The sequence below is a fragment of the Rosa rugosa genome, chromosome 2, assembly GCF_958449725.1.
Source record: "Rosa rugosa chromosome 2, drRosRugo1.1, whole genome shotgun sequence".
Lineage (NCBI taxonomy): Eukaryota > Viridiplantae > Streptophyta > Magnoliopsida > Rosales > Rosaceae > Rosa > Rosa rugosa.
The window spans coordinates 61600300-61713651 of record NC_084821.1 but is presented as its reverse complement, the minus strand read 5'-3'; the positions used below and the strand labels follow the sequence as shown (position 1 = coordinate 61713651).

Genomic DNA, 113352 nt, shown 5'->3' with positions numbered 1-113352 from the left:
CCAGCAAAGACAACACAACCCACCTCCAATCAGCATGAGACCGTTAATAAAGCACCCACCGCACCGCCAACTGACAAGAAAAGGGAATGGCAACAGGGCCACTACCAGAACAAGCGGCAGAAAGACCAATACCACAAGGGCAACCGCCCAACCCAGGAGGATAACCGCAACAGGCAAACGGAGTCTTCTCAGCGGTATGCAGTGTTCACGGTCCTCACGACCTCGTACGAGGAAATATACAATCAGTGTGTTCATACCTACACTAGCAAGCTAGTTCTCTACATCACCAAGCATAAGTAACACCCACTTTGGGACATCCACGAGACATGGCAAGGCCCAACCGAGACATACATCGTGTAGCCCTATGTTCAGGCTACGCGGCGGTATCTGGAAGTCGCAAATCCGCCACCGGGAAGCCACCTTCCCGCCCTTGCCAACATGCCTCCATAACATAGCTTTCTGCATGTTAAATAGACTAGAATAGTGTGGGTACTTGTCCCACATCGAAGAACAAGTAGAGTGTACCTACATGTACGTTGCAAAGCATAATTAGCTATAATCAGACACACTCATCGTACCGCCAGAGGTACCAACTATCGTCAAAGGAGTAACCCACAGATAGGCAGCCAGGCGGGCCACGGCCTGAGCACAAGCGTTCCCCAGGATCACCGCTGACGCGCCGCCACGCACTCTGCCAAGACGGCATCAGAAGCTACTGAAACTGGGAACTGAAGCACTTCAGTCCCACATCGAAAACAAGGAGAAGATCAGACCTCTCCTCACCTATAAAAGGTCCTCTCTTCTCCCTTCATTAAATTACGCATTAACTCTCATTTATTACTATGCTGCCTATATATATCAACTGACTTAGGCATCGGAGAAGTGAAGACCGCCCAACGCGGTCTCCCTCTGACGCCCTGCCTTCCATTTGGCAGCTAGCAGGAATCACCAAATATACAGAGTAGCGGTCCGCCCGCCGGACCCGCGTTAAACGAAGGCTTGGCTACCGCCAGACTTTGAGCATTAACATTGGCGCCGTCTGTGGGAACCCTTGAACAAAAGGTCACCCCATCACAACTACCATGACTAGCGGTAGCGGGGGAAACGCCCATGAGCAGGCAGACCAGTCCGCCATCCCCCAACCATCCAATCCAGCGGTAGGTGTTAACCGCGCACTATTCAACACCCCAACTAACCCTGGCGGTGAGACGGATCCAGGCAGCAGCCGCCCACCAGGCCAGGACCTCGCCGCCATGTACGAGTTGGCACTGGCAGACCTTCACAAGGCAAACAGAGAACGTGAAGAGGAGCGCAGAAAGAAGACCGAGGCCCAAGGGCAGGTGGCTGCGCTGATGTCACGTTTTGATGACCTGAAAAGGACGTTAGAAAGAACCGCCAACCCGGTACAAAGCGAGCATTCGCATAGTACAAGGCGTAGTCATCCCAACGCTGGTACATTGGGACCGGAACCAGTTGTACAGATGCAGGTCCCGCTGGACCCCCCTGAACTACTGGGGATGGGACCACCGCCCATTCCCCAACTCATGTTGGAGCAAGAAGCAGAGTCGGTACCACGCGCCAACCGCTCGGAAATTAGGGCAAGAACTGAGGGTGGTCCGCCTGCGCCAGGGCATAGGCAGACCCAGCGGAGTACATATGCCGGACCCGCCGGCGACGCAACAGCCCAAATTCTGGAGAGGATGCAGCAGTTGGAACAAAGGTTGGTCCGGGCGGAGTCGGGCGCCGCACCGTCAACTCAAAGTCCACTTTTCACGTCCAGACCAGGGCCCTTCACCGCTGCAATCCTACAGGCTATCAGGCCTGCGTACGCAAAAACTCCGAAGATGTCGCATTACAGCGGTACGACCGACCCCTTCGTCCACATGGACACCTTCAAGAAGGTCACCAACAACAAGGGATTTGACGACCCCACTCTGTGCCACTTGTTCAGCGAAACACTGGACGGGGAGGCAATGAATTGGTTCTTCGAATGTCCGCCAGGATCCATCGACTCATTCAACGCACTGTCACATACCTTCCTCTCCCGGTTCATCTTACTGTCCGCCGGACATCATAACACGAGTCAGCTGTTCAGCGTCAAACAGGGAGAGAATGAGTCACTCAAGGCATTCGTCACAAGGTGGCGAGCGGCGGCATCTCAGTGCCGCGATCTGGACAAATCGATGGCATCGGCGGCCTTCAAGCAAGGACTCCTCAAAGGGCCGTTCCTCTATCACCTCAACTACAATCATCCAAATGCGGCATATGACCATATCATGAGTGAGGCAGTCATTCACGCCCAGGCGGAATTCATTACATATGGAGAAGTCCCACCACCACCGGTAACGCCAGCAAAGGCCACACAGCCTACCTCGAGTCATGAAACCGTTAATAAGGCACCCGCCGCATCACCAACTGACAAGAAGAGGGAATGGCCACAGGGCCACTACCAGAACAAGCGGCAGAAGGATCAGTACCACAAGGGAAACCGCCCAACCCAGGAAGATAACCGCAACAGACAAACAGAGTCTTCTCAACGGTATGCAGTGTTCACGGTCCTCACAACCTCGTACGAGGAAATATACAATCAGTGCAAGGATCAGATCCCGCCACCTCCCCCAGCAAAATACCCAAAGACGGGCAAACCCAAAAACACCGGCAGATGGTGCAAATACCATGAGGACAGCGGCCACAATACCAACAGCTGCAACGCACTCAAGACGGCAATCGAGACCTTGTACCGTGAAGGCAAGATGGAACAGTTCAAGGTACGCCAACCGCCACCAGTGATCGCCAACGTAGAGACGTTGGGCCGCATCAACACAATCGATGGCGGTGCTCCAATCACGGGCTGGTCTCACAGGGCCAGGAAGCGTTACGCACGCGTTAATCACCCAAAGGAAGTCTGCAATATCCGTTACGAGAGATCCGCCAAAGTCCCAAAGGTTGGTTGGGAACCTATCACATTCTCTGAGGAGGAGGAGCGCGGGGTGCACCTACCCCATGATGACCCCTTCTTGGTCGACGCCATTCTTGGTAGGTTCTCAGTAGGGAGAATATTGGTAGATAGCGGGTCCGCTGTCAACGTCATATTCAGCGGTTGCTACAGCCATCTCAAGCGGAATAACAAGTTGCTCCAGGATCATGAGCCACTGCTCAGCTTCTCTGGTGACGTCACACAGCCGCTTGGTTCTGACTACATGCGGTTGACTATTGGCACTAGTCCGTGTATGGCGGAGGTACATACAGAATTTATAATCGTTGATTGTCTCAGCTCATATAATGCCATCCTCGGACGACCGGCGCTCAACAAGCTTAAGTGCATTATCGCCGGGTACATGCTTCTCCTGAAGTTCCCCACACCTAACGGCACAGGCAGTGTGAGGGGAAGCCAGCAGTTGGCACGCGAGTGTTATTCAACGACTATGGCACGGTCAACACGCCGCCATGATGTCCTAACGGTAGGAGACCAGGCACCGCCACCAAATATCTTCGAGGACCCTAGGGATGAGGAGAAGAAGTATGTAAGGAAGGAGCCGGTCAACCCGGACACATCCTTGAAGGTTGTCTGCATCTCGGACGAGCACCCTGAGCGGACGGTCCGTATAGGCGCCCAACTAGATCCAGAAGTAGAGGCAGAGCTCATTCAATTCCTACGTCATAACGCCTCCGTCTTTGCATGGTCCTACGCGGACATGCCAGGTATCTCCCCTGAGATTATCACTCATAAACTGACCATCAAACCCTCTTTTTATCCCATCAAGCAGAAGCGGAGGGCCTTCGATGAGGAAAAATACCGGGCAATCGGAGAAGAGGTCGCCAAGCTCCAGGACATTGGATTCATCCGCCAAGTCGTCTATCCCCAGTGGATCTCAAATTTGGTGATGGTCAAAAAGCCCAGCGGCAAGTGGCGGATGTGTGTTGACTTCAAAAACCTCAACAAGGCATGCCCAAAGGATAGTTTCCCGCTACCCCGTATCGATCAGCTGGTCGATTCCACCGCCGGACATGAGCTCCTCAGCATGATGGATGCTTTCTCCGGATACAATCAGATCAAAATGCACCCCAGCGACCAAGAATGCACAACCTTCACGACTGACAAAGGCCTCTACTGCTACAATGTCATGCCTTTCGGTCTAAAGAACGCCGGTGCCACCTACCAGCGGTTGATGAACGCCATGTTCGCGGAGCATCTGGGAAAAATCATCGAGGTCTACGTGGACGACATGCTGGTTAAGAGCGTAAAGGCCGACGGACATGTGGCAAACCTCAGGATCATAGTAACCATTCTCTTGGCCTATGGTATGCGCCTCAACCCGGAAAAATGCTTCTTTGCGGTCACCGCTAGCAAATTCCTGGGATACATTGTCAGCGAGCGGGGCATCGAGGCTAACCCAGACAAGGTCCAGGCCATCCTTGACTTGGCGGACCCAGAGTACAAGGTGCACGTCCAATGCCTCCAGGGCAAGTTAACCGCCCTTTCTCGATTCATCTCTCGACTCACTGACAAGTGTGCCCCATTCTTCAAACTCCTCAAAACAACGCACAAGAAGGTCATCGACTGGAATCCGGAATGTCAGGCGGCGTTCCAGGGCCTGAAGGAATATCTGGCGGCTGTCCCTCTCCTCTCCGTCCCTGTCCAAGGAGAAACCCTATTCATATATCTAGCGGTATCTGCATCAGCGGTAAGTTGCGCAATTGTTAGAAGGGAAGGCCAGGATGAGCTCCCGGTGTTCTACGCCGGCAGAGGCATGAACGGAGCAGAAACAAGGTATCCCCCCTTGGAGCAACTGGCCCTCGCACTTATCGTCGCCGCCAGGCGCCTCCGCCAGTACTTCCAGGCCCACACGATCCATGTGTTAACCAATCAACCACTGAGGCAAGTCATGCAGAACCCTGAACACTCGGGGCGCCTCAGCAAGTGGGCCATCGAGCTCAGCGAGTTCGACATAGAATACAAACCAAGAACCGCCATAAAGGGCCAGGCAGTGGCGGACTTCATCGCTGAACTCACCGAACGCCAACCTGAACCCGGTGTAGAAATGGTACCCGGAGCGGAAGTGGTAACCGTCGGGGAGGCAAGCCCCCTCTAGTCGGATTGGAACTTACATGTGGACGGATCCGCCAGCGCCAAGGCCAGCGGCGCTGGGGTCATCCTAACAGGACCGGGGGGACTGAACGAGGAGTACGCATTGAAATTCAACTTCAAAGCTTCAAACAATGTGGCGGAGTACGAGGCCCTTATCGCCGGTTTACTCCTCGCCATTGACTCAGGGGCTGACAGCGTCAACATATTCAGCGACTCTCAGTTAGTCGTTAACCAGGTCAACGACAGCTTCCAGGCCAAGGACCAACAGTTAGCAGCATACTTGGGATATGTCAAAACGTTGCTAAAAAAGTTCAACTTCCACACCATCACACAAATCCCCAGGGAAAAGAACGCCAAGGCTGATTCCCTGGCAAGACTGGCAACCGCCCAGCCACATCAGAGTCCAGCGGACACAAAGGTGGAATGCCTCGACAAGCCAAGCATCACAAAGACCCTGGCAGAGATCTTCAACATTGAAATCAACCCCAGCTGGATGGACGAAATCACTGCATACAAGCGCAGCGGCACACTACCAGAGGATAAGGTCAAGGCACGCCAAATTCAGCGGAGAGCAACCCGCTACAATATCCAGAATGGCAAACTTTACCGCCAGGGGTTCACTCACCCCAACCTCCGCTGTTTAACCCCGGAGGAAGGAAAGCTCGTGCTGGCAGGAATTCACGGCGGGGAGTGCGGAAACCACTCGGGGGCCAGATCCCTGGCCAATCCTACAATGCGACAGGGCTACTTTTGGCCTACGCTTGGTGAGGACGCCCGGCAAGTGTCAAGATCTTGCCACAAATGCCAGCAGTTCGCCGATCTCCCACATGCGCCGGCGGAACCACTTTCAGTCATCATCGGTCCATGGGTCCACTCTACATGGGGACTCGACTTGATGGGAAAATTCCCAACCGCCAAGGGACAGTTCAAGTACATCATTGTCGCTATCGACTACAACAGCAAGTGGATAGAGGCCGAGCCACTGACGGCCATCACTACCGCCAAAGTCATTCACTTCCTCTGGAAAAACATTTACTGCCGCTATGGTGTCCCACACACAATCATTACAGACAACGGCACACAGTTCAACAATGAGGAGCTCATTTCATTCACCGCCAATCTGGGCACCAGGATGAGCTTTGCCTCTGTCGCCCACCCCCAAACCAACGGCCAGGTCGAAGCGGCAAACAAGATAATCAAGAAGCTGCTAAAAAAGAAACTCGACACTGCCAAGGGCCTGTGGGCGGAAAAGCTTCCAGAAGTGCTATGGGCCATCAGAACGACTCCATCCTCCGCCACTGGTGAAACCCCCTTTTGTATGACGTTCGGAACTGAGGCCGTTCTGCCTGTCGAGGTGGCTCAACCCACCGCTCGGGTCGAATGCTACCACCCAGAGACCAACGGCGATGGCATCAACCTGGATTTGGACCTCCTAGAGGAAAAACGACACAAGGCCCATTTGCAAAACCTGCAAAACAAACAACGAGTTTCGCGTTTCTACAACGCCAGAGTCAAGGCCCGCAACCTCCAACTGGGGGACTGGGTAATGAAGGAAGTCATTCCAGCACCAACAAAACTCCGCCCAACTTGGGAAGGTCCATATAAAATAGTAGAAGTCGTTAGCCCAGGCACCTTCTACTTAATGGACAAGGATGGCGTCACTACGACCCACCCTTGGAATACCGAACACCTTCGGTATTACTACAAATAGTCATGTCGCTACCCAGGAGCATCTTGACTTAGCTAAATTTTTGTTCAACATTTAGCTAAGGGAAGCTACCCAACGGGTACATCCCCACTTTTGTTAACACTGACCAGTCAGTTATCAATGAAACGAGGAATTATTCAAACCATTGTTACCAAGTCTAGCACTGAGGGCAGCTGGCAACGCCAGCAATCGTCAGCGGACCTCGTCCGCTACGTTGTGCACTTGGACCAATCCTAATTCCTTTAATTTTTCATTGATTACAAAAGAACATCCTAAGTCAAAACTCTAGCGGTATAGACATGTCATCACACAACGTCAAAAATTCCATATTTCATATATTCAGGGCTGGGACTCCCCTCCCAAAAAATTGTTCCTTACATTCAAAAAAAAAAAAAAAAAAAAAACACAAGTACATATATTTTCAGCCTCAGCGGCTACACAGTCAAAACAGGGCACGTCCGGCATGTCAGGGGTTGGCCTCGGCGTCGCCTACTTCGGCCTGCGACGGCTGTTCACGGCTTGCTTGGTCGGTCCCTCGAGCGGTGGGACTTGGCGTCTCAATGGTCCCATCCGCCGGAGTCTGATACCCACTGCCTGAGCTGCCACCTCCTGCGGGGGGACTGGGTACTGGCGGGGGTCTCTTCGTCGGCGCTGCATTTTTTGCCGACGGCGCCTTGGGCAGGGACGCCTTGGCCCAATCAATTGCACCATTCGCTCGCAACAGCTCGACATTCGCCAGGGCGCCGGCCTTCGCCGCTTCATTCAGCGCGTTTTTATATTCCGCCGACTGCTTGAAATTCTCCACAGCGGCGGCGGCGGCTCGGCTTCCGTCATCCCTCAGCCGGGTCAACTCTCCCTCCAATCTCTTCACTTCCCCTTGCCTGGCGGCAGACTCCCGCTGCAGGATGTCAATTTTCTTCTCCTTGGCGGTCACACGCTCTTGCAGCAAGGCCTTGTCTTGCTCCAGCTGGGAGACTTGATCATTTCGTTCTATGTCCCGCTGGATGGCAACGTCTAGCTTGCCCCGAGCGTCCGCCGCGTCACAGTCTGCCTTCATCAGGCGTCGCTCCACATCCAACAGCCTGTCCTTGGCCTCCGCCAGCTCCCTCTCCAGCCTCTTCACCTCCTCCCGGAGCTGTCCCTCAATTCGCGGTTGCTTGGAGGCCGCCAAGAACATTTCGTTCAGCCCAACCGCCAGATGCCCGAAGGCTGAGCTGAAGGGCGACTGCTCGATCGCCGTTGGCCGCGTCATCCCTGCCAGACCGCCGAACGACAATCGCTCGCACAAGTGGTAGATAAACTCCCGCTCGCTGTTGGTCATGAACTCGGTGAAGGCAGCGAACGAGTCCAGATCGCTCACGGGCATCTCTCTCTCGGCCGTCACAAGAGCCTTCGATGGGTCCTGTCGGCTCCTCTTCTGCCTGTGGACCTCGAGGGTCTCGTCATCATCCTCCTCCCCGTCCGAATCACACTGGCGCCGCCTTCGCAGGATCGACCGGGTATCTCCAGTGGGCGCAGCCCTGGTCCCCTTCGGCGGTTGTCTCCCCACCGCAGCGGCGGCAGCCCCCACTGGAGCCACGACCTTTTCTTTCTGTGGCCCGCGTCGAGTGGCAACCACTCTTTCCTTCTGCGGCCCGCCAGAGGATCCCTTTTTCCCCCCGCCCGCTTGTCCATCCACCTGCACGCTGGGCAGACCGTCGGCCCCTAGGTGCGAGTGGTGCGGCATGGGCAGCGTCACCGGACCCTCGGATGCGCTCACCTCCAGCGTCTCGGGGTTCACAACTGTCATCTGGGCCGCCTCGCCTGAAGCATACATTGTCTCCAGGAAGTTTTCTATCTCCGCACGGTCCATGGCTTTGTCAAAGGCGTCACTACTCGCTTTGTTGCCTGGCGGAGTCTCTGAGAACATGCAAGCGCCCGTTAGCTTTAACCAAGTTATCAAGAGATACAAGGTGGCGGAAATCTCTTACCAATAGCGCGCGTCAGCTGCTGATCGACCAACAGCTCCTAGCCGGTGAGGAGACGGAAGTCCAACAAATTGCGGTTCTTCCAACAACCTTTGATGCGCGCAACCCGGCACTCTTCCTCTCGCGTCAGATTGTAGCGCAGTCCCGCTGTAAAACAACAGAAGGTGTCAGTCAAACGATTGCAACATATATACATTAAAACCGCCAACTATGTTCAGCGGAGATCGACGGACAACCTCGGATTGGCTGAAACTCCGACTTAATCCTAAACGTCGGCTCCCCCTGGTTGGACTCCGCTTGATACTCCCACCCCGTCGTCGCCACGCAAAACGTCCCCCGCCAGTAGGACATCGAGTCCCTCAAATTTTCTATCAGCTTGGGCGCTCCCTGCCGGCGGCTCAAATTTACTTGCCCCCTACAACCTTGGCGCTTAACGTACACCAGTTCGTAGAAATGCAAGACCTCCGCCACCGTCGGCCCCTCGCACCCGGATAGCCGCCACAAGGAGTTCATCGCCAGCATCAACCGCCACATGTTGGGACAGATCTGCCCAAACGCGATGCCGAACTCACACACCAGGATCTGAAGGTTGGGCACTAGCGGTAACGTCACCCCCTGGCGGAATATTGCCTCGTGAACGGCGGCGAACCCCGCTGGAAGGATTGAGGCCTTCTCGTCCGCCGTCGGTTGACGCAGTTTCACAACTCCCGGCAGCCGGTATGTCCGTTTCATCCGATTAACCGCGGCGGCCGTCATCCGCCCTCCCGCCTCGTCGACGGGGGTCCCATCCGGGAGCACCCACGCCGATTCCTTTTCCTCCCCCGTCACGTTTCCCCCGTCAGCAGAACCACTGGCGGCACTATTACTTGCTCGCCGCTCCTCACTCTCCCGCGCAGCAGCCTCCTCACCCGCCCTAGAACTCTCCGGACGCGACGTACGACCCATGACAACTTCCCAGGGTATGGTTTGCAGCGGCTCGATGTCTAACGGCTCTGGCAGTGAGGTTCCTGCACGGGCAGACAGACGCAACGAGTCAATAAAAACCCTATCCGCCGCACTGATTGACACGTCAGACCCGGAGTCCTCACTGCTCGAGATCTCTATGACGTTGGCCATCCCAAAACCCTAAAACCCAAATAAGTTAGCCCACAGAAGGATCTGACCTATCCCTATATCAGGTATAGCACAGAAACACCACGAACAACTACCCAGAAATTACCAAAACATGAACAATCCCCCCTCAACCCAGATTCAACCATCTAGCAAAACCCTAACTGACAACTCTCTGTTAAACACCGTCACCTACCCTCAAATGTCATCTTACACCCTCGACGAACATCAGGAAACCCGGTTCAAACACCAATCCCAGACAAACACCAAACCCATAAATCAACAAAAACGCGAAACCAAAGAGAAGAATAACCAGAACACTCACCTCAGTTGTGAACTCTCTGGCGTGCTGTTACTCGCTGTGCCCCGACGACAGAACTTTTTCGTCTCTCCGACCACGAGACCTCCACCACCGCACGGCACTCTCTCAGCAAATCTCGGCTGGGCAGAGCTTGAAGACGACAAACAGTTCGAATGGATTTTCTGATCCCCCTTCTCAATACGTTCCCCCCCTTTTATGTCAACGTTAGAGGCTTTTGGGCCGTCCGCTAGAAAACGACATCACACCCCAGCCGTACACGTGTCCCCTGTCCGCACTAACCCTCCGGGTTAACCGAGGCGTCGCCTCGGTTACGAAATCCATCATTACTCGCATTAATGACGAGAAGACGGCCGGACTGAGGAGACGCGTCTCCACACGCTAACCCTCTAGTTATTTGCCACGTGTCCAGGCGTATCACGAAAGCAATCCAGGGTACACCCCTCTCCAAGTGAGTCTCCGCTGAGCGAAACCCCTCCAGCGGAACTTCTCACTTTTCCTCTCCACGTGAGTCTCCGCTGAGCGAAACCCCGCCAGCGGAACCTCTCGTCCTCTCCAAGTGAGTCTCCGCTGAGCGAAACCCCGCCAACGGAACCTCACTTGTCCTCTCCAAGTGAGTTTCCGCTGAGCGAAACCCCGCCAGCGGAACCTCACTTGTCCTCTCCAAGTGGGTTTCCGCTGAGCGAAACCCCGCCAGCGGAACTTCTCACTTGTCCTCTCCTAGTGACGTTCTCCGCTGGGCGGAACCCCGCCAGCAGAACTTTTCATTAGCTGTTATTTACGAAGTCTCCTAAATGCGACACTTCTCCCTTGTCATCATACAAACGGGGCCCCTTCCGCTACGCACCTCTAGCGGAAACCTTTTTTATCTGACAAATCGCGTACTTTATTCAGCGCGGTACCGCTCAATAAATTAACGCCAAGCACGTCCACTGGACGCTGTTTACTGCTATAAACCAGCAGGGGGACTCCCGCCAGCGGCGGATCCCGAGGCCACACCTCATTCTGACAAATGACCGCCACGCGGCATTACAGTCAGATTGTCCCTACGGGACACGGGGACTAGTCAACAGTCTACGACGACCCTGATCAGGTACGTTGACCCCCGTCACTCGGGTCCTAAAGATTGGGTTCGCTACCCAACACCCTCTGCTCCGTGCAGCTCCCCTTCACCAAACAAATTTTGCGACCATCCGGAGGTCCATCTTAGCCGGGGAGTGGGGGACTCCCTGGGGGGCCTAGCAGGGGCCCACCCGAAAGGGTATAAAGCGTTTGCTCAGTAATATCCATGGTTGACAACGCACTGACGCTAATTATGCTTTTGCAAAAGTCTAGCGGAAGAAAACGCTTCATACCGCCGATCAACTCCCCAACCAAGATTGCCCTCCTTGACTGGGGACTTGGGGGACTTGTACCTACATGTACGTTGCAAAGCATAATTAGCTATAATCAGACACACTCATCGTACCGCCAGAGGTACCAACTATCGTCAAAGGAGTAACCCACAGATAGGCAGCCAGGCGGGCCACGGCCTGAGCACAAGCGTTCCCCAGGATCACCGCTGACGCGCCGCCACGCATTCTGCCAAGACGGCATCAGAAGCTACTGAAACTGGGAACTGAAGCACTTCAGTCCCACATCGAAAACAAGGAGAAGATCAGACCTCTCCTCACCTATAAAAGGTCCTCTCTTCTCCCTTCATTAAATTACGCATTAACTCTCATTTATTACTATGCTGCCTATATATATCAACTGACTTAGGCATCGGAGAAGTGAAGACCGCCCAGCGCGGTCTCCCTCTGACGCCCTGCCTTCCATTTGGCAGCTAGCAGGAATCACCAAATATACAGAGTAGCGGTCCGCCCGCCGGACCCGCGTTAAACGAAGGCTTGGCTACCGCCAGACTTTGAGCATTAACATAGAGAAAGAGCATTCCTTCATCTATAAAAGGAATGGCCCCCTCCCACAACATTCCACAGTCATTACATCTCTTGTAATTTTGTTAGGCCGCAAGGCTCAACACACTAGTATAGCTTTCAAGTGGACGTAGTCTCCCGCTCATGCGGAGGCGAACCACTATACATCTTGTGTCAATCTCTCTCTCTCTCTCTCTCTTTATTTATAGCTAACTAGAGATCCCCACGGATCATTAACGTTAACATTGGCGCCGTCTGTGGGAAGCCAACACAAAGGCTTCGTCACCTACCACGAACTTTGACCCGAAAGTGTCGAGTCCACACTCATTCAACATCAAATTGGGGTCGGTCAACGCCCGGCGGGGCTGGTCGCCCGGCAGAGGCGGTCAAACGCCCATCAGGCTTGATCAACTTTTGGTCAACGCCGAGCTAGCTTGGTCAACGCCGAACTATTCACTTAGTCAACAGCAGCAAATATATATATATATATATATATATATATATATTTGGGCGCCAATTCTCTCTGGACACCCAGAGATCTGCTTTGGCCACCCTCTTTCTTCTTCGTTGCATCAGGCCGCCGGCAGCAGCTCTCTCAAGATTCAGCGAGCCCCGCTCCGCCCAACTTCCCCCGCCGCCGACCTTGCACCGCCGACCTTCCATCAAGCGGTTTCCGAGCTCCGGGTCTCCACCGCTCCAATCATGGTAGCCAACCATCGAACCGGGTCTCCGCCGAACTTCTCCCTCCGCTAGCTGTCGATCCAGTGCGCCGCTGACCATGCCTCCACTGACTTCGGGTCACCACTGAGCTCAAACCGCTGGCACAACCCGGCTTCACCTTCTTTCAACCGCCAGGCGTTATCCGCCACGGGCCCTCCCCCAGCCAACGCCCCGCGCATAGCCCGCCGGTGCCTAACGATACCAACCGGAAGCCCAGCCAGCGGCTCCGCTCCGCCTAGCTTCGTCGAGTGCTCGGCTGGACCCCACCACCAGTGGCGCTCCTCCAACACCAGCGGTGAACAGCAGCACCAAAATTCTTCCGCCGAACTCCGTCAGCGGCTCAGCCCCGCATCGCCAGATCCTACCAGAAGCAAAGCCAGCACCTCTGCTGATGTTGCACCGCCAGGCCTTACCCACCAAGTCTCCGTTGCACCAACAGCAGCCAAGCATCCGCTCAGTCCTACAAGAGGCAAGGCTCCGCGGCCTCAGCTCAAATGCCTCCGCCAGAGATCCATCAGCGGCAATTCCTCCGCCCAACTCCTCTGCTCACTGCAGCAACAGCTGGCCACCGCCGGACAAGGCTACCGCTGACCAAAATTTCTTCCGCTAGTGGTACACCGCTAGCACACCAAAGCGCCAGCAGCACCAGCAGCCTCCATAGGCCATTGCCTCTGGCCAGCCCCGCTAACCTCAGCGGCAACTCTCTTCCGCCAAGACCCATTCTTGCAATCAGTCTCTTGAACAAATCAACTCACCCAGGGGAGCTTAGTCATCATCAGCACCCAAAAGATTACTCTGGCACCCAGTGAAATCATCCGCCAACCAGAGCACCGCCGTTCATGAGTCACCGTCATGCTCCACCCTCTCTCAGCGGTCAGTGTGCCTGGTCCAAATCTGATTTGGACACCCAACCTTGCTCTTGCACTGCACCCGCTGCTGGCATCTCTGGCGCACACAATTGTTCGATCAAGGTCGACCATTTCTCTCACTCCTTCAGTAATGGCTTCAAAAGCTTCGACCTTAAAACTCATCTCCAGTCAAAAGAGCCAATGAGCTAAGTCTCTGTTCTCTCTATGTTCATTTATCTTTATTGATAAGCATGAATTAGAATCATTCTAGTGGCACACCACGTGCTTGCTTGCAAGCATAAGCATGAATTCTGATGTGATGCCACCTATCAGTAACATTATATACTTCCTCTTTATTTGCACTTATTATAATCTTCTCAAATTCTAAACCACATGTCTTCATATGCTATTATTTAAGTATATAACCCCCTGACACATACCTTGATTCTTGATGCACTACCACTATCATCTATTTGATTACGTTAGTTTGCTATACTCTGACGCACAGATCACGCCATATATTTATCTAATGGTACGCATTCATATGCTCGCTGCGTCGCTCACCATTAGCTTTCAAATTAAACACAAAACATCAATGGCCACTCTCCGTCCTCTTCTAGAGAATAGCTGCTGTATCTTGACCGCACAATACATCAGGATTTTTGTTTCACATGATTCAGATAAAGCACAAATTTGCACATGGCCATGCTTATGAAATTCAAGCATATAATTGTAAATGGGCTAAATACAAATTACTACCCTGTGGTTTAGGTCCAAAATCAATTCAGTCCCTGAACTTCTAATTTCATCAAAAACACCCCTGCACTTTCAATTTTGATCTAATAGGTCCAATTTGTTAGTTTTCCTACAATTGAGTTATTTTACTTGTTAATGTGGATCATATATGGCCTATGTTTTATGATGTGGTGTCAAGGTGGTCTGCATTGTCAATTTAGGAGTGAGTCCTACTATTAAAAATAAATAGTTTTTCAACAAATAATCCAATTATTTGAAAGAATATTAACGAATTGGACCTATTAGATCAAAATTGAAAGTGCAAGGGTGTTTTTGATGAAATTAGAAGTCCAGGGACTGAATTGATTTTGGACCTAAACCACAGGGTACTAACTAGTATTTAGCCCATTGTAAATTAACGTTGTGCGTATAAGTGAGATAGCAATTGTGTAGAATTGTAGCATTTTTAACATCGTAACACGAGGCTACATATTCACATGTTTAATCAATTAAACTACATGGATTAGTTACTAATCATTTCTCTTATGTTAAGGAGGCACAAGCACCGTTTCAGTCAATGAAATCATCATCTCTCTACAAAGAAACTCCGCCGGAGCAATGGAGCGTCATGCTCGGCCAACTCCGCTAGCCTCCAAACCGGCCCAAGATAAGTGCCTTCCTCTTCTCTTTACGCTCTTGCAATTTGAGCTACCGCCGATGTCATGACTATACATGTCTCTATAAACCTTAAGCACGCCTACAACATGTTATTAGCAACTTTCCTACAAGTACATGCTATACACACACATGCTTAAATTCACTTTCATGTGACATTCATCTAGAACATTGTGACACTTATAGCTCAACTAAACATGCTCGGATAAACTCTTGCGAAACGGTTATGACTCGCTTGGGTATCAAAGCATGGCCGCGACTCGCTTGGGCAACGCCCCGCACGCTCATACAGCGCCTACACCCAACTTGCTCGAACACCTAACTCGCTCCACTTATCCAACATGCTTTAGTTACGCTCTCGGTTCACAATGCTCCATACATATGGTCTAGCCTCCGGGCTCCACGAGTCTCATGCACTTCATACATTAGTGCACCTCCGATGTAACTACATATACGAATTTTTGTCTTTTGTGATACAGGATAGCGAATCCCTTCTTGCTTGCAGAGCTCGGGGACTTGTAGGGGCTGTGCGCCTCTCGAATATTACTTATGCTTGATGACTTCATGATTTGAACTCCCCAACCAAGAAGCTACTCTTACTCGGGGACTTCGGGGACTTGTTCATACCTACACTAGCAAGCTAGTTCTCTACATCACCAAGCATAAGTAACACCCACTTTGGGAAATCCACGAGACATGGCAAGGCCCAACCGAGACATACATCGTGTAGCCCTATGTTCAGGCTACGCGGCGGTATCCGGAAGTCACAAATCCGCCACCGGGAAGCCACCTTCCCGCCCTTGCCAACATGCCTCCATAACATAGCTTTCTGCATGTTAAATAGACTAGAATAGTGTGGGTACTTGTCCCACATCGAAGAACAAGTAGAGAAAGAGCATTCCTTCATCTATAAAAGGAATGCCCCCCTCCCACAACATTCCACAGTCATTACATCTCTTGTAATCTTGTTAGGCCGCAAGGCTCAACACACTAGTATAGCTTTCAAGTGGACGTAGTCTCCCGCTCATGCGGAGGCGAACCACTATACATCTTGTGTCAATCTCTCTCTCTCTCTCTCTCTTTATTTATAGCTAACTAGAGATCCCCACGGATCACTAACGTTAACACAGTGCAAGGATCAAATCCTGCCACCGCCCCCGGCAAAATACCCAAAGACGGGCAAACCTAGAAACACCGGCAGGTGGTGCAAGTACCATGAAGACAGCAGCCACAATACCAACAGCTGCAACGCACTGAAAACGGCCATTGAGACCTTGTACCGTGAAGGCAAGATGGAGTAGTTCAAGGTGCGCCAACCGCCACCCGTGATCGCCAACGTAGAGACCTTGGGCCGCATTAACACCATCGACGGCGGTGCTCCAATCACGGGCATGTCTCACAGAGCAAGGAAGCGTTAGGCACGTGCTAATCACCCAAAGGAAGTCTGCCATATCCGCTACGAGAGATCCGCCAAAATCCCAAAGGCGGGTTGGGAACCTATTACATTCTCAGAGGAGGAGGAGCGCGGGGTGCATCTACCCCATGATGACCCCTTCTTGGTCGACGCCATTCTTGGCAGATTCTCAGTGGGGAGAATATTGGTAGATAGCGGGTCCGCTGTCAACGTCATCTTTAGCGGTTGCTATAGCCACCTCAAGCGGAATAACAAGTTGCTCCAGGACCATGAGCCACTGCTCAGCTTATCCGGTGACGTCACACAACCGCTCGGTTCTGACTACATGCGGTTGACTATTGGCGCTAGTCCATGTATGGCGGAGGTACATACAGAATTCATAATCGTTGATTGTCTCAGCTCGTATAATGCCATCCTCGGACGACCGGCGCTCAACAAGCTTAAGTGCATCATCGCCGGATACATGCTTCTCATGAAGTTTCCCACACCTAATGGCACGGGCAGTGTGAGGGGAAGCCAGCAGTTGGCACGCGAGTGTTATTCAACGACTATAGCGCGGTCAACACGCCGCCATGATATCCTGACAGTGGGAAACCAGGCACCGCCACCAAATATCTTCGAGGACCCTAGGGATGAGGAGGAGAAGTATGTGAGGAAGGAGCTGGTCAACCCGGACACATCCTTGAAAGTTGTCTGCATCTCAGACGAGCACCCTGAGCGGACAGTCCGCATAGGCGCCCAACTAGACCCAGAAGTGGAGGCAGAACTCATTCAATTCCTACGTCATAACGTCGCCGTCTTTGCATGGTCCTACGCGGACATGCCAGGTATCTCCCCTGAAATTATCACTCATAAACTGACCATCAAACCCTCCTTTTATCCCATCAAGCAGAAGCGGAGGGCCTTCGATGATGAAAAATACCTGGCAATCGGAGAGGAGGTCGCCAAACTCCAGGACATTGGATTCATCCGCCAAGTCATCTATCCCCAGTGGATCTCAAATTTGGTAATGGTCAAAAAGCCCAGCGGCAAGTGGCGGATGTGTGTTGACTTCAAAAATCTCAACAAGGCATACCGAAAGGATAGTTTCCCGCTACCCCGTATCGATCAGTTGGTCGATTCAACCGCCGGACATGAGCTCCTCAGCATGATGGACGCTTTCTCCGGATACAATCAGATCAAAATGCACCCCAGCGACCAGGAATGCACCACCTTCACCACCGACAAAGGCCTCTACTGCTACAATGTCATGCCTTTCAGTCTGAAGAACGCCGGTGCAACTTACCAGCGGTTGATGAACGCGATGTTCGCTGGGCATCTGGGAAAAATCATCGAGGTCTACGTGGACGACATGCTAGTTAAGAGCATAAAGGCCAGCGGACATGTGACAAACCTCAGGATCATAGTAACCATTCTCTTGGCCTATGGTATGCGCCTCAACCCAGAAAAATGTTTCTTTGCGGTCACCGCTAGCAAATTCCTGGGATACATTGTCAGCGAGCGGGGCATCGAGGCTAACCCAGACAAGGTACAGGCCATCCTTAACCTGGCGGACCCCGAGTATAAGAAGGACGTCCAGTGCCTCCAGGGCAAGTTAACCGCCCTTTCTCGATTCATCTCTCGACTCACTGATAAGTGTGCGCCATTCTTCAAACTCCTCAAAACAACGCACAAGAAGGTCATCGACTGGAATCCAGAATGTCAGGCTGCGTTCCAGGGCCTGAAGGAATACCTGGCGGCAGTCCCTCTCCTTTCTGTCCCTGTGCAAGGAGAAACCCTATTCATATACCTAGCGGTATCCGCATCGGCGGTAAGTTGCGCAATTGTCCGAAGGGAAGGCCAAGATGAGCTCCCAGTTTTCTACGCCGGCAGAGGCATGAACGGAGCAGAAACAAGATATCCTCCCTTGGAGCAACTGGCCCTCGCAATTATCGTTGCCGCCAGACGCCTCCGCCAATACTTCCAGGCTCACACGATCCATGTGTTAACCAATCAGCCACTGAGGCAAGTGATGCAAAACCCCGAACATTCGGGGCGCCTCAGCAAGTGGGCCATTGAGCTCAGCGAGTTCGACATAGAATATAAGCCAAGAACCGCCATGAAGGGCCAGGCAGTGGCGGATTTCATCGCTGAACTCACCAAGCGTCAGCCAGAACACGGTACTCAGCCAGAACCCGGACCAGAAATGGTAACCGTTGAGGAGGCAACTCCCCTACAGTCAGAGTGGAACCTGCATGTGGACGGCTCCGCCGGCGCCAAGGCCAGCGGCGCCGGAGTCATTTTAGCAGGACCCGGGGGACTGAACACGAAGTACGCGTTGAAATTCAACTTCAAAGCTTCAAACAACGTGGCGGAGTACGAGGCACTTATCGCCGGTCTGCTCCTCGCCATTGACTCAGGGGCTGACAGCGTCAACATATTCAGCGACTCTCAATTAGTCGTTAACCAGGTCAACGACAGCTTCCAAGCCAAGGACCAGCAGTTAGCGGCATACTTGGGATACGTCAAAACGTTGCTAAAAAAGTTCAAATTTCACACCATCACACAAATCCCCAGGGAAAAGAACGCCAAGGCTGATTCACTGGCGAGACTGGCAACCGCCTAGCCGCATCAAAGTCCGGCGGACACAAAGGTGGAATGCCTTGACAAGCCAAGCATCACAAAGACCCTAGCGGAGATCTTCAACATTGAAATCAACCCCAGCTGGATGGACGAGATCACTGCATACAAGCGCAGCTGCGCATTACCAGAGGATAAGGTCAAGGCACGCCAACTTCAGCGGAGAGCAACCTGCTACAATATCCAGAATGGCAAGCTTTACCGCCAGGGGTTCACTCACCCCAACCTCCGCTGTTTAACCCCAGAGGAGGGAAAGGTCGTATTGGCAGGAATCCACGGCGGGGAATGCGGAAACCACTCGGGCGCCAGATCCCTGGCCAACCGCACAATGCGACAGGGCTACTTTTGGCCTACGCTTGGTGAGGACGCCCGGCAGGTGTCAAGATCTTGCCACAAATGCCAGCAGTTCGCTGATCTCCTACATGCACCGGCGGAACCACTTTCAATCATTATCGGTCCATGGGTTCACTCTACATGGGGCCTCGATTTGATGGGAAAATTCCCAACCGCCAAAGGACAGTTCAAGTACATCATTGTTGCTATCGACTACAACAGCAAGTGGATAGAGGCAGAGCCACTGACGGCCATCACTACCGCCAAGGTCATCCACTTCCTCTGGAAAAACATTTACTGCCGCTATGGTGTCCCACATACAATCATTACAGACAACGGCACACAGTTCAACAACGAGGAGCTCATTTCATTCACCGCCAATCTGGGCACCAAGATGAGCTTCGCATCTGTCGCCCACCCCCAAACCAACGGCCAGGTCCAAGCAGCAAACAAGATAATCAAGAAGCTGCTAAAAAAGAAACTCGACACTGCCAAGGGTTTGTGGGCGGAAAAGCTTCCAGAAGTGCTATGGGCCATCAGGACGACTCCATCCTCCGCCACTGGTGAAACCCCTTTTTGTATGACGTTCGGAACTGAGGCCGTTCTGCCTGTTGAGGTAACTCAACCCACCGCTCGGGTCGAGTGCTACCGCCCAGAGACCAACGGCGATGGCATCAACCTGGACTTGGACCTCCTAGAGGAAAAACGACACAAGGCCCATTTGCAAAACCTGCAAAACAAGCAACGAGTATCGCGTTTCTACAACGCCAGAGTCAAGGCCCGGAACCTCCAACTGGGGGACTGGGTAATGAAGGAAGTCATTCCACCGCCAACAAAACTCTGCCCCACTTGGGAAGGTCCATACAAAATAGTAGAAGTCGTTAGCCCAGGCACCTTCTACTTAATGGACAAGGATGACGTCACTACGACCCACCCTTGGAATACCGAACACCTTCGGTATTACTACAAATAGTCATGTCGCTACCCAGGAGCATCTTGACTTAGCTAAATTTTTGTTCAATATTTAGCTAAGGGAAGCTACCCAACGGGTACATCCCCACTTTTGTAAACACTGACCAGTCAGTTATCAATGAAACGAGGAATTATTCAAACCATTGTTACCAAGTCTAGCACTGAGGGCAGCTGGCAACGCCAGTAATCATCAGCGGACCACGTCCGCTACGTTGTGCACTTGGACCAATCTTAATTCCTTTAGTGTTTCATTGATTGCAAAAGAAAATCCTAAGTCAAAACTCTAGCGGTATAGACATGTCATCACAAAACATCAAAAATTCCATAATTCATATATTCAGGGCTGGGACTCCCCACCCAAAAATATTCCTTACATTCAAAAAAAAAAAAAAACAAATATATTCAGCCTCAGCGGCTACACAAAATCATAAGAGGGCAAGTCCGGCATCTCAGGGGTTGGCCTCGGCATCGCCTCCTTCAGACTGCGGCGGCTGTACGCAGCTTACTTGGTCAGTCCCTCGAGCGGTAGGACTTGGCGTCTCTATGGTCTCATCCGCCGGAGTATGATACCCACTGCCTGAGCTGCCGGCTCCTGCTGAGGGACTGGGTACTGGCGGGATTTTCTTCATCAGCGCTACATTCTTTGCTTGCGGCGCCTTGGGCAAGGACGCCTTCGCCCAGTCGATGGCACCCTTCGCTTTCAGCATCTCCACGTTCGCTAGGGCGCCGGCCTTCGCCGATTCATTCATCGCCTTTTTGTACTCCGCCGACTGTTTGAATTTTTCCACAGCGGCGGCGGCGGCTCGGCTTCCCTCGTCCCTCAGCCGGGTCACCTCACCCTCCAGTCTCTTCACCTCTCCTTGCCTGACGGCAGACTCCCGCTGTAGGATATCAATTTTCTTATCCTTGGCGGCCACCCGCTCTTGCAGCAAGGCCATGTCCTGCTCCAGCTTGGAGACATGATCATTTCGTTCTATGTCCCGCTGGATGGCCACTTCTAGCTTGCCACGAGCGTCCGCAGCATCACAGTCCGCCTTCATCAGGCGTCGCTCCACACCCGCCAGCCTGTCCTTGGCATCCACCAGCTCCCTCTCAAGTCTCTTAACCTCCTCCCGGAGCTGTACCTCAATCCGGGGTTGCTTGGAGGCCGCCAAGAACATTTCATTCAGCCCAACCGCCAGGTGCCCAAAGGCTGAGCTAAAGGGCGACTGCTCGATCGCCGTTGGCCGCGTCATCCCTGCTAGACCGCCGAACCCCAACCGCTCGCACAGATGATAGAGAAACTCTTGCTCACTGTCGGTCATGAACTCGGTGAAGGCGGCGAAGGAGTCCAGATGGCTCACAGGCATCTCTCTCTCGGCCGTCACGGGGGCCTTCAGCGGGTCTTCTCGGGCCTTCTTCTGCATATGGACCCCGATGGTCTCGTCATCATCCTCCTCCCCGGCCAAGTCGCATTGGCGCCGCTTCCGCAGGATCCCACTTGTATCTCCAGTGGGCGCAGCACTGGACCCCTTGTGCGGTTGTCTCTCCACCACAGTAGCGGCAGCCCCCGCCGGCTCCACAACTCTTTCCTTCTGTGGCCCACGTCGAGTGGCGACCACTCTTTCCTTCTGCGGCACGGTAGAGGACCCCTTTTTACCCCCGCCCGCATTTCCATCCGCCTGCACGGTGGGCAGACCGTCGGCCCCTAGGTGGGAGTGGTGCGGCATGGGCAGCACCACCGGAACCTCGGATGCGCTCACCGCCAGAGTCTCCGGGTTCACAACCGTCATTTGGGCCGCCTCCCCAGAGGCATACATCGCCTCCAAGAAATTGTCGATCTCAGCGCGTTCCATGGCTTTGTCAAAAGCGTAGCGGCTCGCTTTGTTGCCTGGCGGAGTATCTGAGAATATGCAAACACCCGTCAGCTTTAACCAAGTTATCGAGAGATACAATGTGGCGGAGATCTCTTACCAATAGCGCGCGTTAGTTGTTGATCGACCAACAACTCCCAGCCGGTGAGGAGACGGAAGTCCAGCAAATTGCGATTCCGCCAACAACCTTTGATACGCGCAACACGGCACTCTTCCTCACGCGTCAGGTTATAACGCAGTCCCGCTACAAAACAAGAAGAGAGGCGTCAGTAAAACGGTTGCAATACATATACAATAAACCGCCAACTATGTTCAGCGGAGATCGACGGACAACCTCGGATTGGCTGAAACTCCGACTTAATCCTAAACGTCGGCTCCCCCTCGTTGGACTCCGCTTGATACTCCCACCCCGTCATTGCCACGCAAAACGTCCCCCGCCAGTAGGACATCGAATCCCTCAAATTCTCTATCAGCTTGGGCGCTCCCTGCCGGCGGCTCAAATTTACTTGCCCTCGGCAACCTTGGCGATTCACGTACACCAGTTCGTAGAAGTGCAGTACCTCCGCCACAGTCGGCCCCTCACACCCGGATAGCCGCCACAGTGAGTTCATCGCCAGCATCAACCGCCACATGTTGGGACAGATCTGCCCAAAGGCGACGCCGAACTCGCACACCAAGATCTGAAGGTTGGGTACAAGCGGCAACGTCACTCCTTGGCGGAATATTGCCTCGTGGACAGCGGCGAACCCCGCTGGAAGAATTGAGGCCTTCTCGTCCGCCGTCGGTTGACGAAGTTTCACCACTCCCGGCAGCCGGTATATCCGCTTCATCCGGCTGACAGCGGCGGCAGTCATCCGCCCTCCCGCCTCGTCAACAGGGGTCCCATCCTGGAGAACCCATGCTGACTCTGTTTCTTCCCCCGTCACATTTCCCCCGTCAGCGGAACCACTGGCGGCGCTGTTACTTGCTAGCCGCTCCTCACGCCAATTCCGCGCAGCAGCATCCTCACCCGCCCTAGAACTCTCCGGACGCGACGTACGGCCCATGACTACTTCCCAGGGTATGGTTTGCAGCGGCTCGATGTCTAGCGGCTCTGGCAGTGAGGTTCCTGCACGGGCAGACGGACACAACGAGTCAATAAAAACCCTATCCGCCGCACTGATTGACACGTCAGACCCGGAGTCCTCACTGCTCGAGATCTCTATGACGTTGGCCATCCCAAACCCTAAAACCCAAATCAGTTAGCCCACAGACGGATCTAACCTATCCCTACATCAGTTATAGCAAAGAACACCAAGAACAGCTACCCAGAAAATACCAAAATATGAACACACCCCCTCAACCCAGATTCCACCATCTAGCAAAACCCTAAGTGTCAACCCTCTGTCAAACACCATAACCTACCCCCAAATCTCACCCTACACCCCCGACGAACACCAAGATAACGAGTTCACACACCAATCCCAGAAATATCCACCACACCCATAAATCGACAAAAACGAATACGACAAGAAGGATAAGCAGAACACTAACCTCAGTCGTGAACTCTCTGGCGTAGTGATGCTCGCTATGCTCCGACGGCAGAAGTTTTCGTCTCTCCGACCACGAGAACCCCACCAACGCACGACACTCTCTCTCTTCAATCTGGGATGGGCAGAGCTTGAAGACGACTAAGGTTCGAATGGTTTTCGCAGTGTCCATTCTCGATGCGTTCCCCCCCTTTTATGTCCACATCAGAGGCTTTTGGGCCGTCCGCTAGAAAATGACATCACACCCCAGCCGTACACGTGTCCCCTGCTCGCACTAACCCTCCGGATTAACCGAGGCGTCGCCTCGGTTACGAAATCCATCATTACTCGCATTAATGGCGAGAAGACGGCCAGACTGAGGAGACGCGTCTCCACAAGCTAACCCTCTAGTTATTTGCCACGTGTCAACCGCCGTCAGACGAGGCGTGTCATGGAAGCAATCACATACACCCTTCTCCAAGTGACTGTCTCCGCTGAGCGAAACCCCGCCAGCGGAACTTCTCACTTGTCATCTCCAAGTGACTGTCTCCGCTGAGCGAAACCCCGCCAGCGGAACTTCTCACTTGTCATCTCCAAGTGACTGTCTCCGCTGAGCGAAACCCCGCCAGCGGAACTTCTCACTTGTCATCTCCAAGAGACTGTCTCCGCTGAGCGAAACCCCGCCAGCGGAACTTCTCACTTGTCATCTCCAAGTGACTGTCTCCGCTGAGCGAAACCCCGCCAGCGGAACTTCTCACTTGTCCTCTCCAAGTGACGGTCTCCGCTGAGCGGAACCCCGCCAGCAGAATTTTTTACTAGCTGTCATTCACGAAGTCTCCCAACTGTGGAACTTCTCCCTTGTCATCATGCAAACGGGGCGCCTCCCGCTACACACCTCTAGCGGAACCCTCTTTTATCTGGCAAGTCGCGTACTTTATTCAGCGCGGTACCGCTCAATCCAGTAACGCCAAGCACATCTACTGGACGCTGTTTACTGCTATAACAAGCGGGGGGACACCCGCCAGCGGCGGATCCCGAGGCCACGCCTCATTCTGACAAACGACCGCCACGCGGCGTTACAGTCAGATTGTCCCTACGGGACACGGGGACTAGTCAACAGTCTACGACGGCCCTGATCAGGTACGTTGACCCCCGTCACTCGGGTACTAAAGATTGGGCTCGCTACCCAACACCCTCTGCTCCGTGCAGCTCCCCCTCCCCAAACAACTTTGCGACCATCCGGAGGTCCATCTTAGCCGGGGAGTGGGGGACTCCCTGGGGGGCCTAGCAGGGGCCCGCCCGAAAGGGTATAAAGCGTTTGCTCAGTAAAATCCATGGCTGACAACGCACTGACGCTAATTATGCTTTTGCAAAGTCTAGCGGAAGAAAACGCTTCGAACCGCCGATCAACTCCCCAACCAAGATTGCCCTCCTTGACTGGGGACTTGGGGGACTTGTACCTACATGTACATTTGCAAAGCATAATTAGCTATAATGAGCCACGCTCATTGTACCGCCAGAGGTACCAACTACCGCCAAGGGAGTGACCCACGGATAGGCAGCCAGGCGGGCTACAGCCTGAGCACAAGATTACCCCGGGATCACCGCTGACGCGCCGCCACGCGCTGCGCCAAGACGGCATCAGAAGCTACTGAAACTGAGAACTGAAGCACTTCAGTCCCACATCGGAAATAAGGAGAAGATCGGACCTCTCCTCACCTATAAAGGTCCTCTTCTCTCTCTTCATTAAGATTACGCATTAACTACTCATTTATTATTGTGCTGCCTATATGTGTCAACTGACTTAGGCATCGGAGAAGTGAAGACCGCCCAACGCGGTCTCCCTCTGACGCCCTGTCTTTCATTTGGTAGCCAGTGAAGATCATCAAGTATACAGAGTAGCGGTCCGCCCACCGGACCTGCGTTAAACGGAGGTTTGGCTACCGCCAGACTTTGAGCATTAACACTCACCCTAGAGAAGGGAAGGGCTGTTCTGGCAATGATACATGCAGGAGAATGCGGAAACCACTCCGGCGCCAGATCTCTGGCCAACCGCACAATGCGACAAGGCTACTTTTGGCCCACGCTCGATGATGACGCCAGGAATGTCTCCAGGTCTTGTCATAAGTGCCAACAGTACGCTGACCTCCCCCATGCACCGGCGGAACCCCTGTCAATCATCATTGGCCCATGGATTCACTCCATGTGGGGCCTAGACTTGCTCGGCAAATTACCAACCGCCAAGGGTCAGTTCAAGTACATCATTGTCGCCATAGACTGCAACAGCAAGTGGATCGAAGCAGAACCGATGACGGAAATAACTACCACCAAGGTAACTCACTTCCTCTAGAAGAATATCTACTGCCGCTACGGCGTCCCCCATACCATCATCACAGACAATGGCACGCAGTTCAACAACAAGGAACTCATATCTTTCACCGCTAACCTGGGCACCAAGATGAGCTTTGCATCTGTCGCCCACCCCCAAACCAACGGCCAGGTCCAAGCAGCAAACAAGATAATCAAGAAGCTGCTAAAAAAGAAACTCGACGACGCCAAGGGTTTATGGGCGGAGAAGCTGCCAGAAGTTCTATGAGCCATCAGGACTACCCCCAACTTCCGCCACCGGTGAAACACCATTCTGTATGATGTTCGGCACTGAGGCCATCCTACCCATTGAGGTTACCCAACCTACCGCTAGGGTCGAGGGCTACTGCTCCGAGACCAACGGCGAGGGCGTTAGCCTCGACAAAGACCTCCTCGAGGAGAAACGACACAAGGCCCATTTGCACAACTTGCAAAACAAGCAGCGGGTATCGCTTTTCTACAACGCCAGAGTCAAAGCCCGGAACCTTCAACTGGGGGACTGGGTAATGAAGGAAGTCATTCCACCGCCAACGGCACTCCGCCCAACTTGAGAAGGACCATACAAAATTGTGGAAGTCGTTAGCCCCGGTACCTTCTACTTAATGGACACGGATGGCGTCACAATGACCCACCCTTGGAATACCGAACACCTTCGGTATTATTACAAATAGTCATTCCGCTACCCAAGAGCATCTTGACTTAGCTAAATTTTTGTTCTATGTTTAGCTAAGGGAAGCTACCCAACGGGTACAACCCCTCTTTTGTAAACGTTGATCTGTCAGCTATCAATGAAACGAGGAATTATTCAAACCATTGTCACCAAGTCTAAGCACAAGAATTAACTGGCAACGCCAACAATATTTGGCGGACCACGTCCGCTACATCGTGCACTTGGAACAATTTTAATTCCTTTAATGTTTCGTTGATTGACAAAAGTCTAAGTCAAAACTCTAAGCGGTATGTCAACATGCAAACAACGCAATCATTAGAAACAATCCTACACTTAGAAAATTTCAGGGAAACAACGTTTCATATATCTAGGGTCAGGACTACCCGCCCAAAAGGTACTATCAAAATTACAAAAACAAGAGGCCTTAGCGGCATTACAAAAAGCTACGATGCAGTCTTCACGGATTGCTGGGTGTAGCAGCAGCACTCTCTTCGACCACCAGCGGTGGTGGAATCACCAAACGACTCGTCTGGTCCGAGTCGCGAGCGGTGGGGCTCGGTGTCACCATAGTCCCATCCTCCCGAGTGTTGGCCGCCATAAGCGTGGCATGGGACACTTCCGACTGAGTGGGCATGGGAATCTGCTGACCATGGTCACTTTTGCCACTACCAGACTGTGCGCCCTCAGGTTGATCGGTGGCAGACCCACCCACTGGCACCGGTGGCTGGTTAGACGCGCTGGCAGATTGAGACGCTTTAACCCAATCAATGGCGCCTTTCTTGTTCAGAAAGTCCAAATTAGTTGCGGCACCAGCCTTCGCCGCCTCCATCATTGCTTTCTTGTACGCCGCAGACTGCTTGAACGACTCTACAGCAGCGGCCTCCGCGCGGCTCCGTTCCTCTTCCAGCCGAGCAACCTCATCCCCCAACTTTTTCACCACCATGGACTTGGCGGCAGAGTCCCGCTGAAGGATCTCAATTTTCTTAACCTTCGCCGCTAGTTGGTTCTTCAGCAGGGCTATGTCTTGCTCTAGCTGGGATACATGGTCGTTCCGCTCGAGGTCCCGCTCAATGGCGACATTCAGCTTGCCGCGGGCATCCATGGCGTCGCATTCTGCCGTGGTCAGGCGCCGCTCAACATCCGCCAACTTGTCTTTGGCCTCCTCCAACTCCCTCTGGAGACCCTTGATCTCCTCCCTCAGCTGCCGCTCAACCCGAGGCTGGGTCATCGCCGCTAGGAACAGCTCGTGTAGCCCTACCGACAGATGACCGAAGGCCGAGCTAAAGGGCGATTGGTCAACAGCGGTCAAGCGCACAATCCCTTCCAGTCCGCCGAACCCCAGCCGCTCACAGAGGTGGAAGAGAAACTCCCTCTCGGGGTCGGTCAGAAATTCAGCGTATGCGACGAATGAGTCCAGACCGCTCGCATTCACTTCCCTGCCAACAACCACAGTCGCCTTCGGCGGAGCCTGTCTTGCCTTCTTCTGCTGACGGGCCCTAATGGTCTCATTAGCGGCCTCTGCCCCTTCATCGGCGTCATTCTGCAGCCGTTTCCTCTGCAGAACCGCTCAAGTCACACCAGCGGCGACAGGCCTCGATGTCATCTGAGGCTCCAGCCCCGCAATGGAAATTGGTTCCTTCGCGGGCACCACCTTCTCCCTCTAGGGCCCACACTGATTAGCAGGCACTCTCTCTGTCGGCTGCATAGGAGTAGCAGGGGCCTTGCTCCCTCCAGCAGCCCTTTGCCCGTCACCACCCTCGACTGACTCCACGGTCTGGTCAACGGGAGGAAGATGCGAGAGGTGAGGCATTGGCATCACCACAGGGACCTCTGACTGGCTCACCGCCAGCGTCTATGGATCAATGACTGTTTGCTGATCCGCCAGCCCGGTGGCATACATGCTCTCTAAATAATTGTTAATCTCCGCGTGATCTATAGATTTGGCAAAGGCGTCGCGGCTCGCTTTGTTACCCGGCGGAGAATCTACAACAAACACAACGAGTTAGCCTAGTACAAAGTGAGCTAGTGTTCAGACCAGCGAAAGTTCCTTACCAAGGGCGCGCGTCAGCTATTGATCAACCAGCAACTCCCAACCGGTGAGCAAACGAAGGTCAAGCAGGTTGCGATTCCGCCAACAGCCTTTAATCCTTGCCATGCAGCACTCTTCCTCGCGCGTCAGGTTAAAACGAAAGCCCGCTACACAGAAAAAACGAGGTAATGGTTAGAACAAAATAGAAGAATTATCATACAAGCAAAGCTAGTAACTCCGATCAGCGGAAGCTAGCCACAACCTCGGATAGGTTGGAACTCCGACTTAATCCTTAATGTCGGCGCCCCATCATTCGACCCCGCTTGATATTCCCATCCCGCGGTCGCAATGCAGAAAGTCCCCCGCCAAGGAGACATGGAATCCTTCAGATTCTTGACTAGCTTGGGCGCCCCCTGGCGGTGGCTCAAGTTCACTTGCCCGCTGCAACCTTGGCGCTTCACGTACACAAGCTCGTATAAGTGCAGTACTTCCGCCACGGTCGGCCCTTCACATCCCAACAAACGCCAGAGCGAGTTCATCGCCATCAACAACCGCCACATGTTGGGACAAATTTGCCCAAACACGAGGTCGAACTCGCAAACCAAAATTTGGAGGTTTGGCAGTAGGGGAAACGTCACTCCCTGATGGAAGATCGCCTCGTGCACGGCAGCATGCCCCGATGGCAAAATCGACGCTCTCTCATCCTTCATCGGCGGTTGCAGCTTCACAACCCCAGGCAGCCGAAACACCCGCTTCAACCGGTTCACGACGGCAACAGTTATCGCTCCTCCTGCCTAGTCAATAGGAGTACCGTCGCGGAGGACCCATGCTGACTCGATTTCCTCCCAGCCAGTCCCTCCCCCATCAGCGGAACCACTAGCGGCGTTATTGTTCGCTAACCGCTCTTCACGCCTATTGCGGGAGGCAGCATCCTCCCCTGCCATAGAACTCTCTGGAAGCCCGGCACGACCCATGGCCACTTCCCAGGGTATGGTCTGTAGCGGCTCGATATCTAGCGGATCGGATAGTGAGGTTCCTGCATGGGCAAACGGACGCAACGAGTCAATAAATATCCTATCCGCCACACTGAATGACGCGTCAGACCCGGAATCCTCACTGTTCGAGATCTCTACGACGCTAGCCATCACAAACCCTAAAACCCAAACCAGTCAATTGCAAGAAAGATCTAAACCATCCCTATGTTAGATTTTAGCCAAGAACACCAAGAACAACCATACCCAGAAAATCCAGAAAGTGCCAAAACAAGAACACAACGCATATACATCCAAAACCCAGATTCAACCATCTAGAAACTCCATAAACCTCAACTCTCTATCAAACACCTAAACCCATCCCCAAAAGTCATCCTAGCTAGACCCTCAAAACACACCGGGGAATGACAGAGATCACTTCAAATTGCAAAAGCAGAAACTGACAGAAACAATGAAACATGAACAAGGTTCAGATCACCAACCTGTAAATATGGGAACTCTGGTGCGCTTGATGATGTTCGTCTTCACTTCAGGAGGTCTCTTTCCTCCAAAGATCGATAACTTCACACAAATCGCAGAACCTTCCTCTCGGATCTCAGAGCGAAGCTTGAAGACGACGATACTAGTTCAAGGTGCAAACTGTTGAACCACTCAGTTTCCCTCTCTTTTATGTCAACATCAAACCAATCTAGGCCGTCCGCTGCAAAACGACATCGCACAATAGTCATACACGTGCCCCACGATCACACTTACTCTCCGGATTAACCGAGGCGTCGCCTCGGTTACAAAATCCATAATTACTCGCATTAATGGCGAGGATGCGGGCGTGCTGAGGAGACGTTATCCCACACGCTAACCCAATACAGGATGGCCATGTGTCGGGCACCGTCAGACGAAGCGTCTATCCGAAGTAACCGTCCACAAAGCAGGTATATCAACCGTCAAGCGAGTCTCCGCTAAGCGCAACACCGCTAGCGGAACTTCTCCATTTTCTTCTTGCAAACGAGAGTCTCCGCTAAGCACAACACCGCTAGCGGAATTTCTCCATTTTCTTCTTGCAAGCGAGAGTCTCCGCTAAGAGCAAGACCGCTAGCAGAACTTCTCCCTTTTCTTCTTGCAAGTGAGAGTCTCCGCTAAGCGCAACACCGCTAACGAAACTTCTCCCTTTTCTTCTTACAAGCGAGAGGATATAAAGCGTTTGCTCAGTAAGTCCATGGTTGACAACACACTGACGCTAATTATGCTCTTGCAAGTCTAGCAGAAGTAACGCTTCAACCTGCTAGGCAACTCCCCAACCAAGATTGCCCTCCTTGACTGGGGACTTGGGGGACTTGTACTTACATGAGCATTTGCCAAGCATAATTAGCTAGAATGAGCCACGCTCATGCTACCGCCAGCGGTACCAACTACCACCAACGGTGTGACCTACAGAAGCACAGCCAAGCGGGCTACCGCTTAAGCCCCGGCTCAACCCCAGATCACCGCTGACGGGCCGCCACGCGCCGCGCCAAGATAGCATCAGAAGCTCCAGAAGTTGGGAACTAAAGCATATCAGTCCTACATCGAAAACAAGGAAGAGGTCAGCCTCTTCCCCACCTATAAAAGGTTCACTCCTCTCTCCTCATTAATTACGCATTTACTACTTACCTACTGTTACATTGTCAACATAAATACATTGACTAACTTAGGCCTCGGAGAAGAGAAGACCGCCCAACGCGGTCTCCTTTTGACGCCCTTTGTATTTTACTTGACAGGTAGCGGGAGTATCGATCATATCGCAAGTAGCGGTCTGGCCACCGGACTAGCGTTAACCAAGGTTTAGCTTCCGCTGAACTTTAGACATTAACATGGCCCTATGCAGGAGTTTATGCAATCTCATGGAATTCAACATCAGACTTCCAACTCCTCAACAGATTGGATTGGCAGAATGGAAGAATCGACAGTTACTTGAAGTTGTCTGTGCCTCTTTGTTTGGCATGCATGTACCACGTGAATATTGGGGGGAAGCTGTGAAGTCCGTCGCCTACCTCATTAATCGTACTCCATCTCGGGTCATTGAATTTCAAAATCCTCATCAGAAACTTCTGTCACTTCCGTCGCTGCCAAACCTTGAACCTCACGTGTTTGGATGTGTAGCTTATGTTCATATTCCCAAGCCTCAACACAACAAGCTTGATCCTCGTGCCCGTAAGTGTATATTTGTTGGTTATGCGGAATTCCAAAAGGGTGTTATGATTCTCTTACTGGCACTATGTATGTTTTTCTTGATGTTGCGTTTCGCGAATCTGAGCCTTATTATTCAGGGGGAGTTTAAGAGTCTTCCCTTCAGGGGGAGAGAGATTGTGAAGGAACTCCTCGGGATTTATTTGCATGTGAAGAATTCGAAGAATTAGAAGCTTTGGAGTCAAAATTAGGAGTTGGGGACTCTCCAATATCAGTTGATAACGTTGATAACGGAAAAAAGGATAGAGGAAAAGAAGGTGGACTGATGGGAGATAAAGAAGATGGAAGTGGACCCGTGGGGACCGCAGGTTATAAGGATGGTGGGCTGATGGGAGATGGCCAAATCGGTGGACAAATTGATGGACAAATGAGTGGAAAAATTGGAGAAAACGTGGGGCCCTCAGATGAACATGAATGTGGACAAATTGGTAAACCCGTGGGGCCCTCAGATGAACATGACACCACTAGCCAACGGCTTGGCTCCTGCCGGCCATGTGGCTTCAGCCGACAACGTGACAATGATGCTGCAAGTCAAATTGATTGTTTGTCAAAGAAGACAGATGGAGCACGCCAAAGTAACCTTGAAAGTGGCCTTGACTTGTCAGGGCTCAGATTGCCTCTATCTCTTCCGCAAGACCCTATGCGCCAGGAGACTGATACACACCTTGAGGGTGACAATGATGAATTAATGCATCCTGAAATACATGGAACATCACAAACCAACGAATTACTCATTGACCAGCCCGGCGGTGATGCACCCAATGAACAAAATATAATTCAGAGCCCTCATCTATCAGTGTTCTTCCCCCTTATCTACATCGTCAACTGAAGAATCCGCTACGAGTGTTCCTTTTCAGGTACCTTTAATTTTGAACAAATCATCTGGGGTAGGTAATATTGAACCTAGGAAATCACAGAGGGCTACCAAGGGTATTCCTAAGAAACAATATGAACCAGACATCAAAACCAAAGCTAAGTATCCTATAGCTAATTACATGTCTAACCATAGGTTGTCTGGGTCACATGCACTTGTTGTTGTTTTTTTAGAAATAGATAACTTCATTAATTTATCCATGGCCAGAAGGCACATACATCACATGTTGTTTCATACCAACCGTACTAGATGGCACAAACCACCAAACAAATGACAAGTGACCCTCATTGTAGAATACGCACATTTATATTTATGTGCCTAGCCAAATGAAACAAAATCTAAACTATCTAAGTTCTTGCTATAGCAACCCTAATCGCCTAGATATCTCAATTGGTGTATGACTAGAGAAGCTAACTTACATAGCACCAGACTCTAACTCAAATGCTAGTCACAAAAGCAGGAAACTAGAGTTTCCTTTTGCCCTTTTCTTTAGGGCAAGCCTCTTGAAAATTGAGCAGAAATTCAACCACAATGTCTCCTGGATCCCAAATCCAACTCATAGGAGAAGTTAAACCCAACATATGGGCTGAGTTGGGCACAGCAGCATCCCAGAGTCCCGTTGCAGGAGTCGGCTGTCGTCGAATGCAGTGGTCATCCTTACATAGTACAGCCACCATACCAACTACCTCCAAACAGCCAAACCAGAGATTCCGAGCAGCCAAAAAAGCGACTATGAATAGCCAAGCCAGCGCTACCAGCAAATCAACACAAAATCCAAGCAACTCCGGCGCCACATGCATCTAGACCACCATCGTTGACCACACCAGCAGCTTCGGCATCAAACGCCTCAGAGCTATCCACCGAAGCAGGACTCTTCCACTGCTCTGCAACACAGCCACCAATAGCCTTGTCCCACCATCGAAGACTTGCCAAACCCTAAAGGAATGATGCCCTGATCCGTACCAAAACCTAGATCTCCTCCTCAGATTATGATCACGAAGTCGTTTGCGTCCCGGCCGGAGAATGAAGAGGATCGCTGCTACACAAACCGCAACCCACCAATCCTTGCACCCAGTGTTCTAAAAAACGGTCTGGGCGCCCGCCTAGGCGGAGCCTAGGCGCTAGTCGTCCATTGACCGCCCCGATTAAGTGCTAGGCGACAAGGGAAATCGTTTTACAGTTGGACGGGCGCTCAGCTGGTCTGGGCGGGCGCCTAGACGGTTTGGGCGGGCTGCGCGCTAGGCGGACTGACTCAAATCATAACAACTTCTCTCTCCACCACCTACGACTTCAACTCCACCAACCTCTCTCCTCCCACCGCTTTTCCTCCTCCTCTGAATCTTCGCCGTATATTTACTTGTAATATCTTCTTTTGGATGTCTCTATTGGATAATCACTTAGCTTTTGGTCTAGTCAGTTCTCGAAGCCCGACTCAGAGTTAGGCTTTTCTAGCAATTCGAACTCTGACCTGGATAAGTTATTATCGAGGTCGGATTTGCTAGCGTGAGTGACGCGACGGCGAGGGTGGTGGTCCAGCGAAGATTGAGTTAAGTGGTTGAAGATCAGGTCGTATTGCAATGGGAATGGAGTGGTGGGAATTGAAAATGGTGTATGGGGTCGCCGTGGGAAAGAGAGAATGAGGCTCTGTCTTCTGGTGTAATGGGGCGAAGGAAGAGAAAATCCAAAGAGATTGGTTTAGCAATTAGAACCCAGCAAAGGCTATTTCAAGTTGACACGTTTGCTAAACCAAACAAACTTTTACTCACAATTTGACATACATGTGGTTTATTCATTGAATCAAGTCATATAACAAAGCCACTTTTTTTTTTTTTTTGAAAGAATATAATTAGAATTTATTTAGGCTAATATTATGATTTATTGTTAAATTCTTTCGATCTATTCTCTATTTTGATTATTTAAACTATTTATAATTAATTTTCAGATTTTAAATATTTTTATTTATATAATTATATGTCATAAAAATAATTAAAAAACTAAATAATTAAAACTGCCTAGTCCCCGCCTAGGCCCCTAGGCGCTAGTCCTCGGGTCACCGCCCGACTAGCGCCTAGCGTTTTTTAGAACCTTGCTTGCACCGAAAATGGAACCGATCCGCCGCAAGGAAAAATCGTTGAGAGGAACCTTGAACTGAAGCTGCCGAAGACCTCCCTGGAAGCAGCCTACGGGAGGCAGCGCTAGGGTTTTGAGAGGGCATGCCTTTTCCACATGCACTTGTTGTTGATCAATTATCCACTGTATCTATTCCTAGTAGTATACACAATGCTTTGGCATATTCTAAGTGGACTCAAGCAATGAATGAAGAACTAGAGGCTTTGTAGAAAAACTCGACTTGGGATATTGTGACTATTCCTGCTCGAAAGAGGACTGTTGGATGCCAATGGGTGTTTACAGTAAATCTTAAAGCTGATGGGAGCATTGACAAGTACAAAGCTAGATTAGTAGCCAAAGGTTACACTCAGCGCTATGGAATTGATTATGAAGAGACGTTTGCCCCTGTAGCAAATATCAATACTGTTCGAATCTTGATTTCACTCGCAACAACTAAAGATTGGCCTCTACGTCAGTTTGATGTGAAGAATGCTTTTCTCAATGGTAACTTGGAGGAAGAAGTGTATATGGACATGCCGCCAGGAGTCAAAAATTTGCCTTATGATACTGGCAAGGTTTGTAAGTTGAAGAAGTCTCTTTATGGTTTGAAGCAGTCTCCGAGAGCTTGGTTTGGGAGGTTCTCCAAGTCCATGAGGACGTTTGGATATAGACAAAGCAACTCGGATCACACTTTGTTCATCAAGCGTAGTCAGGGTAAGATTACCGCTCTGATAGTATATGTTGATGATATGATTGTCACAGGGGATGACTTAAAAGAGATGGAGGCTCTACAGAAGTATCTTTCTAAGGGGTTCGAGATGAAGGATCTTAGGCAATTAAAGTACTTTCTTGGAATTGAAGTTGCAAGGTCTAAGAAGGGGATTTCGTTGTCCCAACGTAAGTATGTACTTGACTTGTTAGCTGAGATAGGGATGCTTGACTACAATCCTATTGAGACACCGATCGAGATGAACTACAACCTTACCATCTATCTGGATCAAGTTCTAACCGATAAAGGAATGTACCAACGTCTAGTAGGGAGGCTTATTTATCTTTCCCATCGTAGGCCTGATATTGCTTATGATGTGAGTGTGGTTAGTCAGTTTATGCATTGTCCCTGTGTTAATGTTAGAATCCGTGGGGACTCTAGTTAACTATAAGTAAGCTAGAGAGATAGAGAGAGAGAGAGAGAGTTGACACGAGATGTATAGTGGTTCACCTCCGCATGAGCGGGAGACTACGTCCACTTGAATGTTGTACTAATGTGTCGAGCCTTGCGGCCCAACGAGATTACAAAAGATGTAATGGGGATGGTTGTGGTTGGAATGAATGGTGTTTAAGTGGGAGGAGAGTTCCTTTTATAAGTCAAGGAAGCCATCTCCTTTACATTGTTTTCGATGTGGGACAAGTAACAACTATTCTAGTGTAGAAACTATTCTAGTGTGGAAATGCCTAGTTTGTGGAGGCAACTTTGCAAGGGCGGGAAGGTGGCTTCCCAGTGGCGGATTTGCGATTTCCGGATACCGTAGCGTAGCTTGAACATAGGGCTACACGATGCATGTCTCGGTTGGGCCTTGCCATGTCTTATGGATGTCCCAAAGAGGGTGTTAATTATGCTTGGTGAGATAGCAAATACTCCATATTGTTGGAGGTATGTACAAGTCCCCGAAGTCCCCAAGTAAGAGGAGCTTCTTGGTTGGGGAGTTCAAATCATGAAGTCATCAAGCATAAGTAACATCCGAGAGGCGCACGACCCCTACAAGTCCCCGAGCTCCGCAAGCAAGAAGGGACTCGCTATCCTGCATCACAAAAGACCAAAAAAATCGTATATGTAGTTACATCGGAGGTGCACAACCATAGACTCGTGGAGCCCGGAGGCTAGACCACATGTAAGAAAATGTGAACAAGTGTAGTGCTCGGAGGCTAGACCACATGTAAGAAGCATTGTGAACCGAGAGCGCAACTAAAACATGTTGGATAAGTGTAGCGAGTTAGGTGTTCGAGCAAGTTAGGTGTAGGCGCTGTATGAGCGTGCGGGGCGTAGCCCAAGCGAGTCGCGGCCATGCTTTGATACCTAAGCGAGTCATAACCGTTTCGCAAGCATTTATCCGAGCATGTTTAATTGAGCTATAAGTGTCACAAGGTTCTAGATGAATGTCACATGAAAGTGAAATTGAAGCATGTATGTGTGTAGCATGAACTTGTAGGAAAGCTGCTAATAACATGTTGTAGGCATGCTTAAGTGTCATAGAGATGTATAGTCATGTATAGCTCAAATGGCAAGGGCGTAAGAGATAAGAAAATGCGACTTATCTGGCGGATGCGGTGTTTTCAAGCATGCAGCAACTCGTAATGGAGGTGGAATGATTGAAGAAAAGAGCTCAAGGTTCGGTGCTGACCAAAGTCAACAGTCAGCGTTGACCAAAGTCAACAGGAAGCGTTGACCAGGTCAACGCCAACCATATATTCAGAACGAGCTAGCGGAGGATTGTAGCGAGCTAGCGGAGAGGCCAAGCGGAGTTGCCTTTGCTCGGCGGAGTCTTGGTGGGCGGAGGTTTGCCGCTGGTGCTCAAGAGTGGCGAAGTCGGGCGGAACGGATCCGCTGGCCATGGCTGCTGGCATAGCGAAGGTGAAGCGCAGCGGGGGAATCTTGTCCAGTGGGCGGTGGTGTGCCGCCGGTGATTTCCAGCGGGGGATGAAGTCCGGCGGCAAACCTTCAGGGTTTCCGCCGCTGGGCATAGCTAGCGGTGGTGTTCCGCTTATGAAGATTGGTGGAGGTGGAGCTGCAGGCTCAAGGTTCGGCGGCGCTGCTGGATGTAGAAGGGCGAAGGTGATGCTACCATGACCGGAGTCGCCGCGGAGCGTCGCCGGACTTGAGGTGATGCCAGCGGAGGTAGCGCAGGTGGGAGGAACGTCGAGGTGGGCGGAACCCGGAGCTCAGCGGGTATTCGCAGCAGGCCTGAGTGCAGCGGGGAATGGGCTCTGTCGCTGACGGAGTGCGGCGGAACTCGGAGCTGGCGAAGGATCCGATCTCGGCGGAGGATCCGAGCTCGGCGGAGCCTGGAGCTGGCGGAGGATCCGATCTTGGCGGAGGATCCGAGCTCGGCGGAGCCTGGAGCTGGCGGAGGTGGTTTGGTCAGGAAGTAGCTGCCAGGGAGAAGGGCCGCTGAAGAAGTGTGGCGGTGGAGCCTTGCCGGCGGTGAATTGGGCGGAAGAAGCCATGTCCGGCGGTGATATGCAGATATGCAGAGCTGCAGAGGGAGACTAGCAGGGGTAAGCTAGCGGAGCTGCAGGGGCTGGGTGCGTGACTGGCGGAGCGGAGGATGCAGCGAAGAAGGAGAGCTGGCGGAGCAATTGTCTGGCGGGAAATTTAAGAACTGGATGGGTGCCCAGAGAAGCTTTCTGGGTGTCCAGAGCAAATTTTGCCGCCACCCCTTTTTTTTTTTTTTTTTTTTTGAGTCCAGCGTTGACTTTTCCTACGGGCGTTGACCAACCCCGCCGGGCGTTGACCAAGCCCGATTTGATGTTGAACGAGCGTTGATCGGCCAAAGCTCGTGGTAGGTGACGAAGCCTTTGTGTGCCGGCTTCCCACAGACGGCGCCAAATGTTAACGTTAGTATCCGTGGGGACTCTAGTTAACTATAAGTAAGAGAGATAGAGAGAGAGAGAGAGAGTTGACACGAGATGTATAGTGGTTCACCTCCGCATGAGCGGGAGACTACGTCCACTTGAATGTTGTACTAATGTGTCGAGCCTTGCGGCCCAACGAGATTACAAAAGATGTAATGGGGATGGTTGTGGTTGGAATGAATGGTGTTTAAGTGGGAGGAGAGTTCCTTTTATAAGTCAAGGAAGCCATCTCCTTTACATTGTTTTCGATGTGGGACAAGTAACAACTATTCTAGTGTAGAAACTATTCTAGTGTGGAAATGCCTAGTTTGTGGAGGCAACTTTGCAAGGGCGGGAAGGTGGCTTCCCGGTGGCGGATTTGCGATTTCCGGATACCGTAGCGTAGCTTGAACATAGGGCTACACGATGCATGTCTCGGTTGGGCCTTGCCATGTCTTGTGGATGTCCCAAAGAGGGTGTTAATTATGCTTGGTGAGATAGCAAATACTCCATATTGTTGGAGGTATGTACACCCAGTGAAGAGCATATGGATGCAGTGTATCGTATTTTGAGATACCTTAAGACGGCACCTGGAAGAAGTTTGTTGTTTGAAAAAAAGGGTGAGTTGGAAGTTATGGGGTACATGGATGCAGACTGGGCTGGTGATAAAACAGATAGACGGTCCACATCTGGGTATTTTACGTTTGTTGGAGGAAACCTGGTGACTTGGCACAGCAAGAAACAGAAGGTTGTTGCTAGGTTAAGTGCTGAAGCTGAGTTTCAAGGTATGGCACAAGGAGTGTGTGAGATGTTGTGGATTCGTAATGTGTTGAAAGATTTGGGTTTTAAACTCAAGAAATCTATGGACTTACATTGTGATAGCACATCTGCTATTGAAATTGCTCGCAATCCTGTTCAGCATGACCGAACTAAGCATGTGGAAGTAGATCGACATTTCATTAAGGAAAATCTGGACAGAAAAATTATTCGTTTTCCTTTTGTGTATACAGAAGATCAATTAGCAGATGTTCTTACGAAAGGAGTGTCAAGGAAAGTGTTTGACAACTAGATTGACAAGTTGAGCATGATTGACATCTATGCACCAACTTGAGGGGGAATGTAGAATATTCTGTAAATATTTACTTTGCTTGTACGTATAGATTACGTCTCTATGTATAATTGTAGGAGATCGTTTCCTATTAGGATTACTCTTGTATCACTTTATAAACCCTATTCTTTGGAGGTAAATATTATTGAAGCATTCCAAACACATTGAATTCTTATTTTCTACTAATTGGGGTTGTTCATATGAATGAGAGTAGCAAATTCGGAAGGTGGAGACTCTTCTTCTTTCTTTCTTCGGTTGCAGTTTAGGTAAAGCTTCAGTCTTGGCTTCTTTTTCATCTAATTACAATCGCAAATGAACTCAATTTGATTCACCTGCACCTCCACTCCCAAAGTTAATTCTTTCAATTTCTAATTTAGGGTTAGATTAATTTCAGATTTCAGGAACTAGAATCTGTCTGTTTGAACTGCAATGGCCAATGGGCACTGGAATTGAACTCTTTTGCTGACTTAAGCCTGATGTGGTTGTTTCTTTACTTTTCATTTTCCCTTTCTTCAGCTTTATTATATAATAATACAAACTATTAGAATTCACAAAATTACAGAAAATTTGCTGAATATTCTGCTAAATATGTTTAACTAATGTTCATAAAAATGGTGATTTGGTATCTAAGTTTTCTCTTATAATAAACAATAACCCATCAATACAGTTGCATGTTAAGACCAAGCCTTCTTCAGTTATTTGAGAATTATTTTCCATTCATATAAATTTGGCGAAACATCTATGTAACAGAGCACACACTCCGAAAACCAATCAAGGCCTTGAGGTTTCTCAAAACTAGGAAAAGTTTACTCTTGAAATAACACTTCTGAACAAAATTTCAAGACTAGCTGAAAAGTAGATGCTAAGCCCTTCCCGTTTGCTGAGTAGTTAGTCTCTACTCACCCCATGTTTTGGCTACTCTTGCTATCTTGGCAAAGAGATTTTTATTTAAGGAAAGGGAGGGAAACCAAAAAAGAACAAAGAAAAAAAAAGGCTCTACAGTCGTAGCTGACTTACTATTACCATCATAACTAGTTCCTGGTTCTTCTTGCCTGGAGCCCAAGAGGCGGGATGCTCTGTTCGTGCCTGAAGAAGTTATGAGGATCAACTTTGGTTTTAATCTTTATCAATCTGTAAAAGTTGCCCTTGAAATACCTGTTACCCCAAGCACTTGCTTCAGTGATGCTAGTGTTCTTTTTCTTGTTTATCCCCAAATCAAGATCCCTATAATTCACATATGCTTGCCTTGGAGACTTTGTGACATAAGGAGCCATGTAGTTGTAGAGCTTCCTAATCCAATTTATGTGCTTTGCCTCGTTTTCATTTGCAGCTTGCCATGTAGTCAGGTACTGAATTTTGAAGAGAACTTCTCTGTGTGGGAAGGGTAATGCTGACTCCGAAATTTTGCTCATCACTCCCCCATATGGGTTCCAAATAATCAGAGGAGCGGTTTCTTCCAACAACCTTTTCCATAGCCCCTCAAGCCCAGTTTCAGGAATCGGGTCTTTGACAAAGTCTGATTTGGCTTTGAAGTAGCTCTTGAATGTGGGTTTTCCTTGAAGCAAAACCTGGGGCGGAGTTCCAGTTGCGTAACCTGCTATGTACATCACAGACTTGAGCCAACTCGTTTGTGTACAATCTTTTCTTGTCAAATTCAGTTCGGGGAACCCTGTTTGCATAACATTGAGGAGCCTTTTAACACCTCCAAGGAATTGACCTTGGTAAAGAGTTGTGACAGTTCTCTTGCCACTTTTGCTGTCAGCTACTGTTGGTTGTATCATAACTCTAATGTTGAGATCTTTGTCGAGCTTAGTAGCAGCTACTTGTTGCCATCTATGGAGGAGCTTTGTGGCACCCTGTTCCAATGTCTTGGAAACTGTAAAAACCGTCACAGTTGATGGAACGGGAACCAACTTTATCTTCCACCACAGGATGATTCCAAAGCTTGCTCCTCCACCACCTCTGATTGCCCAAAACAGGTCTTCTCCCATGGTCTTTCGGTCAAGAATTCTGCCGTTGACATCAACTATTCGGGCATCCAGAACGTTATCAGCTGCAAGGCCATATTTCCTCATCATAGTACCATATGCACCTCCAGTTATATGGCCGCCCACCCCTAAACTTGTGCAAAGACCAGCTGGGAAGCCGTGGGTTCTGCTTTTCTCTGCAATTCTGTAGTAAACTTCACCAATAGTGGCTCCAGCTTGAATCCATGCACTATTGGCTTGGATATTAACATTAACTGATCGAAGCTTGGCAAGGTCTACAACAATGAAAGGTGTCTCAATTTGGGAAACATACGAGAGACCTTCATAATCATGCCCTCCACTTCGGACCCTGATATGTATTCCAAGCTGTTTTGAACAAATAACAGCATTTTGAACTTGGGAATCATCTGTTGGTGTGAAAATGAACTCTGGCTTTGGCTTTGAAGGGATCAAGCACCTGAGGTTTTGTGCAGTTGAATTTAGGACGGTAGTGAATGCAGAACTGTTTGGAGTGAAAAAGGTACTAGAGAATGGAATAGAAGCCTTAGAATGATATGAGAGGCATTGGATAAAACTGTTTTGTTTTGAAGATGGTGGTTTTGCTGATGAAGATGATAACAAAATAAGAAGAAACAGGGAAAAAACTGAAGAGTTTGAGAGCATCATGTTGCCTTGTTTAAGTCTCTTTGGGTGTTGTTGAGGAATCAGCTTAGTTTCTGTGTTTCTTTATAGAAGCATGAAGCTGTATTAGTGTCCTCTTGATGAGCTCATGCAAATGTCATGTGGTGTTGGGATCACATGGGGTAAATGGTCTCCATTTTAATGTGTTTTGTGGAATATTGACTTCAACCCTAAATCTTCTTTGTAGTCTTCCCTGCCGTCACTGAATCACTGATATAGTTCACTGCACCACCAGTAGGGCAAAGACCTGGTGGGAAACCTAGACCATATGGTGCAAAGATATGGCGAGGCTATTGATCTGTGGTTTTATTAAACCTGAGGTTTTGTAAAGAGGACTAAAGATAGATGAAATGAAGGGTTTCTGTACGGCAATGAATAAACATCTAGAAATGAAGAAGGTCAAATGCTGCAGAGGAAATCGAGAAGACAGAAAATATTTCGTAGGTTAGTCTCTTTTGCACTATCACTGCCTTTCTTTGTTGTAAGCTTATTGTCATCTTTCTTTTAACCAAAAATTTAAACTGGATGTATTGAAGCAATTGAAACTGAAAACTCCTATAACATCCTTATTATGATCTATGAACTGAGCATGAATTTTCTTTGATTGAAAATTTTAAATAAATGTGTAACTTTTCTTTTGACCTTTAGTATAAGTTAGTTACGATTCCATTAAGCAATAATTTCTTCACCGTGTAGACTAGGTCCAATAACTGATCATTTTCTTTTTAACTTGGGTTTGGGGTTTGACTCTCTCCATAAACAGAGATTTTTTTGGACAGAAGCTCAGAATTGTGTACTTGTTTATATCGTTCTGGTCAATCCAGCCGTAGAACTCAAGTTCCAAAGAACTTAAGCCGTGTGTTCCATATTAGAATGTTAATGTAACTGAGACTAGTGCGTCTGGCCCAAAATTTCTTTCAAATCATGGGTGTTGAAACATGGGTGATGACTAATGAGTAGAAATTAGAATTTATGCTTCAAAGTCATGTTATTGGAGACACCAATTTGCCCGGACTATATTGGAGACAAATTCTTTTTGAATCTGTAAATTTATTACACGAGTACCCTTGAGTTTAAGCACAATGCTTCTGGAAGAACGAAACCTTAATGTTTCAACAACAGGGTGCCTTGTTCAAGTTTAAGGGAAACTGTACCCCTAAACTCATGGGATTAAGTTCGGTCCTCTCTAATGTAACTAAAATGAATATGCACCTTAACACTGCAAGTGGCCTAGTGGTTCTTGCCTAGTTGGGTGTGCTTCGAACTCCGAAGCTGTCAAAGTGGCCAGACATTGTGCTGCAATGCACAATTAGAGCATTTCACATGCGCCGAATGAGTTTATCTTGGGCCTAGGAAGCTTTTGGGTTCCCCGTGACAAAGTCAAAAAAAAAAATGAATATGCACCCTCATTCAATCCCCCCCCCCCCCCCCCCGGTCCACTGCATAAGTGGTTTCTTTATGCAATACACTATGGTTTATTCAATTATTCAATTGCAACAGGGGACTATGACTTACAGGTGCCACATACAGGCTCAAGTTTGATACCCTGTAAAAATCTGAAAGAGATATGTATCAATTGCTTTTCCATTTTGTAAAGGATTCGGTATTGTCTGGTTTTGGTTGTTTTGTTAACTAGATACCTGACAAAGTTCACCAAATCCATTTACATAGAAAATGCAAATGCAAAAAACAAATAGATGATCAATTCATTTGGATATTAAACTATCTCCAAAAAGAAACCCATTATTCCAGCTCTTTCCTGTAACAAATCTATTATTGCAGGTCCCATGTAAATTGGAGTACATAACTATTCTACAACAATTTTGAATATTAATACCCAGAGACTTATTTGAATTCTATTCCAGTATAATCAGGCAAACATTCTATTGAATAAAACACACTAATGAAGAACCCATAAGATTCTTACCACGCTTCAAACACCATGATCACTTGGCTCTGGCTTTTCATAATGATCACCTCACAGTTGTAGATGATGTTCGTAGAGGGAGTGGAAGAGGTGGGATGCTCTGTTCATGCCTGAAGAAGTTATCAGGGTCGACTTTGGTCTTGATCTTTATCAATTTGTTGAAGTTGTCCTTGAAATACCTGTTACCCCAAGCACTTGCTTCAATGAAGCTTGTGTTGCTCTTCTTGTTAATCCCCAAATCAAGATCCCTATAGTTCACATATGCTTGCCTTGGGAACATCGTAACATAAGGAGCCATGTAATTGTATAGCTTCCTAATCCAATCCATGTGCTCTGCTTCATCTTCATCTTTATTTTGCCATGTAGTCAGGTACTGAATCTTGAAGAGCACTCCTTTTCTGTGTGGGAACGGTATCTCCGACTCCGAAATCTTGCTCATCATTCCTCCATATGGGTTGAAAATCACTAAAGGAGAGGCTTGTTCGAACAACCTTTTCCATAACCCCTCAAGTGCAGATTCCGGAATTGGGTCTTTGACAAAATCTGACTTGGCTTTGAAGTAGTTCTTGAAAGTGGATTTTCCTTGAAGCAAAACCTCAGGTGGAGTTCCACTTGGGTAACCTGCTATGAACATCACAGATTTGAGCCAACTTGTTTGTGTGCAATCTTTCCTTGTCAGACCCAGTTCAGGGAAACTTGTTCCCATAACATCAAGGAGTCTGTCAACGCCTCCAAGAAACTGAGCTTGGTAGATAGTCGCGACAGTTTTGTTACCACTTTTGGTGTCGATGACCGTTGGTTGTATGATAACTCTAATGAAGAGATCTTCATCAAGCTCAGTGGCAGCTACTTGTTGATACCTATGGAGGAGCTTCGTGGCGCCTTGCTCAAGGGTCTTTACAACTGAAAAAACTGTCACAGTTGATGGAACAGGAACAAGCTTGATCTTCCACCAGAGAATAACCCCAAAGCTTGCTCCTCCACCTCCTCTGATGGCCCAAAACAGATCCTCTCCCATTGATTCTCGATTATGAATCCTGCCACTAACATCAACAATCCGAGCATCAATGACATTGTCAGCACCAAGGCCATACTTCCTCATCATGGTACCATACGCACCTCCAGTAATGTGCCCGCCAACACCGAGACTCGTGCAGAGTCCGGCAGGGTAGCCATGTGTTTTGCTTTTTTCTGCAATTCTGTAGTAAACTTCACCAATGGAGGCACCGGCTTGGACCCAAGCACTGTTGTCTTCGATGTCAATGTTGACTGATCGAAGCTTGGCGAGGTCTACAATGATGAAAGGTGTTTCGGTTTGGGAGACATAAGAGAGTGCTTCATAGTCATGGCCTCCACTTCGGACTCTCAGATGGATTCCAAGCTGTTTTGAGCAAATGACCGCAGCTTGGACATGGGAATCGAGCAATGGAGTGAAGATGAACTCGGGCTTTGGCACCGAAGGGGTCAAGTACCGGAGGTTTTGTGCAGTGGACTGTAGGGTAGGAAGGAATGTGGAATTGTTTGGGGTGACGAAGGCCTTAGAGAATGGTATCAAAATCTCGGTGTTATCGGAGAGGCATTGGCTGAAACTGTCTAGGGTTGGAGTTTTGGAATGTGCCCATGAAGCCGATGATAGCAAAAGGAAAAGAAAGAGGGCAAATTTTGAAGTGTTTGGCAGCATCATTGTGTTGCTTGGTTTGTTCAAGATATGGGGCTGTGTTGTAGAAGTGGCTTGGTGTGTGTTGCTTTATAGAAGCATGAAGATGGGTGTCTCAGTGACACCAACGTGTGTCTGATGAGGTAATGGAGACGTCAGTTGTGATCATTTGGGGGTCACTGGTCACCATTTCAATTGCGTCTGTTCTTGAATGTGACTCGTGTGATGAGAGCTCCTCTACCTGTTGATTTAAGTATGGATTACCGACTATTGAGTGTATTGTGAAGGGTTTCGAGTACGGGTTACCAATTGAGGATTATATAAAATCGTCCCACATTTAAAAAGTCGGATTCTAGATGATTGTAAACATTTTATGCTTGCGTTTGATTATATTAGAATTCGGCATGTTTATCATGAAGCAAATAGTGCAACTAATAGATTAGCTCACTTTGCTAGTTTAGATCATGTTGTGGATCTCTCTTTAGTTGAGGCACCTGTCTTCCTACAGGATGTCCTCTATGAGGATAATTGTCACGCAACTATGTATGCTCGGGGTACAGGTATTACGTCCCCCCCGATGCAACAAAATATTATTAATAATAACATGGGCGTGGGGATGAGCCTCCCAGCTTGACTGGGTTCCAAACCCCATTTATTCAAAAAAAAAAAAAAAAAAAAAAGTCGGATTTCCATCTAAATTGGGTATGCTTTGGATGGGAGACTTTATTTTGATTGTATCGAATATTTTTTAGATGGAACATCAAATCTATTTAGAGGCGGCTCTTTAAATTTGAAATTATATCGGTAAACTATAGGTCTATATAAGATTGATATTATTATTTTGTTATCAAAAGATGGATGAGATTAGCTTCTTTGCCAATACAATTTTCAACGTAGAGCACCTACAATTTTGAAAAACGGACCAACAACATCCAACCCAAAATTAATTGGTCTTGACTCTAAAACAACGAGACATTGATTGCCAACATCGTGTAAATATGGACCAATTCAGCATTCAATTCCTCCTTGTGTCATTTCTTTTACTTCATGTACCTTTAGAATTAATGTCCCCACTACCCAAGCAAAAATCACTCTCTGTGTCCTTCCTTTGAATTCAAGTTCACGGGTATTTTGCAAATGGTACTTAAATTTGTTTAAGCAAAACAATAAACGAAATGGAAACTTGGAGTAAAAACAATTTTGTTTTCTGTTTGGGGAAAAAGGAGTGTGTACCCGAATTCTTTTGCCTGATAGCATCTAGATCAAATGGTTTGTAATTTATGATCTATGCTCAATAGTTTATGGCTAGAAATAGAAAGGCCTTTATTTATTTTTATCTATCTCATTTATATTAGAAGTAATCTGCATTTTTGCATGAATATTATTTATATGACACAACTCAAACATGATACGCAGAACAACAATTCTTTTACTACTTCACATTAAAAAAAAAATGGAGCTAGCTTGTGGAACCTACTCGTAATCACTGTTATTAGAATATAACCAACATGCTTATAACTATTTTTGTAGATTCTGGATAGGGACAAATTTTATCGCATTCAAAGTGAGAAAAGAGTAAAGAAAAAAAAAATCAGTCAACCATATCTTGCTTGTAAAGTTGCAATCAGCATCGGCTTTAACCAAAATATTTAAAAAGAAGCATATGAAAAGATGGGAAAGGAAACAAAAAAAGTGCAGCAATTAAAGCTTTAAAATGTGAACATTCATAATTCATAAGGGTTTCAAGCCACAATTCATTTTTGTTGCCCTTATGTGATAGACATATTTTTGCTTGCAGATATTCTTCAATTCCTTTTACAAAACTTACCTTTTCTTTAAATTAGGTATGATGATTCAAAAGGAAAAGATCGTCTTGAACATTGGGAAAGGGTGGTCTGAAATGTCTGAAAGATAAACACTTTTATATGTCAATGGTGGAATGTCTCAAAATGTATGAAAACTTTACCGGTGCTATTACACGATGCACTTGATTACTTGCTCGATAATGGGACTCGTCTTCTGCCTCTTTTTCTTTCTAAATCGACAGTCATTGTCAGATTGGACAAAGGGACTCCGTTCTTTCCTAAAATTCATTGGCTATGACTTGAAGCTAGAGGCACCTCTTTGCTTTCACTCCTAAGGTTGCTTATTAGTTTGCTCAAGTAGCTTTTCTTGCTTGAGGATCTTGTCTAATATCAAATGCATGTGACGTATTAATATCACTTTTATCGAAGAAATACAATTTGATGTAGGATAATTCACATATGAAAGCTTAACAAACTCTTCATTATATATAGGGGGTACCAAATTTTTTACCTATTATAAATTTATAATAATGAAGCAAGATAAGAAAAATCAAAACTAAAGAAAAAACATCTCAATCACTCACGATCGAGAATCTCATAATCTTCTCCACCAACTAGCTATATGATGCGGGAAGCGTGAACACGATAGTAAGAGGCTCCGTCAAGCGTCGAAAGCCATATGAGATGAGCTAGAATCCACTAGCAATTACGGGCACAGCCGTAAGAAACATAGAGAAATTCCTCTAATATTTGGTTTTTTATTGATAACTTTTTTTTTTTTGAGAAGAAAACATAGTCCTTTATTCAACACCAAACAAACAGACTACAAAGTACGGGTGTGAAAAGCCGCAACACCATCCTCATCCACAGGTCGAATGAGAGATGAGTCGCGCACAACCCCAGAAAAACCCCAAGAACCGCAGTTACAGAGACCATCAGGTCAAAGGACCCAAACTCTAACCACCAAACGCCCTCACCTCGGGCTACAATATGAGACCACTTCCGAGAGTCACGATAAGACCCTGCATCCAACATAACAAACAGCCACCTATCCACCAACCGCACCGTGTCCCAAACCAACCAGACCACGTGCATGAACAAGTGACAATCACGTTGACAGCAAGAGAACATCGATAGTAAACCAAATAGTCCCCGGAAAAAACACCATGTCAATGGCACAACCTCCATACTCCCCCAAGAGACAACGCACATCCCCGCAGCCAACCTCAAGAAGACAGCCCCTCTCTCAAGCACCATGACCCAATACCGCCAGACCATGTGCGGGAGCTTCTCCCCATTACTTTGACCACCAAGATATAAATTGCGATCCTGAGAATGAAATAACACACCAAACAAAACAAGACCGAACCGGCCAAGACACCATAACAATGGCATCGACTCAGCACGGAAACACCCAAACCCCCGCTCAACAGAGGGGGGACTTATTTGCAACCATGAAACAACAGTAAACACACAACAGCAAACCAAATTGAAAACAACCAAAAAACTCCAACAAGGCCCAAGAACATTGGCCCGGTCCAAAACCCATTCTCCCCCGCAAAAGCCACGCGCTGCAACCAGCCACACCCGCCTCCGGCAAGTCCCATCGCCATCAAAACGCCGCCACACAGCAACAAGCCACCGCGCCGAAGCCATCCGTCGCAGCACCGCCCTGTCGCGCCATAGCCAGCCCCTACACCAGACAACCAACCACCAGACGAACCCAGACCAAATCGGAGACAGATCCGATCTGAATCGCCACAGCCCCAAACCATGTAGGATCGATGCCACCAGAAACCTCCACCGGAACACCGAAGAACGTCGCTGCTGCAACGCAGCCTCCGCCCCGGAACCGAGAAGGACAGATCGAGAGCGATCTGTGCTGCCCGACCACGGAGAAACCACCACCCTCCCTGGACCACACCGCTGCCCTGAAAGCCTACTCCTCCTCTGAACCATCAATCCTCTCCCGGACCGGAACGCAGCGGCGGGATCGCCTGCCGTGTTCGGTCGGGAGAGGAACACACTTCCTCGGTTTTTCCTGTTTACCTAGGCGCGTGACGCGCGTTCCTAACTCACCTCCACAGTAGTCAGTTGGACCTGATTTTTGGGATTTGATGTTTTTTATTGATAACTTGAATGAAAATTACAATCTAAGAGGTGTCTTAGCATAAACCTAATACAACTAGAAACATAGTGTTATCTTTCCGCTATGTCACTGCTATGTTAAAGCAAATGGAGTAGCTATTGCACTCTTTGCTAGTTGGTGCTTGTTAGAATACAAGTCTCCTGTAGAGATTTCTGATATTATTTCGGAAAATTTTCTAGATGCTTATGGTAATCAGGGGTTTAGGCTCAATGTCCCCCCCTTGTATTCGATAGTTTCATTAATCAAGGCTTGAGGGCAGCTTCATCAGCCCTTCATTCAAAAAAAAATATATATATATATAAAGAACAATTTATTGTAGACTAAAACTAGGAAACCTAATTAAACCTGATTAAATAAAAATCGGAAATAAAATCCTAGATACTAAAGAATATTACGTTTGGAATCTCAGTCAAGATTTTGTTCGAGAATCCCGATATATCCAAAAGAGTAATTTATGATTAATTCCATCATTAAGAAGCCTATTTGAATACCAATTTTCAATATTCAAATTATTCTTCTTAATGTGAAGACGCTTCTTTCTTTTCTAGATTTTTGGTTGAAATTGGCTAAAATCTCGTCCTACATCACTATAGTTGGCTGAGTTCATGAATTTCAAGAGTATCATTCTTGAAAGTGATTGTAAAGAAGTGCTTAGTGCTCTTGACAACTCGGAAATCACTCCAAATTGGAGAATTTCCCCAATACTCAACAAGGGTGACTGTCACACCCCAAACCCGAGACCAATATTATATTGAAATATGGTACCCGAATTCGTGATGTGGATTGTTTCAAACAAAACTTCCTCAAAGAATAAATTAAAGTAAGAGAATTTGTAAATAAGTCTGAATAGTACTTTTATTAGGAATTGAAATTATTATTTTTACAATACTGAAGTTGAACAAAAATATATTACATTATTTCTCTTGAAATAGTAGTAGAAAATAAAACATTCATTTATTTAGAGAATCACCCCACTTTCCCCAAGCGTCTACTCGTTACCTGAAAACAAGAAGGTGTAGCATCATGAGCAACACAAGCCCAGTAAGTACACAACTTACATTCTTATATTAATGTATCTTATAAGAAATCAAAACTGAACAACCAAGTTAAAATGTACTAAGAACCATTTAAGTTCATACGAATTCTTAAATATGTATATATATATACACACAATACACACACACATATATACAAATATATTCATTCGTGTGAATGGTTTGGTAATAAATCACATAGTCACATATTCTTATCAAACCAACAAATATTGTAGCATTAGTATGTGAAATAACATTAAAGCAACACATGCTTGATTTTCTTTTTACTAACACCTTCACATATTAAAAATATATCATAGATAGATATTTGATCAAAATAACATAAGTACACTTCTCTTTTTAGTGAATTTTCAGATTAACTGGTAACAAATCACAAATCCACGTGTTAGGGTCCGACGTACTATACCCAAAACACGGGAAAAACCAGGTTGACTGGTAACAAATCATAAATCCACGTACTAGGGACCGACGTACTATTCCCAAAGTACGGGTAAGCCGCAGCATACCAAGGACACAACCAAGGCATGTATACTCAAAGTAAGCACCCTTCCTAAGAGTATAATAGTGCACTATCTGTAGGGACTAGGGCCCAAGGCTAACTTCCACATAACACCAAAACACGTTTACCAGTAATTCACTTAAGCACGGGGTAGTACTAATCACCCGGCTTCACAACTGTACTTCTCAAACATAATCAAATTCACAACATACAATCTTTATGAATTATAGATCATAATATATGTATATGTACTCACACATATAGATACATATACTTAGGAATAATCTCATATGAAAACATGTGTAACATAATTGTATATCACAAATAAGTAAATTCACTATCAAACAACATAATTAAAAAGAAGCTTATACATAATTGAAATAAAGTAAAATAGGTAATAATAAAGCACAAGTATTAAATAAGTAACTATAAACAATTTAACAAAATTATATTATAGTTAGTATTTCAGTCCTTATGTCCAAATCCATTGAAGTTCATCAACCATGTTCATGTTTCTCCGATTAGAGTCATCAAACTTCAAGATGTGTTATGTTGTCCATCACAAGTCCGAATTAGTCAAATGAGTACACCATTTCAAAGGATTTTTCACAAGGAATTCAATGGAATAAGTCATGTAGTCCAGATCAGAGGGATATAGTCCAGAAAGGGTGAAGAACCATAACAGTACAGAAACCGATATTTTTGATACTGACCTTTGATGTTTAAGTCTTTACGTACGGTGTATTTTACCATTAATTCTCAAACTTTCCAGATCACAAGTAGAGGTCCTAAGCTTCAAATTGATATAAAGTTTGTAGAAAACGGATAAGAAATGAGGGAGATATGAATTTTTGAAGTTGTGATGGCTGTATGAGATTTCCAGCGAGTTTAAAAGTTGAAAACTTTGATTAGCCATAACTTCTTCATTTCTTAACCTTTTTGAGTGATTCAAAAGCCTAAATTGAAGAACTTTTGATGAGGAATTTAATACTGTAATTATTTTTGACAAAACAGAATTTGTTATATACGAAAATACGGGTTTGAAGCAAAGCAGATCCTTTTCCATTTTATCATTGATTATGCAATTTGATAAATCTTAAAGACAAAAGAATATAGGAAGGTATTCATGTACTTACTTAAGGAACTCAGAAGGTGAGGTGAAGATTTTGGTCTTGAAATCAAGCTTGGACTTCTTTGACAAAAAGGAAACTTCTTAAGAGAAATAGGATGAAGGATTTGTGTGAAGAACTTCTAGTTGGGTTTTCTCTTCAACTAAGGGAGTTTTAGATCAATTTTGCATTTGATCTTCAAGTTTGTAGGAAGTATGATCAGATCATATGCTTAAATAGGCTAGAATTAAGCATAAAATAAGTAAGTGACTAATTATTGTAAGGTGAATGGCTAATCCACTAAGGTGAGTGTCTAATTAGGATAAATGAGAAAAATAAAATTAAAAAGATAATAAAAGAAAGAAAGCATAAATCAGCTTGCTATATATATATATGTGTATATATATATATATATATATATGTATGTATGTATGTACACACATATCCATATGCACATTTACCCAATTAATAAGTAAAGAACTTTAGTGCTTTCTTAAGGTAAAAAAAAATAGCAATAATTAGTACTAAAATAACATGCATCACAAAAATAACATAGATAATAGTCTTGGGTTTGAAAACAAATATCGAGTGTACACAAGTAATACGAACTAACGTATTTTAGAAAGTTTACTAGAACTCTAAAAATTTACCTATATAACTTGTAAGTATAGCATGTGGTATCATTGGTTTCTAAAAAAAAAAGTGCTTAGAAGATACTTGGATTACTTCTAAGTTTAAGGTATCTTAGAGTGCTCTACAGTGATACTAAGTTTCGGGTTATTACAGTGACTCATCTGAAAACTTTCTTTGACGGAATCAAGTGGAATTAGATCTCCCATGAAGCTAACTGTGTTATGGATGCAGCAGTAAAGCTAGCATAATTGAGGTTGTGCTCCCAAGACTGGGCCAATAGGCCTCCAACCTCTCTGTTGTCTGTCTTGAGGAGTGATGGTCTCCCAGGGCCCCCTAGTAGTTCTATTTGAGACATGTCTTGTCTCTCTTTTGTAATGTTTCTTAGAGGCCCTGGTCAGCCAGTCCTAACCATGGCTATCGTGGCTCTCTCAAAGCTCAACACGTGTTTTTGTTTTTTTGTTTTCCTCCATCTGAATGGAGTGATGGAGTGAATTCCTTCTCTTCCTCCAACCCTTTTCTTCCAACCCGAGCCCCAATTCCTTCTCTTCCTCCAGCCCTCTTCTTCCTTCTCAAATCATAAGGAAAATCCACAATTACCATCCAAACCCGAACACTCTACTCCAAGGCCAGCCCCAGAATCCAAACCAGAAATGAAGAAAGAAGGCCAAGATCCGACGCGGAGCAGGCACTGACAGCGAAGAAACTGTGCGCAGTGGCCGGAGTTGAGGAGCAGCTCAATTGGCGAGTATAATTGAGCTGTTGAAGAAGGCCTTGGATTTTGACCCGACACTAATGGCGAGTATAGTTGGAACACGTGTCGATCTGCGAAAGAGACACGTCGTGATTGGTTAGGACTGGCTGACCAGGGCTATTATCCATGTTTCTTTTTGGGTTTTATTTCCTTTGTATGTTGCTTCTTTCTCTCCCCCTTGTGGCTTAATGAATCTCTTCATTATTGACCAAAAAAAAAACTAGCTATAGTACAAAACCGAACTTTCTTTAACAGAGTAATTGTACATATATAATTTTCTCAGTCATAAAAGATAAGATGATGGAAATACTTCAATTAACTAGTTACTACTGAAGAAGACTTCATTGTGCTAACTCCATAAAATTTTTTAACTCATACAAGTTATCCGTTAATTTATTTTGAAAACTAGATACGTTGGGTAATTTGATAATCTCAAGTATGAGAAAATACAAACATTTCCCTTCCCGAGAGTTTTGTATCGCTCATGGTAAAGTAAAGCTTTAACGATTAATACTGTCAAAACACTAACAAATCTTTTATATTAGTTTACTCCTTTATCTCCACTAAATTGAATAAAAAAGAGTTTTAGAACAAGATTCAATTATTAGATTTTTATCGGAAAAGAATCAATTATTTGGTTGTTTTCGATCAGTTTATACAAATAGTACATAAATGAAGGGGATAACTAAAAAGTGCAGGATTTGAATCATGAAAATTTACCATGAAACAAAATATGCCAGTACATGATACATTAGGTGTCCCCTCATTTTTCACCAAAACATTCATTTTCACATTAACATACAATTACATTTTTTTTTTGTTAGAACCGAACAGTTCATTATAGAGGTGAAACCTCTGTGAAAGTATATCATTAATCCACAAATGACTATTACTTATTCAAACGTGAAGGTCAGAAATCACAAACGCCTGTTTAGTTTTTATTCTTTAAATGTGATGTTTGATTACATACAATTACAACTTAACATCAGAAAATGTTTGACCGGTAAACTTATACTAATTTACTACATCGATCATACAATTAAGAACTGAGAGCTATTTCTGCCGCTCAATCAGCTCCATCATCAAACTTTTGGAAGATGCTTCTCTTTTCAAACGCTGAATGTGCTACATAATATAAGTCACTGGAGGGTCCAAATTGAGAGGAAGCTTTAATTTCTTTTAAGCCACGATCTGCATAATATAGTTTTTGTAGTTTTTCCTTTTATTTGGTCATTCACATGCATTTTTAATCCTTTTTATCTTTTCTTTTAATTTTTTTTTTAGTTTATTTTTGTATTTGGAGTGTTTATACTTAATTGATCATATATTTTCTTACCTTAACGAGGCACCTAGCTAGATTGGTGCCTCTGCTATTTTCAAAAAAAAAAAAAATTATTTTCTTACCTTAATTTTTTGGGTATTTGACACCCAATTTCTTTTTTAAATTTTATTTTATATGATTTTTTTTTATTATTCTTGGTTATATATTTACTTTTAAGTAGTTATATTTGAAGAATAAAATAAAATTGTATTTCAAGTTTCATGTGGAGGCCTCATTTCAATTGTTCGCCTTAGGCCTCCCACAAGTCGGGGCCGGGAGAGGATCTTCTCCTAACCTCTTAATCTGCCTAACCTACCTAAACTTTCAACAACGTAATGACACGTGTAAAAGCAATATCTAATGGTCTAGAATAGTGTCACGTAGTGATTTACACTTAAAAATCAATACACATATCCATGACAACATCCTCTCCACCGATTTTTCTCTCTCTTCTAATCTTCAACCTCCGCGTCTTTCTTCTGATCCAAATCTGTGCCTTTCTTCATTTTACTTCAACTCCAGTTCCACTTCAGTTCAAATTTTTTTCTTTGGTCTTTATTAAGTTATTTACTCATCCTTATGGGTTTTGCCGTTTTGGTGGTTGATAAATTTCTTTCTGGGATTGGTTGGGATTCAATTGATGGGATGGAATTGGTTGGCACAAAATTGGGGTTGACTGCTGATTATCAATTGAATTGCTATTGTTCAAACCATGGCCAAAACCCAGACTGATCATCAATGACACAGAACATATTGCTCAAGCTTTTTTCTTTGACCATGTGGTCAATCCTCCTAGAGCATTGGACTTGATGATGGGTTTTGATGAAAGAGTTGCAGAAGGCCTTATCGTAGTAGCAGTAGATGAAGGAAAGAGGGATCTGCTTATAATTATTGGGTTTGATGAGAGGATAGAGGGCTATTAATAAATGGAGGAGTTCTTTCAAGTTGGATACTTGATTTCTGCAGATAGAGTTGTTTTCACTTCTATTGCTACAAGAACTCCGTCTCTTTTATATTCAGGTTGATAGATTATGCTGGTTCTCTATTTTTTGACTGCCATTATCTGCAAGACCCATACCAAAAATAAACATGGTCAAATTCCCTACTTTAGATATTCAAGAAGATTAACCCAGAATAAGAAGAACAAATCGAGGGGGAAGAAAGAGAGGCGTGAAGGAAGAGACGGACGAACAGAGAGACAAGAAAGATAGAAAAAGAAAGCTTGTGGACCGTTGGATTCATTATGTCCACATGTCACTACCTAGTCAAAAGCTTAGGCAGATTAGGAGGTTAGGAGAGGATCCTCTCCCGTCGGGGCCTGCCATGGGTGGGTGAGTCTTTCAGATGATCCATCTGGTCACCATGCACATACTGTTTAGAGCATTTTTAGCAGACTCTCTATTTTGGCTCCTTAGCTATTTTGGAGAACATGTTTAGCTTTTTATATATTTTAACAGCTGCACCAGACTCCTAAGTGGCTCTCCATTATAACTTTTAGCTATCTCGCTCCTAAATATAGAGAGCGAGATGAGGCTCTCTATAATTTATAACATTCATTTTGAGTTATTTTATGTAATTTTTAAATACATTTAAACTATTTAACCTTCCTTTAAAAAATAATATAAATTCAAAACTAGTTATCATAGAGAGCACTGATGCAGACGTATTTCTAAGAGCATCTTTAGCAGACTCTCTATTTTTGTTCCTTAGCTATTTTGAAGAGCATGTTTAGCTTTTTATATATTTTAACAAATGCACCAGACTCCTAAGAGCATCTTTAGCAGACTCTCTATTTTGGCTCCTTAGCTATTTTGGAGAGCATGTTTAGCTTTTTATCTATTTTAGCAACTGCACCAGATTCCTAAGTGACTCTCTATTATAACTTTTAGCTATCTCGCTCCTAAATATAGAGAGCGGAACGAGGCTCTCTATAATTTAAAACATTCATTTTAAGTTATTTTATGTAATTTATAAATACATTTAAACTATTTAATCTTCATTTAAAAAATAATATAAATTCAAAACTAGCTAAAATAGAAAGCATTGATGTAGACGTAATTCTAAAGTGGCTAGCTAAAATAACTTTTTAGCTACTTTAGCTAAAATTTGACTCAAAAATGGCTAGCATTGCTAAAGATGCTCTAAGTGGCTCTCCATTATAACTTTTAGCTATCTCGCTTCTAAATATAGAGAGCTAGCGAGATGAGGCTCTCTATAATTTATAACATTCCTTTTGAGTTATTTTATGTAAATTTTAAATACATTTAAACTATTTAACCTTCCTTTAAAAAATTATATAAATTCAAAACTAGCTATATATAATAGAGAGCACTGATGTAGACGTATTTCTAAAATGGCTAGCCAAAATGACTTTTTAGCTACTTTGGCTAAAATTTGACTAAAAAATGACTAGCATTGCTAAATATGCTCTAAAGTGGCTCGCCAAAATAACTTTTTAGCTACTTTGGCTAAAATTTGACTCAAAAATGGCTAGCATTGCTAAATATGCTCTAAAGTGGCTCGCCAAAATAACTTTTTAGCTACTTTGGCTAAAATTTGACTCAAAAATGGCTAGCATTGCTAAAGATGCTCTTAGCTTGGTACGTATAGGACTGATATGAATGAGTACTGTATTCTTTTTGGAAAATGGCCACTACTAATAGTTTGGACTTTGGATCAAACCTAAAGAGGAATAGTATTTAACCTCAAATTCAGGAAATTAATTTGGAATCAATGGTGACATTAGTTGAATTATGAGTACCGACAGCAAGTAGTTTCTTAATTAACTGGTGGTTTGGTGTACTGCTCAGCTTTCCAGCCCAATAAATTATCAAATAAGTTGCTTTTGATCTGCTGTCCATGTGTGTGATAGATCACGAAACTTCAAATTAATGAAATTGGGAGTCTAGGTCTGTGGCTTGTGTTAAAGTAATTATTTACATTGAAAGGCTTAGTACATGATTATTAATCTTTAATGATCTTATGCAGATTCATAATGACATGATTGCATGCACTTTCTTAGTGGATCGGTCTGTACTTTAAGTAGAAAGGAACCTATGTGATCATCAATAATAATCTTTAACAACCTTTTCGTTATCTAATCAAATCTGAATCATCAAGTATATCATCTTTAATCGAAATATTACAACCTTTTCCTTTAGTTAGAACATCGATCGCTATCTAATTATTGTGTAGAGGCGAGATTCTTGGATTTGTTAGGATCGAGGTGATGGGATAAAGTAGCCTGTGGATTCATTCAACTTCTTGATAACGAAGCTCCAAGGTTTATATGTTCAGTTCTTTTGATTAATCACACTCTTCACTTTCTTCTTAGAGATTGTTGGGTCGTCTATTGCTTTGTTCACTTATAAAGAAGTTACGCGGATCATCCTAAGGCCTTAATATAAACAAGTCTCCTAAAATTATTCTTGAAATACTTATAACCCTAAATGCTTCCTTGTATTGCCATCATTGTACGTTCCTAGCTGCCCAGGTCAAGATCGATCCATTTTAGTTCAAACAAGCAGCTGCACGAGACTTAGAAATTATATACAGTTTCTATTATTGTTCTACATATACGGACTCACGTCTATGCAAGCGAGGTTAACGATAATGTCTCTTTAAGTGAGGCTAAGCATACCGAAAGATATCATGTGTTTCTCCAACTCATGCGAACCAGCCTTGAAATTATCTCTTAGAAAAACAATTGTCCAAAATCTTGTGTTCTTATTTTTTTATCAAATCTTTTCACTCCTAAAATCATAATTTTCAAACAATTCTCAAACTAACAATACGAAAAAAAAATATTTACTTAATGTTTTCTTTACTATTTCCTAAAGTCAAAAAATCAAAATAATCATTAATATTTTTTAGAATTGTCACTCGAAAGCCAATCTTAAAAAATCATGTTTTATGATTGTTAGTTTGATTGTCATAATCAATCCCAAGCAATTATATATACTATATTTTGAATATATTCCCAGTTTCCCACTTCTATGTGGGAACTCTGAACTAGAAAATCTCACTCATTTTTCCATCATAGGGGAACAATAACAAGTAGTACCGTCCCTACTACCCTTTGCCAGTTTGCCATATATAAACCTTCCGAGCCAGCTTCCGAAGTCAATTAGTCACTGGCAAGGGCTGCAATGATAAAACGTGTTTCGATTTCGGACACATATATAGTAGAGATAGCTGAATACATAGCCTCCACTTGGGACCCTGAGATGGAGTCGATCATTCCAAGCTATTTCGAGCAAATAATGGCAGCTTGGACATGAACTCGGGTTTTGGGCACCTAATGGATAAGAGTACAGTTTTTTTTTTCCCTTTCTTTCTTGCAGATATTTTTATTTTTCCTTTTATAAAAACTACCTTTCTTGTTTGGTATACAGTTTAAAAAGGGAAAGAAAAAAAATCATCTTGAACATTGCGAAAGAGCAGTCTAAAAGGGAGAAGTGTCTATATGTCAATGGTGGCACAGTGCTATAACACTTTTTTTTTTTTTTTCTTTTAAAGTGTAATAGCACTATCCCACCATTGACATATTTTACCTACAGCTTAATTAGTCATTGTCATACTGGACGTATGAAAATGTTAATTTCCTAAAACTCCTTGGTTCAACCAAGGTATGACTTGAAGCTTGAGGCACCACTTTGCGTCAACTCCCGAGGTTGCTTATTAGTTTTACTCAAGTCAAGCTTCTGAGGTTGCTAACTTGCTATTATATTAAAGACATTTTAATTTAGAATTTTTATTATGAGATGGGGCTAGACTTTTTGCAGCATACCCGTTTATTCCTAGACTTTGAAAAATAATCACCTAGCTAGCTAGCTACCCAAATTCTAAAAAATAATCATTCGATGTCTCCATCTCTATTCCGTCAAATCTCCATTAACTGTTGCACATATTGCGCATCATATGTACAATTGTCTTTTCACTTCAATTATGCAATTCTGCAACAACTCTTGGACAGTTCAACATTTTAGACAATGGATTCAACAAAGTAAGACCAGTACTATAATGTTTCAGTATTCTTTAAAAAGTCTTCGATATCAATTTATACATGCATTTTCTTTTTTCACAATACTTCCGGTCAGCAAATAAATATCAAACATCAAAAGCATTGGCAGTACATATATAGTCTTTTCAAACATTAAGTAACGACAACGCAGTTATCGTCAATTAATAACGATTAACGAGTTAACGACTATAGACTTAGCCAACAATCTTCTTACATAACCTCCATTTTAATTATAATTCTTCACAGATAACCTTATATTAATACCTATATGTTTTCCTTGTCTCCTGGAGCCCAATAGAACAAGATTGAAACCAGTAATTCTTTACATTAGTTAGTGAATTTCAAGAAGAGTTGTTTGTACGTATCCAGTATCAATAGCAAGTTATATTTTTGTCGCATCTTCTATGAAGCACTTGTTTTGGAATACTAGCTTGATTCTTTAACCTACTTAACACACTACATTATGGTTAAAATCTCACCTTTACTTGTTTCAGTCATAGACTCATAGTAAAGTTTTAACAATAGTCCATTGTATTATTCATATTAATTTCCTCCATTATCTTAATTAGCTAAAGTAAGTCAAGGAGTTGTTAAAATAGAAACAATGGACTGCTTTTGTATTTATAGATTTATACAAGAGAAAATAACTTGACCGTTCTTTTTTGGGTTCGATCCAGTCTTTTTTGGTGTCGATCGTGGGTTTGATTGTTGGTTATGATAGCGGCGTTTGACGACAGCGAGTCTTCGGTTGGAGTCGAGGTCGCGAGGCAGGTGGCAGGCCGGATTTGCTTGGATCCATGATCGTTGTCCGGTTGAACGCCGGAGGACTTGCGCGGATCGTGGTCGAAGAGAAATCAAGGTCAACAGGCAGATCAGAGGATTTCCCACCCAGATTTGTCTAGGTTTGGTGGTTCGCTGGACGACAGATGGTGTGGTGGAAAGGCCGACCGCCGGAGCTGATGCCGGCGGTGATGGCCAGGCAAGGGATTTGGGCTTCTGGTTCTATAGCTTGGGTTTGGGCTTGGGTGTTTAGGCCTAGGCTCAAATCGAGTCAGCAAATTTTAAAGACAAGCAAGAAGACCAACCTGTTGCCGAGGTTGTTAGCTGCTATATTCTAGTTCTTTTGCTATTAGACATTTGGTTGCAAGTCTTTTTTAGGTAGGGATAATCTCTATGAGCTTTTCTAAGATGATTCTAGTTGTTATTTGTACCACAATTGTGTGCCGGCAAATTAGACTAGATGAATGATTTTTCCTTAGAAAGCGAGGTTGTTCTTGCTTAGCTAGGCTTGCTTCATGCGAGCGTCTCATAGACTTTAATGAGTTTAGTTTGGCTTAGATAAGTTGTCTGGTTTTTTTGCCAGATTGTTTGTATAAGTGCTTGTTAGACTCTGGCCTGTTTTATGGCTTGATTATCTAATGAAATCAACTCTTCAAAAAAAAAAAAAAAGGTGGTTCTAGTAATCTAGTTGGACACTTGAACCTCCTATACTTAGTACACCTCTAATTTACTTTTTAGAATACTTGAAAATCTAAGTAGACCTTCTTATTTTTACCAAAACACCCTTGAATATGAGATACAATAATCTGTTACTCTACTTTTTATCTCTATCTTCAACCACGAGAAGAAGAATGAATCAAAATCACATGATATTGCTCTCTTATGAGTATGTCTCTCCTCTACCAAAATTAATCAGAGGGTTGGTTCTTGATCTTGATATGTTGCTAGAATCCCTTTGAATTTGCTAAAAGAAGGATTTCAAGGGTTTTGGGTTGGAAGATTGAGTAATAACTATATCATAATATTCAATTAATTTAGTTTAAGAAAATTCGAAATAAGATTGTTTTGAATTTATTTTTGTATTAAATGATGGGTCATGTATAGAAATTATTATTTTTACTTAATTGTTTTATGTAAATTATAAAACTATATAGCAATATAAGGAAATTCCGGAAAAAGAAAAAAAAACAATTTAATTGAATGTTATATTTGGGGAGGTAAGAGGAGTAATGTTTTTTTTTTCATTTTTCTCACTTTGTCCTTATTTGTCTTTTCATATGACTTGACAGAGTCAATTAATAATTGAAAAAAGTTGGAGGTCCAAATATCAAATTTAGAGATCCAACTAAAACTACCAAAAAATAAAATAAAATAACTAGACATATTAGGACTGAGTCACAAAAATATTACATGGAACACGTTACTCATGCAAATAGCACGTAATATTCATAATACAAGTTTTGATGTCAAACAACGATTCAACAAATGTGAATGATTTCATGTTAAACGCTGAATCAGCTTCATAATACAAGTTTAATTATCCATATAAAATTGGAGGCTCCCAATCTAAAGGTTTTAAGTCACAATGCAAATTATCTTTGAAGTATGTCAATTAGTAAAGCAATTTCAGAAAATGTCTTCAAATTATTAGTTTTTAGGGTTAATTACATATTGTTTGGACCCAAAATGAACATTTTGGCCTGACAAGGCACGTCTTGGAGAAATTGAGCCAATATCAGTGGCTCAAGCTATATATTGTCGACAAGTTCGAAATATATATTTAGAGGCTAAATAAAGCCTACTATGGAAGTATGACAAGTCAACTTTAGCATATTTTCCTACTTCGGCTAGGAAAAACCGAGCTAGACAAGGAAGGAGGGGTGGCAGACTAACCAAATGAAATCTAAATGTGCTGAAACTTTCCAGATCCATTCTAGACAGCCCAAGGATCATTTCTTATGAAGAGTGCAAGAGCTTTTTTTGAGTGGAAGGCCTTCAAACAATCAGCCCAATTTTCTACAGAAGCAAAACTGGAAAACTGGATCTATAAGAGGTCCAGCAGCATTTTCGGCCCAACCACATGGAATAAAAATCTGAAACTTTGTCAGGATGATCTAAACACATAGTGGAACATTTCATATGAAGAAGTCGAAGGCATATAATGAAGTCTTGTTGGAGAAATAATTGAAGGAATAAAGGGGCAGAAACTGACCTAAAACCAGCTCAATATTCACATGTTCATGTTTCCTACCCACATGAAGAAAGCTAGATGCTTTTCTCTTTTTCCTTGGATATATTTTTCTTCTACAATCTCTTTAATAGATCATCACCACTTCCATGTTGCTGCACCTTCATGCTTTGCTTTCATTTCATCTTTTCTCTATCTTTTCCATATTTTACAAGTGAACTTAGATCTACTTTCATTATTTTTCTTCCACTCATCATTTCACTCTTCTTTTTCTTCCCTATATAAACATCTTCTCCTCTCATTCTAATTTACACATTCACAATACAACAACATCTCTAAGATGATCTAAGTTCTCTCTAGAGCAAACCTCTCTAAGAGCAACTCCTCTCCCTCTCTTTCTCTTTCTCTTACCGGTGATCACACTCCTAGTCCTAGTCTTCTCGGAAGCCGACTTTCAGTGCCACCAAACCCTCTGTCAAAGTGCTTCCGTCCTAGTCTCCTTGGGAGCCAATGGTAGTGTCGCGACCACAACGGTTACAGAACCAGCCAAGCAAGGGTAACGCCCTAGCAACCCAGCCAAGCTAAAGTCACGCTTTAGCAAGTTCTCCTCACTTCCCGGTGGTTCTCGCTCTGCTCGATCTACAACATCGAGTATCGATTTGGTGATTTTCAAGAAGCTCAGCAAAAGTCCTCGCCACGAGGCACAAAGAATCCCACGACGAGGTTGGTGCTCTCCTCGTCCACAATCGCTTGATAGAAGTCAGGTCAAGGGACATCCCCGACGACCGCACCCGAACGGTGCTGGCACGCCCGCGCAGAAAAGAGACTGTTGACCAGCTGCAACAAAATTGGAGCCAAACATTTTGGCACGCCCAGTGGGACAAGGTTAGAATTTTTTTTCTCTTGAAGACATTCAACCACCGGGCTTCCAAACAAACATTTTGGCACGCCCAGTGGGACAAGGTTAGAATTTTTTTTTTTTTTCTCTTGAAGACATTCAACCACCGGGCTTCAAAACAAACATTTTGGCACGCCCAGTGGGACTATACTAGAGTCTTTTTTCGTCATCATTGAGATGCCAGGGGAAAATCTTTACCAAAAGAAATTCCTAAAGTGAATTGATGGACAATGTTGCCACCATTGGCGATACCGCCATTAATGATGAGTTTATGCCTATTCCCATCCCAGAGGGGGCAAGCATTGATGAACAGCTCGCGATCATCATGGCCAACATCGAGAGGAATAAAGAAAAGCAAGCCAGGGACATGGCCATTTTGATCGCAAAAACAAAGCAGAGGTTTCGCGATTGGGACCTAGAAATTGAGCAGAACGCTCGAGAAGAGGTCATTTATGAGGCTGATTTGCCTATAGGTGGCAATCAACCTAATGGCCTCACTGGTGAATCACAGCCTTACATAGAGGCTACTTATGGAGAACGTCATCAACAAGATTGTTCTTCAGACAAGAAAATTGTCTCTGAACAAATATCTGATGTCTCCACTGATCAAGCTAAATATGTGGCTACTGATCAGATGCATGGGGGGCAAGATATGACCCATGATCATCCCTTTGATCAAGAGAAGTTGGCAACAGTTGGCGACAAAGCCGATCTTGGGACACCGTCATCTCCCAAATTGCAATTGAAGATCATGCCTCGTCAACCAACAAAGATACTTGGGGGGCAAGATTACCCCTCTCTCGAGCCAAATTCCTCCAAATTCTTCAAGGAGAAGTATCTTTGTTCTTTTCCTACAAGCTCTCACAGGAGGGATTTTTACCCTACAAATTTTGATACATCGGAGCTTGGAATGAAGCATAGATGGCCTCCCCCGTGGTCTCCTAGAGGTTAGCCAAACATGGTGATGCTAGCTTCTTTCTTTCTTTGCTTTTAATTTTCTGTTAATTTTTTCGTTTCTAGTTTTCTTTTCGTTAAAATATATATATAAAACGTTGAATTTGGTAAGAGGTTGTGAATCATAACGGAATAGGTGAAGTCTCTTTTGTTAATATTGGCCTAAACTCCTTATTGGTGCCTAGTTCAGGTCCCTTAAGGTTAAGGGCGGCTTTTATTAACACTTGTTGAACTGTCTTCACACTTATGACCTTTCACATCTTAGTAAGTATAGGCTATGTGAAATGGTGTCTAGAAAGGGGACAACGTTCATGACAGGTTCTTGAATCCAGAAGTGCGTGCAAATGGGCCTAAACCACTATGTGGGAGTAGCTCATGCCAAAATGGATTCTGCCTCTCTTGTTCGCCCTCCCCCACCTGGCCATTTCAGTAAGGTTGCCCAAAGGATTTGACAGAAAATTTGTGTCTAGGCGACTATACTTGGGCCGCATGTCTAAACCTTGATTCACATTGTCTTATTAAATTCAGCTACTTATTAAATATATATATATATATATATATATATATATATATATATATATATATATATATATATATAAAATAAAAAATAAAAATTGGCAAATTTCGTTAACTTTGTTTTAGGTTTTATATTCATATTTCAGTTTTTGTTTATCTTTTTTCTTTATTTCGTTGGTTGTTTGTTTATTATTAGAGTCAAAATGAATTTTGGGTAAATATCTTCTTCATCATAGGGCGCATCCAATGGGATGTGAGGTCTAGTTTGGATACGAGAAGTGCTGACAAAGGGTCTCGTCCCCTGTCAATCAATCGTTCCTCTCTTCACCTGGTCATGTTCCAAAGGAGTTACCGAAAGGAGAAGAGAAATATCCCTAAGTCCAAAACGTTTTTTCTTGTATGTTGCGTGTTGTTCTTGTTTTTATTTTGAGTCTTAGGATGCCATTTCAACTGTCTATGATGAGTTTATAATCTCCAGAATTATGGCTAAAATATTAAAAAAAAAATAATAATAATAAATAAATAAATAAATAAAAAACATAAAAAAGTCATAAATACAACTCTTAGGGGGCAAATTCTAAGTGTTCCTACACTCGCAAAGCTACTAAGCCGAGTCAGCGGCTCCAGAAACTTTTTCCAGCTTTGCCCTCACAGGAAAGGCTGAGCTCAAGGGAAATGTGAGAGCCACCACCGTGACCGCCACCTCCATCGGAAGTAGTCTTCATGTTGCCAAAGATGTCCTCACCATGCATGGGGAACAGAGGAAGGGTTTCAATCTCCATGTTCATAGATCCATAACCACCATAGTTCCCCATCTGCCCGTTAAAAGCAATCACACCAGTTGAAGAAGCAGAAGCAGATGCAGAAGATTCGAAGTTAATATACTGATCCTCAGGTTTCCAATTGGTACCATTGCCATCACCAACAAGCCCTGATCTTTGCATGGGCACATGAACATCCGAAGTGGATCTCTTCTTCCGCTTCTCCCGAGCCCTTTGGTTCACGAACCAAAAATAGACGTTCTTGAACTCGATCTTGCCGTACCATTTCAGCTGGAGACAGATCCTCTGAATCTGCTCTATAGTTGGGGACCTAACTCCCTTATTGTAGAAAAGCTCCTTGAGGATTCTTATCTGATCTGTAGTGGGATTCCACCTGTTCCGCCCCCGCAGCATGTTAGCACTATTCCCGGCTGCTTTGTTGCTTCCTCCATCCTCGGTTGGTTGCTGGGTTTGTGGTTCCATTGGTGAAGGGTTGAGAGAATGCGAGAATTGAAGAATGGTGATGACAAGTAATTAAGAAAGATTGCTATTAGAATTATTGGGAAGGACTGAAGATCTGTGAGAGAAGGACTGAAATTGACAGAGAGATGTTCGTAAAAAAGGAAGGGTATTGTTGAGGATCTGAAACTCAGAGGAAGGTTTTTTTTTTTTTGGCGTGAACGTTCCCATCCCCATAATGCACCTATTTATAGGAACAGGGCATGCAAATCTCCACCCTTGGACGGACAGTCACGGAAAAGCATTTCCACCTGCTGGACAGTCAAAGAGGAGTCAAATCGATGTCAGTAAATCGAGATTAGTGATTCCAAATCTCGGGAAAAAAGGGACTAGCAGCATGTGAGGAGCGGTTTTTGAGGAGTTAGCTATTATTAAAGGATTAATAGCATGTGGGGAAACGGAACGGTTTTCGAGGAGGTAACTGTTCTTTTCACGAGATTATTTTTCACGACTGTTGTTTTTCAACGAGTGATTAATGCCTTAAATCTTGGAAAAGAAGGAGTTATTGGCGCTAAGAGTTTTGAGTTGGGAGCCAGCAAGTGGATCCAAAAGATACATATTTTCTCAAAACCCTCGCCGCGAGTCTCTTTTTGACGCGGAACATATTTTAAAAGTTCATATTATTTTCAATATACAACTATAGGGGCCTATATTTGGGGCTTTGTGAGACACAATTATTGACTTCTCACGGATATTTGGATATCAGGATAAGAAAATATTATTATATTCATAAAGTGGCTTTGCGGCCAAAAGCAGTACATTCATTACAAAGCCAAAAGTGGCTAGAATACAAAACATGAATCTTCGGATATCTTCTGAATCTTTTCTCAAGTGGAAACAGCTATGGAATCCAACGTCGGGTTGAGCCGCGCCATTATCTCAAGGAGGGGCAGACTTCAGGGAAGGAAAAAGAGGATTAACGGAGCCCCCGCGCCCCCTTTACATGGAAGCGGTAGAGGAATACAACATAAGCTTGGCCAACACCATTATTCATGAGCAGGGGAGACTCCAGTGAAAGAAAATGGAGCCTCCAAGCCCCCTCAATTGGAAGCAGCTATGGAATCCAACGCCGGGTTGAGCCGCGCCATTATCTCCTGGAGGGGCAGAGAGTGAAGGAACCAAATATCAGCTTGAGTCTCTGCACCCCCTCTAGCCTTGGTAACCACCATTAGCTGGACGTGAAGTACAGGAACAACCATTCTGTAGCTTGAACCCATTCCTTCAAAGAGTCCATCCCTTCTCATCCCTCCAAGATTCTATCAAGAAGAGAAAGGGGGAGAAGGAGGTGAGAACCAAAGCCCCTTCCATCTGGAGGGCACAACACGGGCCAGGTCCAGAAGGAAGGAAACAGAGGAGGAAAGACGAACCTCAGAGTGGCCGTCCTCCCTTTCTCCGTTTCGCTCCGTGTGTAGGATTATGACAAAGATGATCTCGCATGATCGTGGATCCCACACTCGGAGCCCCCTCGCGTTTCTAAACCAATCTGAAGCCTGGCATTTTTGTTGCAGAACTCTAGAAGGACGAAACAAGGGGTTGCCTAAGATTACGCCATGAGGCCTAACCCAGGCTTAAGATTACGCCATAAAGCCTAAAATTTAGAGGCTAAAGGTCATTTCATGAGGGGAAGATTTGTGAAGAAGGAGAAAAAGAAGCAAGGATTGAAAGGCCATTTCTCGAATATTTCAGAAAAGTTGTTGTGAGTATTCCCTTCCTGAAATACAACTATTTATAGGGACTTCAGGCAAATCCCCACCCTTGGATGAAGCTCTATTTCAAAACCGATGTCAATAAATCGAGATTAGTGATTCCAAATCTCGGGAAAAAAGGGATTAGCAGCATGTGAGGAGCGGTTTTTGAGGAGTTAGCTATTATTAGAGGATTAATAGCATGTGGGGTTTTCGAGGAGGTAACTTTTCTTTTCACAAGATTATTTTTTCACGACTGTTGTTTTTCAACGAGTGATTAATGCCTTAAATCTCGGAAAAGAAGGGATTAACAGTATGTGAGGAGACCGAACGGTTTTCGAGGAGGTAACTGCTCTTTTCACAAGATTGTTTTTTCACGACTGTTGTTTTTCAACGAGTGATTAATGCCTTAAATCCCGGAAAAGAAGGGATTAACAGTATGTGAGGAGACCGAACGGTTTTCGAGGGGACCTACAGAGATTGGCCCGCAAAGCTCAATTTCAAGCAAAGTTCCTCCACGCGGAGTTTCGCCGCAATAGCACTTGCTTCGGCCTGAGTGGCCCGTTCTTTGAGATGGGCCAGGTTGCGGCCCATTTCTTCAGAAGCAGCCAGAGGTTCATCGAGTTGGGCTTCTTCTGTAGCAATCGCGTTTTCAACAAAGGCTAAACCGGTATGGAGGTCCTCGATCCGAAGTTTGAAGTCGGACCTTTGGATTTGTAGTTCCCGCAGGCGGTTGGTTCGCTCATTTAAAATACCGTGAGAGATGCCCATTTCTCGAGAGAGGCTATTCAAAGCCTCTCGAGTATCGTGAGCCTGGGCATTCGCGGCCGGTTGACGTTGGCGGGCCTCACCAAGTTCATTCAGCAGATCGTCAATGGCACTAAATTAATGCAGGGTCAATGCATTCTCCTGGCAAAGATACCTTAGGGCTTCCAAGACTCGCGAGAGGATGTCAGTCTCCAATACCTGAGGACCCAGATGTTCGCGAAGCACCATCTTAGCCTCATCCACAGTAGAAAGAGGAGTTACCTCCAACACCCTCATCAATCTCTCGAATCTGGTAGGAGGAGGAGGCGGCGGAAGTGCCACAGGATCACGAACCACCAATGCAAAAGGGTGGACAGCTTCCTCAGTTTCTTCATCTTCAACAGGTTGGTCTGTCCCTTCAACTGCAGGAGAATCTGGAAACTCAACTTGCGGCTCACCATGGGCAAGTGGAGCAGATTCAAGCACAGGGCCCTCGGCTTCGACGGTTGTCTCATTTATTCGCAAGACTTGGGGGGCACCACCACCGTCAGTATCATTTTCCATCTCTTGGGCGACTGTCCGGCCGATAGGACCCTCAGCGTTTGTAGCCACCTCCTCGGTACAAACAGAATCCTGGTTAGATTCAGAAATGTCAGAGAGCGGGGTTGGATCCAAAGGGAAATGGAAAGTATTGGCCAAACAGTGGCTTACCTCTCGAGCTGTCGGGTCAATATCTGGTACGTGGTCACCAAGAGGAAGAGGCCCCGCCTCATTCACCTCTTGAACTTCTAGTGCCGCGAGAATCTCTGTCGTCATCATTTCCTCATAAGCGGCAGAAGTCTCAGAGTGGCTTTCCACGCTTTCATCCTCCGAGGAGTCGTCATCGGAAATCGTTATTAGAATGGTAGGACCTTGCAGATGCTCTGTAGATGTGGGAGACGGAAGAGGCGCCACGGGGTTAGTTGATGCTTGAACTAGCGAGAGAGTTGGTTCTTCTGCAGTGGCTGAGGGTCCAGCCTCGCTCAGGCGAGAGGGATTAGTGGTCCTTTGACGGAACTGTCAAAAGATACACAGTGAAGATCCTGCCCAGATTCTAAAATTTAAAAAGGATAAGACAGGGCCAGAGCTTACCAGCCGCATTGACAGAGGTTCGTCATCTTCAAAACTCTCTTCGACGAATTGAGCTCGATCGCGTTTGCAAGTATGAGCAGCAATTACCTGCACAGAAGAGGAATCACAACTCAGAAAATAGAAGGGGTCTGGAAAACCAAATGTGCAAAGTCAGAATTAGTCTGGGGCAGTTTACCTCAACAAGGCTCACATCGTTATCATCAGAGGACTCCCCTTCAGGAGGCTCCTCGGATACTGCCTTCTGTTTCCCGGCCTGAGTAGAGGCTGCCCTGCTCCGGTTGGTACGCTAGAAATAAAACAAATGTACTTAGCAATAAGGATTGATACTCAAGCCAAGGAAAAGAAATGGTGAGGGAAGTTGGAAACTTACTGATGCCCATTGTTCACGAATCTGTATTCCCGGTTGTGCTTGCCGCGAGGGCCTTTGTGGCTGCGAGGGCGGAACAGGTTGATGTTGCGGAGGAGCAGGAACAGGAGGCGGAGCCTCGCCAGCATAATATTGTTCAAGGATGTCGCTGTCCACGGCAAAGGGATGTTCCAAGTCGCGGAAAAGGATGGCGAAAAGGTCATAGTTATTCATGCCCCAACAGTTCACTGACACTTCTTTCCACCAATCAGCATAGTCATCATCAACATCGTTGAGGGGGTATAGCGCTCTGACCCAAGGGGGAATCACTATCAAAGTAAACTGACTCTGAAAGGGAGCAGACCCAGGCGGAGCTGATCTCCGCCAAGAGGTGTAGTAATTGGCAGAATCAACCAGAGGCCAGGGTACCAACTAGGCCAACCCAAATTGACGAGCAAAGTGATTGGGTGCATAAAGTTCGTAACTTAGTTCATCCGTGGCCAATTGAATGTCAGAGCAAGAAATAGTGCGGCGAAACATCATCATAGCTTCTTCGCGATGACCCGGGCGAGGAAGAAACCCATTTGCCAATATCGCGGGGAATCTTCTATTTACCACCAACTTTACATCCGGCATCTCATCCAGAAGATACAAAAACGAGAAACACTCGCAAAATGCCGGAGATTCATACCTTCCCTCGCGGCAGAGCCACCGGCCCAACAGAACGTCATTTGGAGGCACTGCTGGCACGTTTGGTCGGCGAAAATGGGGGAAATAAGTCTGGAGCCAGAAATCCAGAATCCAGAAGGGGCCTGAGGATTGGACTTCGAATGGATGCATAGCGACTTGATAAAGGGCTCGATAAAGCGAACCCAGAACCGGTTGACCAAGGCCAACGACTGTGCCATTATAAAGAGCAGTGGCCAAAGAGGACCAAGTGCCAGTTGGTTTACCAGCAGAAGTACAAAAAATAAACTTACAGAGCCACCACTCGAGGAAGGCAATTCCCCCGGTTTCGTCATGATGTCCGCAGTAGTAATTTCGCCAAGACGGGAAAGATCTGCTATGAATGCTGCGACCAGTCTGAGTCATCTGCAGCGGGAATTTCTCGTCATCAAATTGGCCTTGAACATACGGTGCCGCGTGGATGGGTAGGCCCGTGATAGCGAGAATATCCAATAAGGAAATACTCATCTGCCCAAAGCGGAAATCAAAAGTGTTGCTGGCGGTGTTCCATAAGCAAAATGCCGCGGCGAGAGGAGCGCGATTAAGGCCGCCGGGAATTTGAAGACACAAGTCAATAGCATCCGCAATGCCTACTGCGCGCCAGCGAGCCAAATCTCGGGCACGAACCTCATTGTACCAGGCTACATCAGGAGGTTGGATTGAGGGCCAGAAACCAATTTTGACTCTATGATGTTTCTGGCCCCAACCTCCAAGATCGGCAGGAGACCGGAGAAGAGCCGGGATGGGACGGCGGATGGGAAGCGCATAATAAGCCATAGCATCATCTGGCAAACGATCGCGAGGTGTGGGACCCAGACTCGCTTGACTATCGCCGCCACCAAAGCCCATCAGTCGACTTTTCTCCTCTCCGGTCTGACTTCTACATCGAACACTCATGTTAGTCCGCCAGGTGAATGCGGCTTTCTCAGTTATTTCATCTGCCTGATCGATAACGAATGGTTTCTTGGATGCCATTTCTGGGTTGTGAGGAACACTTCTCCATTACACTTTGATTTATAGCTCAGATATTACTGGAGATTAATTTATTAGCTGGGCCAGTGAGTGGCCCTAGTTGATAATTAATGAGTCATTATTCCATCTTGAGAATCGCATCTAAGGCGACAGCGGAGATACTTCTCCATTACACTTCGATTTATAGCTCAGATATTACTGGAGATTAATTTATTAGCTGGGCCAGTGAGTGGCCCTAGTTGATAATTAATGAGTCATTATTCCATCTTGAGAATCGCATCTAAGGGGACAGCGGAGATACTTCTCCATTACACTTTGATTTATAGCTCAGATCTTTTTCCACCTTTTCCTACCACTGCGGGGCCAGCATAGTGGCCTGATGTTTTTTAAATAAAACATGATTAAAACCGATGCGGTTTTAGATGCTAAAGTTGCAGCTCTTATGGTGGTTTCACTTGATCACACGTCATGATGTCGATAACCATGATCCAATCATCCTCTTCGGCATAAGACTCGCGAAGGATTAAATGACAGCAAACAGTTTGCTATTCTGGATCTTATTTCGCCAAGTACTATAGGCCTTGATCTAGCCAAGAAAGCGGCTTCAACACCTGCATTTGAGAAAATCAACAGAGAGCCAGCGAACAAGGCAGATATATGTTGCTATACACATGGCGAAGCTACCACCAAGGAAGAGAAGGATCCTCATTCGCAATCAAAAGCAGTTTTCTTCGCATGGGGGGCACGCTAAAGTTCTGATCTCCTACAACCTGCCCAAGTTTGGCCAGATCCATGGGGGGCAATAAAGTTGGCAAAGGAAGCGTCAGTTCATGACAAAGGCAATCCAGATTGTGGCATGCAAGCTTTATGGCCTATTTAGAGGCCTATATGGAATCAGTCAAGTATTATCAGTCAAGCCAATACAAGTGGCTTTGGAGCAACGACATTATAAGAGCAGTGCTGATTCAAGACCTCTTCAGTCAAGACGAAGACCCTTTGACTTCGAGGTCTGGGGGGCAATGTTTGGACCCAAAATGAACATTTTGGCCTGACAAGGCACGTCTTGGAGAAATTGAGCCAATATCAGTGGCTCAAGCTATATATTGTCGACAAGTTCGAAATATATATTTAGAGGCTAAATAAAGCCTACTATGGAAGTATGACAAGTCAACTTTAGCATATTTTCCTACTTCGGCTAGGAAAAACCGAGCTAGACAAGGAAGGAGGGGTGGCAGACTAACCAAATGAAATAGAAATGTGCTGAAACTTTCCAGATCCATTCTAGACAGCCCAATGATCATTTCTTATGAAGAGTACAAGAGCTTTTTTTGAGTGGAAGGCCTTCAAACAATCAGCCCAATTTTCTACAGAAGCAAAACTGGAAAACTGGACCTGTAAGAGGTCCAGCAGCATTTTAGGCCCAACCACATGGAATAAAAATCTGAAACTTTGTCAGGATGATCTACACTCATAGTGGAACATTTCATATGAAGAAGTCGAAGGCATATAATGACGTCTTGTTGGAGAAATAATTGAAGGAATAAAGGGGCAGAAACTGACCTAAAACCAGCTCAATATTCACATGTTCATGTTTCCTACCCACATGAAGAAAGCTAGATGCTTTTCTCTTTTTCCTTGGATATATTTTTCTTCTACAATCTCTTTAATAGATCATCACCACTTCCATGTTGCTGCACCTTCATGCTTTGCTTTCATTTCATCTTTTCTCTATCTTTTCCATATTTTACAAGTGAACTTAGATCTATTTTCATTATTTTTCTTCCACTCATCATTTCACTCTTCTTTTTCTTCCCTATATAAACACCTTCTCCTCTCATTCTAATTTACACATTCACAATACAACAACATCTCTAAGATGATCTAAGTTCTCTCTAGAGCAAACCTCTCTAAGAGCAACTCCTCTCCCTCTCTTTCTCTTTCTCTTACCGGTGATCACACTCCTAGTCCTAGTCTTCTCGGAAGCCGACTTTCAGTGCCACCAAACCCTCTGTCAACGTGCTTCGGTCCTAGTCTCCTTGGGAGCCGACGGTAGTGTCGCGACCACAACGGTTACAGAACCAGCCAAGCAAGGGTAACGCCCTAGCAACCCAGCCAAGCTAAAGTCACGCTTTAGCAAGTTCTCCTCACTTCCCGGTGGTTCTCGCTCTGCTCGATCTACAACATCGAGTATCGATTTGGTGATTTTCAAGAAGCTCAGCAAAAGTCCTCGCCACGAGGCACAAAGAATCCCACGACGAGGTTGGTGCTCTCCTCGTCCACAATCGCTTGATAGAAGTCAGGTCAAGGGACATCCCCGACGACCGCACCCGAACGGTGCTGGCACGCCCGCGCAGAAAAGAGACTGTTGACCAGCTGCAACAAAATTGGAGCCAAACACATATAAGTGCATCTTTGAATGTTTTTTTAGCTATAAGGTCACAAACTAATTTTTTCCCTCATAAGGCCACTAGATTAAAAATAGTGTTATATTTTGGATATAAAAACCAACATATTTACATAAATGCCACTAGAGTAAAAAGTCAACAACCATTCTCTCTCTTCTCTCTGGTTGGTCTCCGGTCAACTCCGGCCGACCTCCGGCGGGTCTCCGGCCGATCTCCGGCCAACTTCCAGGGACTACAAAAGCTACTGTCACTAACACCAAAAGCTACTGTCGCTAGCAACAAAAGCTACTCTTGTGAGATTTCCGGCAATCTCCGGCGATGTCACAAAAGCTACTATCACTAATAATAAAAGCTACTGTTACTAGCAACAAAAGCTACGCTGGTGAGATTTCCTGCGAGGTCACAAAAGCTACTATCACTAGCAATAAAAGCTACTGTTACTAGCAACAAAAGCTACGTTGGTGAGATTTCCGGCGAGGTCACAAAAGCTACTATCACCAGCAACAAAAGCTATTGTCACCAATAAAAGATACGCTCCAAAAAATCAAAAGCCACTAACAACATTAACAAAAACTACTGTCACCGACACAAAAAGATACTCTCACTAGCAACAAATGGATACTGTCACCATCACCAGTAACAAAAGCAACTCTCACCATCATCAAAAGCTACTATCAAGCAAAACAAAAACTACACTAACCAACACCCAGACCTACTCTCACAAAAAACCAAAAGCTACTACCAAGTAGAAAAAAAGCTACTCTCATAGGCTGAGAAAGCTATTCTCAAAGATTAACAAACCTATAGAAATATAAAGTATACAACAAAAAGAAAAATGCTACTGCAATCGAGAAAAAAAAGCATATTCAATGATGCAAAAAGTATGCAGGGTTCAACAATGATATAACTATGTAAAAAACTGCTTCCATAGTTGTAAAAAACCACTACTATAGTTGTAAAAATCTATTACAATAGTTGTATAAAGCTACTGTCAATATTGTAATGCTACTGTCATTTTTCATATGACCTCCGTTGAAGTTTCTTGTTGTCAAGCTCGACCACACTACACTAACCATAAGCATTATTTTGCCACCTACAACACCAAGCTTCATTTCAACATTTCTTGGTTGACCGAATGATCTCTTGGTCAATGGAGGCTTCACTACTCAAATTCACATGATTTTCGGAATCAACCACCGCCAATGCATATGGGAAGAATTCTGCGAGAACAAAAATACAACAAAATAAGCAATCTTTATCAATTAGATAATAAAAAACAAGCAATCTAAAAGCTACTGATATAGAAACATAAAGCTACTATAACACATGTAAAAAACTACTAGACTAGTAATAAAAAGCTACGAACATATATACTGATGGCAACAAAACCAACTGATTATCCATATTGATAGTGTAACACAAATCTCAAACAAGAAGGGCTAGAGATACGAAATCTCGACAAAAGAAAATTGAGTTTCTCTACAAAATCTTGATTTTCAATTTGATAAAAGCTACTGGAATCAGCGTTCAAAGATACTAACATAAGCATAGATAGCTACTATCATTGTGTTGGAAAGTCATTTTAACAGTTATAGAAAACTACTGACATAGAGAATGTGGCACGTAGCTTGTTCACAAAATCTTGAATCTTAGTTGCACTCAATATCATGTGCACTCAGTATCATGTGTTCTTGCCAATTAAATCAAGAGCCATTGACAATTCAAATTGTTTGTGTAATGCAATCTTCTAAATTGTTAATAAGCATTTCAAAATGCACAATATGTGAATCGAATCAGAGATGAAGAGTGATACTCACCGCGGGAAAACAACCAGGTCAAGAATGTTAACTGCTTTGTAAAAGATGTTTTGTGGTCTGCCATGGTTATACCTTTCCTCATAATCCATCGTCATGTTATCCTATTCAATCAAACACTATCCCAATTATCATTAAAACCCATACAACTAAAACAGGTAAATTATAGAATAGAATAGAATGCCAAAGTGGATAAGTCCAATACCTTATGAACACTCTTCAATTCAATAATAAGTTCCTGTGGGAGCCATTGACTAGCGAGCACTACCTTCTCTTGTAATATAATAATCACAATCAAAAATTGTTCATGCTATGCAAATCAAGAAATTCATAAACATAACCAGAAGAACATCAATTTGAACACTCAAATCATCGATATATATATATATACAAAAATGACAAATTGATGCTAGCAAAGTTATAATCGGATTGCTTACCTTCAAATCAGCTCCTGCACAAAATCAAACAATTTTAAAACTCAACTTTCCAATTCATGCTCCAATTTCAAATTACAGAATAGAAAAAAAATATATAGGAATCCATTTCTGAAGTACCTTCACCAAAAGATTTTGAGCGACGGAGGTAGGAGATCTGGAAAATCAGAAGATATTGGTAGCAAATCGGAAGTTACCTAGTTGGTTCAGATCCACCGCGTTCTTGATCTCGATGATGTCCCTGGCCTTGAGCCTCTTGGCGAATTAGAGTGGAGCAGCACCATCACACCGGCGCCACGAAGATCCGTGATCGATGAAAGTGAGAGATAGAGAGCACCGCGCCGGTCGTTTCCGGAATTGGAGGTGCAAACCAAGATGTGATCTGTGATCGAGGAGAGAGAGCGTCGTGCTGGTGGTCGCCGGAATCGGAGGCAGAGATCGAGGAGAGAGAGAGAGACTGTGATCGAGGGGGGAGAGAGTGAGAGAGAGAGAGAGATGGATTTGTGGATGGTGCGCCTGCGGAGAGAGAGAGAGAGAGAGAGAGAGAGAGCTTCATCTCGGCTTGCTAGAGAGAGAGGGAGAGTTTCATCGCGGTAGAGAGAGAGAGAGATCGAGAATAATTGGAACTGAAAATTAAATGGTAAACAGGTGAGGGTAAAATAGGTATAGCATAAAAAGCAGCTGATGGTTTTGGGCCCCAAAGTGGCCTTATGTGTACAAAACAATTTAGGTGGCCTTATGACTAATATAAGTCTCAAAGTGACACTTCTTTGTAATTTTCTATAGTTTTTATTATCTAAAGTACAGTATCGTGTCATGTAACCAAAAAAAAAAATTAAAAAACGTCAGAGTTGTGAAAGTATAAGTATGATAATTTACAGGTCTCCATTTATACAAGTACTATATATATATAAATGGATAAGTAAAACGTATGTGACTAGACCATGCATCATGAAAAAGGACTTGGCTTCTCTACTATAATTTCTTTTTGCTATGATCTGCTATAATTTGCTATGAAGCTGCCACATCAGCATCAGCCAATCCAACGGCTAATAATAAAGAGTTTACAAACTCACATTGGTGGACTTGAAGCACCATATCATGCCCTCTTCTTCTTCCTCCCTTCCCTTCCCTTCTCTCTCCCCTTCTTCTCTGTAACTAAGTCTCTGATCAAATAAACTTAAATCAACTTGAATTTCATATTCTTTTCGATAGCTTCTTTTCGATAACTAAGTTTCTACAAATCCATGTACTTTGGTTTCCATTAACAAAATCGTTTTGCAGAGATTCGAAGTTTCAATTTCGATGAAAAAAAGTTTCCAACTTTAAACCCTTTTGCTCAATCTCTGCAAAACCCAAGCAACCCAAAATCAAAGCCAATGGCTTTATCGATGTGGGTCTCTTTAAAACCTTCATTTCTGCAAAACCCAAATCCTCTTTTGCCCCAAATCTCACGCCCAAGTTGTCACTCCCAATCTCCACGAACCCCAGCGATCCGCTGTGGTCTATGTGAGCTCCGAGAGCGAATTGATTCCATTAAGAGCACCAAGAAAATCACAGAAGCCATGAAGCTTGTAGCGGCTGCCAGGGTACGAAGAGCTCAAGACGCAGTCATCAATGGCCGACCCTTCTCTGAGACCCTTGTGGAGGTTTTATACGACATCAATGAGCAGCTTCAAGGTGAAGACGTTGATATCCCTTTGACTAATGTTAGACCTGTCAAGAAAGTAGCCCTTGTGGTCATTACTAGTGATAGAGGTCTGTGCGGTGGTTTCAACAATGCATTGACTAAGAAAGTGCAGACCCGAATTATGGAGTTGAGGAAATTTGGATTGGAGGTGGTTCTGATCAGCGTTGGGAAGAAGGGAAACTCGTATTTTATGCGTAGGCTGGAGATTAAGGTGGATAGGTTGATGGAAGGAGGGGCGTTTCCGATTGCGAAAGAAACTTCAATCAACTTAAATCCCCTTCTCAATCCGATAGCTTCTTTTCCTTTGATTATCGTCATTTCCTCCTTCTCTTCTTCCTGCTTCATCTCCACCATTTCTGGGTTCTTACAGAGAAGGGAAGAGAGAAGGGAAGGGAAGAAGCAGAAGAGGACACGATATGGTGCTTCAGTCCACCAATGTGAGTTTGTAAACTCTTTATTATTAGCCGTTGGATTGACTGATGCTGATGTGGCAGCTTCATAGCAAATTATAGCAGATCATAGCAAAAAGAAATTATAGTAGAGAAGCCAAGTCCCATGAAAAGAATACATTCAACCCTTTCACCATCATTTCATGATAAAAGAACACTATGCTAGTGCAATTTTAGAGCTGTCATTTTCTCTAAATTATTGCCACAAGTTTGAATGACACGTTCGAATAATACCTAGTGGATGGTTATTGGAAACACAATTCCAACTGAGATGTGTTAAATCATGCACGCCAAGTTAGAAGAAATCTGGGTGGTCTCATTAGCTTAAGTATTACGAGTACAGACAATAACTAGTTTCTAAATTTCTGGAATAGTTTGGTATACTGCTCAGCTTTCGAAGTTCGAACTCAATTATTTACCAAATTAGTTGCTTTTTTGCTGGCTACATCGGAGGATCCACTATTCACTATTTCACTTGAAGTTAGTGAAATAGCATTCTAGGTTTGTTGATATCTGTTTGTTCTGTTCTGTCTGTTTAGAGTTTAGAGCTCTACGTTTTTATAGTTAATTACATACTGAAAAGATAAGTAAATGGAACCCTTTTGATGATCTCAGGCAGACTCGTAATGATGATTTCATGCATACTCATCCGAAGAAGACATAGAGCAAACACAGCTTTAAGTATTAGTAATTTCTTAGTGGATACAGAGTAGAAAGGCACCCATGTGATTATCTTTGTTAGATAATTAATCTGATGTGGGATATAAGAAATCTAAAATATTACTAACTTTCCCTTTACAAAAACACCTTTAAACATATTGACCCTAACCTATATAGTTTAGAGGCGAGATTCGTGGATTTGATAGGATTGAGGTGATACAGTGTTTATTGAGTTGTTTAACAATCAATTAGCTCCAGGATGTTTTGTTCTTTTGGAACATAGTGGCATTATATATGAAAGATTGTTAGATCCTTTATCCCATTTTTTTAATTGGTGTAAAATTATTCACATGGTGTATCGTCTAATCAAATTTTGTATGAAAATTCTGTAATTAAATTTGTTCTTTTCCCAAATGTGATAAATATTTGAAAGAACAGTACATACTTACAAAACATATCAAATTCGGTTCAACAAAAGACAAAATACATCAAGTTTAACAAATAAGTCTTTCATTTCTTCCAAAAATAAGCATAATACCCATAAAGTGTCAAGATCGTTATTCTTTGCGAATGGGTTCATTTTTTAGGCGGCTTTCACAACCTGAGAAGGCACCATCGACAATGATGGGTCAGAGATATGAATGTTATTTTGGGCTCAAACATAATGGAGAATTAATGGGCCCATTTATCTAGTTGACCCAAGCCCATATTGCTGACAATGCTTTGTTCATTCCTAACTAGGAACATCTTGTTTTTTCTACTTTGCCACTGTTGATCATAGTGGAGAATTTTCCTTATAATCAGTCTTTTGTTTTGTTTCACGGCCTCATTTAAACTAAAACAAAGCTTCTCGAAAGTTTCTACGACAACAATTTGATTCTTTCATGTGATTTGCTTCTCCACAAATCATATAAGGTCATATAATTTACTATTGTAAATGTTTTCCTCACTCATCGAGGCCAAAAATAAATTAAGGAGAATGTAATTCACACTTCCCATTTTACAATCTACACTCCATATTTCTTTTTTTAATATCTTAACTTTTGTCTTTTTGTAGTGTGGTTTGTAAAACATGTGAGGTTAAAATACTGGAAAAAAAAAAAACACGAAGTGTGGATTGTAAAATAGAGAGTGTGGACAGTCTCTTCTCTCTCACGTCTCTGTGACATCGGAGAGTTAGGGTTCCTTTGTACTCTGCTTTGTTACAAAGGTTACAGTTGATTCCAGTTGTTTGAGTGCGGCATTCGCAGCGTATGTTGGATCTGGTCCTCAAGGGGTGGAGGTTACTTTGTATGACCGGATCTTTATTTTGTAGAATGGAGGAGGAACTTGGCGGCTTGGTTCGGAGGCTGGTGCTCTTGGAAGAGGAGGCATAAGAGATCATTATTCCGGATGAGCCAGGCAAGTGGAAAACGAAGAAGTTTCTGATTGTTGGCAGACTGTTGACAAACAACGCTATCACAAGGAGGCACTTATGGGAACGTTGAAGGCCCTATGGACACCAAGAAGGTATGTGGGTGATAAGGCTAGGGTTTCTGCGGTGGCGTTGGATGGAAGTGATAGAGTGGTTTTCTCATTCTCCCATGACTATGATCGTAATCGTGTTCTCTGGGGGAGTCCCTAGCACTTTAACAAGTCTTTCTTTGTTGTGGCTGCTAGTGATGGGACGGGAGATCTACATAGAGTACCGCTTAATATGCAGTTCTTTTGGATTCGGGCCTAGGGGATTCCTCCCCTGTACATGGAGCCAGAGACTGGTGTTCGTTTCGGGAATGCGGTGGGACAGTTTGTGAGGATGGATGAGCCAGTTAATGGGATTTTTCTAGGTTCCAATCTAAAGGTCCGCATTATCTTTGATACGGACAAGGCTCTGCGTAGAATGGCACACATCAGACTTCCTGGTAGGAGTAAGGGGTCCTGTTTCGAACTTGATTATCTTAAGCTCCTGAATTTCTGTGAGTATTGTGGGATGCTTAATCATGATTCCAATGGTTGTGACCTCCATAAATCTGGTGTGATTGTAGAGAAACAGTTTGATTTTCTGTTGTGTGCTGAGAAGAAAGATAAGTGGTTGGCTGAGAAAGAAGCTCGTGAGCGTGAAGAAGAGGTGGAGAACCTTGTTAGTAACGAGGGGAGGTTTGGCTTTCTGGAGAAGGGGAAGGGGGGGTGGTCTATGCAGGTTCCAGATTTTCCTATTTCTGGGATGGTTAGAGGGAGAGAGGAATGGGAGGGAGAAGATGAAGGGGAACGGAGGCTCGATGGAATGGAGATTGATAGCATTCCGGCCAAAAGACTGGCGGAGGGTGAGAAATCTGGTAAACGGCGGCGTAAGACGGTGGCGGATACAGTGACTCCTGTTTTGGAAACTGCTTCGGGGATGGATTCAGTCATTGATGGTGGATTGGATCTGACACAAGCATTGAAGGCTGATGGTTCTAGTTTTGGAATGACTGCTCTGATTTCGGATACAGGGATGGAGGGGAGTAATCTGGACTCCAAGATTTTGGAGAATGATTTTATTATCTCATCGTTGGGGGCGGAAAGTAAGCTTGAGAAATCCGAGTTGACTTTGGAGGGGTCCTTAGCTTTGGTGACAGCTGGCAGCCATCATGAAGGTAATAATCTGTCTTTGGGAGACGGAGATGGGCTTTCTCTAACAGGGTCTGATCTTGGGCTTCCAACTAACTCTCAAGAAACTGGGCTTGAGACAAGTGATTCTGAAAATGGGGCTGCGACAATTAACTCTGGGCCCGTAGCGAGTATGACTTTGGTAGGTGAGGCTGATCCGAAAAGGTGTGTAGGAGTGGAGGGGGCCCATCCACAGGTCGAGATGTCCCCAACAACCAAGAGGCCTGCTGCAAACAGAGGAGTGGTCACTATATGGGGAGTTAAGTTGGGCGGTCATAAGAAGAAGGGAGCTTCCAAGTTTTCTAAGAAGGTTGTTGTGAGTGATGAACGCACTCTGATTCGTTCCTCCATGATGGGTCCGGATTCGACCCATCACGAGAAATGAATATCTTGTGTTGGAACTGTCAGGGGATTGGGAACCCCAGGACAGTTACAAGGCTTAAAGGGATAATATCCCTCAACCTTCCCAAAGTAATCTTTCTTAGTGAAACCCGGTGTACGGAGAGAGAGATGAATGATGTTCGAGATCAGTTGGGGTGGAGAAATGCGGTTTCAATGAGTTGTAAGTTTGTCAAGAAGAAACGGGGAAAGGGTGTAAGTAGAGCGGGAGGTCTTTGTTTGCTTTGGAGTGATGAAGTTAAGGTGTCTCTCCAATCTCTATCGGAGAGTCATATTGATGTGGTTCATATTGATGTGGTTGTTGGCACCGTAGGTGAACCCGATTGTTGGCGCTTTACAGGTTTATATGGCCAACCTAGGGCTGAGAACAGGCAACGAACTTGGAACTTATTGAGACAACTTAGTCTGCAGGGGAACTTTCCATAGGTGGTCGGTGGTGATTATAATGAGATTTGTGTGGCGGCTGACAAGGTGGGTGGTGCCCTAAGATGTGCTACACAGATGAATAACATGCATGTGGCTCTGGCGTTTTGTGAGCTAGGAGATATTCAGTATGTTGGCCCAAGATTTACGTGGAGTGGTATAAGGGGGGGGGGGGTGAGGAGGTGAAAGTCCGGCTTGACAGGTTTACTTCAACGCTTCAATGGAGGGATTTATTTCCGACTTCTCGTGTCAGGCATCTCGCTCCGAGCGCTTCCGACCATCTGCCAATCCTTTTGGAGATCAGGGCTCAGAAAAAACGGAGAAAAAAAAAGGAAGATGAGGTTTAAATTCGAGGAGTTTTGGTTATTAGAGGAGAAGTGCAAGAAGATAGTTAGAGACTTCTGGGGTAGTTTGAATGGTGTTAGTTTGTTTACATCCTTGTGTCACAAGCTAAATAGAACTTGTGATGCCCTGGAGTCATGGAGTAAGGAGAATTTTCATGGTTTAAGGAGAGATATTGAGAAAGTATGATCCCAACTCGATGTCTTCTATGATGGGTCCTTATTGGCTCCACCTAATGTGGAGAGGATGGAGTTAAGATCCAAATTAAATGTTTTGCTTCACAGGGAGCATGTTTTTTGGCGTCGGAGGGCTAAGGTTTTCTGGTTGAGAGATGGGGATTTAAAAACAAGGTTCTTTCATCAGAGGGTGAAAAATCGTAGGAAGAAGAATGCTTTAATTGGTCTCTTCAATAATGTGGGGACATGGTGCACAGATGAGGTAGAATTAGAGGAGATAGTGGTTGAATATTTTAATGGCCGGGTTATTTTCCACTTCTAATCCTCAAAGCTTCTGGAATTCTAGAAGCAGTGCATGGGGTTGTATCTACAGAGGACAATTTCTCTCTTACGCGGCCAGTTGAGAAAAGTGAAGTCTTTTATGCTTTGAAGAGTATGCACCCGACTAAGAAGCCGGGACCCGATGGCTTCTCTCCTTGTTTCTATCAGGCATTTTGGGAGTTGATTGGAGATGATATTGTCAGTGCTATTAGGGAACTATTTGGGTCTGAAGAACGTCTGCGGGATCTAATGTAGATGCGATGGATCATGAATTGTGTTTCTATAGTTTCTTACTCTTTCATCATCAATGGGGAGCCAAGAGGCCATGTTTGTCCATCTAGAGGTTTGAGGCAGGGGGATTCAATTTCCCCATATTTGTTCCTTATATGTGCTGAAGTGTATTCGAGATGTATCCTGCATGCGGAGAATCTGGGTACTGTGCATGGGGTTCGGATTTGTAGAGGGGCGCCCAGTATTAACCATCTTTTTTTTCGAGGGCGATTCTTTCATCTTCTTTAGAGCTGGGCGGGAGGATTGTGAGGCTCTAAAGCGTATTCTTTCTGACTATGAGAGTGCCTTAGGTCACCAGGTGAATTATCAAAAGAGTTGTATTTCCTTTAGTAAAAATGTTCACATGTTTATGTAGGAAGGGATTGCCTTCATTCTTGGGGTGCAAAGAGTTGAAAAACATGATAAGTACTTGGGACTTCCCACGGAAATTAGCTATTCTAAGACTGAAGCTTTTGGTTTCTTAAATGAGAAGGTTCGAACAAGGACTCAAGGATGGAAGGAGAAGACTTTGAGTGTGGCAGGGAAGGAGCTATTGATCAAGGCGGTGGCACAAGCAATCCCATCCTATGTGATGAGTTTTTTTGAGCTTCCCAAGCATTTGTGTCAAGAAATGTATCGCTTGATGGCCTGTTTTTGGTGAGGGGATGATGACAATGGTTGGAAGATTCACTAGCTAGCATGGGAGAAATTGTGTTGTTCTAAAAGTGATGGTGGTTTGGGCTTCCGGAATATGCACTATTTTAATCTAGCTCTATTGGCAAAGCAAGGGTGGAGGATTTTACATAACCTTGATTCTACTATTGCTAAGTTATACAAGGCTAAGTACTTCCCAAGGTGTTCATTTATGGAGGCAGAGTTAAAGGGGGGAGAATCATACTCTTGGCGTAGTATCATTTCGGGTTGTGAGGTGCTTAGGATGGGTCTGAGGTTTCAGGTTGGTAGGGGAAGCAACATCTCCGTGTGGCATGACCCTTGGGTACCTGTTCCACATTCTTTCCGGCCGTACTAACCTATCATGGAGGGAATGGATGATTTGTTGGTTAGTGATTTGATTGACCAAGAATCAATGTCTTGGGCTACAGACTTCATGCATGAACTGTTCACAGAGGGGGAAGTGGAGAAAATGGCAGCTATCCCCATTAGTTTTCGTGGGGCTGATGACCGCTTGATTTGGCATTATGACAAGAAGGGTTTGTATCAGGTTCGCAGTGGTTAACATGTGTATAATTCGGCTATGACTAAGAAGCACTGGGCGTCAACGTCATCAGGGGATATTGGTGGTATCACTACTAAAAAGAATTGCAATTGCTTCGGTTTTTTACTTCGGCAACAGTTACCGTCGCAATAGAGACCCTATTGCTACGGAAAATGTTCCGTCGCGATTAAGCCTAGTTATTTGCGACGGAAAATATTTGCCGTAGTAACTTTGTAATCAATTGCGACGGATTTTTATCTTGCCGTCGTAAAATACATTTGTCTTCTACCAAAAAAAAAAAAAAAGGAGGAAAGAAGACTTGGCAACACATAAACGTCACCGTATTACTCTTGGCGCTAATCCAAATAATCTTCCCTCTTTTTTCTTGGGCAAAATTTCCTACTAACAAAACAGCCCTAATTCTTTTTCCCTCTTTTTCCCAAAGTCCCAAACACAACCGCTCTCGATCTCTCTCTCTCTTGCCCAGTACCTCACCACTCTCTATCTCGCCCAAAGTCCCAAACTGGAAATTTCTCAGCTCCGGAACCTCACCGTTCCCGCCGTTATGAACATTCCGATGGCCCAATCTTCTTCTCGCCGTCAGCTTACAGGTGACTCTTTGATTTTCAGCTTTTTGTGTAATTTGGCTCTTGGTTGTATTCATGTTCTGATTTTGGGTCTGTATGGGATAGAACAAAAACTTGAGGAGGTAGCTTGAGGAGGGAGGAGCCCCCAAAACGAATTCGAATAAAAACCCCCAAAAAGATTCTAACTTTGAAATCAGAGGACTCCCAAACAAGGGCGGATCCAAGTACACCCTTGGGAGGACTCAAGCCCACCCGAAGTCCTAGACAACAAAACTTGAGAACCCCCGAGTCCCCGACGAAGACTCTCATACTCCCTCTCAGTCTCTCACGTACTATACTGCTCTAAGAGATCAAACCTTAGATGTTAGATCCATAGTTTTGTCTTCTACTCTTCTTCTTGAATTTGGGGCAATCAATCAATTCAATGTAAGTATGATTTCAATTTTGTTCAATTTAATCCATTCAATTTGGTGCAAATTTTAGGGTTAAAGATTGATGTCGAATTCAATTTCGTGGGTTTTGATTTAGCAGTGGATTGAGGATTGTTCTGTGTGCCATCGATGTGAGAGGAATGATGACGGTAGAGTTATTTGCGGTGGAACTTGCTTACGAAAATGGTATGGATTGTTTGACGAATCTGGGTTATTTGTTTGTGATTCCTTAGTTTAATGAATCTGGGTTGTTTAGTGAATCTGAGTTATGGAATGTTGGATTGGTTTGTTAGTTACTTAGTTTAGAACTTTAGTTGGACTAGTTGCCTGACTTGCCGCTGTAATTGGAATGATCTGGATGTACATGTAGGATTGGATACGTGTCTTGATGATTACTCTTTCTGTAGCAATTTTCTTTATTGCATAGAAACAGAGGAAACATGATGCTTAACCTCCAAGATTATTAGCGTGGAAAATAGCACTCAGAGTGATATACAATCAAAATGATGTGTATGGTTTTGGAGTTGTTATGCTCGAATTCATGTTTGGAAAACCAATTCTCAGCAAGTATTAACTTGTTTCGATCATGCTATACTTATGGAGTTCCAGCCAATTTGAGAAGAATACATTATTCAAACAAAACTTTTTGTACCTGGCTTTATATACCGCTGCACGTTTTTCCCCCTTTTCTTTTTCTTTGTTTTCTGCCACAATATAATCAAGATCCTAACAGATTTTTCAACACTGTAATAAGTCATAGACATACCTCAGAAACTGTGGGCTTGAGAGACTTGAGCCTAGCTTAATAAGACATTTCATTCTTCATGGCATGTCTCTGCTTACCCAGTTTTAAAATTATTTTGCAGATACGAGTCAAACGTATGATTAGCCAAGAAGTTATAGAGCAAAGTTCATTGACTCATTGTTTATTTTGCTATTAATTGTAGATTTTATTGGAGTTAGGATGGGGTTTATGGCTCGATTTGGTTCTGATGATTGCTCGATTTCGTTAGGTTGGGGATACTTGGCTGATTGTTAGCTTAGAGTATGAAGTTTTATTGTTTCTATATATGATCAATGCTTCATTGTTTAACATTTCAATTTGAATCCATATAGATCTTGCATTTGATACACGCAATTAAAAAAAAAAAAAGATGAAGAGCAAAAAGAAAAATAGTAAAATAGAAAGGAAAAGAAAGTGTCAGGGATTACTCTTCATTTTTGTTTACTGAATTATACCTGAATACTCATATGGGTTGCTCCACAGGTTGATTTGTGCTGATCTTATTTCATTTGAGGCTTTCAATAAGTTTGAAGCAACTTAGCTTCTGAGGTGTATACCTCTTCATAGGTTTCTGTAATTTGTATCAGTTTGCTTTTTTTCTTCAATTTTTTTTTTTTTTTTGGTGTCAAATGGAGTATTCACTATTAGACACAAGTAAATGGAACGCAGGACAGGGCTTTCTCTAGAATACTTCCATTTCATGTATAACATAAAACTATTCATTTAGTTGTTTAGTTTTGGATGTCTCATGTGTAATCTTTTCACAAACCAACAAAACAACTGCCACATTTCGTTGTAATGCGACTTTTATCATTTGATTCAATTAGTTACATTTCATAATTTGATTCAATAGTCTTATGTTGTACCTGACATTCAGTTCTTGTGGTTCAATGTTGATAGGCACGCAGCAGCAGCTTTTCTAGTTTGAAATCGGTTTCTTTTTCCATTACTGGGAATCGCTTCCCATCTCTAACTTCAAGACCTGGACCCTTTCAAGTTTCCTATTCGGTAGGTTATATCATTGTAATACTACTGTGACTCCTTCTTTGTTATGTTTGCCTCAACAATCTCATAGATAAATTTTTACATTATTGGATTTTAATCAATAGGTCCAGTTTAATTGTATGGGCAGTAGCTTTTTGTTCATTGTGCTTCTCTAATCACAAGAAACACTCATATTTTAGTTTCTGATGCAGAGAACACCATCCATTATTTGAAAAGGCTGCTCATCTTCAAGTCAGCAGTGACGGATTTGGAGTTAATTTTGGAAATCCAAAGCCAAGAGCTTGATATTACCGGGTTAGTACTTCTTCCCCATTTTTATATTTCTGTTGTTTTCATTTATTATGGAAGAAGTACTAAGTTTGTTTGTGGCAATGTTATGGCTGTGATTTTTTTATTTTTTATTTTTGATGTACATTAGTTTTTTAGAGTCTCCACTTGTTTATTTTAAATAAAATAACATTATATAATTTACGTAAAATATAACTTGCACAAGACATACATATACTGATGTAGCTTAATGAAACCAAGACAAACTTCTAACAAATGGAAAACTCAATTAACACAAACATGTAGCTTTGATAAACCTTTAGCCTTTGACATACATAATCTTGACTCAATGTTTTGTTTGATTGATCTAGAAAACTTGCATCTCACAATGGATAAGAGTTGGATAAACTTAGGCAACAGATGGTCAAAGAGGGTTATTGATGGTTATGAAGACTTTTTGAAGTTTGCATACACCAATAAGAATGAAAGTGAACTAATAAGCTGTCCATGTAGAAAATGTTGCAATCGGCCCATTTATTTGCCCAAAGAAACTGTGCGAAAACATCTCAAAGATAATGGGTTCTTGAGAAAATATACGAATTGGATTTACCATGGAGAACCTCCAGTTGCTACTAACCATGCCAACTCTGAAATTGAAACTGAAGTTGATTTAAATGTCCAAGATGATATGTTTGAAATGCTGCATGAAGCTATGGGCATTCCAAATATGGGTGAAACTGATGATCCTCCATCAGTTTATCCCCAAGTTGGGCCAAATCAAACTACTTCTCACTTTTTAAAGCTGTTGGAAGGTGCACAACTTCCACTATATCCGGGCTGTAAACGCTTTACTGCATTATCATTCATTGTTCGAATGATGCATAATAAAGTTTTACATGGGTGGTCAGATAAATCATTCACGAGGTTACTCAAGGACTTGGCTAGTGCTTTCCCGGAGGACGTCTTACTTCCCAAGTCCTACTATGAGGCTAGAAAAATAACAAAAGATTTAGGTTTCACGTACGAAACTTGGGATGCGTGTAGGAACAACTGAATGTTGTTCCGAAATGATGACATAAACCTTGATGAATGTAAAATATGCAAGAAGTCTAGATGGGAAGACAAAAAAGACTCTACAGCTGATGTTGGAACTAGCAAATTAAAAAAAAAAAAAGCAGTCAAACAAGTTAGATACTTTCCTTTGAAGCCAAGGTTGAAAAGGCTGTTTATGTCATCAAAAACAGCAAAACTGATGAGATGGCATGCAGAAGAGAGAAAAAATGATGGTGTTTTTAGGCATCCTGCCGACTCTATGGCTTGGAAAGACTTTGATGCTAAGAATTCTAACTTTTCTGATGAGATTCGAAATGTGAGGCTTGGGTTAGCATCTGATGGGTTCAACCCATTTAGGACAATGAATATAGTCCATAGCACTTGGCCGGTGATTGTGTTTCCCTATAACTTACCTCCTTCATTATGCATGAAGCAGCCATTTCTTTTTTTGTCACTGCTGATTGATGGTCCTAAAGGACCAGGTGACAAGATTGATGTTTATATGCAATCATTGATAGAAGAGTTGCTGGAATTATGGGAGAAAGGTGTAGAAACATGGGATGCATCAAGCAATGAAATGTTTACATTGCATGCTCGAATTGATTTTCTGCAGAATAAGGACACTAGTACAGGGTCTCCTAGACAGGTTGAGTACAAACTTCATATGCAAACATATGGTTTATAAATTGGACTTTTGTTAATTGTATGTATTACTACTTACACTAACTTAAGTTTATTATGTGTATATATGTATTATATATTTCCTAGATTGCTGATGCAACTAGTGGCATGGAATTTTGAGGGAGTCTATAGGAGATGAAGTAACTCCGAATGCAAATCATGACCAGCCCTCATTGGAGCAGAATTCTCCAGTAATATCCCCTTCACAAAATGGATCTCAAAGGGTAATTCTCCTATAATTTTAGGCAGCAACAATCTTCTTATATTAATTGTTCATATTGCTCTTACATGTTGTATTTCTTGTTGATGCTTGACATTTTCATAACCATGGAGTTATAATTGGCTTGCTTGCAAATAGTTGTGTTGCTTAAGGCTAGTTATCGAGGTCTATACTTATGATTTTTTATGTTCTTTTACATGAAATTTGTTTGTGACTTTACGCTTTGTGTTGCAAATGTTTGATTATTGATGATGTATTTGTGACTTTGCACTTTGTGATTTGTTCTGGTTTTAATTGAAGGATATTGATGAATTTGTATTTGCCGTAAGGTTTTAACAATTGCATTTTGTAGTTTTTGACCCAGTTGCCTTCTTACTAAAAACTGTCATTTTGGCTGGGTATTTGAACTTGGTGTCTTCATGAAATTTTCAGTAGCCATCTAGAAGATCATGTCAAAATTGAAATCTCATGGAAAGGAGTTTTCTAGAGTAAGTTATGATTTTTTGAAGTTGAGGGTCTGCATCAGGAAATTCTTCAATTGATACTATGTTTCTGTTTGTACCCAGGGAAGTTGGGACTTCGTGTTTCTATGTTTTGTTCATGTATTGATGCATATTGTGTAAGGTGTTTACTGACTAAGCCTTTCAAAAAGTTTATTGTATGAATTAGTCGAACCTTGTTCAATTGCCTAGGCCTTTTGGCTGGTAAAGAACAGTTGAATTTGTAAATGGAAAACCGGTTAAACTTTCTTCTTTAGATATTCGTGTTGAAAGCTTATACTTTAGGCCTAATATCTATATAGTTTCATACAGTTTCATTTAAGATTCAGTGGTTAATTTCGAGGCTAAATGACAGAAGTCTGCATTTTGTAGTTTTTGACCCAGTTGCCTTCTTACTAAAAACTGTACATTTTGGCTGGGTATTTGAACTTGGTGTCTTCATGAAATTTTCAGTAGCCATCTAGAAGATCATGGAAAAATTGAAATCTCATGAAAAGGAGTTTTCTAGAGTAAGTTATGATTTTTCGAAGTTGAGGGTCTGCATCAGGAAATTCTTCAATTGATACTATGTTTCTGTTTGTTTCATTTGATTTTAATAATTTCCCTTATTCAGACTTCTTCACGAACTGAACATAAACATTCTTAACTTCCCAACAAAAGTATACCAATATTTCAGACTTTATTTTCAGATAGTTGTCTCATTGTGAAAGTAGCTAGCCATATCGATTCGCACGTAAGAACTGATTTATAACCTTAAGCACTATGCCAAAAACTGCATCACACTACACTTTTTAGACAACGAAAAAAAAATTTCCGTTGTGTGATCACTGAAACTGCTTCACACAACAGGTTTAATGAGATTGGCATTGTATAAGGAGGTCGTACATCAATTTTTTTGGGTCCAAGATTATTGTACAACAGTTTTAAGGATTTTTCTGTTGTCTGAATGTAAAAAAAAATTTCCCCTCACCTTGCTCAAATTTGGGTCGAAATTTGAACTTACCTTGTACAACAGTATAGTTGTATCTGTTGTATGAGAGTAAGTTGCAAAATATTTCCCTCCATTCTCCCATTTCCCTCCCATCCAGGCAACAAGAGGAGGCAAATTGAAAATTTAAAAGTTGCATTCAAACAACACATAATTGAAAAACCATGGTCTGATGCCTCGTAGGTGCATCCATCAACTAATGGCTTATCTAGCCATGTGTCCTGGACCACTACACATTCCGACCAACTTGGAAAAAAAAAAAAAAAAGCCTACAAAATCATTCACTTCACAACTACCAGCCCTAGACACACTGACTCCAAAACTTCACGGTCATACTCAGACCCCGACTCTTTCTTTCCAAAACTCCACTGCGACTACCAGCCCGACCCCAACTCTCTCCGACACTGAAGCCCTCGACCCTAAATCCTCCGCCTCCGAAGCCCTCGACCTTAAATCCACTGCCTCCGAAGCCCTCAAGCCTTGAACCCCAACTCTCTGGTACCAATCCGAAGCCCTAAATCTGAGATTTGTCTTCGAATCTGGTAAGCCCTAAAATTTGGGGGTTTCTGGTTTCTCGTCTTCTCGTCCTCACTATGCACGAGTTTCGATTTCACAAATCACAAATCACGGTCTTGATTTCTGATTCTTCACTTTTGATTTCTGGTTTTGATTAACCGGAGGATTTCGGGTTCTTCACAAATCACAAATGACACTTTTGATTTCGGGTTCTTCACTTTTTATTTCAGAGTTTTGATCAACTGGAAGGTTTCGGGTTCTTCACTTTTGGGAAGATGGAGTATTGTGGTGGAGATGTTCTCAGCTCCGCCCCCGATATGTTAGAAGCAGAAGTATGGGAAGATGGAGATTGTGGTGGAGCAGAATTCGAGGATGTAAGCCACGCTCCCAAAGGCTCTGTCAAGAAGTTTAGAATGTAAGCTTCGTTTTCTTCTTCTATCTTTGTTCGTTTTGGTCCACGAATTCTTGGTCAAAATTCACTCCCCATTCAGTGGCCAACTTCCCAGAATTTAGTCCCAATTCGAGTTGATTTCGAAGTCGAAGGCCAGAGGTTTAAAGACGCCTTCACTTGGAACCCATCTGCTAAATGTTTCATTCTTTATGTGTTTCTCTTTATCTTTTGTGTTTTATTTTTATTTTATTTATTTATTTTGGGTTTGAGAAGCTTTTGAGTTTATGGTGATTGATGACAGACCCTGATGGAGAGATTGCGAAGTTTTCTTTTTTATTCTTATTTTTATTTTTTTTTCTTTTTGTTCCCAGCTGTTTCCAGAATATGTGTTGGTACATAGAATGTTGGACGACAGACTCCACCCGATGACCTGGATATTGATGGTTGGCTAGATATCAATGACCTAGCATAGGTGGAGGTAATCTCTATGCTCTCCACAACAACATTTTACTATACTATTGAAAATATATGGTCATTTTAGAAGAATGATTTTATTATACTATTGAGAATTGCTTCATGTTAATACTATTGGTAATCTATATGCACTCAGTTGTCCTTCTTCATCAGCTCGGCCCGGTCTTATAGGTTCCAAGCGGTCGACTCTCTTTCACTCTTTCTCAGGCAAAGCTTGCATTTCTGAAAGGTTACACCTTTTCCACGCGTTGTCGTCATGGATCTGGAGCTTGGGACCATGGACAGCTTCAGATCTAGTTTCTACGGTCAGATCTTCCCTCCTGATAACTTCGTCTTCGGTTAGTCTGGTGCTAGAAACAATTTTACGAAAGGTCACTACACCGAGAGGGCTGACTTGATAGATTCGGTTCTCAATGTGGTGCGCAAAGAGTCGGAGAACTGTGAGTGCTTGCAAGGTATGAATCTGGTCTAAATCTATATATTCTTCTTCCTTTACATGTAAATCGAGTTGTATTATATGGATTTGGTATATCAACTTCTAAATCCCAGAGAAGAGAAGTCACTGTTGGTGAGGAAGTAGTACTGGTGTATGGTTCTGTTTTTTCTGTACACTTCCGACTAGAATGGGAACTAAACTTGCGTTTCTTTTCAGCAAACTCTATGTTTCAACCTCAGATGGAAAAGGGTGATGGTGCTAGTAATTCTTTGGGGGCTTTTCTACTTCTTCAAATATTCAAGGCAAGTTCTCTCTTGTGCCTACCCCTATCTCTATTTCTGTCATTGCTGTATTGTTTCTAATACTCTTTAAATCGAGTGCAGAATGATTTAGCATTTTAGCTACATGCAGTACATGGTATTGGGTCCTCTTCTGCTTACGGTACTACGTTGTGTGGTAAAACTTGTTTCCTAACTCTATATGTTGTGGGGACAGTCTTAACCATTATGTTCTGGTCTTAGCTTATTGATTAAGTTTTGCTTGCTAAAGTCTTCACATTAGGGTTCGTTGAATGAAATTTGGTGTTGGGTAGTGAGTAAATTGCTCGTATGAAGTGTTTTCGTATTTCAAAACAACCATTAATTCTTAATTTCCAGTGGTCGGTTTCCTTTCCAGGATATATTCAATCAAATCCTTGGCCTGCACTTTCGGGTGTCATAGTTTCAGTAGATATTCTAAGTTTACAATGACATAGGATTTTGGCATGCAATTTTTCACCATGGCATGATATTCTTAGATATACGGGCATAAAACCACCAGAACAGGTTGAGATCCTGCCTTAAACTTAAGCAACGTTTTAAGCAAGTATATTGAGCGGTACAGAGTGCGCCACAGCAGATCTTAATCTTACTCTGCCACTGTAGGGGGATTGTATGTTTTGAACCTTTTTTTGTCTTCAAGTTGGTGCTCGACCTTTACTCCACATTTAATCCAAATTGGGTATTGTTTAGTTTCTTTTTTCCTTGGCTCTAGTTAAGTACACCTTACACATAACTGATGTTGGTCTAACTTCAAGGCCCAAAATCTTCTTTATGGTATTACTATAAAAGAAACCAATTTTGGCTCCCTGATCTTCTCCTTGGCATGAATAAATATAGAAAATGCTACTCCGATGTAAGTATCTTTGGATTTTGTTGGACTTTGTTTGTGCTCGTCCAATTCCTGTTATTGTGGTGGGTGAACAAAACATGGATCTTTCATTTCTCTGGAACTTTAATTTACTGACATTGCAGTAATGTGCCAAATTTTCTGTCGATTCTCTTTTTGTGGTGCATATTTTGAGGTGGTTATGTAGTCCAGTTTCGTTTGATATTGCATTTTATCACAGCTTGCTTGAAGTGAATGCACTTTTTATAATATTTTCATTTTGGAGTTTCTCACTGCGAGAGTTGTTGCTTGCAATTAATTCTGCATTGTTTTGAGGAAGTTGATATATCTCGAACAGAAAATGCTCATGGTTTGCTCATTGAATTTGTTTCAGACTGTTCATGAAGGGCGCATATATCAACTAAAACTGTTCTATGACAAAGATTATCCAGAGAAGCCACCAAGTGTACAATTTCATACACGCATCAAGATGACTTGTGTCAATCATGAAACTGGAGTGGTAATGTTGTCTCATAACCTGCATTTTAGGATGTTATTCAACTGCTTAGTTTTGACAATTATTGGCTTTGCTCCTGGTTTTAATTTCTGTTCCCTGTTTTCATAATTGTTGGCTGATCGAGGACTGCATGGCATGTGTTGATCTTCTTGAAGTCATGCTGGTGGAACATTTGCAGAGGTTACTATTAATACACATAAAGTTATGTTTGAAATATAGATGTTTATCATCATGTGATGAGTAGTTTTTACCCAAATGAATTTAAGACCTTGCATTTCTGTCATTTCAGGTTAAGCATGATGAACTTTTTACCCCTCTTTTTACTGACTTATTACTAGCATATGGGAAACTTTGGATGCTATATGTAACCCAGTTTACGTAACTTATTCTAGTAAACAAGTTTCTAACTGAATTTTACATAAATTTTTATTCCTCTTCTAGTTCACGTGAGATTCACTTCTCTTTTTAAATTTCCTGAGTTTGGTTGCGTTCTTGCGTCCTTCTTGATATGTCTGTTCAGAGTTTGAAGTCTAATATATTCTACATTGGGTATTAGCTTGTAATTTCTTTCATACTATTTTGTAAATATTGTAGTCATGTACTCTTAGCCTCTTTAAATTATTGTTTCAGGAATATTGTGCAGCAATGTGAATATTCAAATGTTAAAGCTACTGAACTGATTCTCCCACAGTTTGTGTTTTGAAAGATCACCTGCCTTCCAAAGTGGGATTTGCATTAAGAGATGTAGATGCAAGTCTTTTTCTTTTTTCTTTTTCTGCAACTTCTTGCGTGTAGCAACTCATGTGTAGTGTGGCTTTTGATGTGGAAATATTGCATGCTGCCTCTTGAAATAAGTTGTTGTTTTTTGTTTGTGGTTGTAGATTATTCAATTGCAGAGAAGTTAATTTATTCTCTCAAGTCAATTTTTTAAAGGTTTCCTTCCCTTGGCTTGTTAACTAACATTACATCAGTGGTGGCAGAAGTAGAAGAAAGAAAAGAGGGGCAGCAGGAGCAAGCATTAGTAGTGGGCGAAGTGGGCAAGCAATCATAAATAGTCCAATAATCACTGTATCCATTTCTAGCACACTTATGTTTTTGTCTCTGATGCAATGTAAGACAATAAATTGTCACTGATTCATGACTTTGTGGAACAATGACTAATACGAATGTATATATCTTGGTGGATCCAATGTATTTTGAAGTTTAAAGTATGGGTTAAAGTACTGCTAGTTCATTTGATGGTTTGCATCAAATTTTATTTCCATTTGATCACTATTGTTCATTAGGTAAATGGATGTTTAAATGATCATACAACAGATTTCTCATACATCAGACAATGGTTTTTTGAAAAAATGAAGTCTTCTAATTAACTCTCACACAACAGAAAACACTAGAGCTCCGTTGTCTGAAAAGCTTAACAAACAACGGACTTAAACAAGTTCTGTTGTCTGAAGGCAGCACCGCAGCTGCGCAGCAGCTGCGCATAGCATCTGCCGAGCCATCTGTCGAGTCATCTGTCGAGTATCACACAACACGTTTAACACATACACGTTGTCTGTGTGTTTCTCAGACAACTGTGTTCCACCGTTGTCTGAATTTTCATCAGACAGCGGCTCGGTCTACAACGGTGGCTCTCCATATCCCACAACGGTTTCCATCTGTCGTCTGATAATGTTTTTGGCATAGTGAAGGCTAGTTATCGAGGTCTATACGTATGATTTTTTATGTTCTTTTACATGGAATTTGGTTATCTGTGTGTTGCAAATGTTTGATTATGTATTTGTTTGTGACTTTGCGCTTTGTGATTTGTTCTAGTTTTAATTGAAGGATATTGATGAACTTGTATTTGCCGTAAGGTTTTGACAATTGCACTAATGGCTTTCAAACAAAGATAGAGCTCCAGCCATTAATTACACTAACAATTCCAAAATTTTTATTGGAAATTAGTATGTATTGTTACTATTGATTGAGGTCCATCAATGCCTTAATGTTTTTTGTTTTGTTTGTATAGACACCATCACGAAAGAATATGTGCATTTTGTTGTCTATCTTGCTTACTGGACATTAAGGTAACATTGGTTTTTCTATGTTTATATTACAGGTTCTCATGGCAAAAAGAGCAAAGCAAATGAAAGCAAGTGCAAAGCTCACAAAATGACAAAGTAAAATGGTGCACTTGTGATTGTTGTTTTATTTCAAGTGTGGTTATAATTTTCAATACTTGAAAATGACAACACATTTATTTTCATTTTAGTGTGTTTGTATTTGAATATGGTACGATGACTCAATAGATATGTTTAACTATATTTTTCATGAATTAATGTTAATTTCTGAAGATATTTAATTGCTTAACTATTATTATTATTATTATTTATTTGTTTAATTTTGTGGAAATAGGCAAAAATAATAATAATAATAATAATAATAATAAAACAAAATTAGCGTTTGCGACGGCCATTTCAGCGTCGCAATTGATATAAAATTATATAGTTTTATCTATTTATCAAAATATTTTAATAAAAACTTATAAATATATTTGTGACGGCAAACTAACCGTAGCATCAATTTTGGCGGCAAGGTTTGGCGGTTATTTTGAAAATATTACACATTGCGACGGCAACATAGCCGTAGCAAATACCTCCACCTGGGCTACCCTAATGGATATTTTGCGACGGAAGCTTGCGTAGCAAATAGCCGTCGCAAAACAATAACTGATGCGATGGCAAGAGAATACCGTTGCAATTATCTTTTGCGACGGCATTTTATCGTCGCAAATGGATTTTGTGACGCCACCTATTGCAACGCCAATATTTCCGTCGCAAAAGGCTTATTTTTCCGTCGCAAAAGCTTAAATTGCCGTCGCAAAAGCAATTTTTTTTAGTAGTGTATAAATAGTAAGTATTGGGCCAAGGTCTGGGGGCCACGTACTCTTCCAAAAGTAAAATGCTTTGTCTGGAGGCTTTTGAAGAACATTATTCCTACAAAGGATGCTCTCATGCAACGTAGAGTTGATATGGTGGACCCCAAGTGCATGTTCTGGATGGCTGAAGCGGAAACCGGTACACATTTGTTTAAATCTTGTCTAGCTTTACATTGTTTCTGGTTATTTGGCCCTCTGAAATTAAATGCTACTGCACACCCGGGCAACTGTGTCCGAGATTGGGTCTTAGAAATGATTGACTCCCTCAGTGGGGATCAGCGAGATCTTTTCTTCATGGGCTTATGGGCCATTTGGACAGAGAGGAATAAGTTAGTGTGGAATGATGCTCACTTCCAGCCTATGCTTATGATCCAGTGGTCTACTCAAATGCTTGAGGATTTTCAAAAGTACCACCCGAAGGCAGTTAGGAAGCAGCGAAGGCCTCTAACTAAGTGGCAAAATCCTCCAAGTGGTCGTCTGAAAATCAATGTTGATGGGGCCTTTAGAGCTGAGGAAGGGAGTGGAGGTATTGGGGTAGTTGTCAGGAATGATGCTGGTATGGGTATTGCTGCTTTGGCCAGGACTTTTCTACATGCACACTCGGTTCTTAATATGGAAGCGGAGGCGTGTAGGGCTGGCTTACTTCTTGGTATTCACCAAGGTTGGACTGACATAGATGTTGAAAGCGACTCTGCCATCCTGATTTCTGCTCTCAATAGTAGAGAGAAGAATTTCTCTGAGGTAGGGGTCATCATTACGGGCCGAAGGGCCCGACCCGGCCCTTGCATTACGGCGGGCCGGCCCGACCCTTTCTCAATTAGGGTAGGGTAAGGGCCATGCAACTGAAACCCGGCCCAGCCCGGCCCTCTAGGCCAGCTCTATTAAGCCCTAATAATTTTCTATTTTTTCTATTTTTTAAATAAATTTCTCCTTTTTCTATAACATACAACTTATCTCTTTTTTGGTAATTGATTTCCTAACCTTTCTTTTCTTTAATTCTTGTTTCCTTTGTTACTTTTTGAGAGATTTAGAGAGAGAGAGAGTTAATTAAATATAAACACATTAACTTATTATAACTTATAATTAAGTTAATTCCAATATATATATATATATATATATATATATATATATATATATATATATATATATATATATTAAATATGATCAACAAAAAGCAATGAGTCTTATATTGCCTATATGACCATGGAGCCACATTTTGAGGAAAAAAGAATAATATATTTCTTTTTGTTAAACAAATTAAAGCTTTTTTAGGCCCATTTCGGCCCTATTTAGCCCTATTTGGAAGGCCGGCCCGACCCGGCCCTTTCGACCCTAGTGACTCGGGCTTTTCGGGTGGGTAAAGGTTAGCATATTTAAGCCCCGGCCCGACCCTAAATCTTGTTGACTTTGACTAGGCCCGCCCCGCCCGACCCTAAGCCCTAAAATTTAGGGTAGGACCGGCCCTAGCCCGGCCCATGATGACCCCTCTCTCTGAGGTAAGTCGAGTTTTAGATGATTGTAGGGAGTATATTACTGCTTTTCAATCTGTTAGAATTCGACATATTTACCGTGAAGTAAATGGTGTAGCGGATAGGCTTGCTCACCTTGCTAGTAGTGGTTTTATAGATGATGTTTGGTTAGACGAGACACCTGTAATCATTCAGGATGTTATCTACGAGGATTATTGTAACTGTTCTACTGTAGCTCGGGGTTCAGGTTTTATGTCCGCCCCCCCCCCCCCCTCCCGGATGCAAAATTCTACTATTAATATAATAAATGGAACCGGGCGTGGGGCTGAGCTTCCCAGCTAGGCTGGGTTCCAAACCCCTTTAAAAAAAAAAAAATAGAGAGTGTGAATTTCACTCCCCTTAATTAAATGAAAAATATTGGTCCACCAAGGCACACCAGAAGAAGGAAATAATGTATCACAATGGGTACAACTATACTAAATTACTAATCAATTGTTATAGTGAAGAGATAAAACTACCGAATGATGATGAAATGATTCATCAAACAATTTGACGATCTTATTTCATACCCACAAATCTAACTCTAACTTACGCATCATTAATAATATACTTCCATATGCCTTAACTTTTTTTTTCGAACAAAAGATAATTCATTAAAAGGAAAAAAGTACAGAAATGAACACAAGGCTGAAAATCCCTTCCCAAAACTGGGCATATATATGAGTCCATATGCGTTAACTTAAAATTCTCATTTGTAGTAGGGTAAACAATACTTGTATCTCTCATAATAGAGCTTTATCAGTAACCTTCATACATTTTACAAACTTTTCAAATTAATTTTCTCCATTATCTCAAGTCTCTGAACTAAGAAAAAGTTAGAAAATCCTATGATTATATTGTTTCTAGCTACAGTATTACGAGTTTTGGACTAATATCTAACCAAAATAACTAGAAATTATATGATGCAAATATGCAGTCATGAAAATATTACATGCAAATCATGAAATCATCACTCAAATCATTCATACATTAAATCACATAATGGCGATGATGTCGCCATGACACCCCGGCCCATTCAATATTACTATATGACAAAAGTTTTATATGGAGCGAGGGTTGTATAACAAAGTCCAGAAGCCCTATGCCAATAAAGATATCATCATAACAAAGTCAAACTATGCAACTTTTGGAGAACTAGATAAATTGTATGCGGCTAATATTGAAATTTCTACAAAAAAACAACACTAGAATGTTAAGGACAAAATGTTTTCGTAATTTTTTAACTCCCATTTTCATTCTTTGACTATTTATGTATTATATTTGTTATTGTGATTGATACATGAAAGGTACGATATCTTTTGAATTTTTGAAAGTTTAGGTTAGTTTCCTGCATTAATTATTCATACAAGTACTATAATAGGTGCATGAGTACAGTATATATGAGTTGATCATGAAAACAATACATGAAACACATGTCATATGTTAATATATTCTAAGCGTGAGTTCTCTCTCCACGCATCCAAACCCTAAGAGTGAGTACGGCGGCCGTCGGCTGTTTTTCCTGTGACCTCCTCACCTCCATGGCGTCCATTGAGGATGTTACCGCCTCCTTTGCAGCATCTCTTGCTTTAGCCGGCAATGAAGTTATCGATCTGTCTCGTCGAACTGGGGGTGCACCACGCCGTCCTCGACAATCCTACCTACTGGCCAAACCCTTAGCAAAGCATCCTGCTGCCCTTAACGACCTTAGGCGTTTCTTCAAACGCGTATGGGTGCTCGACAAAGGATTTAAGATTCAAGAGAGAGAGCAGAACCAGTTTGTGCTAGCTTTCGACCTTCAACGTGATCGAAACAAGGTGTTGCGTGGTGGTCCCTGGCGTTTTAACCATGCCCCGATTGTGATGAATGAATATGATGGCATGTCACCGATCAGTTCGGTGAAGATGAACTCTTTATTCTTCTGGGTGAGGATCTCCAACATCCCACCTGCTTTTGAGGACCCAGACATGATCCAGGCTATTGCTTCTGTGGCGGGAAAGTTCTTAGAGCTGGATGACAAACTTTTCGACACTGTGAGTAAAGTTAGGGTTCGAGTTGCTCAGGAATTGTCCAAACCCTTCTTTACGCTGAAAACGCTCCTCCTTGCTCCGGGGATTGAAGCGGATATATCCTTCTTCTTCGAAAACTTGGTAGGTATGTGCAACTCCTGCCATTTTCTGATGCATGGTGAGAATGGGTGTCCGGTTAGTGGGATGGATACTATCCATACTGGGGTTCGAGCCAATGTTGATAAGAGAGTGGAGATCCTTGCTCCATCGTTGAGTTTTAATGCAGGTACATTCCTAAACGGCATGTTCGTTTCTAGGGGGTGCAAACACCGGTCCTTCCACCGGTCAACAGGGCTCTTTTTAGTCATGACACTCCTGGCCGTAAACCTATAATCCTGCGGGAGAAGTTGCTTCCCAACAAACCGGATAATTCACTGGCCTTAGTCCCAGTCTCTGATCCTCATGATATTACTGGGATTGAACCTATTGTGCCGGCTCTCATTGAAGATGAGGGGAAGTTTGATGAGCAGTTGGAGAGTGACACAGATGTTCCTGCCATGGTGGAGCCAAGAATTGAGAATAGGGTATGCCCTCCCACCTTTGAGGCCTCTCCCAAAAAGCTGAAGATTTTGCTCCCGGACTTGTTCAAACAAGGGGATATGCATGATGCTCCAGCAAAGAAGTTGAAGACCCCATGTTTCCCGACTAAGTTTTCAGCACGGTCTCTAGGACTCCTGGCAGCCCTGGGCAGCATTCTGGTGCCAAAAGAGCTGATCGTGGCAGGTACTACGAAGCCACCAAAGAAGAGAGGAAGGCCACTTGGATCAAAAAATAAAAATCCACCCAAAGCAAAGAAGATTGTTGTTGCACAAGCAACTTGTTTGGAGTACCTTACTAAGCCTCCTAGCCCTAGTGAGAAGGGCAAGGAGAAAATTTAAGTTTTTTTGTTTTTGTGACTAAGCCTATTTACTACACCTTTGTGTAGTTTATAGGCTCACTTGGAATAAGTGAGCATTGATCTGTAGTAGTGAGTGGTGCTAGCATATCGCTCGTCTTACTTGCCTATGAGCAGTGACTGATATGTATCCGTGCCGTTCTGGCTTTAGTGAATGAAAACCCTATTATTATTGATTCAAAAAAAAAAAAAATACATGAAACACATTAATTACTCGATCATGCTAATGTAAATACACCATGATTTCAGGATAAAATGAATACAATACTATGATCTTGTGGGTCCCCCCAGTTCTCTTTACATGAAAATAAATACATAATTGATGGAACAATGAATTAAAGTACTAAGATCTTTGCCAATTGCCAAATTGATTCATTTTTTCAGGCCTTCAGAACTCGAGAATGGTAACAATGGGCTTTTTTATTCTTTTTTAGTAACATTGAATGAGAAACTAAAGTTCAACCAATCCCATATATTTGTTGACCTTCTACTTTTTTCCTGACGAAAACACAGGGATGCTTTGCTCATTCCAAAAGAAGTTGCCAGGATCAACCAAGGTCTTAACATGAACAAGTCTCCTAAAGTTGTTCTTGAAGTACTTCAAACCCCAAATGCTTGCTTGTGCATAGCTTGTATTGCCATAACTGTTCCTCCCCAAATCAAGATCCCTATAATTCAAATAGGCAGCTCTAGGAGACTTTGAAACATATGGTGTCATGTATGCATACAACCTTCTCATAAATCCAACATACTTCTTGGTGTCCTTGCCATCACCCCAAGTAACCATATACTGGATTTCATATTTGTTTCCTTTTCTATGTGGGAAAGCAGTTTCTGAATCGGAAATCTCACTCATTTTTCCTCCATATGGTGTCAATATCATATAGGATGTGTTTGCTTCAAGCAATATGTGCCATAAGCCTTCCAAGCCAGCTTCTGAGATGGGTTCAGTCACAAAGTCTGATTTTGCTTTGAAGAAGTAGTAGTAGCTGAGTTGCCGGCGGTTCAGCAAAATCTCTAAGGATTCGTGCATTGTGTAACCAGAAGAGTTCAAAACAGACTGAATCCAACTCATCTCACTGCAATGGCTGCTTTCTAAACTCAACTCTGGGAAGTTTTCCTGTATCACCTGGACAGCTTTGTCGACCCTCCCAAGAAACAAGGAACCGAATGCAATTGTTATAGTGTTGTTACTACTTCCTATAATTGAATGTAGGTAAAGGTCTTCAGGAAGCGTGTCTGCAATGTTTTGCCATTTCAAAAGAAGTTTGGTTGCACCTTGTTCTTTTGTCTTTGTAACGTCGCAAACTGTTACAGTTGGGGGAACAGGAACCAGTCTAAGCTTCCATGCTAGAATGACTCCAAAGCTTGATCCTCCTCCTCCTCTGATAGCCCAAAAGAGCTCTTCTCCCATGGACTTTCTGTCTAGAATTCTGCCGTTAACATCTACAATTCTAGCATCAATGACATTGTCGGATGCTAGACCATATTTTCTGACCATGGCTCCAAATCCACCCCCACTGATGTGTCCCCCAACACCGACGGTGGGACAAGTCCCTGCTGGAAAGCCATAGACTTTACTCTTCTGTGCGATGTTGTAATACAACTCTCCGAGAGTAGCGCCTGATTTGACCCAAGCACTCTCATTCTTTATATCAACATCGATGGAACGGAGATTGAAAAGATCAATGATGATGAAAGGAGCTCTGGATACATAAGATAGGCCCTCGTAATCATGCCCCCCGCTTCGGATTCTTATTTGTATGCCACTTTTCTTGGAGCAAATTACAGCTGCTTGAACCTGAGATTCATCAAAAGGAGTAATGATGGCCTCTGGTTTTGGTGTGGAATTGTTCAAGAATCTGAAGTTGTGTATGGAAAAATCTAAGACTGAGGGATAAGCAGAACTAGTTCTGGTGAGAATGATTTCATTACTGGAGTTACAGTTCTGTATGTGGGAGGAAAAGCATTGAACAAAGCTTTCAGAATTTGATGTTGAAGTTGTGGAACAAACTGAGTTGAGAAGGATGAAAAGTAGGGAAAACAGCTTTACATGAAAGGTCTCCATATTCATTTCCTCTGGATAAATATGTGAACTGCTCTGAGCTCATGTATATATGATGGATCCGGCTCCTCTAAAGTGAGGAGGTTGTGAATTTACGTCAATTTCATTAAATCTGGACTCTCTGTCTGATCTAAGGATTATTATAATTGACATATCACTCTTCTATCAATTTTTGGTTTTTCATCTAAACCCCAGTTAACTCTACCGTTAACTCAAAAAAAAAAAAAAAAAAAAACCCCCAATTTGGGGATTTCTTGTCAACGTTTCTCCTCTGCGTCAAGTTCCTTCCTTGTGCTTCCTTTTCTATTTTTCTTTGCTTCCATGGCTGCACACCAACCATGCATGGAATAACTTCTTGCAGTTGTGTTAATTAATAAACTCGTTAAGAAATAACCCTTTGCAAGGTATAGCATATAGCATCAGATGAATTGGTGTAACAAAGACCAAACAAAATCAATCACCTTTAATAAGTTCAAAAATAAAAATTAAAAAGAACAAAGTCAAAATCTAATGCATAGAAATCTCGGGACAAGCTTCAATGGTGAAAGAGCCCCTCCTGAAGATGCTATTGAAATATCAATCTGTTCACGAAAAGCACAAAGAACACATAACCCCTCACTACCACCTGAATAAACCCAATTTCACATTAAAGCCAATACTCTGAATAAGAAAGTGATATATAATCGATATCAAGATCTCAAACAAATAAAAAACAGACTATGGATCAAACACAATTGCAGCTAGGTACTTACAATCAAAAGGCAATGGATGATTGAAAGAACGGAGACCCTCTCCACTAGGGCCTCAATTTGCATAAAGCATTGCGGAATCGCATTGATAAAGCATGTATTAACAAGATTACAAAGCCTTGCACCCTGCGAAACAAAACCATACCAAAACTTAACTTCCCAAATTTTTTGATGAATTTATTAATTAACACAATTGCAAGAAGTTATTCCAAGCATGGTTTGTGTGCAGCCATGGAAGCAAAGAAAAATAGAAAAGGAAACACATGTGCAGAAGAGAAACGTTGACAAGAAATCCCCAGTTCCTTTTGTTTTTTTGTTTTTTTTTTAGTTAACGGTAGAGTTAACTGAGGTTTAAATGAAAAACTAAAAATTGATGGAAGAGTGATGTGTCGATTATAATAACCATTAGATTAGACAAAGAGTCCAGATTTAATGAAATTGACGTAAATTCACAATCTCCTCACTTTAGAGGAGCCAGATCATTATGAGGTGCTGTGAACTCGAAGAACTTTCATCCATTTTAAGTCCGCTGAAGACAAGTCAATGACGTCCAATTAATGCTTCTGTATTTTTTTTGTCCCACTCGGTGGAAAAATCCACAAGTCACTTAATTTTCAATAATTTACACTACGTATTGCATTCAATACCAAAAAGAATATTATAAAAGTTTAGAAATACGTATGAGAATGCATAAAGACCGAAAGATAAGTCCTATACGATTTACAGACTTTTCATAAGAAATTGTTTTTTTTTTGAAGAGTTCATAAGAAGTTGTTCAATTAATTGGAATGTGAATTATCTCATCTATGAAATCTAATCCATGGTGCTTTCATCAGTATTCAAATGAGAATTAATTTTTTTTTTTTCTAGTTCTTGTATGATTGCTTTCAATGTTATTTTTATTGACTAATATATAGGTAATGGACAATGACATACAAGACTCGTGCAAGTTTAGAAGATTAAAAGTCAACGTGAGTATTTGATTATGTACATACCTTAATCTTATGTTATTGTTGTCTAAATAAACAAGAAAACCATCTAGAGCACAACTCCTTCTGGATTGGCATATGGTTAAGCTTATTTATTGGTTGAGGCAGCCATGGCCAAATTATATCATCTGGCTCTTCTGCACATTGGTGGATCAAAATGCTGTGAAGAACAGTAAACAAATGAAACCTTATCCTTCTTTTGGCCTGTTTATTTCGGCCAATCCAATCAATTTATTTGGACAGTCTATTTTCCCCTAGATGGGAACACATGAATGCTTTGTTCATTTCTAAAGAAGTTACAAGGATCAATGACTTGAATCATAAACTCTCGCAAGCGTACGAATCGTGTCAAGTAAGGGAAGTATTTGGATCTTAGTTTATCGTACCTCGGGGATTAGGTGTTGGACCTAACCAAGATAATTGACGGTAGGATACTAAAAGCACACAAGAAAAATATAAAGTAAAATAAAAACTATAAACAATCAAGGCACCAAGCCTTAGCAATGCTCGGCTTAGCTCACACCAAGCCTATTCAAAGCCACAAACTTGTAGCCTCAAGATGGGTATACACAAATGAGTCGATGGATTCAATATTTGAGAATTGATTTGAACTTAACAAAAAGTAATAAAGTGTAAAGCGATTACTAAAAATGTAAAGGAATTAATAAAAGTGTAAACAATATGAATGAGAATGTCGGGTGCTAAGGAGGTTCCTTCACCCAAATCTCATGTGTCAGAAGCTAATCTAATATAGATGCAAATTTCCTACTTTGGCGGTAGTCGTATCCAAGGCGGTTCAAGGCTCAAGGACTTAAATTCTCTTTCATTGTATTCCTACTCCGGTTCAAGGGTCGTAGGAACTCACTTGACATGAATTAGAGCCGGTTCAAGGGTCACTAATTCACAGCAAGAGGCCTAGAGATCGAGGAATTAGACTACTAAGCGACCCGCCTGCTCAATCACACAGCGGGTGTAAATCACCATGCTTATAACCCCTCGAATATGAAATTGAAGGTTTCTAGTTTAGGAATTAGAGGAGGTCAAGCCCCTAACTCCGTCCTAGACATGCTCAAAATACACACTCTAGAGTTGACTAGGCTCCTAGACATACATTTTAACCCAACAAAAATTGATATAAGCATCCATCATATGAAATTGCATCATTACATTGAAATAAGCATCTTTTACACAAGTTTTGGATTATGGTACACAACCCTAGCCCCCAACAATAAAACTACTCACTACCCATCATTAAACTAACATCAATATACATAATTTAAAGAGGAAAAAGTGAAGAGAAGTAAGGAGTAACAAGAACAAACCACAAATTACTATAGAGCAATTATCGCTAGCCTTGATTTATGGCTCCCCACTTTTACCCAAATTTAATTGTGATAAAGCTATTGATGCACTCAAAGTGCCTTGTCTGCTCTAGGTCGGCGGCGAGTTCCTTGCTTCATCAAATGGTCGCTACCGCCTAGTGGCAGGGTGAGTCTAAGTGTCGTCGGGTTTATCCTCTGGCGGCAACATAGTAGGAAAGTTGTGTGTATGGTAATTAGGCTCCGTTGTAATCTGGTTACATATCAAGTTATCTTTCCGTTATGTCACCGCTATGTTAAAGCAAATACAGTCACCAGTAGAGCGCTCTTTGCTAGTTGGTGCCTTGTTGAATACAGTTATTTGGTAGAGACTCATGATAGTATTTCAGGACGTTCTCTAGATGCTTATTGTAATAAGGGGTTTAGGCTCTATGTCCCCCCCTTGTATTCGACAGTTTCATTAATCAAGACCTGAGGGTAGCCGCACCAGCCCTTTATTCAAAAAAAAAAAGCTATTGATGCTTGGGCTACCCCCTTTGAATTCTTGAGAAATTGATAAAGTTGGTGGTGGAGTAGTGAAAAGAAAATAAGATATAAAAGTGGGTGTGGTGGTTTTTGGTGAGGAGAAGAAAAGATAAAGGAAAAATAGGGAGTGTGGCTACAGTAGGTCTGATGCTCGAGAGAGGGGAGAATTCGTTCTCTAATTGTGGTGGTTTCTAGAGAGAGAGGATCCTCCTTCTCTCTAGAAATTTTCTCAAATCAGCCATCATTTTGAGAGTCTCACCATCACCTCCGTTTGCACCACCACCACCACTACTTTTATCTCCATCTCCACTCTATCCACCCAGCCTTTTTCTTGACCAGATCTGCCCTTTTCCTTCATTTTCCTTCTTTTTCTCTTCCCTCTATTTCCTTCAAGTTCTCCATCAACCTATCACTTGCTGCTGCCATCATGAGCTTTGCCATGACTGGGCGAGCTCTCACTCTCACCAACCACATCACCTCTCCACCTCTTCACTCCATCACCAAAACCCAAATCCTATCTCACATCAACTCTTCATCAATTTTTTAGCACAGATCTTCCTCCTCCTTTGTTATTGTTTTTGTTTGACAGGTTTGACCAATTTAGCTTTCAGATCGGCTCCATGCTCCACCACCTCTAAACAAACTTTCACCCGTTGGGGGATTTTTGTTATCTCAACAGAGGGTGTCCAGATTACCTCGGTAATCACTCCCTCTTCGGTTACTCGATTTCTATTGGGCGTTCTTGAGCCCGGCATGTGTCACAAAAGGTGGAGAAGGCGGTACGATCTGATGCTGCGGCGGCGAATTGACGTCAAGCAACAACTTGATTACTGCGGCAGGAAGACTATGCGGTTGATGAAGATGTGGTGGCTGTTAGAAAGTTTAGGGTTTCTTTCTTTTACCTTTGGGCTTCTGACTTGTAATTTGGCCACATCCATTATGAGTTGTATTTTGTTTATGGTGGGCCTAAGTGCCTCTTTTGCTGGGCCTATGTGCCTCTTGTTGTTGGGGCCTATGTGCCTCTTGATGCTGGGGTCTTTTGTACCTCTTGTATTTGGATGTACCAGTTGGACCATCTAATACATATTTTCCATTGACAAAAAAAAAAAAAAAATTGTGGTGGCTGGTCTCTTTGATAAAGGAAGAGGATGAGGTAGGCACGTGTCAATTAATGGGTGGATGGCTTCCTTGACTTGCAACACGTGTAACCTAACAAGAAGCATAATTAGAAAGGCTGCAAAGCTGCTTCGTGCTTCCCTTATTTTATCAAACAAATGTTTAATTAAATAAAGGGTTAAATACTTGTTACTCCTCAAACTTTACCCTGAAAAACAGTTTAGTCCCTCGCCTTTTAAATTAAACAGAAAAGTCCTTATTCTCTTTAATTCTCACACAACTGGTCCCAAAATGACTATTATACCCTTCATTTCCTCTTTTTTTTTTTTTTTAATTATTTTCTGCCCCTCTCTCTCTCTCTCTCTCTCTCTCTCTCCAAGTTCGTCTCCGACCTCAAGTTTATCCATATCGACGGCGACCCATTTTCTGGTCAGGCTAGATCGTTGATAGGATGCCCTAGCCCCACCTCCCTAACCCGAAAATCATGGCTGCGATGACCGGATTCTGATCAACATCATCAACCATCTAAACCTCCCACAACTCCTTGCTCCAGTTCCCCAACCCCAATTCCAGCTCCGACCAACCCAACTCCGATCCAATTTCCAACCAACCTGCCTCCACCGAGCTCTACTCCCAACCCGCGTACCCCAAATTTCAACCTACCTCCACCAATAACGATCTCCAATACAAGCCCACCTCTGCCCGACCAGACTTCCAATCTACCTAAAATTTCAGGCCAGTTTTTCAGGGTTTTTGACGCCTAAGTCACAAAATTTCTAGAAAGGCTGAAGCTTGGTGGTGACGGAGTCACAATCCAGAAACTCATCCATCTCCTCTGACACCTTCTCTGACCTCTCTATCAAATCCGACTCGTGGGCAACAAAAGCATCAACTCCTATCAATTTCAGCCAAAACGACACCTCTCTTCTGCTGCTAAAGCAATTGGGCAAATGTTGCAGAGGACGGAGAAGCTAGGGCTTGATCTAAGTTGCCGCAATAGGCCTGGAGCTCTGAGAGGAGAGTCGGAGCCTGGCTCAGATTTTGATCAATTCGGAGCTTGTTGTTGACGAATGAGAGGAACAACGGCGAGAGATCTGAGGCCGGAGGCAACGGAGGCTGAACTACCGAGTCCATGATTTCAAGCCATTCCAGTTCGGTGGTGCTACTGGCGAATTCGAACAGAAAACTAGAATAGATCTCAGAGAGAGAGATAGAGAGACAGAGAGAGAGAGAGAGGCAGAAAAGAATAAATAAGAAAAATAGAAAAAAAAAAAAGAGGAAATGAAGGGTATAATAGTCATTTTGGGACCAGTTGTGTGAGAATTAAAGAGAATAAGGACTTTTCTGTTTAATTTAAAAGGCGAGGGACTAAACTGTTTTTCAGGGTAAAGTTTGAGGAGTAACAAGTATTTAACCCTTAAATAAAGGGAGCTTCTATTCATACCTCCAAAATTGGCATTTGGACCTCTTTCTTTTTTCAAGTGATAGTTGACTTTGTCAACTCATGTCAAATTACCAATAAAGACACAAAAGAGAAAAAACAAAAATTAAAAAAAGTCTTTTCCCTTTTAGAGGTATGAAATCAACAAATATTCATCCTCATGCCATTTTTTCCCTTTTGTTTTTGTTATGATCTTCATCCTTACCAAGCAGCGGAGAAATCAACAGACTAGTTCCTTACTTTGCAGTTCCTTGAGTCAATTTTGGATATGCAATATTCTCTAACCAAAACACCAACAGACCACTTTCGCTTAAAATCATACTCATCCATTGGAGCGTACTGTTTGAGCTAATATATGAAACGAGGGAATCTTAGGAAGTTGAAAAAATGAACTGCTCTTAGCCTCTAAAGATGCGTATGCCTACAAAATACAATAATAAGCAGGGGGGAGAGCTATCAATTGAAAGATTTTTTTTTTTTTTTTTTTCAGCTTATTAGTTATATCAAGAGTAAAATAATATTGTGAAACGTTCAAAAATTGATAGAGGTCTAACTACCGATTTTTGAGGTATATGAATAGAACACTCTAAAAAAAAAATTTTATTGATATTATTGGATGATGGGTATTATGGGAAAATTAGGGAGGTGTAGATAGCATATTGGTTATTTGTAAAAGTAAGTTGGAGGTTTAAATACTAATTTTAGAGGTATGAATAGAAGCTCCCTTCATTCAAAACGGAGAGAAACAAAGAATGATTGTACAAAACCGAGACTAGTCATATACGCAATTACGCATCCCCAGCAATAGTCATATAAGTTGTGCTAGGTCAACTTCTATCATAATGTAAGACAGAGACTAGTAATCAATGAAGAAAGGACCATTTTCCAAATTTTGCCAATCAAGTCAACCAATTTCCAGAGACTTGCTTTGGAATGGACTGAAGCAATTCCGTTGCTGTTTCCACGATTATACATACGTAGCTTCTAAAATCCTTTTGCTTCAACTATATAGACTTCAGAGCTATCAATTGAAAGATTTTTTTTTTTTTTTTTCAGCTTAGTTATATCAAGAGTAAAATAATATTGTGAAACGTTTAAAAATTGATGGAGGTCTAACTACCGATTTTGGAGGTATATGAATAGAACACTCTAAAAAAAAGTTTTTATTGATATTATTGGATGATGGGTATTATGGGAAAATTAGGGAGGTGTAGATAGCATATTGGTTATTTGTAAAAGTAAGTTGGAGGTCTATTAAGTGAGGAGGTCTAAATACCAATTTTGGAGGTATGAATAGAACCTCCCTTAAATAAATGGTAGAAAAACCCTGCTGCTAGTTTCGCAGCCACCGCCCCGGTTTAATAGTCTTTTCACCATTGCTTTGTCCTTGATCAGTCGAATTAATGAAGCCATATCTTTCACTTCTTGCCTTAATATCACTAACCAATTTTTTCAAAACATCGATTTTCGAGGCCATCTGGTGCTTTGGTTTCATTTCCTGCACCAACCAAGTAATTTTTCGGAGAAGACCAATGAATCCACGGTCTTGATGTTTCCGTGTGATGCGTAGCAAATATTCATCCATCACATCTTCTATGTGATAAGCTGCTTCCCTTACTTGTTTAACCCAAGTTCTTCTAAAAAAAAAAATACTTGTTTAACCCAAGTTGTGATACCTTGGTTGATAATATTGAACGTCTCCCCTTCTCTTGCTGCCTCTGCATCTGCATCCCTCAGGAAGGATCGAATGCTCTCGAGCTCATCTCGGATGCAAGAAATTTCTTGGTGTACATCTCTCGAAATTTTTGCTTCTGTGGTGATTAGAAATGTAATCAACTTATCAATCACAAAGCATACAACTGATTCCGCCATGTATTGGATAGTTTACAACTGAAGAGAATTGTATTACATTTGATCAGTTTACAATTTCTTTAGCTATGGTAAG

At 43.5% G+C, this 113352-nt stretch overlaps 4 protein-coding genes, 3 long non-coding RNA genes and 1 pseudogene across 10 annotated transcripts; 4 read left to right on the top strand and 4 right to left on the bottom strand.

The window, feature by feature from the left end:
• Positions 1-40552: 40552 nt before the first annotated feature.
• LOC133729089 (monolignol oxidoreductase AtBBE-like 13) lies at positions 40553-42609 on the bottom strand. Its single transcript, XM_062156556.1, has one exon. The coding sequence runs from the start codon at positions 42419-42421 to the stop codon at positions 40799-40801; it is 1623 nt and encodes a 540-aa protein (XP_062012540.1). The 5' UTR covers positions 42422-42609; the 3' UTR covers positions 40553-40798.
• Positions 42610-44129: 1520 nt separating this feature from the next.
• LOC133729088 (monolignol oxidoreductase AtBBE-like 13) lies at positions 44130-46590 on the bottom strand. The gene has a single exon (XM_062156555.1). The coding sequence runs from the start codon at positions 46045-46047 to the stop codon at positions 44410-44412; it is 1638 nt and encodes a 545-aa protein (XP_062012539.1). The 5' UTR covers positions 46048-46590; the 3' UTR covers positions 44130-44409.
• Positions 46591-55782: 9192 nt separating this feature from the next.
• Positions 55783-71124, bottom strand: LOC133731222 (uncharacterized; annotated as a pseudogene).
• Positions 71125-78728: 7604 nt separating this feature from the next.
• LOC133729207 (ATP synthase gamma chain 1, chloroplastic-like) lies at positions 78729-79460 on the top strand. The gene has a single exon (XM_062156692.1). The coding sequence runs from the start codon at positions 78807-78809 to the stop codon at positions 79431-79433; it is 627 nt and encodes a 208-aa protein (XP_062012676.1). The 5' UTR covers positions 78729-78806; the 3' UTR covers positions 79434-79460.
• Positions 79461-86194: 6734 nt separating this feature from the next.
• Positions 86195-98095, top strand: LOC133729086 (uncharacterized). 2 transcript variants are annotated; one of them, XR_009856233.1, is made up of 6 exons: positions 86195-86426; positions 86508-86828; positions 86934-87019; positions 88518-88625; positions 88814-88916; positions 97913-98095. It is a non-coding gene; the product is annotated as an uncharacterized LOC133729086 (long non-coding RNA). The 2 variants fall into 2 exon arrangements; XR_009856234.1 differs by lacking the exon at positions 88814-88916.
• On the top strand, positions 92629-93706 carry LOC133729084 (uncharacterized). The gene is made up of 3 exons (XR_009856229.1): positions 92629-92873; positions 93078-93262; positions 93610-93706. It is a non-coding gene; the product is annotated as an uncharacterized LOC133729084 (long non-coding RNA).
• On the top strand, positions 93727-97022 carry LOC133729085 (uncharacterized). 3 transcript variants are annotated; one of them, XR_009856232.1, is made up of 4 exons: positions 93727-94167; positions 94365-94604; positions 95689-95991; positions 96442-97022. It is a non-coding gene; the product is annotated as an uncharacterized LOC133729085 (long non-coding RNA). The 3 variants fall into 3 exon arrangements; XR_009856230.1 differs by lacking the exon at positions 96442-97022 and having other exon boundaries at positions 93738-94167; positions 95689-96375; XR_009856231.1 differs by lacking the exon at positions 96442-97022 and having other exon boundaries at positions 93740-94167; positions 94365-94589; positions 95689-96375.
• Positions 98096-103363: 5268 nt separating the features above from the next.
• Positions 103364-105329, bottom strand: LOC133729083 (tetrahydroberberine oxidase-like). Its single transcript, XM_062156554.1, has one exon. It carries the CDS (start codon positions 105275-105277, stop codon positions 103691-103693), a length of 1587 nt encoding a protein of 528 aa, XP_062012538.1. The 5' UTR covers positions 105278-105329; the 3' UTR covers positions 103364-103690.
• Positions 105330-113352: the final 8023 nt, after the last annotated feature.

What these genes read in the sequence shown, in the direction of transcription:
- LOC133729083 (XM_062156554.1), bottom strand. Translation starts at nt 105,277, where the DNA reads ATGAATATGGAGACCTTTCATGTAAAGCTGTTTTCCCTACTTTTCATC.
- LOC133729089 (XM_062156556.1), bottom strand. Translation starts at nt 42,421, where the DNA reads ATGATGCTCTCAAACTCTTCAGTTTTTTCCCTGTTTCTTCTTATTTTG.
- LOC133729207 (XM_062156692.1), top strand. Translation starts at nt 78,807, where the DNA reads ATGAAGCTTGTAGCGGCTGCCAGGGTACGAAGAGCTCAAGACGCAGTC.
- LOC133729088 (XM_062156555.1), bottom strand. Translation starts at nt 46,047, where the DNA reads ATGATGCTGCCAAACACTTCAAAATTTGCCCTCTTTCTTTTCCTTTTG.